At 39.5% G+C, this 144,179-nt stretch overlaps 6 protein-coding genes across 14 annotated transcripts in view; 5 read left to right on the forward strand and 1 right to left on the reverse strand.

The window, feature by feature from the left end:
- The window catches only part of LOC131545813 (FYVE, RhoGEF and PH domain-containing protein 3-like), a 6,697-nt gene extending 4,828 nt beyond the window's left edge, over positions 1-1,869 (forward strand). Inside the window, exons 6-7 of the mRNA XM_058784968.1 lie at positions 41-161; positions 489-1,869. Coding sequence (XP_058640951.1) covers positions 41-121 — 81 coding nt within the window. The 3' untranslated portion in view covers positions 122-161; positions 489-1,869. The remainder of the gene's footprint in view (positions 1-40; positions 162-488) is intronic.
- Positions 1,870-8,442: 6,573 nt separating this feature from the next.
- Positions 8,443-19,162, forward strand: LOC131545227 (sushi domain-containing protein 3). Of its 3 annotated transcripts, XM_058783852.1 has the most exons (7): positions 8,443-8,587; positions 9,683-10,220; positions 10,592-10,890; positions 14,294-14,482; positions 16,008-16,155; positions 17,440-17,628; positions 18,291-19,162. In XM_058783852.1, the coding sequence occupies exons 3-7, from the start codon at positions 10,827-10,829 to the stop codon at positions 18,535-18,537; spliced, it is 837 nt and encodes a 278-aa protein (XP_058639835.1). In that variant the 5' UTR covers positions 8,443-8,587; positions 9,683-10,220; positions 10,592-10,826; the 3' UTR covers positions 18,538-19,162. The 3 variants fall into 3 exon arrangements, with proteins under 3 accessions (XP_058639835.1, XP_058639838.1, XP_058639837.1); XM_058783855.1 differs by lacking the exons at positions 8,443-8,587; positions 9,683-10,220; positions 10,592-10,890 and adding an exon at positions 12,186-12,366; XM_058783854.1 differs by lacking the exons at positions 8,443-8,587; positions 9,683-10,220; positions 10,592-10,890 and adding an exon at positions 12,431-12,637.
- A 3,849-nt stretch (positions 19,163-23,011) lies between these two features.
- On the reverse strand, positions 23,012-34,901 carry LOC131546036 (ninjurin-1-like). Its single transcript, XM_058785334.1, has 2 exons — positions 34,703-34,901; positions 23,012-23,154 (listed from the first exon to the last, which is right to left on the reverse strand). Exons 1-2 carry the CDS (start codon positions 34,893-34,895, stop codon positions 23,012-23,014), a joined length of 336 nt encoding a protein of 111 aa, XP_058641317.1. The 5' UTR covers positions 34,896-34,901.
- On the forward strand, positions 25,121-28,858 carry LOC131545997 (chromobox protein homolog 2-like). Its single transcript, XM_058785259.1, has 2 exons — positions 25,121-25,319; positions 28,419-28,858. Exons 1-2 carry the CDS (start codon positions 25,310-25,312, stop codon positions 28,673-28,675), a joined length of 267 nt encoding a protein of 88 aa, XP_058641242.1. The 5' UTR covers positions 25,121-25,309; the 3' UTR covers positions 28,676-28,858.
- A 4,326-nt stretch (positions 34,902-39,227) lies between the features above and the next one.
- On the forward strand, positions 39,228-118,585 carry LOC131545775 (serine/threonine-protein kinase WNK2-like). 7 transcript variants are annotated; one of them, XM_058784906.1, is made up of 30 exons: positions 39,485-40,553; positions 41,585-42,276; positions 56,050-56,222; positions 57,434-57,654; positions 58,848-59,005; positions 61,688-61,776; positions 64,087-64,306; positions 66,814-67,057; positions 68,821-68,927; positions 72,395-73,000; positions 74,124-74,228; positions 75,252-75,692; positions 77,809-78,177; positions 82,663-82,712; positions 82,813-82,972; positions 83,224-83,340; positions 84,435-84,605; positions 90,464-90,515; positions 90,602-90,682; positions 91,757-92,406; positions 95,102-95,159; positions 95,350-95,396; positions 95,490-95,642; positions 96,417-96,787; positions 97,649-97,866; positions 99,017-99,217; positions 104,044-104,142; positions 107,684-107,728; positions 108,698-108,996; positions 115,777-118,585. In XM_058784906.1, exons 2-30 carry the CDS (start codon positions 41,683-41,685, stop codon positions 116,116-116,118), a joined length of 6,441 nt encoding a protein of 2,146 aa, XP_058640889.1. In that variant the 5' UTR covers positions 39,485-40,553; positions 41,585-41,682; the 3' UTR covers positions 116,119-118,585. The 7 variants fall into 7 exon arrangements, 5 of the variants coding, with proteins under 5 accessions (XP_058640889.1, XP_058640890.1, XP_058640892.1 ...); XM_058784907.1 differs by lacking the exon at positions 107,684-107,728; XM_058784910.1 differs by lacking the exon at positions 75,252-75,692 and having other exon boundaries at positions 39,487-40,553.
- A 20,373-nt stretch (positions 118,586-138,958) lies between these two features.
- The window catches only part of brpf1 (bromodomain and PHD finger containing, 1), a 36,139-nt gene continuing 30,918 nt past the window's right edge, over positions 138,959-144,179 (forward strand). The window contains exons 1-2 of the mRNA XM_058784796.1: positions 138,959-139,146; positions 140,321-141,066. Of these exons, the coding sequence (XP_058640779.1) occupies positions 140,366-141,066 (701 nt within the window). The 5' untranslated portion in view covers positions 138,959-139,146; positions 140,321-140,365. The remainder of the gene's footprint in view (positions 139,147-140,320; positions 141,067-144,179) is intronic.

The raw sequence follows: 144,179 nt of genomic DNA on the forward strand, positions 1-144,179 counted from the left end.
TGTCAGCATATCTTCAGCTGTGTGTGTGTGTGTGTTTCAGAAGCAGCTGTCAGTTGCTCAGTCTTCTCAACGAACAGGAAAAGTTGAGGAGCTGGACCAGGAGCTGGGCGGCCATCACTGAAGCACAACCTCTGCTGCTTTACCAGCAAACCAGCACACAGGTCAGAGTGTGTGTGTGTGTGTGTGTGTGTGTGTGTGTGTCACCTGTCAGATTAAGGTCAGATGGATTTGCGTGACCCTGTCCTGACCTCAGAGTGCCCGTCTGAGGCTGGTGACACACAGGATAATGCTTGTTTGTGTCTGTCTGAACATCCTTTTCTGTGCTCTTCTGTGTGTGTAAATCTCATAAACACTATCTTTAGATCATTTCACCCCAGAATCAATAGAAAAAAAAAAATATTTATTTTTTGAAGTGAAATATGAGCTGAACGTTTGGCAGATTTGATGAGCTTGCAGAGATTCAGTGCTGTAATTGTTGTCTTTCTTAGGTCTCTCTGGCTGTGACATGAGAAGAAAGAGTCAAATGTGTTCAGACTGATTCAGGATTGTGAATCTGAATGGAGCTCCTGTCACATGCTGTAAAGGGAGGAGCAAGAGCCAATAAGATGCTTACCCTCGCCTCTGGTCCCTCCCCTTTATAAAGAACTCCTGTTACTTGAAATCACTTTATCCTCAGCACTTTTTCATACTTTCTTTTGAAGATCTTTTTTACCTTCCTTCACACGATCGTTGCTCTTTCAGCAGCAGCTCATGCCTTCATTGTGAGAGCGACTGGCTGTCGATGCACTGTTCCCGTCTGCTGTTCGTGTTTCGCTGGATGGAGATGTTGAGAATGTCTATATGTTACGATGAATGTTTTGTTTTTTCATTGGTTGCCTTTCAGATGTGTTGTTAGTTAAAGCATTAAATCACTGTTCTTGTGATTCACTGTCAGTTCGAACCTTCATGCACCCCTTTTGTTTATTCTTTCTGATTTTAAAAGATGAAATCCTTAAAATACAAGTAAACTGAAGAGTCACGCTGAACTGAAGCAGAGCAAAAAGTCATATTTCACTCGAAGCAACAGGAAGAAATAATATTTGCATTAAAAAAGAAGCCTGTTTTTTGCATTCTGCTATTATTTTCATGATAATTAAGCACATTTCACCCCAAATTCACATTATTATTATTATTATTATACACAAGATAAGTTATGATATATTTCACTTGTGTAGTGTTCACACATTTTGGTAGAATTTTAATTTCATACATAATTGGTCATATGTTTTTTTTTTTTTTTTTTTTTAAGTACATTATTTCAATTTTTATAGTAATGCGAATCACCACTGGGCATGCGTTTTTGCAAAATTCACCCACGATTTCACAAGACAAGTGTGTTCATGAACTCTTCTAAAGTCTTTGGTAAGCATGAACATTCATGGTCTGTTGCTTCCTCAAACTGTGTTGCGCAAACGAGAGATGGTTTTCACTGTCTTTCGTGAGGATCCCCAGCTTCATTGTTTAAGGGCAGATTCCTGTGGCAGGCCACTCAATATTACACCCTTCTGTAGAACATTTGCTATTTTAATGCTCGAGGGGAAACTGTTCCCTCTTGTGTGAATTTTAAGATAAAGGTTTGGATGAGAGGACTAGGTTAAGAATGTCTCTTCATACTCTCACCAAAGGCACACTTCTCTTTTGTATGCACCAATATTGTGATTGCAACAGAAGTACTGTACATGGTCAATATGTAATTAATGATGTAAACATTGCATTTGCTTCCCTTTTAATATTGTTTGAACCCTTGAAACAGAACCAGTATTATTAAAAGCATTTTATGTGTACAAAAGGTGTCTTATAGCATATCAATGAATAAAAGAGTATCTGGTCGCCGATGGTTATGAGGCTTCATTCATTAATTTAGCTTTTTTAAAACAAATGTGTTCCAGCACTAGGCACATTGTACTCATTGTCGATGCTTCACCACAGAAATGGACATATTTCTTTCACAAGACACAAAATAGTCTTGGTAATCTGGGGTGCATTTCCCAAAAGCATCGTTAGCTAACTATGGTCGTAAGTTCCATTGACCTCTATTGGTAACGACAGAACTTGCGACCATACTTGCTTTTGGGAATCACACCCCTGAATGTGTTATGATTTTAGTAGTTTCTTGGAACAGCGTGGTACTGACTTCCTGTAGGCAGAATCTTGTTCAATCATATATAGATGAACTGTGAAAGCATCTGCTGAGATATGTTGAAACTGATTTTCATCACTTTTATGACACAATCTTTTACCAGTAGAGTTTTAGATGCTGATTATTATACGGTCATATTCACAAACAGACTGAAAAAGTTACCACATTAAATAATTAGTAATAATAAAAATATATTAAATTAAATTAAATTAAATCTTTGCTCAGCGTTTTCCAACCAAGGGGACATGACCCCTAGAGATAAAACAAATGGTCTACCAATAACTGAGCAAAATTTAACTGCTGTGGGAAAAAATGCAACATTATGTGAAGTTTAAGCTAAGCTAAAGCAAATAAGCTGAGGTTCATTTAAATGCTTTATTGTCATTGTCCTGCCCACACTGAAATGTTTTAAGAGTGCTGTTCTGAGTTTTAGCATGACTGTGAATACCTGTGGCAGACCAACGGTGTGATGGTGAGTGTGATATTGCTTTTATGCAACAAGAACTTAATATTGATTAACTAACATTTAGAGACACAATACTGTTGATTTGTCTATTTGCTCTACCTCTCTTTCTGGCATTCATTTGGTATCTCAACATGGGAATGACCTCGGGTGTGACCAATCCTAGAAGCACCAATCCCAGCAATGATGCGCGAATCCCTCTTTGGGGACCAGTCTGTCAAGTTGGGTTCTTATATTTCAGATCTGAAGCCATTACAGCTCTTTTCTGCATTTATTCCTGCATGTTTAGTGGTGTGACAGATCAGCCGATCCAGCAGGGATAGTTGTTAAGAGCCAGTGTAAACTGGGTGGCATCTCTGTTATGGTGACCACGAGCCCATCCAGTGGTGCAGTGAAAAGAAAACATCCCTCGCATCCATGCATCTGTGGGTCTATGATTTCTTCCAAGGACTCTCGTCCTCTGTGTATCACATGTTTGAGAGTCAGACACGCTCAGACTGAGTTTTTACGGATGAAATCGTTCCCTATGAGATGATTGCTCATCTCTTAACTCCTTCCCCGCCATTAATGAGATTTTCTGTGTTTGATGAGACAACGCTTCCCTGCCATTGATGGAATTTTATGGCTTTCTGTGTTTTTACTGTTATGCAGAAGGGGGTGCTATTACACATCATCTGAAAGAGTACAGAATCTCTGTCATACTTGGCAGTGAAATGGGTGAGTCCCCTCCTTCAGGCCAGGGCAACTAGACCTTATAGAGAAGTGTAGGAGAGCTGCTGCTAAACTCTCCACAGACTGGCCTTTACAGCAAAATGAATGTTTGGAAATGGAAAATGATATTTCCTACTGACACACTACAGCAAAAGATAGAAATAACTGACTTAAAACCATTTTTTAACTGGTGAAAATACTAGTGTTCTAATCATTTTGGCCAGCACTGTATATTAGCAAGAGGCTGTTGTCACACACTTCTCCAGTAAAGCAGCAGATTCCAGCTGTCCCAGCATGTGTCGCAGTGATACAGCCAGGGTTTGAAATTAACACCTGCCAAATGCGGACAAATCAGCTGTGGCGGGTAACACTGTCGAATCACTAGCCAATTTGGCGGGTTACTTTTTGCAAATTATGTTCACTCATTAATTTCTTGGGCAAGTTCATTTAAGCCAAATCTGCACAGATTTAGCGCAAATACTGAACTCATAAGTCATCATGACATATTAAATACAGCTTAATTGTGCAACCCATTATGATCAGTGATGCTGTCTACACTGGATGCAACGCGACACAACAAATCCCTGACAGTAAACTGATGCCTCGTTACATTTATGATGTACTGACACAAAGTTCAAGTGATTTGCAATGCCCACTTTGTCACATCCAGTGTGGACAGCCGCAAGCTTGTTTTATTTTGGTATAAAAAATATATATATATATATGAATGGCCGGTACCTTTAAAATTTAGTAGCCAAATTGGCTGGTGAGTGAAAAAGTTACATTCAAACCCTGGATTCTGGGATAAGATTTTTTTTTACATAGAGCGCCTGTAAAAAAATTTCTCTGGGATGGACTTTCACAACATGGGGTTGTGAGTTGGGGAATTGTCAGTGGCAAATCACCTCCACCCCAATCAATGAGTGTCTTCATCCTCCACCTCCCCTTCACTGGGTTCTGAGCCACTGGAGACGTCTCCTGGAGTTCAGTCAGATTCCTCCAGTGGTTCTACTGCTTCTGCCTCAGATATACCTACCACTGAAGTACTGGCTTTACCCAAGCTTGAGCCTGTCACAGCCAAGTCTTCAGTTCATCTTTTGGAACTATCCCAAGTCAACCAGTCAAAAGAGGTGGTGACATTCCCGTGTTAAAGACCCAAGCTCTAGTGCTCCCTTAGTCTCCTTCCGAGTTGTCCCAAGTTCCCCTGGAATATGCCGATCTCAATGAAGTCTTCAGTAAGACCCAAGCTGCCTCGTTACCTCCACACAGACCTTATGACTGTTCCAGCCTACCTCGGGAAGACATTACTCTCTCTCCACTCCCGAAAGAACTGCCATGGAGAAGTACCTTCAGGAAGTCCTAGACAGCGGGTTCATCCGCCCATCAACCTCGTCTGCAAGAGCTGGCTTCTTCTTTTGTTGCCAAGAAAGATGGTGGTCTCCGGCCCTGCATTGATTATTGGAGTCTTAATCACATCACCATTACATTTTCGAGGTCCTACAGAGTACTGTCATCTCCACTAAACTGGATCTTTGCAACGCCTACCATCTGGTCAGGATCTGAGAAGAAGACAAGTGGAAGACGGAATTCAACACTCCAACAGGTCATTATGAATACCAAGTTATGCCCTTCGGCTTGGTCAGTGCACCAGCCATCTTCCCGGCATTCATTAATGATGTTGAATAACTTTGTTTTACTTTACCTTGACAACATTCTTATTTACTCCTGTAACTACCAAGAACATGTTCAGCATGTTCGACAGGCCCTTGCTGAGACACAAGCTCTCCGTCAAGCTGGAAAAGAGTGAATTCCATGTCTCTAAAGTCTCATTCCTCGGTTTCATAGTGTCCAATGGCAGCCTCCAGATGGATCCTGGCAAGATCAGGGCAGTATTGGATTGGCCCCAACCTTGTTCAGAGAAACAGGTACAGTGCTTTCTCCTTTTTTTCTTTTTATAGAAGATTCATTAGAAACTTGGGCTCCATTGCATAACCCCTCTCCAGGAGCTTTTGGCAGTTAAGGTGGCATTAGAAGAGTGGAGACATTGGTTGAAGGGGGCCAAACAACCATTCCTCATCTGAACAGACCACAGAAACCTCACATCTAGGCATCCTAGGTGTATATGGCTTTCTTCTTTCAGACAAATCCAATCAGAGTTTTATTAAAAATTGTCCTGGCTCTTCTAAGAGCTATCATTGCAGTCAGCGGGTGTTTCTGTTCAACAGTCCAAAACATGTCAAATAAAGTGCACGCATCCATAATAAAACGTGCCTCACATGGCTCCGGGGTCTGAATAAAGGCCTCCTGTAGCAAATCCATGCATTTTTGTAAGTCATATACACCTAGGATGGCATGAGGGTGAGTAAATAATGGGATAATTTTCATTTTTGGGTAGTCTAACCCTTTAAAGCCTGCTGCATCCGCTGCCCATCCATGGTCCCATATATTCTTGGACTTTGTCACGAGTCTACCAGAGTCCCACGGTAATAGAGTCGTCCTGGTGGTGGATAGATTTTCCAAAACGTGTCTCCTCTTATCACTACCCAAGCTCTCCACAGCAAGTCAGGCAGAAGAGCTTCTAATGCGGCACATGTTTAGGATCCATGGCTTCCCCCAAGACATGCTCTCTGACCGAGGCCCACAGTTCACCTCCAGACTCTGGAAGGTGTTTGGCTGCTTCATAAGATCCTCCATTAGCCTGTAGTTAAACACTTTAAGGCACAGTTCTAACTTAAAAGCAAAATTAAACTTTGGTACAGTGTTGGATTGCAAGACTTAAGCAGATTAAACAAATACTTATTTTACAGAGGAATTTACCAATTAATTCTTCCTACAATGTGATTTTCTGGATTTTTTTTTCTCATTTTGTCTCTCATAGTTGAGGTATACCTATGATGAAAATTACAGGCCTCTCTCATCTTTTTAAGTGGGAGAACTTGCACAATTGGTGGCTGACTAAATACTTTTTTGCCCCACTGTATGTGTATATATATTATATATGAAACCATACATTTCATAATTAAAAGATTACGGCATATATAAGTGACACATCAAATATATGTAAATAATTTGCTATGCATATGTCTAATTTGTATATAACATAATTTAAAAAAACATATCTCACATATATTAATGATTATATATATTCCAATATAGGGCAATAAATGTATTATACATATATAAACATATTTTTGTCTTTTGACTTATATGTCAATATATGAAATTGTTACATTTTCTATAATAGGATTCAAATATGGATATGGCATATATAAAACATGTATGTCATATATGGATATTTCATGCACATATTACATTTCCGTATGGGCAGTGACTGTTTCTGCCCAGATCCATGAGGATTCATCCATCACTTTTCATGTCTCCTGAATAAAGCCTGTTGTGTGTTGTTCTCTGTCTCCAGACAGCAAGCCTGTGTCATTGACGGTAAACCCACTTGTCTGTAGTACGTGGGTAGAACGTGCCAGACATCCATCCACGTGTGCTATGCTGTGGTAAGAGATGTGTTACCTGTTGTTTTTTTTGTTTTGTTTTTTTGGCTTCTTCATTTGGTTTCATTTGTTTGACTGCATTAGGCATATTGTGTGTGTGTGTGTGTGTGTGTTTTGATGCAGATGCAGATGGACTGTATCTATGTGGTTTGCTATGCCAGATGTCTGTAGAGGAGTACAATGGTAGGTGTTTGTCAAGCTGATTGACATGAGTGTCTTAATATTTTAACTGAAAAAAGTAAAGTAGTGCAATTGGTAATCATGACTGTGCACAAAAGTAAGTTTTTTTAATTTAATGTTTATTTTAATGTTTACGTTATTTTATTTTTTATTTTATTTTTTTTACTTGAGATTTCTGTATGAATTTATAATGTTGATTTATTAAAATTTCTTTAATATCCATATTTATTTGTATTAACATGCATTTTATTTATTTATTTTTAATTTTATTTGCTGCTTTATTTTGCATAAATAAATGATTTTTTCAATATATATGATCTGGTTGATTTCTTCGTTCAGAGCCCAAGCCCTCTAAAGATGAGAATGATCAAGCATTCTTTTAAGTCTAATAAAATAAAAGTTACAATAAAAGGTTTAACTAGATAAAAATGTTTGTCGAGACAAACTTTAAGTTGGCTTGAGAAAGCCGGACCAGAAAGTTAGAAAAAGTTTAAGAAGTTTAAAAAAGTTTTAAGTTTAAAGTTTTGCAGTCTGAAGTAGTTTGAAGTTTAAAGTTTTAAAAGCTTAAAGTTTGAATGTTTTAAAGGCAATACAGTCAGAGATGATGATTAGCAAGTGACTAGCATGTTTCTAGCATGTCACTAGCATGTTGCTAGCATGTTTCTAGCATGATTAGCATGTTACTAGCATACTGCTAGCATGACTAGCATGTTGCTAGCAGGACTAGCACGTTACTCGCATGTTTCTAACATGATTATCATGTTACTAGCATGTTGCTAGCATGATTAACAGGGTACTAGCAATACGTTTGGAGTCTGTAGAGTTAAAGCTCTAGGAGGAGTAGCAGTCAGAAATTTTAGTCTCAGAAAAAAAATTAATAATAAGTTTAAATAGGATTTCAGTAAGTTGGCTTTCTCAAGCCAACTTAATAATTAGTAAAAGGTTGTCAAGTTTTTGGAGCATTTTGACTGGACGACCAGCTAACGACTGGTTTAGACCAGATAAAACCATGTTCCATCACTGCAACCAGCTTAGGATACATTTTCAGGCTCTGCAGCTAGTAAACAGATACTATATGCAGGCGCGCAGATGGCACTAGGGACGGGGGGGACATGACCCCCCCAAATTCATAGTGACCCGATCCGTCCCCCGCCCTCACTATCCCTACGAAAGGCGACAAAAATCGGTAAAACAGAGGATTAACCAGTGTTTGAGTGACGCCGGGGCGCGAATCTTTTTTTCCCAGGATGGTAGGGGAAGGTCCCGCCTTTTTTCGCCTCTGATTGGCTAGAAGGGTCTCCTTCTATTGGGTAGGTTTAGGGGTCGCGTTAGTGTAGCCAATCGGAGAGAGCCCTTCTAGCCAATCAGAGGCGACAAAGGCGGGACCTCGTGCCTGTATGAGCGGTAACCATAGTGATCATATACAATTTATGACTGAGCTGAGTCGGTGATTTTCTGAACTGAAAAAAATCGACTGCAAATGCCACATAAAGGCAATGAAGAGACAAAAAACAATCACCTCGTTTTTTCAAAAAACAAACAAACAATGTAAGTATCCTATGCCTGTTGACTTTCCCGCAGATTAGATTTGTTAAGGGGAATAACTAGTCTGACAATAATGGCAAGAAGGCTTTTGCACTTAGCAAACACAGCAAAAACTATTTATCATCAGGAAATAATGTTTTATCTTATCATTTAACCCATTTAACCCATTGTACTGTATAAATTGACTGAGGTATGTTCACTGTCATGTAAGCCACTATAAAAATAATTATAATTATAATAAAAGGCCTACATAAACTTTTGACATCTTCTTATAGCAGGAAATCATGTTTTTTTATTGTACGGAGCAACGGAGGATATAGATTCTTAAATTATGGACTATGAAAAACATTTCTTAATATGTCATACATCATTTGAAAGATAATTCTAACCTATAAATTGCAAAGTTTGTTACAAACTTGTAACACATAAATTAATTTGTTTTAGTTATTCTTGGACATTTGAAATAGTAATTTTAGCCATTAATTCTCAGGAATATGTTGCATTTCACATTGTTGTGAAATTCTATAGAGGTATAGAGGGTTAACTGAAATTATAAGATTTAAAATGTTGTCCTCCTGTTATTTTATTTTATTATTGTTTTTTGCACATAGGTTCTTTGTTGTTTTGTTCATAATGATAGACTTTGTATGCTGAGATAAGCAAATGTTTAAATAAAACATACTTTGCTGAAGACATGAAGTTTTGGTGGGTGATTGGCATACTAGTCAAATAACAGTCTGATCATGAATTGCTAGTGGTGATCAGGTAGGCCTTTGTTTACCTTTGTTCATTGTTGTTTATCCATGATTTCAAATAAGAATCCCCCAATGACTTTTTAGTGCAAATCATTAGTCCAAATTAAGCAAAGTAACTACTTGAGCACTAGTTAAAGCCCAAATTACGCAAAATAACGAATTGAGTTTAAATAATTTGCTGACAGCTTGGTCCCCCCCAGTTAAAAAATCCTATCTGCACCCCTGACTATATGTGTATCTGTGGCTTGAGCTATTATTGACAGTCCTATTATTGAACCCGAGACTTGTCTTCAAAATCAGTGTAATCAGCGAATGTGTAATGAATTCTCTTCTGTGGCAGCAGAGGACGCCACGGCCATCTCATGCAGTGGATGTAGAGGAAGTTTCATCGCATCTCTCTTCGGAGAACGCCTCGTCTTCCTGTTAAACTCTCAGCTTGTCACGACTCTGAGGCACCTGCAGGACTTCCTCTTTCTGCTTCTCCTCTGAGCTTAGGATGCTGTTAAATATCTACTTTCACTTAATAACTTTCACTTCATTTTCCTACTCGCTGAAAATCTTTTTTGCAAGATCTCCTAACTCCCTCTTCAAGTCATCAGCTCATTGAGACTAGATCATTCTTCTTTTGTTTAATGGTCATCAGAAAGCGATGCAGGCCATGCATTCACCAGGAACCCCTTCAATGGGCTATCTACTATTTATGGATTTCATGGACAGTTTCAAAATGACCCCAGAACGCAGAAATAAACACGAGTCCAGCCTGAATTTAATTCAATATGGCTATCCATTCCGTTTTAACATCTCACAATCTGATAATAACACAACTCCTAAGCAAAATCTCTCAACTTTGGGCCAGTGCTTAAATTGATGCTACTCTTAAAGTAAGGCACACTCTTAAAATAAAAGCGCTTAAAAGGTTCTTCACAGCGATGGCACAGAAGAACCATTCAGTCAAAGAACATCTCTTTCTTACCTTTTTATAATCGGAAGAACCTTCTTTCTCCACAAAGAAGCTTTTGTGAAAAAGAAAGGTTCTTCAGATGTTAAAGGATCTTAAAGCTTATGGAACCATTCAGACAAAAAAAGGTTCTTCTATGGCATCGTGAAGCACCTTTATTTTCAAGAGTGCATTGTCCGGATTAATTAATTAATTAATTTTTTTTAAAGATTCATCTTGTATCTATATAATTTAAAAATCTTTAGAATTTTTCTATATTTTTGCCGTTTAGCCTACTGTTTTATTATTTTACAGTTTATGCAGATTAAACTGATGATGTGTAGCTTCAGCCTCGTCGGTCATCTGGAGCTGAACCCAGCTCATGCTCAGCTACTTGATGAGTAACACGCAGCTTAAGCCACCAGGACAGAGCCACAGCGTGTCCTCTCCTCATCATAAACCCTAAATGCTCGCTCCAGACCGATCAGGCTGCGTCTGTCTGCGCATGCGCGGCGCCAGCAGTGAAGTGAAAGACGGAGCAGCAGTTTGAATGGCTTTCAGCAGCGCATCTGAAGCAGTGATGGGGGACTGGAGCAGTGTTCGCAACCAGACAGGTACACTCATGCACACCAGCCTTTTGAAAAGTGTTTGTTTCTATTAGCTTCGCTCTTTGAGTTGCTTTATAGCACAGTTTGTTCGGTGTGTTCTTACACAAATGGGTAACTTTATTTTACGGTGCCCTTTGTTACACGTTACATGTAGGCCTACTTATTATTATAATAAATTACGCATAATTACATGAAAGTAGGCTAAACGCAAGGCAAACCCTAATCCTAACTCTAACCATATAGTAAGTTAATTATATCACTCAGTATTTAAATGTATAATTAGGCTACACGGTAACATCGACACCTTAAAATAAAGTGTACGTACGTGTAACATGTTACATGCAAATACTATGGAAATGATAGTAAATTATGACTATTACATATTTACAAACTCTAATCCTAAACCTATAGTAAGTCAATTTGAATTAAGTTGTTAATTATTTTTAGTACTCATTTGTAATACAGTGTGCACTGAAACAGGGTTACCGTAAAATAAAGCCATTGTTCTCTTAATAATCATCTACCAGTTGCAATTAACAACATTTGAATTTGTAAATAACAGTTAAGCGTTCACATTACTGTTTTAACGTGGATCCGATTTAGTGTAGCTGTCATCGGACAAATATATTCTGTAGCTTATTTACATTGATCACTGTGTGAAGGAGAAACGAACTTCTCTTCAGATGCGGTTTTGATGAAGTGTGTGTGTGTGTGACAGACAGAGACGGGTTTATTGTGTGTGTGACAGCAGACAGGATGATATGAGAGCAGGAAACGCGTCTTCTGTAAATGACAGCGGTTCTCTGATCGGAAACACGCGATGCGCTTCGATCGTCTTCCTGTTTCTTTCTTCATCTTGTGTTTTCTGTTATTTCGACTTGAGGTTGACCCATGTCACTATAAAAACCTGTATGCTGTTATTTTTTTCGTGGAACACTAATGTAGACGTTTCCATATCCACACACACACACACTCTCTCTCTCTCTCACACACACACACACACACACACACTCTCTCTCTCACACACACACACACACACACACACACAAACAAACAAACAAACAAACAAAAAGTTCATAAAGTATCAAAAGCTATAGGCCTATTCCAAGTGTGAGGAACAGAGCAAACTTTAAATCATGTAGGCTGCATTTACACTGCAGGTCTTGATGGCCAATTCCGATTTTGTGACTATATCCGATTTTTTGGACGACGTGCTTACATTTCTTTTAAAAGTGGCCCGTATCCGATGTGTGCATTTTACACTGCACTTGGTGAAACAAGCTAAAAATAGCATATGACATCACAAATCAATTTGAATAGTACATTGAGTTTAATTTACTGACATGGAATTCATATAGAAACGTTTTTATTGCAATATCACATCTATAGGCTACATCAAAATAATTATATATCCGTACAAATTCTTCAGGACAGCGATGATCTTCAGCTCCGCTGAAAGCTTGCGAGTGGAATAATACTCAGGTGGTATAATGTTAAACATGTCACATCGTCTGTGTTTTTTTAGTAATTACCAAATGCGTTCATCAGTGATTGTATATCAAAGGCAGGGACATGTTTGTGTGCATTTATTTTGTGGTTTCAATGGAACGAAGGGGACTGAAGTGCTTGTCCGTGCACGAGCCGCCGTCATTGACAACAGCAGCACATTTCAGCGTCAGATCGTCTTTTATTTAACACTGACGAACGAAATGAATACTCTGCTACTCAACTAGAGATCTTTCATTTGTTACAGGTTTGTCTGTACCCTGAAATGTTTAAAAAAACTCACTTTTCAATGACGTAGGAGTCGCATTTGCAGGGGAATATCCGATCTGACCGCTCACGGCAGGCGCAAATGCACGGATCCGATTCATATCTGATTTATTTCCACATATGAATGAGGCCTGAAACCGATCGGAGAATATCGGAATCCATGCGATTTTTTCCTGCTTACACGGTCGTGGGCCATATCCGATCTGTGCCACATGGGAGGAAAAAATCGGAATTGGGTCACTTAAGCATGCAGTGTAAATGCGGCCTAAAACTTAGTTTCAGTTCAAATAAACAGGTGATGTGTTTCTAGGTAAATGCTGTAATTTGGTTCACTGTATTATTTATTTTTAAATGTTGTTGTGTTTGAGGCGTTGCTGATAAACACACTGCCCCTCTCAGCCCGTCCTAAACTCTTCAGTGCTGTGTTCAGTTGTTAATATTTGATGGTCTACAGTTTTTTCTGCACGGTGGAAAACTCAGTCATATGTGACATGAGGCAGCAAAACTCGACACAGAAAATCTACTGACAAACAGATGCAATCTTAATTTGTTTATTTAACCAGTTATCCGTCAAGCTTGAGTAAGTTTAAGGCAAGAAATGTTTGTCACAGCTGCATGCTTGAATGTTAAGGTCGAACCCTGATCTGTATCATTATCTTTATAGTGTATTTAATTATCTTTATATCTATTTCAAAATAGTCTGTGTAATGAACCTATCCTAAGAAATATTCACTGAAATAAAAAGTGTGACAAAGTGCAGGATATGAGGTGGCCCCAGTCTCATTAAAACTGGTTCATTACCATGTTATTCGTTAGTCACGCAGTTACAGTGTGGCACACACCTGCTTTACAGTTTCACTTCTCACCAGCACAAAAACAACAGTGTGCAGGAGGAACAGCCCAAAAATCATTCTGCACACATAAATCATCTGTATCTGTATCTTCCTACTCTCTACTTTTCTAATCTCTTGTTCTTGATAATCAATTAAAGGAACAATTCACCCAAAAATGAAAATTAGCTGAAAGCGTGCTCACCTGCAGGCCATCTGAGATCAGGATGAGTGTGTTTCTTCATCAGGTTTGGAGAAATGTGTCTCTGCATCAGTGTCTCAGCAATGGATGCTCTGAGAGTCCAAACAGCTGATAAAAACATACAATAATCCACAGCACTCCAGTCCATCAGTTAACATCTGGAGAAGACAAAAGCTGAAACACATCCAGCATTCAAGTCCAAGTCCATAATCCATAATAACTCTTCCTTCAGTGAAAAAGTGCATCTGCTGTTGTGTCTCACATCAAACCCCAGCCACATGTGTTTAGAGCTGTTCTGGCTTGTAAACGCTGCTTGATCTGCAGATTTCTCTCCTGATTCACACCAGAGGAAGAGTTATTATGGATTATGGACTAGTATTTTAACTGGAAGCAATGGTTTTAAATTAAAAATGTCTTGATGATGGTTTGTTAACTGATGGACTGGAGTGGTGTGGATTATTGTGATGTTTTTATAAGCTGTTTGGACTCTTATTCTGACGGCACCCATTCACTGGGATGGGTCATTGAGTCAGTGTTCATTTTTGGGTGACCTGTTTCTTTCAATTCAGTCTAAGCATGGCAGCATTGTTCTGTGTTTACGCAGGTCAGTGCGCTCCGCTGCTGTCTCCTGTGGTCGGGACTCTGAAGCTGGTGTCCGGTGATGGGAAGAGTGTGGGCAGCGTGATGAGCCTCCAGTGCCCCTCCAGACACCGAGCGGTCAGCGGCGGTCAGATGTCCTGCGTGTGGAGCAGCAATAAGACACACTGGAGCGGCGGGACACCGGAGTGTAAACGTAAGCCTGACACACTCATAAATGTGACCCTGGACCACTAAACCAATCATGAGGGTCATGATTTATACATCATCGTAAAGCTGAATAAATAATCTTTCCAGTGATGTATGGTTTGTCAGGATTGGACAATATTTGGCTGAGATACAAAAATCTAAATATTGAGAAAATATTTTGTAAATTTCCTGCCTTAAACATATACAAAAATAAGTTTTGATATAGTTAAGGTAGGAAATTTACAAAATATCTTCATCTTTATTATAGTTTTTCTCGATGGCTAACACACTATAATTGATTCATTTCGCACAATTTTCCGAATTATTCATACAGTTCTCGAAACAAAGATAGGAAACAAAAAACAAAACTTTAAGTTTGAACATATTTCACATGTTTTCACACATGTTCCAATTTGCTCAGTGTTTTCTGCAAAACTCTACACAAGAACGGCTTCATTTTGCACAGGTTTAACCATGTTCTCATTCAGAAAACACAAACACATGATATAATCAACTCAAGCATCACATTTATCTGTGTGTGAACATTCAGTAGCAAAACTGATGACACAGGTCAGAATCTGAGGATTGGAAAATCCTGGTCGTGGGAGACAAAGAGGAAAAGAAAAACTAAGGGGATGAGGTCAAAGTCATTTGCTGCTGATGAAATATGAAGCAGTATAGTTGAGCATGTGCTTGTGCATGGAACGATCATAAGCAAAGCTGCCTGCAGGATCATCTACAGGGTTTCACATGACTTACACTTTACAATTACACTACATAATAGCAGATGAGAGAACTTTCACTGTTCTTTGTACTGTAACCACTGTAGCACACGCTCTCAAACTCATAACAGCTGAATTCATTTGAATTCAAGTACTTTTTTGTGCAGAACTGAGAGCCGACGGTCTCTAGGGGAAGCAGAGAAAGTAGTTCTGGAAGTTTGAAGTTTGCACAAGTTGGTGTATAGTTTTGAGATTGTGTTTATAGTTGTGAGAAAATGGTGAATTGTTTCATGAATTGTGTGTTAGCAATCCAGAAAAACTGTAATATCCTAATGATTTTTGGCATGAAAGAAAAATGGATAATTTTGACCCATACAATGCTTATGACTGCTTTTGTGCTCCAGGGACACGTATGTGATGCGTTAGAGTTGTGAACACATTTGTGAACAATTCAAAACTGAATCTTGACTTTATCAGCAGAGACAGGCCAATATCTCGACATTTGTTAAAGAATCATTCATACAGATTGTTGGACAAAAATATGAAACTATTCTTATTTTATAATAATATAAAGGATGTAATAAAAGATTTGCATTAAGACTTGAAAAGGGCTTGTCATTGAAGCACAGTATAACTTGATGGTTACCGCATATTAGGATTCAGAACTGCTCCGAGTGTCTCTTGGAAGTTCCCTCAGTCATGGAAAACATGATAAAATCGGAAAGCAGTCTCTTCTGTTCACCAAGACTTTGATTAAGCATCTGTTACTGTCATGCTCTCACTGTGTGTTTGCTCTCTGTGTTTGTGCAGCTTTGTCTCGGTTCGAGGATGAGGGCTTTCGTTTAGCTATTCTGGTGTCCTTCATCAGCTTAGCCATCATTCTCGTCATGAGCATCATCTTCATCACTTCCTGCCTGGTGAGACACGTGAAACGCGAGGAGAGGAGAAAGATGGAGAGGTGAGAGACGGATTGAGAATAGACAGAGCTCTCTAAACCCGGTGCATCATCCACCGCCGACAGCTTTAAAATCCTTCCAGCGCTATTTAACCCTGAGCCGTGTCATGTCTTCATTCCCTTGTGAAAAGAGTGTGCTTCATTGTATTAAATGTGCACTTGTAGTGTGCTTCAAATCAGAAAAGTATATTCTTAAAGATAATGTAATATTCATGAAATAAAAGGCCATGTAAGTGTTTTATAGGGACACTTTCATGACTGTTTCTTAACATACTTTAAGTGCAATTTCTAAAAGTGTATTTATGTCAAATTAAGTTTCACTTTACAGTACATTATAAATCACTGCTTTAATAATCTTGTGTCATGCTTTAAAGAAGCGCACTTATTCTGATGTTAATTGCTTGATAATAATTGTAACTGTAGTGTGTTATCTAATATTACATTTAAAGTTAATATATTTGAAATGTACTAAATTGCAACTTCATCATTACAAATGTCTAATTACAAATATATTGAAATACTTATTGGTCAAAATATTCTCTTAAATTTGTATAATTGCATTAAATATTAATTTAAACTGTAACATGTTTTTGTTTAATTGAAACTTTTGTATGTATTTTATTTTACAGTAATGGTAATCAACAACATGCACACACTATAAGGTTAGGGTTTAGCTTAATTGCTTATAATTATCCATAATTTACTGTTATTGCTATAGTAAGGGCATGCAAAATGTGTAATGAAGACACTCTAAAATTAAGTGTTACCTAATTAACATGCAATCAAGTGTCCAAAAAATACGCTAAAGTATACTTTATACACTTGTCTGCTGAAATTGTACAATAGGTTTGTGTGAGAAACAGGCCCATATTTCACATTATTTCATATTACACTCTCTCCAAAACCCCACGTTCAAATGTTGTCAGCAAAGCTAAGTGACAGGAAAGCAGCCAGAGACTCGCCGTGCCTTCAAAACAATCCAGCTGAGGTGCCTAGACCAAAAAAGAAGGTCTGCACACTCTCAAACATCAAAAGAATCACAAGCGAGATGAAAGCATATAGAGCAATTTACTGGATAAAAACAAGGCAAACGTTGCGGTCACATGTTGACCTTTTTCAATGCCAAGCTGACAACAAGCAAACCTGAGTGGACATGATTCAGAATGTGATTTGAGAAGAGCTCACGTCAGTCGTCTTATGAGGAAAGAAAGGCAGATGTGAAGGAAGTCAGTTAAAGCCACCACTGACGCGGATGACTGTAATGAGTGTGTCTCGTGTGATGTGTAGGGCAAGAAAAACGGGAGCGTCAGAGCTTTGGCAACAAATAGATGTTGAGGGTGCGGAGCTGCAGAGAGAGGTGTTACACAGCCAGAAAACCACAAACCACAACAACAACAACAACAACAGCAGCAGAGGAGAGAGACCACACACAGACAAGCACGTCTACGGCCACGGAGACCTCCTCACTGCCTGCAGGTACTGTCCAAACACGCTTCAAAATAGACCAGCACACATCTGCACAAACACGCAATATGCTGTCATCACAAACATAAAAGCAAGAGTTCACCCCAAAAATGAAAATGCAGTCACTCTCAGGCCATGCAAAATGTAGATGAGTTTGTTTCGTCATGAGATTTAGCATTTCAGCAATGGATGCTCTGCAGTGAATGGGTGCCGTCAGAATGAGAGTCCAAACAGCTGATAAAAACATCACAATAATCCACAGCACTCCAGTCCATCAGTTAACATCTGGAAAAGACAAAAGCTGAAACACATCCAGCATTAACTAAAATACCATCGAGTCCATAATCCATAATAATGCTTCCTCCAGTGAAAGACATTTGGACTCTCATTCTGACGGCACCCATTCACTGCTGAGACACTGATGCAATGACACATTTCTACAAATCTGATGAAGAAACAAAGTTTCTTTTTTTTTTTTCACGAAACCGTTCCTTTAAAATACACTTATTGTATTAAATCCCTGACCCGAGATTTAACAGTCTGAAACATTTGTCAAGCCAGCATCAAAGTTTGTCCTGACAAGCTTTCCTTTTGTACCGTTCATGCATAAAGATGTTAAAGAGCATCACGCTGGCATGCACTCATTGTGATGATACAGTATGTGTTTTTCACAGGTGTCTTCAGCAAGGGAAGCCCTGTCCTCCGAGCATCCGTCCGTCCCAGTTCTCTCTGATACTCAGTCCACCCACTGACTACCTTATAAACACACACATGGGCCCCGTCGAGGCCCACGGTGTGTTCCCTGTCCCCCGTGGCGCTGCAGGGGACAGACACTTCTGCAGGCCACTTCATGACCCGCTCTGGAACAGACCGCACCTGTACAGCCCACATCCACCGCCTGTCCAGATGATGTCTATATGAGGATGTGCTGAAGACCGTGGATAATAATGAGGCTGGGACTAGTCATGAGACAAGACCTCAACTGAGAACTGGAACTTCTTTCACGTGTTGTTTTATTGTTATGTTTTTTGGATGATGTGTATTGAATTTTCTTTGCACTTAACATGCTATTGCACTCGATACTGGCCAAACATCAGCAACAATAGATGTTTTAAATAGCTGCATAGTAAATTTTTATAACATGACTACTTGACCTGCAACATTACTGGATGTTTACATACAGTATGCCTCATTCCCTTGACATTAAGAATGTAGAGTTTGCAGGAAAACAATCCAAAGGCACTCCAGACAGACTGATGTCTTGAAGGACCCTGATGCTAATGCTTGACACTTTCCGTAAGCCAGACTTCATGAAACAGTAGAACAATTATTTTCACGTATCTGTTAATATAAAAAAAAGTTTACTTAAAATATTCCTGCATCTGTAAATATGCTTTATTGATGCACACTTGAAATAATCATTATATCCTCATGGAATCAAAGTCTCAACTGTGTGTTTTATTTTTTTTTGCACGCAAGCTTTAAAATGTGGAGCTTTCAGCTAGTGTTGGTGCCTCTCGATATAATGTGTGAATAAAAACTGAATACCACACTAAAGTGGCACACTGGATTCATTTGAGATGTTGTGCAGATTATAATACCGTGCACTCTTTGATCATTAGTTTAATGAATGAGAGCTGGGGTTCAACCCTAATCAAACGCATCTGAACAAGCTCTTCAGGATTCCTAGCAGGTGAGTTTGGTTGCAGCTAAACTCTGCAGGAACCTTCAGGGCCAGAGATAAGAAACACAATCATTGGCCAGCAGCGCCACGCCGCGGTTACTAATAAAACATGCACGTATCGTGTTCGTTTTGTCTGCATCTGAAAAGTTTTTAACATAAATTCTTCATCAATAATATGTCTGTCATTTTCTTCGACTAGATCCCCATATGTTTATCCATTGTCTTCATTTTGTAACACTTTGTAGATTTATTTCACTAAAAGTAAACAAACATGACAAGAGGTGAAAGTGACGGAGAGTCCACAAAACTTACACGAATGAAATACGTGCAACTCAATGATTTTACTCAATTCTGTTCCCATTCGCTTCGAATCATAAATGTGGTCGTTATAAGAGTTTCTGTTCTGACCTGCATTAGAAGCTGCACGCGGTTCGTCGACGGTATGATGACAGGTAAGAGCTCATGCATTCACTTTTTCACTCAGTCACTAAGGCAAATATGCCAAAATTGTACATTTAGGGGTACAATGGCTGGGGCAGAACCAATAAAGGGACATCTGTATGCTTTATCTACCCTTAAAAGTTTGATAGTAGGGTACCGTCATGATGCAGTGACTGTCCTGAAGTCTGAGTGATGGGATTTATATTTCGGAGGACATTTACACTTGGTCTTTTCACGATCGAATAGCTATCAGAGCAAATGCATGAAGTGACCAGGTGTAAACAGGCCCTGAGGTATCTATTTCTTTTTGGGTGTTGGTGTAGTGAATGTTGCGCTACAGCCGTCCCGAGTTCGAATCCCGACTCGACAAACTTTCCCGATCCTGTCTCCCTATCTCTCCCACTCCTGACACCTCTACACTGTCCTGTACTAGTTAAAAAAAAAAAAAAAAAAGGTACAAAGGTGTCCCTTTAAAGGTACTGTCCTTGTGACGAACCGTTGTAGCCTTGAATTTCTGCGCTTTCTTTCTGACGGTGCAGAAGCGATTTAAAATACCAGTGTTGAATCATTTCTCTGACTGAATTCATCTGACTCAGCTCAGAAATGAACAGCACAAAATTCACCAATAACTTTTACTATGAAGTGAGAGAGAATTCGGTGTAAAGTCTTGTTGATATGACAGTTTGCAGTTAAAGGAACACGTTTATTTATACGAGTGAATTATTTAAATATGTTCGGCTAGTGTTTCTATGCAATAGGAACTGAAAAAAAACTGGATTGTATTTAAAGTCTGTGAAAAGTTAATAGTATTAAAGTAATTGCTGTGTTTTTATTAAATCATTTGTAAATCAACACATTGTCTCAAGGAAATATTCTGACAGCTTTCAGGTCTGGCCCACATGCACAGCTGCTTTTTGTGTTTTATTCAGAATCAAGACGCCTTTTATGAGGCACATTCTCTTTGTTTTACTAAGGTCTGTGCTCTTTTAGTATTAATCCTACTGAACTAGTTTAGTTATACTGTAAGTGAAATCTGTCAAATTAATTTAACTAGGATTCATTCATATTTTACATTAATATTTTAATCAAAATTAAATGATCATTAAAAATTGTATTAAAATAATTCAGTGTATTCATTCAAATCTTTATTGTGTAATGTTTAATGTTACTGATGCTCTGTCATGTAATTCAGTTGTTTTATTTGATAGCAGCACATATATAATACTGTATAAGACTAGTATCCTATATATAATATAATATATATAACTATGTATGTCCGATGTAGTTCAATTGTTAAAACAAATTCAATCCACAACATTTATTTATTTTGCATCAAAAATACAAATAGACATGAAATGTTCACCCCTTTAACAGCTGAATAACAATGCAATGTTCAGTGTCATAATGATAATGACTGTCTGTCTGTGAAAATCTACTGGTTCATCAGAAAGTCACTGTAAACCTCCAAATGATTCAGTTTTTTTAACAACTTAAATGAAGCACACATTCAAATTACTAATAATAAAAGGAAAAAATGTTGTTTGGCAGTACAAAAGTGAAAGCTTACTGAGAGGCAGACAGTACTGGGAATATAAATGTCATCTTGAACACACAGTTGATTGAGACTGCGTGTGTAAATGCACATTATGCCACCAGAGGTCAGCATCAGCTTTCTGAGCATGGACTGGAGCTGTGCTACAGCAGAAGCTCTTGTGTGTGTGTGTGTGTGTGTGTGTGTACAAGTTTACAAAAATGGACAATTGCAGCCTTTTGACTGAAACCACAGAAAGTCACATTTATTACTAAACAGCAAGAGCTCTGAAGCTGAAGTGTGCATGTGGCACTTTGTACTACAGAACAAAGAGAGCAGAACACAATGCATGACACAACATCCTAAAATGTGATTCTCAGGTTAAAAAACTTTAAAAAAAGCATATCTCTAGACCTTGTGTTTTTCTAAGAGATGCAGATTGGATGCACACAGTAATTGAGTGTGTCATTGATAGACATGAGGGCTTTGAAATATAGCTATTGACTCTTGAGCTCTTGGGCTCAGTTCATCTGAAAGTCCCTGCCTTCACGGCTCACTGTTTTCATCTGCTCACTTTGAAGAAATAAAACACAACGAGGCACTCTGGAAAAGAGAGACAGAATTTATATAATTCCAGGATCACTAGAAAATGACTTCCCATATTGAATCAATGGAAAACAAAGCAGCTCATATAATATTTATTATTAAACAGACAGCCTAGAATGCGGATTGGTCCAAAAAGAAGCTAAAATGAAGATGCTGAAGATGCAGTAACTAATCACAACCATAAACAAAAGCACTTCCCATAAGAACATGTGTCTGTGTTTCACTTCTGCTCTTGTTTGTGTACCAATCTATTGTATGAAACTGTGTACTACAAATATAATACTCCGTCCGTGACTACTGTACACTCAGTATATAGCACATCCTCTCTTACAGTAGTTACACGCGCTCAGGACCTCCAACATTTACAAAAAAAAAACAACTTCTTTCACTGACACTTGAAAAAGATACACATAGATTTAGTTTTTCTTGAAACGGGGGTGGGGGGTATTCTAATCATGAAAAGCAGCGTCATACATTAAAATTTTAATTTACTCTTTATTTAAGGAGCAATATTTATATCTTTGACTCTGTTTACCTAAATGCAGGCATATTTCATTCCATGTAAAATTGCCTCAAATATTTCACTTACGTTATCATTTCGATAATTAAGCTAAATAATCATGGCTGTTGATTACAGAACAATCAAATTAACATCAAATACAAAAGCTAGTAAAAGGCCAGTAAATATTACACAAGATATCATATCACAAAATGAAATACGTAATGACCAGCCTGGTTTTGATGATAGATCATTCGCTGTTGTGATGAAATCATTTTCAACTTTTAGAGTCGTCAGGAATGTTTTATTTTCAGGGTTTTATTCTGTTGTTGTTTTCATTAAAAGCTACTTCAGTATCTGCCTTAAATACAACATTATCAAATATTTCATGGCTGAAATGGGGTGTGCTATGCAGACAAATGTTTTTTATACATACCTACCTGCCTTTGTTATTGATTTCAAACACAAATTTATATGTGACAGCTCTGAGCCTGTTGTTTAATTGTCTGACAGCCCACACCCAGTCCCACAGAACCTACCCATAATGCCCTGCTACTAGCTCACACAGCTGATTAAATTTTAATGTCTTCTAAAGTGATGTGTGTGTGTGTGAGATGGAGAGAGAGAGCTGGTGTCACACGCCTGCATTGGGCCGCTGAACTCCAAACGCAGTGATGAAGACATTGATGACGACTATGATGAAGATGCAGCCTGTGGTGATGTTCTCTAAGATGTTCAGCCTGAGATGTTTCTGCTCGTCATTCAGGTTCCACTTCACTGCAATCAGCAACAATACACACGTCAGCACTGAACCCACAGAACAATCCAGTCCGACTCACATCAACAGTTTCTGTCCTACTGTATCCTCAGCACGGCCTGACAGACACTCACAAAATATAAATACACTTCATTACAAAACACAGCACACGATTCTCTGTGTAACACACAAATCTAACAGGAATTAGTGTTTTTCAGCTGCTTACACACATTTTCTAAAGTTTACACACAAATCCAAGAATTGCACACAAAATATGTAAAATGCCTCACATCTCTTGCAAAATGAAGCACTGCATTCAAAATATCACAAACACATCTCAAAAGCAAACATTTGCAAACACCTTTGCCATAATATTAATCCCTGTTAGATTTGTGTGTGTTACAGAGAGAATTGTGTGTTGTGTTTTGCAAAAAGTGTTTTATGAAATTGAAAACGGACTCAAAGGCTGAGAATTAGTGTCTGGTTTTGCAGATTTGGTGTGTGCTTCTGCTGTTTGAGTGTCAGCTTTCAGAAACTGTGTGACAAGTAAAGTTTTTGTGTGTAAGCAGCTGAAAAAAACTAATATTACAGCAAAGGTGTTTGCAAATGTTTGCTTTTGAGATGTGTTTGTGATATTTTGAATGCAGTGCTTCATTTTGCAAGAGATGTGAGGTATTTTGTATTTTGTGTGTGCAGTTCTTGGATAAAAAAAGAGGCAAAGTTTTGAAAATGTGTGAAAGCAGTTGAAAAAAAAAATCTGTATTTGGTTATCTGTTATTTCCTATGTTTCAAACAAACTTATAAAAACATAAGAATAAATCATGGTAAGCAAACCTACTCTGAGGTTTGAGGAGCAGAGCTACAAAACAATATTCTTTTAGCTTTTCTACTGCTAGTTAAAAAAAACCTAACGTCTGTCAGAACAGATGCTAAATACCACACAGTTTCCTCCCAGCAGACAGTAAAGCATCGCTGACTCTGTGTCGTGCGGACCGGACTCACAGGTTGAGCTCGCTGGTAAAGGCAACCCGTTTTTTGACCCAGACTACCCCTCCAGCTCGTTCAGATCTGTCTGCTCATCATAGATTAGATGTGGTCTGACAGAACGAAAGTGCTCTCTGCTGATGAGAGCCGCATTATCCACCAGAGCACTGACTGCTTTAATCAGGAAAAACACACCACTCCTCAACACAGGTAAAGCAGGCATGAGTATTGTTATTATAGATGACTGATTTATAATCATTGATAATCAAATTGTTGAAAACATGGTGAAAGAACATTTTCCAGAATGCTCTAATTTTCCCCAAATTCTAATGACAGTGTTTCTTTTAATAAGTTTGTAGTTTGGCATATGGTGGGCATTTTGTGGTGCTTTATGGCATAAAATGGGATTTAATGACTGTGTTAGAGAATAAATAGACATAATTAGTCAAAATGAATGAGAACTTGATGATTATTACAATTTTTTACAATCATTTTTGCACTAATAACAAAACCTTCATGTCATTTTTCAAAACACTTAACACTTTTTCCAAATGCCTGGATGCAACACACATGAGTCAAAGATCTTTTGTTCATTGAACTAAAATCACAGGTTCAAAATGACACAACTTAATATCAAAGTATTACTATTTCAAAATACAACTCCCACATTACATCTGAAGTGAGTATTTATTCATTTATTACAATGATCTAACTATCAATTGATACAACTGCTCAAAATGCTACATAACTGTTGCATTACTCTTACCGTTCACATTGATGGACTGCTCTGGACTCTCTCGACTTACCTGTGAAACTTACCCATTGCAAACAGAAATCCACTATAACTTGCTCACTCAACCGCATTTGGTCACTCTTGATTCTGCTTCCAAAGTTCCCTTCAATAAACCTGCTTGTTATTACTCACCAGTTGTGTTGGACCGTGTTTTGTGACAGAAGACCAGACCATAACCGTCAACCAGATGGATCCCCATCCATCCACACCAGCGGAGGTCCTGGAGGAACTTGTCACCACTCTCCGGACATCCCTGGTTCCCCCAACACCTCCGCGATCTGCCTCTGTCAGTCCCATGGCCATGCCTGCTACCTTCACGGGCGACGCAGCTGAGTGTGGCGGTTTCCTCCTCCAAGTGGCGCTGTATTTGGAAATGCAGCCCCAGCAATTTTCCACTGATGGTCAAAGGTATCCTTTCTCATTTCACTTCTCCGTGGCAAGGCACTGTTATGGGTTAAAGCCATATGGGATGCAAATAGGGCCATAACCAACTCATACAGTGCGTTCACTAACCATTTTAAGGAGGTGTTTGGCTATGCTACAGGAAAGCTCTCAGTAGCCGATCAGTTGCTGCGGCTGCGCCAAGGCACTTCTTCTACGTTGGAGTTTGAATGTTAGGGGCCACTAGCGGGTGGAATGAAACCGCTCATGACCAGGAGTTCCGAGTCGAAACCATCCAGGGAAAACTGCTAGGGCGTGGATGGGTTAAATATCGAGCACCCACAATGAAGCTCAAGGTTGGGCACCTGCATGAGGAAGAGATCACCTTTCTGGTACTGGAGAGACCCACAGTGGATATCATCCTGGGACGCCCCTGGCTCGTGCTCCATTCTCCAGTGATCAGATGGGACCTGTGTGAAGTGACTCGCTTGAGTGAACACTTTCACCGTCATTGCCTCTCATCAGTACCCACTCCTTCCCCGAGTTCCAGCATGTCCTGAACCCCAGGAAGAAGTCACGGTCCCATCTGATGATGTGGCGTTCCAGGATGTCTTCAGTAAGCAGGCAGCCACCAAACTACTCCACACCGGCCATGGGACTGTGCCATCGACTTGCTACCTGGAACAAAACTCCCCAAGGGTAGAGTTTACCCCTTGTCCATCCTGGAGTGCAAGGCAATGGAGGACTACATCAAGGAGGCTCTCAACCAAGGATTCATCCGACCTTCCACCTCTCCGGTGGCATCAAGTTTCTTCTTCGTGGGTAAGAAGGACGGGGGATTGCGGAATTCTCAAACAGTGAAGCTACCTTACCCTCTTCCCCTGGTCCTGGCCGCCCTAGAGGAGCTCCGTGGGGCCCGCATATTCTCCAAGCTGGACCTGCGATGTGCGTATAACCTCATTCGCATCCGAAAGGGGGACGAATGGAAGACGGCATTCATCACTCCGTCGGGGCACTACAAATATCTCGTTATGCCGTATGGGCTGGCCAACGCCCCATCAGTATTTCAAGGATTCATGAACGAGGTGTTCCGGGAGTTCCTCCATCGCTTTGTGATTGTGTACATTGACGACATATTAATCTACTCCCGGAACCAGGCCGAACATCGCCAACACGTCAAGCAGGTCCTTCAGAAGCTCCGCAAACACCATCTCTTCCTGAAGCTGGAGAAATGCGAGTTCCATCGCCCCACGGTGCAATTCTTAGGCTACCTCGTGGGCCAAGAGGGGATTCAAATGGACCAGGGGAAGGTAGATGCGGTGAGAAATTGGCCCCGTCCCCAGACCATTAAAGAGCTCCAGCAGCTCCTGGGATTTGCAAACTTTTACCGCCGCTTTATCAAGAATTTCAGTACCCACACTGCCCCTTTGATGTCCCTACTCCAAGGAAAACCTAAGTCCCTGTCCTGCAACTCCACCGCCCACAAAGCTTTTAAGAAACTGCAGATAGCTTTCAGCATGGCCCCCATCTTACACCATCCAGATCCTTCAGCTCCCTTTGTTGTGAAAGTAGACGCCTCCACCACGGGCGTCGGGGCCGTGCTGTCCCAATACCACGGCGAGCCTCCTATCCTCCATCCTTGCGCGTACTACTCGAAGAAACTGACCTCAGCGGAGCAGAATTACGACATCGGGAACCGGGAGTTGTTGGCCATCAAACTTGCCCTGGAAGAGTGGCGGCACTGGCTGGAGGGAGCTAATCACCCATTCACAGTCATCACTGACCATAAAAACCTCCAGTATCTCCGAGATGCCAAAAGACTCAACCCACGTCAAGCCCGCTGAACTCTGTTCTTCACCAGGTTCCAGTTCTCCATAACCTATCACCCCGGAAGTCACTAAAACAAGGCCAATGCACTCTCCCAATGCCCCCACCGATCCTGAACCCATTCTCCCTCCAGCCAAGGTTGTAAGTCCCATTCGATGGAATATAGATGAGCAAATCAGAGCCGCCACTCTCACCGAACCTGCTCCGCTGGGAGGCCCAGAAGGGAAGACGTATGTACCTACCACCCAACGACACTCCCTTCTGGGCTCAGTTCATAACTCAGTTCATAACGGACATCCAGGCAGCCACAGGACCCTCTCGCTCCTTCAAGCTCGGTACTGGTGGCCTAGTATGACCCGGGATGTCATCAGGTACGTCTGCAGTTGCTCCGTCTGCGCCATGTCTAAGACCCCCCCGGCATCTCCCAGTAGGCAAGCTAGTGCCTTTACCGATCCCTCATCGACCCTGGTCACACTTGGGAATTGACTTCATGATGGACCTACCTAATTCCGAGGGTAACACCTGTGTGCTGGTCGCAGTCGATCGCTTCTCCAAAGCTTGCAAATTCATCCCCCTCAAAGGACTCCCCACTGCCATGGAGACGGCAGAACATTTATTTAATCACGTGTTCCGAAACTTCAGAATTCCAGAAGAAATAGTCTCTGACAGAGGTCCTCAGTTCATTTCCCACATGTGGAAGGCATTCTTCAGGCTGCTGGGCGTCACTGCAAGCTTGTCCTCAGGCTATCACCCCCAGACAAATGGCCAGACTGAGCGTAAGATCCAGGAACTCGGACGGTACCTCCGGGCATACTGTCACGGCGATCAACACAGCTGGAGCCGCTTCCTCCCCTGGGCCGAGTATGCACAGAATTCCCTGCAACAAAACACCATGGGCCTCACACCATTTCAGTGCATACTCGGGTACCAACCACCGCTCTTCCCGTGGACAAGGAGAGCCGTCGGAGGTTCCAGCTGTAGACTGGTTCCGAGCGAGCGAGAGAGTGTGGGACTCAGCTCACGTCCACTTCCAACGTGCAGTGCAGAGGCATAAAACCTTCGCAGATGCCCGGCGAACCACGACTCCCACCTACCATCCCGGAGACAAGGTCTGGCTGTCCACCCGGGATCTGCGCCTCCGCCTGCCATGCAAGAAGCTGAGTCCCCGCTACATTGGTCCCTTCCCGATACAGAGGCAGATCAACGAGGTTACCTATGAACTGTAACTCCCACCCAGGTACAAAATTCATCCCTCATTCCACGTGTCTCTCCTTAAACCCTGTTCTCCCTCTGCACCAGGACTCACGGAAGTGGACGAACCTCCTCCCCCAGAAATCCTCGAACAACCCTCCGTCTATTTAGTCAAAGAGATCCTGGACTCACGGCGACGGGGTGGAAGGCTGGAATATCTGGTCGACTGGGAAGGATATGGACCAGAGGAACGATCCTGGGTGGCCAGGGACGACATCCTAGACCCCTTACTACTTGAAGAGTTCCACCGCACTCATCCCGAACGTCCCGCGCCCAGAGGCCGTGGTCGCCGCTCGAGGGAGTAATGTCAGGGATTAGTCACCATCACAACAGTCACCACCCAGCACAATCACCCGCTCACAATCACCTGACTTCTGATTGCATGCACCTGCTGTCACTAATTAACACTAGTATATACACACGCACATCCATACCCCACATTGTCCGGTCTACCGTTCACATTGATGGACTGCTCTGGACTCTCTCGACGCTCCCGACTTACCTGTGATTGCAGAAATTCACTATAACTTGCTCACTCACCCGCATTTGGTCACTCTTGATTCTGCTTCCCAAGTTCCTTTCAATAAACCTGCTTGTTATTACTCACCAGTTGTGTCGGACCGTGTTTTGTGACACCTTTCCTTACTGTAACCCGACTGAGGAGTTTTTCTCCACATGGAGGAGGAAGGTTCACAATAGACTCCTCACAAACAATCTCTCTTCTCCAGGCCATAGATGATGCATGCAATGACATCACAGGAGACCAATGGCAGGCCTGGATTTGCCATGCAGGAAGATTGTTCAAGATGTTAAACTAATGAAAACATCCATTATCCAAGACATGGTTGAAAAAAAACATAGAAGTGCAGTGAGGAACTGTGAGTTTTCTAATCTAATTTTTTCTTACAGTTTTTTTACAATCATTTTTGCACTAATAACAGAAACTTCATGTCATTTTTCAAAACTCTAGACACAAAACTCAAAACAGTCATTATTTGTAACACAGGCTGTCCAGTGGTCAAAACCGTACAGTACAGTCTAAAAACCATTACGCCTATGGAGAGTCCCTACAAGTCACAAAAACAAACAGGTGTGTGTGATGGAAAGACTGCTTGTCTTTGTGCTGAAAGGGAACAGAAAGGTGCTCAGATCACGCTCGGCTGGGTCAGAGAGAGACGGTGAGGTCAGCGGGTGCAGAACCGAGGCTCTGGAGGGTCAGTGGGAATGGGAAAAGCGACAGAAAGGGAAAGACAGACAGAGAAAGGTTCTGCTGATATGTAGGTCAAAGAGAAAGAGAGAGAGCGAGGGGGTGTATTGTGATGCCATTGTCATGTGCTGCTTCTCTAATCCCAAATTGACCGAGTGTTCCTGAAGCAGACGTGTGCTTACGGCTTCAATTTACTGAATGAAGCAGTGCCTGCAGGGATTCTGTGAATTCAGAGAAGAAACGCCTCATGAGAATCACTGTACAGAGATTGAGATGTTGGTCATCTTATTTGAATATAAGACTAAAATGGTTTGGTTGTCTTTCATAGCTGGTCATTGGCAGGTACAGTGTGCAGCAGTGGTCTGATGATGCTTTAAACCAGGGGTGCCCAATCCTGCTCCTGGCGATTGACTGTCCTGCAAAGTTCAGCTCCAACTCTAATCAAACACACCTTGAAAATGAAAGGCAGGTGTGTTTAATTAGAGTTGGAGCTGAACTTTGCAGGACAGTTGATTGCCAGGAGCAGGACTGTGCACCCCTGCTTTAAACTGTAATTCTAACACAAATTCTGTTATAAATCTTACACAGAGCAGGAAGGGTTAATTAATAGGGTTTTTTAAAGACAGGAATATAGAACAACATCATTCTACGAGTGTTTTTGCTGTGACTGTCACCAGAACTGCTTTGAGCTGAATAATGACACTTCTGTCTTCTGCAGTGCGGCTTTACATCTGAAATTGAATTTGTTTCATAATTGATACTTTTTTTTCATTTTGTCTTCTCAGATAATGAAGTTTGGTCTCCACAGAAGGAGGCCTCTGTTTTCTAGATTTTTGACTGTAACTATAGAGATGATGATCAGTGCATGATTTAATATAAAGCTGCTTTGAAACAGCCTGTATTGTTTAAATACATGGTTTCAATCATGGTTTCAGGCCCATCCACAGTTTATCACCTTGTGTTCACCCCATACTCCTCTTTTCTTACTGTAACCCGACTGAGCAGTTTTTCTCCGCATGGAGGGTTCACAATAGACTCCTCACAAACAATCTCTCTTCTCCAGGCCATAGATGATGCATGCAATGATTTGCCATACAGGAAGATTTTTTAAGATGTTAAACTAATGAAAACATCCGTTATGATGTGGATGAGAACCTGTGGCCAAATCCACAAGACAGGGTTGATAAAAACACAGAAGTGCAGTGAGGAACACTACCGTTGACATTTTACTGTAGGCCTACTGTAGTTTTATCTTATCTAACTTTTTCTTATTTAAAGTTTTTTGAAAAACCTACTGTGAGTTGATTATTTCATAAATAATTTTCAAATTTTGTTTAATGATTCCAATGTCTGTACTTTTCTCTCTAGTCTATTACAATGCTGTATGAATGTGTAGAACCATGAAAGCTGCATCATGTGTTTTGAACAACTATATTTAATGATTGTACTAACAACTAAACAGTGAAACTATGGGTATCTTGTGTGTGGGTGATCTAAAGTAATGTTTCTATGATATTTCATAATAAATGAGTATTTTGAACCAATGCTTCTGCAAATGCAAGACTTCTCTAAAGATATGAATGCAATATGCAAATTTTTGACCACTGGACAGCCTGTGTTACAACTAATGACTGTTTTGAGTTTTGTGTCTAGAGTTTTGAAAAATGACATGAAGGGTCTGTTATTAGTGCAAAAATGATTGTAAAAAACTGTGGTAACACTTTATTTTGATAGTCCACTTCAGACATTCTACTGACAGTAAGTAACTTTGCAACTACATGTCAACTAGCAGTCATTAGAGTATTAGTAGACTCTCTGATTAATATCTGCTAACACTTTATTCTGATGGGTCCACAACATACTGACTATAATAAACTTTGCAAGTATATGTCAACTTACTCTACTAACCCTAAACCTGCCCTACTGAGAGTTAGTACACATGTAGTTACAAATGAATGAGAATTAGTTGACATGTAGTTACAAAATTACTTAAAGTTAGTAGAATGTCTAAAGTGGACTATCGAAATAAAGTGTAGCCAAAACTGTAATATGCATTTTAATGAACTGAAACAGATTTTTTAACTTCTATGACTGACTAAGATAGATCACACTAGATGTCTCAGACTACAGAGCAGTTGTGTTCTTCAGTGCTTCGTCTCTGTCAGATGACAGCATCAGTGTGAGTCACGACACGCCACTAAATCACTTCATGATGATGGGACTGCAAATGAGCGCTAGTCTATAAACTAAATGATAAATGAACATCCAGCCAGGTGTTATGGCAGAATAAACCCTGGGAGGGTGATCGGGGTCAGATGGGTCTCGTATCACCCTGAAGGGTTAATAGCAAACAGCTTTGAACTTAGACAAAACAAACTAATTCAAACAAGACGAACATTTTAAGGGATAATGTATAAACGTACCGCTTATTACTATAAGCGTTTCAATAAATAATTATGTGGAAATGAAATATTGATTTGAGTTGAAACTGTTTTAAAATCTCACCTGTTTATTATGTTATATTCCATTACAGTGTACAAAACAATCATCCTGGCAACAAGATGAACATTGCAACAATGTTACAGTATTGCTAATACTGAGGCCCTTCAGTTTCACTTTACAATAAATAACTAACTGAGGTTCAAGATGGTAATAGTTGTGTTTGTATTGTGGTGTGACATCAGCAGAGTGCTTTGATGGCAGTCACTTTAAATGGGTGAGAATAACACTGTAGCTCCTGTGCTCTATCAGGTCCTGTAATTGCTGCTGTGTGCCCTGGGGCTCATTGCTTTCCAAGTACTCTTAGATCCTCTGGGTACACAAGCCTCTGTTTATGTCAAATACTAAACTGGTCCTGGCTAGGATTCGATCCACTCTATCAGCAAATCTGTAGGCTACACCATGTCCTCCAGAAACTGATGTTGATAAGCGTTACAGAATTGACATAATGTTTTCTTGAGATTGATGAGGTTAAATCTTCCACTACAAATAAAAAGCCCTCCGAGTGTTTGGTAAGTAATGTTATGATAGGTTTTTGGACTTTTTCAGCAGATTGCAAACCACACTAATGATAGTTTATTGTCGTGATGCCAATATTTCTTCTGTAAATATTCCACTAAGCAACGGCTGATAGCAATGATTAAACAAGTAAAAACAAAAGTAAGACAATGACCATGAAGTTCAGTCAGGAAACTTTATTTGACACAAGCCGATAGATACTTGACATGTAATCTGCTAGCAATCGCATTGTATTCTACATGGTGCAAACCATGGCCACTCATATATCTACAACCAATGAGCTTGCAAACAGATATCACTGTTCCTCTGACACCCTCCTCCTCCCCCAGCACCACCTGTCTACATCTGTCACAGTGGACATGATGTATGTCTAAAGCCCTATTCGGACTGGATTAGTTTCACAAGGGTAGATGGAGTAATGTTAATTTACCACAGGATGTCTGTAATATTAATGGCCGATTCGCACAGAATAAGAAATTTCAGTAAAACTACCAGAAGTGGGAGGAGTAACTCGATTTACACACTGCCGTCACCTCCCTGTCATCATGTTCATGCTACATCGATCGATTTATTAATTAAATTAATTAAATTATGATTGGATTCTGTTTGCAATAGTAACTTACCAAAAGCTAACAGAAGTCCCGTGCCTCTAACAGGTGCTTTCGACCTTCTTTTTGATCTGAATGGTATGCATTGTCATATGCAGAAAACATTCAAGGTTTGCCACAGACTTGTCCCACCGCCTAGAACACAACTGAATGCTATTTCAAGCGTGGAAAACTACTTTTAAGTAGGAAATTGCGGAATATTTACGTACATATTTACAGCTGGTCTATTCGCACGGGAGTAGTATTACCTGAGGTAATTCTTCCGGACCTTTTTACAGAAGGTAAAAGTCGCTGTAATCTTTACTGACATTGTCCATAACGATTACTGAGATGGCACATTCGGACGGGACTAAAATCACTGAGAAGCTCTGGTAAAAATTACTTTACCCCACCTCTCCATGTAAAACTAATCCCGTCCGAATAGGGCTTAATTGTGCAGCTGCATTAATAACAGCAACAGAGTGTGCAACACATCAAGATCACCAAGACCAACACATAAACACTGTCATATCCATTAACATGCTTAAAGTTGTCATGACTGAATTACTGTTAATTCTATATTAGATGTCCTCACCTGTCTGAGGATGTCATGAGTATATTTCAGAAAATATGAGTAGGGTAAAAGGCAAACATTAAAGGGGTCATGACATGAGAAATCAAATTTGTCTTGATATTTTAGCATATAAGAGGTCTTTGTACCATTAAATCGTCCTCTTCATTATAAATAAAGCATTTATTTAGTCAAGCTCAAAAAACAGCTCGTTTTGGATCTGAGGTGCATGATGACATCACAGGGGCACAAACATTTGCATAAGCACCTCCTCCAGAGCAAGACATCGACGAATAGTCTTCTTCTCAGCATAGGCCCCGTCCACCGACACTTGATCAGCTGAATGTGGGCGTCGCGTCAAAATCAAATAGAAACCAGTCACTGCTGCTATCTCGTCTACACTGGATACAGTAAACAGATGCAGTTCACTTTCAGACACAGAGTCTGTCGTCAGAGCAAATGAGTGAAAGATCGTTCGCTTTGACACGTTTGGTTTAAACAGCACGTTCACGTCTTTGTACAGATATCAGAAGGAACTCGGCGTAAGGAACAAGTGTTTTTTTAGTTTGACCCGGAGCGATTTGTTTTGTGAACGAGGCACAGTGTCATGGAGAGTCACAAAGAAATACGGTACTATATCTGACTGCAGCTGAAATGACCATTTTTTAAAGTTGTCAGAACACTCAAAATATGCAATAGCGAGGGGATGTTGATATTGTTTAACATATTAAAATAATACAAAAATCCATGTCATGACCCCTTGTCATGAAGTGGGCAGTAAAAAGCATCTAGTAGAGATTAAAATACTTTATATTATGATCAGAATTTTTTGATTTTAAGAGCTGCGTTGTTTTTTTTGTGTTGTCTAGTTTATTAAAGTCAAATGCACCTTGAGCCCTGCTGTAAGGCAGGTGTGTGTGTGTGTGTGTGTGTGTGCGCTCTCATTCACCTATGAAGATGAGCAGGATGCCCACTAACACTTGCAGACAGAGCGACAGGCAGATGAGTGTGATCAGGGACGTGTACAGGGGGTTATGGTGCCCCTGCTCCAGCACGGCCTTCAGCTGCGAGGCGTTAGCCATCAGCAGAGCCACGTCCAGCATGCTCTCCGCCGCGCTCTTCTTATTAGCATAGTGGTTCATGTTTAGAGGAGCGCGCGACAGGCCGAGACTGTGAGAAACCTGACGAGAGAAACATGGGGAGAGAGGATTGCTATCATGCGAAAGCCAATATTAAACTAATCCTATACCGACTACCAGTGTTGGGAAGGTTACTTTGGAAATGTAATCAGTTACAGATTACAAGTTACCCTAGCCTATTTAAAATATAATAAGTAGTGTAAAATATAATAATTACTTTATTAAAGTAATGTAACAGATTACAATTGATTCATTTTAGATTAAATTTGATTAAACTTTTTTCTAAATTTTTCTGTTAATCATTTTGAAACATGTAAAGCAGGGTTAATCTTACTGTTACACTCAACACTGATTACTGTCAGACTTTCAGAATCCTTCATCACTTGAATTAAGATGATAATAATTTGATTTGAAAGCACCACAAAATCAGACTTTAGCACCTCTTTTTACTTTTTTAGATACAGATTAAATACAGATTAAAAATAGGTAAAGATATAGTTTAATAGTTACTGATAATGATAGTTATGATAATTAATATCATAACATATTCTGGTTATAACATAACATATTCTAACATATAATTAATATCATAATATATTCTGGTGTCATGATAATTAATAGTTATAGTTTAATGATACTGCTTTTCAAATCAATCTTTGCATGGGGCTTTATTAAAAACAAAGCATATACACAAACCCAAATAGGAAATAAAACAGTTATCTAAGAAGCATGTGTCCTAAACTCCTGAAACATTGGTGTCTCATATTTTAGAGCAGTCACTGTAATTTGGGAAAGAAATCAATCAAATCTGTGTGTGTGTGAAAATATTCAGATGTAACCCCTTTGTAATCCTTAACATTTTCATAAGTAACTGTAATCTAACTACACATTTTTCCTCAGTAACTGTAACTGATTACAGTTACATTTATTTTATAATTAACTTACATAATTCCATTCACTGAAGCCTTGAATTAATTAATTTGTTTAATGATTTTCATGATGCAAAGACTTTAAACCAAAGAAGCCCTGCAATTCTCATGTTTCTCAAAGCTGCCACTGAAATCTGTCTAATCTGATATAATCATTTTGGTGAAAAATTTCAAATGAGTCATTTGAGTTTTGGGATGAATAAAAATTCTCACTACAAGTATTGTGGTTTATCATGTAAACAGAGTTTGAACACCAGCCCAACTAACAGTGCACATGTTTACAGGCAGTAGAGGATGAGCTATTAACCTTGATTTACAACGAACTGCAAAGCCCTTATTGAGCACACTGAACTTGCAGAATGAATGGTATGGGATTCTTGGCACAAATGCATGATTTATCTACAACTTTATTGACTGTCATAATCTGATGGAAGAGTTTCTGGTGTCATGAATTAGCATGAAGAATAATAAAGAGAGAGAGAGTGCTGACTCTGGCACTTCTCCTGGTCTTACTGACTGAGGACTCAATTGCTGCTCTATACGCTCAGAGTCCTGAGCTCCGCTGGAGGATTTTCACTCATCTAGAGTAAAAGCATATCTCACAGTTAATATCGCAATGCCCGCACACTAAAACCGCAATGTAGATTTGTAAAATCTAAATGAAGTATGAATGTGTGTGTATGTGTCTGCACAGGAAAGATTTACTGCATATGTTTGTTATAATTGTTTGCCTGGACCTTCCTGAGAGAAAGCGTTACTATTCATCACAACAGAGCAGTAAATATAACAGATAACTGAATATGTATGCCTTTAAAAATAAATGGACTGGAGTGGTGTGGATTATTGTGATGTTTTCATCTGCTCTCATTCTGACGGCACCCATTCACTGCAGAGCATCCATTGCTGAGACACTGATGCAGAGACACATTTCTACAAACCTGATGAAGAAACAAACTCATCTATATCTTGGATGGCCTAAAGGGAAACAATATTTTTAGTAAATTTTCATTTTTTGGATTAACTATCCCTTTAAAAAGTACTTTTGCTGATACCCTTCCTTCCTTCTGTCCCTCTTCTTCCATCCTTCATCAGTATTCCTCTGCTGACTGTGCAATCGTAATGACAAAACACCACTCTTCACTCTCTCATGCTGTTGATCTCAGGATGGCTGCGCTCCAGCGGCTCATCGATCCACCATAGGGAAATTACATTTCCCTGATTCTCTACAGAGCTTTTAGTTACACTGCTCTCACACACACACACACACACACACACACACACACATGTCTGGTTTGCTATCCTTGTGGGGACTCTCCATAGGCGTAATGCTTTTTCTACTCAATTTAGGTCCCCACCGTGACACGAGTCCCCATGAGTCTGTGTGTATTCAGGTTTAAGTCCACACACACACACACACACACACACACACAGACCCTAAAGGTTGTACAACTCTCAAAGCTCCCAACAGTGCAATCTGTAGCCCAACTCAACTCCAGTGCACTCAAAGTCGACATGACACACACACACACACACACACACACACACACACTCCGGTGTTGTATTGACTCTGCCCACAGACAGACAGCAGTTAACCACACCAATCGCTCATCATAACAACTGGAAAGATTCAGCTTGATCCAGTACAACCACACTCACACACACACACACACACACACACACACACATATTACATAAGAGACAGTGACAACTCAGATGACACACTCCATCTCATAAACGAACTTCACTTCCTCGTTGTGTTTATTCAGAGAAGCTCTTTTACACAGAAACACGAGAGCACATGTAAGGACAGCTGCAGCGTGTACTCTCATAAGATATTCCTGCTCTTTGAGGCCTGAGATGGACATTATCATATTGCAATAAATGAATATCACGAGAGAAATTTGGGCTCACAGGTCTCTTACAATGTTTGATTCTGTCATTTGTTGCTCTGCTCGTCTATGGGAGCTTTTCACCCATTATATCACTCAAGGAGAGAAACAGCACAAAAAGGAAAAATGAAGAGCCTATAAAGCAGCAGTTATAAGTCTGATTAAGCAGTCAGTGGCATACGCTAACAGCTCTAGAAATACTGTATAAACCATGAAAGAGTTGGATTGTGTGCTAGCAGGTTTAGCGTCTGTGACCCACCTGCAGTCCAGGAGCAGCGGCCGTGTTTAATTCAGTAGTGTCTGCCGCCATCGCTGACACTGGGCTGTTCTCCTGTGGGTCAGTGCCCTCGCTTGCACAGGATTTACAAGACCTCAGACCAATATTTCTGAGCGGATGCAGGGACTGATGGGAAGACGTCCTGTTATTTGGGTTGGTATATGATCTATCATGTCTTGTTTACACTCATCCAGTATTTACGTCGTTGCTCACTCATGTATTCACAGTCTGGACTATTTGAATTCTACACTGCATTTATTATTTCGTATACACTGCATAGTGGTTATAATTCATACTTCTTCTATTACATTTGCCCAGTAAAGAGAATAAGTACAATTACCTTAACTTAAATATTCATAAAAATGCATATGCAAAAAGCAAAAATTGCTTGACTACAAATATATTCTATTTATACAGTGTATCTCTTGTTTATTTTTAAAGGCATAAGTCCTGTCTGTAGCTGTAGAGAAATAGAAAGTGCCACGACTCAAATTTCACTGTGAATATCCGAGCCAAACCTTTTATTGTCCAACTGGGGGTTGTGTTACACGTGAAGGAAATTCAATAACACACACCTAAAACATTGTAAATATAAATATACTCTAATCTTGTTTTCTTTTCCTTTCTTATCTTGAATGAAGGAACCCTTGGAATGCTTTCTGAGACACTGAAATCTTGTTTTGAACATTCTGATGATTCCTCCTTCTTTCATGATATGCTTCAATGAAAAAAGAACAGCGTCTTCATTTACTCAGTCTCATCGTGTTCCAAACCCATACCACTTTAGCAAAATGCCAGAGCTGCTCTTTTCCACAGAGTGAGAGCAAACAGGAGCTGCTGAACAGGGCAAACAACAGCATGCAACTCACACTACTCCTGAGGTCATTACGCCTGACATCACGCGTCGCTGTTTCCGGATCCAAACTGAAATCAGATGCCAAAAGCAAACGACAAACAGTGCAAATACACACTTATGGAAGCTTGTTTACACCCCAGGATTAAAAAAAGAAGGTAATTGCGACAGTTTATCTCACAAATCAGACTTTTATACTGTATATAGAAAATAATCTGAGTTGTGAGATAAAAATGTGCAACTACCTTTATTTCATGTTAAAAACACTTGTGAGATGTAAACTCTGAATTAAAAGAGATTCAGTCTGAATTCTTTGTTGAATGAGAAGAGACTGTGAGATAAATGCCACGCATGCAACCATCTTTTATTTCGTGGCTTCTCCACACAGTGTCCTGACCCTTATGTCCATACCCATATCTCAGACAGTCAGACAGTGATTCATCTTTTATGAATGTTTCAAATATTGATAGAAATGGAAATGAGTAGAGGCTTGGACACGGAACCAGAATTCCTATGTCACGACTTAACAAGCAGTCCGCTTTCCACCGGTTTCACAGACAAGGCTCAGGGCTAGTCCTGGACTAACATGCGAGTCTGAGCTGTTTCGACTGAAAGAAACTGGCTCTGACTGATCTTAAAACATATCAGTGCCTTTGTCTTGTCTCAAGATGCACACCAGTAATGCTTTTTTCTAAGCATGTTCTCTTAATTGAACTACCAATAGCTGCTCGCATATAATTCAAGGCATTGATGTTTGCCCACGAAACCAGCGCTGGCTCTGCACCCCTTTACCTCAATTCAGTACCTCAGACTTACGTGCCTCTAGAAACTCAATCCCAGCAGCTGAGTCCTTAACCATCTTCAAGAATCGGCTAAAAACACATCTCTTCCCTCTTTATTTGACCCTCTAACTCCAGCACTCTCTATTTCTATTCTTTAATTCTATTATATAAAAATCCCCCTTTTAGACTTGCACTTATTCATTTACTAACTGCTTGTTTTCTTTAAAAAAAAATTATATTCTATCTGTTTTCTTTTTATTTATTATACAATTAACAAAAAATGCCTCTAACACTAGCTTGCTCTATTCTTTTTTTATTCTGTTTTCTTTTTATTTATTATATAATTAAAAAAAAAAACCTTGCTAGTGTACTGCATTAAGCTAACTGAGACTTGTTGCAGCACTTGCACATCATTGCTCTTTTGTTGATTTTGATTGCTTCCATTGTCCTCGTTTGTAAGGATAAAAGCGTCTGCTGAATGAATAGATGTAAATGTGCATGAGTTGAATGCATATCGGACGCGTTTAAGGATCTGTTCCCTTCTCGCTGTCGCTGTATGGAAAAGAGCTGCTTGGAAATCCTGCGAAATGTCTCCTTTTGCAGAAGCGGTCGTGTCCGTTTCGTTCGGCCTGATGCTGATCCTGATGTGATGTGAAGTGAGAGGTGAGGAGGAGGCAGAGGAATGCTGGGAATGATCCTGTGATTGGAGCAGCGGCGCTGGGCGTGGAGCAGCATTCAGAAGCGCTTTCCAGACGGAGAGGGTTCCAGGGATGCCGAGGTGAATGAGCTTCCAGGCGGTACTCCGGCGAATGCGCAGCGCGTGACCTGTCGTGATTTACCGGTGGTCAGCGCGTCATCTCTGCGTTAAACACCGCCGCTGCTTTAAAGATCTGCCACCGTCCAAGCGACTGCGACGCTTCAGCTTTCTCATGTGAGTTATCCATCATCGCTGCTTTATGTTCGATGCATATGACGGAGGATATTAGAGCTGTGGCACCTGCAGTAGCTCGCGCTCCTCATCCTCATCCTCGCTTCAAGCGTCCGCATTACTGGGCAGATATCGCAGGCTTAACGAGGGATTGTGAGGCATTTAGCAATTCTGACGTTGCCGCAATATTTTGCAGCTTTAAAAATATTCTCAATAAAAACCTGCGTCTTTATAAACATTTAACTGTTGTGATTAAGCCTTCGTCGATTAGATTAGCATTTGTTAGCATTTAGAGGCCAAACTCTTAAAGTGACATTTGCCCATGCAGTAAGTATGTAACGTTATCATGTTTCATAACACCTCGTTTGAAAAAAAAATTTAATCATTTTTCTGATGATTTCGGCTTTGTTTGTTTTTTTAAAAATCTTGTTTTATTGCACTTTTCCAAAAAGAGGTGAAAACATGCTCAGTGCTTATACAATAAATTGTTTTATAAGGCTTTATTTTATTACTTTGGAACATTTTGACAATGAGCTGATTGTGCATTAAATTAAGAAACACGTAAAATATGTTTTGTTTTATGTGCCTTCTGTTTATATAATATGCAAATGTATGCTTATTTAATGATAAAACCTAATTTGCATGCAAGCTTACAGTTTAAATTGGTCACCAATAATGAATGTGGAAAATTTTAGTTCATATTAATGAGAGAAATTTACAATCAGTAATTTTGAACAGTCTTATTTTCCCAGGCATTTTATGTTTTGTTTTTGTTTTAAGTGGAGAAAACATGTTAATTTACATGTTTAAACTTCACCAAAGAACAGCTAACCCACAACCAGACTAATCATTTTCTTTAATGAAACTAAAGGACATTTAAAAAATGACACCTGTGTGCATGTGGTGCTTTCTGTTGGCAAATGTGGCAGGTTATTCCATGCATACAGAAATTAAGATTTATTAGCAGTCGTGGTGTAACCTGAAACTGAATATGATTCTTGAATGCCGTTGTGATGAATATGCTGTTCCCACAGATGGATGTGTTATCGCTGATGTTTGGGAAAATGCGTCAGTGCTGCCGCTCCACAGCGGTTCGATCCTGAACGGCGCGAACGTGTGACTGATTCAAACCATGGAGCCCAAACCTGACTGCTGCGCCTCATCCGTGCCCAACTCTCAGTGCGAGCTGCAGCTCAACATCTACGAGACGATCAGCGAGGGGAACGTGAATAAGCTGGAGAGCTCAGCGCTGGTGCGCGCCGGCAGCGACCCCAGCTCCTATCCCTGCTCCAAACGCCAGAGGTTCATCCGCAGGAGCCTGTGGTTCACCGATAATGACGAGCCCCAGGCCGACGACTGCAACCCGGAGTGTGAGGAGCAGAGGAAGATGCTCAGCATCAACCTGAGGACCATTGTGGACCGAACTCTGGCCGTCCGATCCGGTTTACAGGAGGGATCGAGCACGGAGAGCCAGAAGGCTCAGAAAGAGCTGGAGAGCGGCAGCGCAGACGAGGAGCGAGCGGAGCTCAGAGCGGACGGAGGGAAGACTCACATGAAAGCGGCCAGCGAGGAGAACGAGGAGGAGGCCGAGATGAAGGCTGTGGCCACCTCTCCCGGCGGACGCTTTCTCAAGTTTGACATCGAGATCGGCCGTGGCTCCTTCAAGACGGTCTACAAGGGCCTGGACACGGACACCTGGGTGGAGGTGGCCTGGTGTGAACTTCAGGTGTGTTTCCGCATGTTCTCGTTGATCAGTGTGTGCATGTGAAGTGATGGTGATACTGTGGTGCTTTCTCTGCTGAAACGACCGGTTTAAGGTAGGACTGCACGATAAATCGCAATGAAATCGTGATTAGGCAGAAGCTGTGATAGTCATGCGTATGTTGTCAGTGAAGCAGGGTTCTGTGATCAGTAGTAAATCTCCGTCTGAAGGCCAGAGACACTCCAAATACACCCCGCAGAAGAAACCCAGCAGATCCCTATAGCACCAGCTGAATAAACAAGATTGAACTGCTTTCATTGATTCAGCGTGACTAATAAACACACGACTACGACAATGTGGTTTATCTGAGTTCTTATTATTATCATTTTCATTGTAATAAAGTATATAATAATGCAATGCCTTTATCACTGCTTAGAATACTATGAAATATTGTGCCTTATTCTGTGTGAGAAGCCACATCATCTCACAGTTATTAAATGTGGTATTTTCACACGCTTTCAGATGGAGCAGCATTTACTAAACAGAGCCGTAATTCACTGAGAAGCTACGCAAACAACTTTATTAACGCAGCATGATTTCATAATATCGATGATATCGTCTGCGATTATGAACGTGGATTTGCGTAGCTTGTCAGTGAACTACGGCTCTGTAGTAAATGCTGAAAGCACGTGATGGAGATTTACTACTGATCACAGAACCGGCTTCACTGACGAGATGCGCATGAATATCGCATTCGATTAATCGTGCAGCCCTAGTTTCAGGGCATGTTCACACTTGACCTCTTTTTTTGACAAGAAAAAGTTGACAAGCGCTTTTTTAGTAAAACAAAAAGCTGGCAGCGTTTTGCTTACAAACAGCAGCCGAGGGCTTCTTTTGTTACTATAACAACAGCTGCAACAATAGCCTAGTGCTGTGTGCTGCTGAAATGTCGAGAAAGTTGGCTCTTGCGTTGGCTTTTGAAGTTAACGGGGAGGGTAATGTCGGTTCACAACGACGTTTGTGGGAGCGTGACATTATACAGGGAAGGAAACAGTGTGGTGCTTACAACAATTTAGTCCAGGAGCTCTGGTTGGATGATGCGCGGTTTGCGGCATGTTCTAGACTAGATAGAGTTTTGTGCTCATATCATACAACTTGTGCTTCTTTTCCATTTTTTGTTGTTATGGAAACGACTCGCTACTTGCTTGTCATTGGTCAGCTGTCAAAAAGGCGTGTGACGTAGGGCGGTTTTTTTTTTTTCAGAAAATTTGAACTTTTTTCAACTTGAAAAGACTCTCTGAGCTGCAGAAAAATACGCCGGCGGTGGCGTTTAAAAAAGCGGACTGGACTTTTTGTAAAACACGGTTTACTCCATAGGATTATAATGTAAAACAGACGCTGGCAGCTTAAAAAAAAGACGCCAAGTGTGAGCATAGCCTTAAGGGTGTATATTCACACCAGCAAAGTCCGTTAGTTCATTTGCTTTGGTCCGGACCAAATACAATGTTGATTTTTTTTTGGTTTGGTGTGGTTTGCTTTCACACTGCCCTTTTTACAAGTGAACCAGAAATTGTAAACATAACCACATGTGTGCTTAAGGTCATCCATTCATTGGTTCATCTATTCAACCGTACCAGAGTTAATGGCTCATATAATGCTTCTGTTCTGATCTGAAGGCACACACAGTGTTTGTGATCTCAGATGTTTGTTTAGTGAAGGCTTGTTGGACTAGTAACTGTTATCTTGTTCTTTAGCCTGGGTTAGTAATCCTGGCTACAAGCACTTAGAAATAATATCTCAAGTTGAAGTAAAAGTAATTATTAGAGAGAGTAAAAGTACTATTCAGTGAAAACACCACTTAAGTAGCAAATAACTAGTTTGGCAAAATAATGATGATGAAGTCAGTGAAGGGTTTTATGTGTTATGAAAGATGCATTATGTGTGAGAGATGGCATGCTCTCACTGTAATTTTTGAAAGGTATCATATTGTACTTGATGATTGACATGTTTATTCAAGTACAGTAGTTGCATATTAAGCCATGTGCCCAAAAACCATGATAATGTCATGTGATTGTAAAATGTTTCACCTGTAGTACAGAATTATTTGCATATGTGTTGAATCACTGTCCAATGATAAATACATCTTCAGGCTCGGTTTCAGTTGATTATAAATATCCACCTCATCCAGTGCTATATTCCTGTCACTTTTATTTTTTATTTTTTATTTTTTTTTGTGGAAAAAAGGTTTCAGATAATTCATTGCATGAGTGAACAAAACAAAGCACTCAGACTGAATATGTTCAACATTAAACAACATATACAACATGTTCAATGGCAAAATTAGGGTGTAAAGGACCACAAAGCAGTGTGAAGCCAGCTGTCTTCTTCATAAGTCCTGAGACCCAATGCTAAACTCTCAGGAATGGTGAACCTATGCTAGTTTGCCCTGTTTAATGACAACTAATGTGGACATGCAGAAAAAAACAGATCAGGCCACATAATGAACAGTCAGTCTAAAACCCAGATTCCCCTGCAGACGCCACAATCAGAGAAAGACCCGTGAACGCACAACAGTTGCATTGGTCTGTTAGGCTCCTCTCAAACACGATGTTCGAGGGGCAGCTTCTGGATGCTCTTCTCACAGCGAGCGGTGATCTTAAGGTGGTTTGGGATGCTGTGATGAAGCATGGGGAGCCGTAACGTTATCCTGACTGGATACCGACAGCCTGAGCTAAAGCGTAACGCAATAGAAGCAAAGTCAGAAATCAGTCAAGTCTTACTTTCTTTCTTTCTTTCAGTGCTCTTTTTCTATTATTATCTTCTTCATTATCTTAATTCTTTTATTTGAACTCAAATCAGTAATGCTCAACCTCAAGTCAATAACAGACAGCTATAAATTCATGTAACATGTAAAACGAAGGCATACAGTGGTTTGTTGATCATTTTCATCAACCATCACAAATCACTCTTATTTTGACACAACCTTGTTTTGTGTGTTTGCAAGCTCAAAATATCTATGCATCTTGAACTATATATCACTATACTATATATCATTCGAAAGCTTACGAACTCAAGATTCAGCCTTTGACAACTATTTTGAAATCGGACCTTGTGTTACCATGAAAATGGTATTTTAAATTCTTTTAGCGAGCTCCTCCCCTAGTGGGTGGTGTCAGGTTTTGTATTACAAAATTTATTTTAAACTAAAACAGGCAAGAGTGGAAAATGATCGGCAAAAAATCATTTAATGTCACTTTTTATATCATCTGGACTTAAGTAAAACATATTCAAAATAATTTTTTATAATATTTGATATATTTTGGATTTTATGAGTTGAATCTCCCAGGTCACGCTGCCTGCTTTGGGTATAAAAGTCATCAATAATTCTATGATTTATTTAATGCAAACAAATATGGATTTTTCAAAATATGCTGCATGTATGACATGTCTAAGTGTCCTAAAATTGAGGCATAGACATTTTTTGTATTTTTATATTTTTTAACTGTCTCATCTTTATCCTCAGGGGTGAGCAATTCCAACCCTTGAGGTCCACTGTTCTGCACGGTTTAGCGCCATCCCTAAACAATCATATAATGTAATTTATGTAACAAAATATAATTTTTTTATGAGTTCCTGAAGACTTTTGTCAGATTTTTCAGATGTGTTTGAAGCTAAACGCTGCAGGACACCCCTGTTCTACCATAAAATGAGCTGTGTGAAACCCTGCAAGAGAAAAGTCTTGTTAAAAATGCAAAGATGTAGTCAACTAAATGTAATATTATCAATTTTACATACAAATATTAACATTTGCATCGTTTTTAAACTCAAAATAAATAGAAAGGGGACTGTGTACAGGAGGCCTAGAGGCCACGAAGGCCTATGAATGCAATTTCTACTGAGGGGGATCTGCTCTTCTTGATGCGATTTATAGCCCCCATCCACCCCCACCCCACTCCTCTGAGAGATGTTTTATCAAGAGGCTCCCCCTTGTATTTGATCTGATTACTGTGTATTCTCTACACCCCTCCCACCCCCCATAACCACCAATGGGGAACGCCAACCCCCCCCAAACACCCCACCCCATACCACCCTAGAAATCACAATAATGAAAGAACCAGAACTGGGGGCACAATTCACCTTGTGACACCATTCACTGTCAATACTGAGGATGATCTTTTTTTATACCCTAAGCAGGCAACGTGTCTCAGGAGATACGCATATTTCAAAACACGATAAAAAAACAACACAAACAACATATGATTTAATGTTCTCTTTCAACATTTCAAAACAGTGTTCACAATTAATACTAATAGTTGTATTGCATTTTTTTTAGCTGAAAAAAGTAAGATTAATATATGCCTACTTTCTACATTTTCTGAATGCCCAGCCTCATGGGCGGACCTGTGGGCTTTAGGTCAAACTGACAAAACGAGCACAGACAATTTGAACCAAGTGATGTGACCCCCGTTCTCCAAACAACCTCAACTATGATAATGATAACAGTATTGGATGAAATATTCTTCCTCGTGCCTTCTACTCGTGGTGCACGGCTTGAAATATTGTACATGCTGTGGTCTAAATGGGCAGGTGACACAAACTCTGTGACTCGGGCTTCAGGTTTTTATTGTTAAGCCCTGTAAAGATGTTCAGATGACTTGGAATGCATTTGAAAGCGTTTAGCAGAGCCTCTTCTCATCGGTGTGTGCTTGCTCTGTCGATAAGCATCTGTAGCTGCAGGAATGTGGCGTCGCTGATGGAGATCTCAGACCCACAGAAACACACACTCCAGTCGTGTCTGGGTTTGTCTGCCCGTGTGTTTGGGGTGGATTTGGGGTAAATATACAAAAAACTGCAAACTAGGTCAGTACTGTTGTTCATTTCATTCCCAAGAGGTTGGGCAATGGACCATGTTGAGACATCGTTCTTTTCAGATCCGTTGGCCTTTTGCTGCAGGGACCTTCATTTAAGGGATTCAGACAGTACTGACGGCTTTGCTTTATATATGAGATCTTTTGAAGAGGTTTTGCCTGGTGACAGATTGTTGATGATATGTCAGGGTGTTTTGCCGCAGCTGTCCACCGATCCTCCTCCGTCACGCTCTCTGTCTGGATAGTGACCGCACACTATACCAGCAGCATTGATACGGAACACTGGCCATTCGTTTTCTCCATAGGAACTTCAGAGCATAAACAGTTGAGCATGGCGCTAGCAACAAAAAGGTTGTGGGTTCGATCCCCAGGGAATGCATGAACTGATCAAATGCATTCATTAAATAGAAGCATAGAAGTATAGAAGCATCTGTCAAATGCATTAATGTCAAAATTCATAAACAGTTGTAAGCCTTGGAGCAATGTTACATGTTGACATTATTAGGTAACTTCAGCACAATCATACACTTGAGCTGTGTTACAAATTCAGTCAGTCTCTATTCAGGATTTGGCTCTTTTGCTTCTGTGAAGTTCCTCGTCATAGATCTCATGCCAGGATGCCAGAAAGCATTTTATGGAGTGGCTTGTGGAGTCCTCGTGCTTCAGTCAAATCTGTTAATGGTCATCTGGCGTCCTGCCTAACAGATGAAGCCACTTCAGGTGAATTTGTGCTGTGTCAACAGCGCCGCGCTCACACAGACTCATGGGAAATGCACTGAACGGCCCCGAGCTGCACAAACCCTGCTGCCAGCGCAGGAGTACAGGAGAGGAAGATATGGATATGAACCTCAAATGTGATACAGTACATCACTGCAGTCATTGCACTGAATTGAATTTGACAAGTTATGCAAAGATGGATTTACAAATCAGTTTGTGTTTCATAAGAGAGGCTTAATAGCTGCCCAGTGTTTTTTTTCACCAAATGCAACACAAAATATAATTGTCACATGACCTCATCTTATTGCATGTGAGGTTATGATCTGTGCATTCGTGCTGGTTTATTGTGTGATCTTAGTGGGAGGATGCCAGATGTTCAGATCACTTTTACTCGGTTCATGTTCAAATCGCTGTACGGTTCACAGAGTGCAGGGTTGTTGAAGTGATGTTCTCCAGCTCATGGCTCACGCCTGTCCTCCATTCAGCCTTTAATTAGTGTGTCTTTAAGCACTCTCACACGTGTGCCGTCTGTTTGATGCACAAAACTGCATATTTTCCAAATCGACTAGTCAGGATCGTTATCTGAGAAGCCTGTTGATCTGAAGGAAGCCCAAGGTTGATGGTCATGTCCACCAAAGCTGAAGTTTGGATTCAGAAGTTACATTTATTCTGCAAATCAGTCCCAAATGTACAGTTCAATGAATTAACAGTTCATTTGTGTCATCACTTTCACAGCTTTCATTGAGGTCAAGTCCTAAAATTATATAAATTTCCCTTAAACAAATACGAATCATGACTAATTTTCTAACTGTATTTATTGATGAAAATGAAGCAGGAGTAACATTTTAATTATGATTCACATTGTTGCAACCGTCCCAACATGCTGTCCCTTACTACAACATTGATTTAAAAGCTTTCCATAACATTACATAATTGTATTTTTTGGGGATTAATAAAGAACCCCTTTCAATAGTTAGGAATCTCTCCTTTTAAGTAAATCTAGGTTAAAAATCGACTTACTTGAACACGTTTTTCCATTTACTATTCTTTGGTTTTATACAGCCAATTTATTTTATTGAAGACCCCGTCTGTGCATAAATAAAATAAAGAAATTGCAAAATGACATTCAAGAATAATTTTAATGACCTTTTAATGAATGTTGCAACCGTCCCCTGTTGTGGGGTCAGTTGCAACATTTCATTTTGTCTGTTCAAGTATAAATTGTACGTATATTATCATATGTACACATGTTGCAGCAGTGTAGTGAGTAGCTGATAGATGTGGCTTTATTGTGTTAAAATTTTGGCTTTGTAATGCAAACAGTCTCTGAGAAACTAAAGGAAATGCAAAAAGTGTTGCAACCATCCCCTCTCTTCCCATCTGTTTTTGGCATTTGTGGATGCAGAAGTCCAAAAAAGTGCCTCAAATGAAACACTGAACAGTTAAATAATTGTTTTATTTTAAAATGAATTACAAGGAAGCCTTTTTGTTAACAGCTCAGATCCTTATTAGTTCGACTAGCCCACAGCTGAAACAAGACCAAGCCAAGGAAATATGAAGTTAGCGGCTGTGTTCATCCGTGACGAAGGACAAGAAATAAGGATGCTGCTGTTGTGACTGCAGCGGGAGACGAGAAAGTGGGCGTTCACGCAGGATGTGTTACTGTGCCCAAAAATAGCTGAAGTGAACAAAACAGAACAGAGCCGAATGCACCACTCATCCTCAAACTAGCCTAGACACGAACACCCTTCGCTTGTGATTCTAAACTCCTCATAGCTCAAGCAACAGGACATCACACAAGAGAACAGAAGGTGGGAGATATTACAAATTGGGAGTCTGAATGGAGTCGGACCTGTATGGGAGGGACATTCTAAAACGCTTAACGTGGTTTAATGCAATAAAACAGTGTTTTTAAAAGACCAAACTCAATAAACAATTGATTAATAAAGCATACCATGTACAGACAAGAAGATGAGGCCAGAATAAAGAACGCAACATGTTTAATTATGCGTTAAGCATTTTCCTCCCATAAGGAAAACACTTAATGGTTTAATGCATTAAAACAGTGTTTTTAAAAATGACCAAACTCAATAAATATTGTTAATAAATCATACTATGTACAGAGCCATAACACGAACACAACGGTTTTCTATGGGAGGAAAACGCTTAATGCATTAAAACAGTGTTTTTAAAAGACCAAAGTTTGTCTGTACACAGTATAATTTATTAATAATGTTTGGTCATTTAAAACACTGTTTTAATGCATTAAGCCATTAAGTGTTTTCCTTGGGAAGAAAATGCTTAATGCGTAATTAAACACTAGCGATGTGTGGATCGATCCTAAAGTATTGATACTTTCAATACTGATGTTGTATCGAAAGGATCGATCCTCATATAAAAATATTGATTCTAAAGTGCATTTTTTAACCACTAATTTTATTTATCAAGAAACTTGGTGCATAAAATAAGCTTCTAAGTGGAAAAATAGACTATATTAACGAATAATTGTGTTGGATAGAGCTATTTCTCCTGCTCATCAGATTGATTGAACCAATCAATCATAGACAGCGTTCGCTGCTGACGCACGGCTCAGTGCTTGTTCAAATAGGGCTGCGTTTCCCAAAAGCGTCAGAAGCATAAGGAGATCTTAAGAAACCATTGCCACGTTATTACATTACTGCATATCATCGTTATACTGTATGTAAACTTAATTCTGAAAAATGCATCACGGTTTCCACACAAATATGAAGCAGCAATAATCAGAAATGTTTCAGCAAATAATATTAGAATGATTTGTGAAGGATCATGTGACTGGAGTAATGATGCTAAAAAAATCAGCTTTGGTCACAGATGCATTTTAAACTATATTTTAAAATATATTAAAATAGAAAGTAGTTATTTTTAATTATATTTCACAATGTTGCTGTTTTTACTGCTAAAGTTTCACCTTTAGGGGTAGAACAGCCAGGCAACCTTTTACAAAAATTAACCATGGTTTTATTACAGTAACCACAGTTTACCACAGTATTTGTAGTAAAACTGCAGTAACCACAAATTTACCATGGTAATAATAATAATAATAATAATACATTTTAGTACTTATGTAACACCATGTTTATTTTTCTTGAGGTACCCTCAAAGGTACACCTTATCTATAGCTTAAAGCATGCATACTTGTATGGTACTAATATGCTCCCTTTTAGAGGTATAGGTGCACCTTTGAGATTACTGCCCCAGTAAACAGCTAAAATACAATTTTAGTATATTTTATTTCTGACAGTGTAATCAAAAAAAGGCCTATGAAATGTAAAAAAAACAAAAAACAAATCATGGCTTTAAAATCTAATATAAAGTGAGTATAATTACTGATTATATTCTTTTAATAATTTAAAAGATCGGTTTAGTTTAGAGGTATCGGTATCGATGATACTGGGCTTGAAAATATTGGTATCGGATCGAAAATAAAATAAGAGGTATCACCCATCCCTATTATACACGTTGCGTTCTTATTCTGGACTCATCTGCTTGTCTATACATTATATGATTTATTAATATTGTGTTTTAATGCAGTTTTAATGCATGAAGCCACATTAAGCATTTTCCACATTAAGCATTTTAGAATGTGCCGTATGGGAGCTTTTCCTAGCAGTGGTAAATACATAAATACAGGCCAATCAAGGAAAATAATTTTTGCGATTTTTAATTTCTGAAAAACATACTTTTTTTTTTTTTATCTTATAGGCTGTTTATCCTGCTTTTCACAAAATTGAATCACGTCATCTTCAAGCCGTGCTGACAAAATAACATGGAGTTCATGCTAATTAGTCAAACTGTTGAAATAATGCATGAACGAATTTAACAGCAAAATGGACATCAGGCTATATCCCCGCAACACTTTAGCATATTAAAACCAAATTTGGTGCATGTTATGATAACCACAACCTGAGGGTACCTGCACAGTTTCAGCACAGCGCCACCTAGTGGTAAGAAGGAATGAAAAAATGGCTATATTTGCATAGAACTTCTGAATGTTTTGGCTAAAAATCGTAAGACTGGTGGTTTTAAATTCAGTGCGATTTACCAAGTCAACCGATATCCAATTTTTCTGTTTTTGTTATAAATTCACTGTAAACCACGGCTTCTTGGGGCTTATTGCTTTAATTGGAGATCTATTATTTGTGCATGCTGATTAACTTTCCCAATTAGTGTTGATTTTTAGATAGTGTTTGGATATTTACAATGACAGGGAGTGTTTAAAATAGGCCCTGGAGCAGATTTGACATCATCATCGTTCTGTCAAAAAGCTGCTCACTAAAATACAAAGCTGATGAAATTCATATGATAGACAGACTCTTCAGAATCTGATAACAGAAGCTCATTACTGTCCGGTTCTTCAGACAGACAGATGCATCATATCTCTGGAAGTGTCTAGTTGCAGTGAAACTCCAGCGTCAGCGTGTGTCATAGAGACTCTTGTGGAGCTCAGGGTCGTGCTGTTGACCTCTGACCTCAGCGTTCACTGGGCTGATTGTTCTGATGTGTGGAATCGGGTCAGTGGGTCAGTCAGGACTGCGGTCAGACTCGGTACAATCAAAACGCCTCCATTCAGGGCCGGAGTAAAGCGCTGAGGTCAGTAGTGCACTGAAAGCCACCGAGTTCATGACATTGACTGAAAGATGCTTCAGACTCGGCAGCATTTGCACAATGCATTATCTAAACTCAGTTTTGGGGGAGTAACTAGTTACATGTAACAGCGTTACAAAATAAATGTAACTGTAATCTGTTACAGTTACTGAGAAAAATGTGTAATTAAATTACAGTTACTTATGAAAATGTTAACGATTACAAAGGGGGTTACATCTGAATACTACTTGTATTAATATTTACTATTTCTTGTTATGATTTTAAATCAGTATTTAACCTTAGGACGATCTCAAAGTAAAAAGAGGTGCTTAAGTCTGATTTTGTGGTGACTGTGCTTTAAAATTAAATTATTATAATCTTCATAGAGTTCAAGAGATGAAGGATTTTGGAAGTTGGTTTGATTTCTTCTATTGTCCTTATTTGTAAGTTGCTTTGGATAAAAGTGTCTGCTGAATTTAAATGTAGAAATGTAATCAAAAAGTAATCAGATGTAATCCGTTACATTACTTTAACAAAGTAATTGAAATAGTTACACTAATTACATTTTAAGTAGGGTAACTTGTAATCTGTAATGGATTACATTTCCAAAGTAACCTTCCTAACACGTGAATTCATTTTTAAAGACCCTATGAAATTGGCCTGTGGTGCACACTGTAAAAATGAAAGCCCTTTTAATGATAAAAGTCTAAACTTGTTACAGCAAAATCCTGTTAATTGTTTAACAGTAAGTTTCCATATTTTATACGGTGAAAAGCAGTAATAGATAAATTATAGAAAATTATAATAATTACATTTTAGGTAAAAGAGCAAGTCGTGACATCTGTAAATCCCACAGCTCACATTTGGTTTTTCATTTAAATAACTACTTCCTCTGTTTTAACATTTATATACGTTAGGGTTTTATGTTGTTAAATTAATATTTATTGCATTATTTTAGTGTTCTGTATTTGTGTGAAACACGGTTTGTACATTAGTATTTACATTACCATTTAGTAATTTAAAATGAAACATGCACGGTTGAAATATGATCAATATCATGCATTTAAAAAATGCATAGGGTGAATATTCATTTCATGCTGACGTCAAAGTCTTCTCTGGGAAAAATATGATCTTTAGTGTTCCACAGAAAAAAAAGAAAGTCAGGTTTGGTGGTGAACTGCCCCTTTAAGAGCATCTGCCACTGACAAATCAGCAGCAGGTCATGGTGACCATCTAAAGCCTATTCAGCTTAGTGTATAAATTAAACAGCCCTTCAGAGCGTCCCAGTTCAGCACTTCCTGTTTGGAGATGATAAGAAAGGAAACTGCTTGTCAAGCTGTTTCATGAGGTCTTTATTGTGCATTCAGGTTTGATCAATGCACTGGGCAGAGTACTATTGTTTAATCTGCTTTTATAAATGTAACCATTTATTGTTTTCTAATAGACTCCGTAAGTGTGGTAAAATCAGCGTAAGGCACGGCCTCTCATAGTTTTTGCTGTAATCTACAGTTGAGTGTCCTTCTGTCGGTTCTGACTAAACAAAGGCCATCTCACTGTGTGTGTGAGTGCAGTTATTTATTCATGAAGTGTGAACACACACTCGCGCAGCCGTGTTTCTCACAGCAGTTTTTGTGACGTAACGTTTGGGGAATGGAGACATGTGCAGATTTCCTCTGTGTGCTCAACTGTGAGTATGTCTGTGCATATTATAGCTCTATCAATAAAGGTCTTCAGGGTCTGTGTGTGTGCTAATAGAGCTGTGCAGGGCTGGAACAGAAGCGTATTGATTAATTCCTGTGAGTTTAACAGCCCATATTTAGAGCTGTCTGTCTGAAACACTGAATCACTCGGCTGAGGAACAGCTGGATGTGGGACTGTGGGGTTTAGTTGATGCTTTTATTTGTGCTCCTACACCCATTTTAAAAGTATAATCATAAAATGAAATTAAATAAATAAAGCTTCCTGAATAAACAGCATAATCTTTGAACTGTGTTTGTCAGCAGCATTGATGTGTTTGTAGAGTATGAGAGAAGCAGTGGGTAAAACTTGCAAACCCACAAACCCCTAGCCCTGAATCATATGTTGTGTATAATGCTCACCCAAAATACAGTAATATTGAGAAGGATTTAAAATTTGAAAGAACTGGTTTCTGTTTTAAAATGTAAGGATCATGTGACGCTGAAGACTGGAGTAATGACGCTGAAAATTCAGCTTTGATCACAACAATCATTTTACAATATTCTGACATAGAAAGCAGCATGGTCACACTTTATATTAGGTATTAATGTATTTTTAAATAAAAAATACAATGTAAAAAATAAGTGCATTTAATGTAAATACAATGTTGTTAAAAACACTTGAGATAAAGTAGTTCCAGCAATTTAAAATTCTAATAATATTTCACTGTTGCTGTATTTTTGATCAAATAAATGCATCCTTGGTGAACAGACTTTTTCATCAACATTAATTCCAATCGTTTATCTGGAAGTGTGCTTTGTGTGATTTATCTTTAGATGTTTGAAAGATGAATTGTCAGAGCTGCACTGTGAGCATGAGGTGATGCAGATGGAGCAGAGGTGGAGCATGCAGGGAAAGACACTGAAGCAACCGCTGCATAATGCATGAGACTGCTGGAGCTGCAAAAGCCCTTCACTACACTGCAAAAAAGGCTTTTCTTACTTAGCCAAAATATCTAAAAAACAAATAATCTTATTTCAAACAGAAAATTATTTTTGATTTTAAAAAAAATCTCAGTAAGAAAAGCATTTTTTTTGCAGCGTATGCACATGTATATTTCCTTGTGCACATTTATCAGGCCTATAAATGACACTTATGCTTTCAGATATACTCTGGTTTGAAGTCAACATTAACAGTGTTCACAACATATTTGACTTCTGTGATGAGACACATTTGTGACCGTGGACCACAAAACCAGTCTTAAGTGTCAGTTTTTCGAAATTGAGATGTATACATCATTTGAATAAACAAGCTTTCCATTGATGTATGGTTTGTTATGATCGGACAATATTTGTCTGAGATACAACTATTTGAAAATCTGGAATCTGAGGGTGCAAAAAAATCTAAATATTGAGAAAATCACCTTTAAAGTTGTTCAAATGAAGTTCTTAGCAATGCATATTACTAGTCAAAAATTAAGTTTTGATATATTTACGGTAGGAAACTTACAAAATATCTTCATGGAACATGATCTTTACTTAATATCCTAATGATTTTTGGCATAAAAGAAAAATGTATAATTTTGACCCATACAATGTATTGCTACAAATATACATGTGCTGCTTATGACTGCTGCAGGGTCACACATCTCACTGCAGGATGGTGGAGGTATATCTCTGTTTCGCTTGAAGATGAGAGAGACTCAATATAGAAGATATTTCTGAATTCAATTTCTCATGAGATCTTTCTGTCTGTTCCTCACCGAGCGGATTTATTCGCTGTGATTACTATCAAGCTTATAGTGATCCCGAAGAAAGGATTTTCCAGTGCTTTGATTTGAGTTTATGTATCTGGGTCTGATTTCTCAGGGTGTCAGATGAATTGATTTAATTGGTTGTGTCGTGTGTTTCAGGACCGCAAGCTGACGAAGGTGGAGAGGCAGCGCTTTAAAGAGGAGGCTGAGATGTTGAAGGGTCTCCAGCATCCAAACATCGTGCGCTTCTATGATTTCTGGGAGTCTCCGCTGAAGGGGAAGAAGTGCATCGTGCTGGTCACAGAGCTCATGACGTCAGGCACGCTCAAAACGTGAGGAGCGCTCTGCTGAACGTCTCAGACGGACACGGACCACGCTTGATGTCATTAGAGTCTCAGTCTGAGCTGTAGTCCTGTGTGGCAGGGAAGGAGTGTGGTGCCTTTTGGCCTTTTTATGTAATCATGATGTAAAACATAATAATAACGCTCGGGCAAAACATTTAAAGGGACAGTAGTCAGAATAACAGAGTGGCAACAACTCGAAGGACACGTTAAATACCTTTATTGTAATAATAATTAATGAAATCTGTATTTAGAGAGAATTATTACTTATATACTCTACAGTGTGAAAACATGGAAAAAAGAAATCATCACTATCAAATTGGTTTAAAATGTTGTAAAAGGTTTACTTTTTCTAATCAACTTTTAACAGTATGTTAAAAATTCAGATGATGTTCATGATAAAGACATTTCAGGGCAGTAAGATCAGGATCTCTGCTGCTACACAAAAGGCACCACATATGTGACCCTGGACCACAAAACCAGTCAGGGTCAAGTTTTTTAAATTGAGTAAACAAGCTTTCCATTGATGTATGGTGTGTTATGATCGGCAAAAAAATCAAAATATTGAGAAAATCACCTTTAAAGTTGTCCAAATGAAGTTCTTAGCAATGCATATTACTAATCAAAAATGAAGTTTTTATATATTTACGGTAGGAAATTTACAAAATATCTTCATGGAACATGATCTTAATATCCTAATGATTTTTGGCATTAAAGAAAAATGTATAATTTTGACTCATACAATGTATTGTTGGCTCTTGCTACAAATATAGCTGAGCTGCTTATGACTGCTTCTGTGCTGCAGGGACACATTTGAGGAATGACCTGCAGTTTAGATAAAGACACTTCATATAAAGTGGGTCTGTAGTTTTTATGAAATGCTATATTTTAAGTCTTCTCAAGTCATGTGACCATTCTGTAGTTGTTTAGAGGCATTGGGATGAGTCTGAATGCATGAATTCATCATACAAGAAAACAGTTTCAAAATGCATGATGGAGAAAGAGAGTTTACTGGAGAATATCACATGTCTTCAGATGAAGTGTGATGTAGGCTAGTGTATGAACCGTACTGACTACTGTTATGGTAATTTCATGCTTCTTTTATGGTGCTCTTTTCCTTGAGAGAGCTCTTGAGTCGCCATTGTTGCAGTTGACGTTAATGCAAAATACAAGTAAAGCTAATGTTTTTTTGTTTTCTCCAGGTATCTGAAGCGCTTCAAGGTGATGAAACCCAAAGTGTTGCGCAGCTGGTGTCGTCAGATCCTCAAAGGCCTGCACTTCCTTCACACACGCACTCCTCCCATCATCCACCGGGACCTGAAGTGTGACAACATCTTCATCACGGGGCCCACGGGCAGCGTGAAGATCGGAGACCTGGGTCTGGCCACGCTCAAGAGAGCCTCCTTCGCCAAGAGTGTGATCGGTGAGACAGCACTCATTCATATTAATACACACTACCAGTCAAACGCTTTTGAACAGTAAGATTTTTTATGTTTTTTTTAAAGAAGTCTCTTCTGCTCACCAAGCCTGCATTTGATCCAAAATACAGCAAAAGCAGTAATATTGTGAAATATTTTTTACTATTTAATATAACCGTTTTCTATGTGAATATGTGTTAAACTGTAATTTATTTCTGTGATGCGCAGCTGTATTTTCAGCATCATTACTCCAGTCTTCAGTGTCACATGATCTTCAGAAATGCTGATTTGCTGCTCGAGAAACATTTATTATTATTATCAATGTTGAGAACAGTTGAGTAAAAATGTTTTCAGGATTCTTTGATGAATAGAAAGATCCAAAAATCAGCATTTATCTGAAATAAAAAGCTTTCGTTACATTATACACTACACCATTCACTATATCAGCTTTTTTTTTTTTGTGGAAAGAAATTATAGAAATTAATACTTTTATTTAGCAAGTATGCTTTAAATTGATCAGAAGTGACGATAAATACATTTATAATGTTACAAAAGATGTCTATTTCAGATAAATGCAGTTCTTCTGAACTTTCTATTCATCAAAGAAACCTGAAAAAATCTATTTACCTGTTTTCAACATAATAATAATAATAAATGTTTCTCAAGCAGCAAATTATTATGATTTCTGAAGATCATGTGACACTGAAGACTGGAGTAATGATGCTGAAAATACAGCTGCGCATCACAGAAATAAATTACAGTTTAACACATATTCACATAGAAAACGGTTATATTAAATAGTAAAAATATTTCAGAATTTTACTAGTTTTTGCTGTACTTTGGATCAAATAAATGCAGGCTTGGTGAGCAGAAGAGACTTCTTTAAAAAACATTAAAAATCTTACTGTTGAAAAGTTTTGACTGGTCATGTACAGTGTTCCTTTATTAATTATTGTGGTTCATTTGACTTTGCTTTCAGATACCAATGAGTGTGTAGCTCATTTTAGATTTCCCCCAGAATCAGTGCAGATGCAAAAAACATCCTTAGATTCCAAGACCGCCTTCAACATTTTGTCGTTCGTTTAATTACAGAAGTGAGATGCAGCTAAATTGAGCCTCATTAAAGCAGAGTGTGTGTTTGTCTGTGGGTCAGAGCATCTTTGCGTGCTGTCATTAGTTGGTGTGATCGTATCCTCAGGGACGCCGGAGTTCATGGCCCCAGAGATGTACGAGGAGCACTACGATGAGTCCGTGGACGTCTACGCGTTCGGCATGTGCATGCTGGAGATGGCCACGTCTGAATACCCATATTCAGAGTGCCAGAACGCCGCTCAGATCTATCGCAAAGTCACCAGCGTAAGTCACACTGCACTTGAGCCCTTTCTTACTGCAGTGATCGTCTCGTTTCAGGAAGACTGCTGTGATTGATTTGATCTTTGAGACTCATGCTGCTAAAATCAGCCTCAGCGTGTTTCTACATGTTCATAAAGCAAACAAGGAAATTCAAAGCATAAAAAGTCAGCATATTATTCTCTGAATTGGAATCTCTCCGCAAACATGACTTTTTGCATGGAAAAGACTCGCATTCAGCTCTGACTTCAGTCTGATAGGAAACGCACACATTACACCATCACATCACTTCACCACGAGTAAAATCATGATCAACTTTTTTGTTTAATATTCTCTTTCTTTAATAATAAAGAAATGGTTTGTCTAAAAATGCAATTGTGCTGAAAGCGTGCTCACCCTCAGTTCATCCGAGATGTAGATGAGTATGTCTCTTCGAATGTGTCTCTGCATCAGTGTCTCAGCAATGGATGCTCTGCAGTGAATGGGTGCCGTCAGAATGAGAGCAGATGAAAACATCACAATAATCCACAGCACTCCAGTCCATCAGTTAACATCTGGAGAAGACAAACGCTGAGGCAAATCCATCAAGACACGCTTGTTCTTATAGAGACATCTGTGTTATTGGCATCAGTGAATGGGTGCCGTCAGAGACCAAACAGCTGATAAAAACATCTCAATAATCCAATAAGTCCAAAAGGACATTTTCAGCAAATGTTTGGATGTACTGTTCTTCTAAATGACAAGGGAGGTGTATTTAGAAGAATATTTAGGTGTATATGTATTTCAGATACAGACCAATTCGATGTAGACGTCACAGTTACGTCACCTGCAGTGGTGGCAGAAAAACACTGGTAACAAGTGGAGGGAAACTTATGGAATAAGACATTTCTTTTTAATATTTTTGTGCCTTTGGATGCCAGAATCGGAATGCAAATCATTTTTATAGAATACTGTCATCAATTACGTGATTTGAAGCTAAATGCAGTCGTTTAAATGGACAAACAGATGAAAACTGCTATGATTACTCTACTTTTAAAGCATAAACTTGATTTAAACTATAGGTCTTTGTCATAATATTCATATATGCTGTTCATAGGGGACGTGTTGTATTAGCCCTACAGTTACAGCACGAAATACTATTTAAACCTATTGCTATTAATATTTTACATAACATTTACCCATTTTATCTCACAATTCTGACTTTTTTTTTTCTCGCAAATGCAAGTTTATATCTCCTAGTTCGGACTTTACAACTCGAAAAAAAGCCAGAAGTCATGATTCTGAGCCGAGGGGAAAAGAGAGAATGATGAGTTGTTTTTTCTTATCAGAATTGTGAGAGATATTCTTGGAATTGCTAGAATAAAGTCAGAATTTTGAAATATAAACTCAAATGTACCTTTCTCATTCTTTTACTCCCATAGACCGATACTTGAAAACTGTCTCTTTTTTTTCTGCCACCACACAGCGCTGCCCACAAAAAACCCTCATCACTGCTTGCAAACACTGAATTGGTCTTTAGCAGTGGTTCCACAACAATATTCAAAGACACTTTTTAGTGCCTGTAGATTAAAATACGTAATTAAATATGTAAAAAATAATTAAAGCAATAAACATAAAAATAATTAAATTGTAGTATCACAAATGTTTGACACTGAACAAATTCTTGGGGGTGAAATAAGTAAATATCTTTGTTCTTTCTGTTCTTTTTTTATTGTTAAGCTTGATTTGTTTCATTTTAATGCATGTAGTCTTGTGGCCATCTGCTTGAGAATCATTGATCTAGACTTTTCAGACAGTCAGTCATTAACTTATTTCTATATTCTGTGTTTTATTTATCTTGAAGTATTAAAAGTGTTGGCTTTATAGCTTTAGAGCCAGGCCTAATGAAATGGTGCGTGTGTGTGTAGATGGGTATTGATTTGAGTAACTAACCCGATCTCTGTCTCTGTTTCTCTCTGAGTGAAGATCATTCATGTGTGTTTGATGGTCAGGGCTTCTCTATATTCTCTCTGAAGGGGTTTCAACGCTGCACTCACGCTGCTGACTAAAGCAAATAATGCATATGAATATGCTTCATGGAATTCAGATGAACATCGCCGTGATTTAGTTCATCTTTACTGAATGAGAAGAGCGAGTAATATCAATGATCAATGAAGTATCTCAAGAAAGAGCAAGAGATGGAGCAAAGTCACTGTTTTATTGTTCAGATGAGATGTTCTCTTTCTCAAGGACGTATCCAGGTTAAATTTCACCCCAAAATCAAGATATTTCAATTTCCTGTTTTGCTTTTGACATTGACGATTATACAGGCTCACCGAAAAATAAAAAAAATCAGTCATTTACTAGTTTCTGTTTTCCTGCAGAGCACAAAAGAATATTTTCCGTACCATGATATGTAATAATGACCAAAAACCCCAAAAAATTAAAAACTTGTGCATTGCATTCTGAAGTTGTGTGAAAATCAGTGAAGTCTTAACATGAGAAGTCATCAAGTCAGTAAATTGTAAACTGATTTGTGAACACATTTAGTCTGATTTTTGAAGCAGAGTTCAGCTCACTGCAGAGAAAGATTACCAGTGAATAACCACATCAGTTTTTAGTCTGTTATTCACTAATAGATGCAAATGACCAAAATGTGCTGGTCCTCTACAGTTACTGCTGCTTAACATCTCTCTCTCTCTCTCTCAGGGGGTGAAGCCTGCCAGTTATAATAAAGTGATGGATCCTGAGGTCAAAGAGATCATCGGCGAGTGTATTTGTCAGAATAAGGAGGAGCGGTGAGTACTGACAGACAGCCCAGAACAGTACAGTAACTACAGACTCAAGCTCAGCCTCATGAGTACAGTCTACAGAGACAACATCTCCACATGATACATGAAGTTCTTCATGTGAAATATGCTGAGGATTGATTTCAGCTCAGTAGCTGTTGTTCAACATGAAGAAAGCAGTACTCTTAAGAATGAAAATACACAGCACACACACACACACACACACTGAAGTGCTTATAATGTTTAAATACTGATGCTTTCTGTTATTGAATGAAGTGCATTTAAAATTCATATCGATGGCAGTGCATCGTGGGTTTGTCTTCTCTGCACATGCATACATGTGATTCTGCTTTAGAGTTTGGCCAGAGAAGGTATTGTTTGGAGGAGTAGAGTTGTGTTGGTAAATAATGAATTCACACAGTCAGTCCTTGTTCTGGCTGGATCTCAGGTGATCTGGGCGACAGAACTGGATTCTAGATAAACAACTTGAATGCAGATACAAATAATTTTGCCATTGAATCAGATACAGATCATGATAATGATTTTGCTACATTAAAGTGTTGACTGCATTCATGCACCAAACTTACCGTAAGAAAAAATAAGCACTTATTTTATGGGATAAAGTTTGTCTATAAATACAGAAGATTTATTCCCAAAGTAGCTCGTCGCAGCTGGTGACTGCTAAATGAATCTGTAACTCTATTACTCATTCTGCCTGTTGTAATTCTGTGCATTTATATTTCACATGTGATCATTCCATGTTTACTTCTGGAAAATAAATCACACAAGTGTTTGAAAGGGATTTAAAAGATTTAAATCGTAATCGCACACATCCCAAATGCTGTTAATAGGGTTTCAAATTGCAAACAGAAGCTAAATACAGTATATATATAAAGCACAGTAGTTTGAGGTTGTTCTGCATTTCCTGAAGGCTACGTGCCTGTGAGCATTTGTGACCTGTGCTGGCAAAATGAGTCACAATGAGCACATCTTCCAAAAATGTCATTTTTAAATTCACATTCTCCATTAAAAGACCTTCAAACAGACGCAGAATGACTGATCTATACGCGTTTGAAGTCGACAGAGTCAGCAAACTCTCGAGTCAGAAAAATCGAGTTGAAGATTTCTGAAGGTTCCAAAGCAAAATCAGCTAGCAACTTTTCCTCCACTTCTTTTCTTAAATTAATAATTGCAATATAGCTATTTTTATCTTATCTTTGTTATTATAAATAAGAACATATGCAAAAAAGCAGTAGAACAAATATAAGAAAGAAAGAAAGAATGCATTACCTTTTCCATTTTACATCTAAACAAAAGCATTCAAGTAAGAAAAACAAATAATCAAATGTGAAAATTCCCGTAGTCTGTTCATTACAAACAAATTTAATTAAAACTACAAAAGCAGTTCAATCAACTGCAGCGAGTGATTCCCTCTTTTCTTTTTATTGCTAGCTTAACATTAATGAGACAGATGGCCTATATATTAAGTCCTACAGTAATGCACGTATATAATATAATTTTACACATCTGATGTTTTTCCCCAACAGTTCCCCAAACGTTCACTTAAGACATAACAGATTATGTTTGTGTGAAAACTTAAATACTGTAATTCTGTGTAATTCGCGCTGCCAGAAGCGCCTTTGGATGAAGCGAGCGAAGAAAAGGTACTCCTCTCAGAAAACCTACATATAAAGATTACTGTTTGTGACCCTGGAGCACAAAACCAGTCATAAGGGTAAATCTGAAAGCTGAATAAATAATCTTTCCATTGATGCATGGTTTGTTATGATCGGACAATATTTGTCTGAGATACAACTATTTGAAAATCTGGAATCTGAGGGTGCAAAAAAATCTAAATATTGAGAAAATTTCCTTTAAAGTTGTCCAAATGAAGTTCTTAGCAATGCATATTACTAATGAGAAATTAAGTTTTGAGATTTACGGTAGGAAATTTACTAAATATCTTCATGGAACATGATCTTAATATCCTAATGATTTTTGGCATGAAAGAAAAATGGATAATTTTGACCCATACAATGTATTTTTGGCTATTGCTACAAATATAGCTGTGCTGCTTATGACTGCTTCTGTGCTCCAGGGTCACACTGGGAGCATTGGGATTGGTAGATGAGGGCTTAATTAACTCATTTTCGTAAAACCCAAATTCGACCAAAATCAACATTTTTCACTTTTTTTTTGCCTGTAGCTCAAGATTAGCCCGCGCGCATTCACACTCATTCTGCCAGCACGACTCACAATTGCTAAAGAAGAACACCATTTATTTGAAGTTTGTGCCCTCCTACGACGCTCTTCCCACAGTTACTCCATCAAGGACCTGCTCAATCACGCGTTCTTCGCGGAGGACACCGGCGTGAGGGTGGAGCTGGCGGAGGAGGACGACGGCCTGAAGACGTCCATCGCGCTGAAGCTGTGGGTGGAGGATCCTCGCCGGCTGAAGGGCAAGTACAGGGACGGAGGAGCCATCGAGTTCAGCTTCGACCTGGAGAAGGAGATCCCTGAAGCCGTGGCGCAGGAGATGGTGCGTGTTTGTGCTATCTGACCGCCGCTGATGTAAAGAGCAAAGAGAAATAATTAGCCATTTTCACAAAAATCAGAAATTACGTCAGCGCAGGGTAAAGTTAGTTCTGTTACAGGTCTGCGCCTATTATATCAATGTGCCCTTTTCTCAAATAATGCTTCTTACCTTTTTTGTTTTGTCTGTTTTCCAAGTTGTTGTTATATAATTTACGAAGAAATAACATTTTACTTGTTTGTAGCTTATATGGCCACTCAGGCCGCTGACTTGACGCTCAACATAGCGCCACACGGTTTCTATTCTCCATATATAGTCTTTGATCTCCAGTACATTTGAGCGTATTAACTCACAAAATGACAACATTTATGTCCGGATGCACATTTTTCCTAGAATACATTAAACAATTCTAACTGAGTCCAGCTGAAGCATATTAAACTCAACACAACAACGCAATCTGATACAACAGGAATAAAGTCATGAATCATGAGTCATCTCTTGTTTAATATGTATTTCCCAGGGCACATTATATGACGTACATTTAAGCCATCACATTAATAATGCAAAGGAGAGCAAATACAATATTACTTTAATAATAATAATATAGACATGTGGAGAGTCATAATGCACAGCCTGCACCAAACGGACAGAACGGCAAAACTAACTGAATTATAATTGCCACCATTTAGAATTAAACATTTGTGATGACCCGAGCTGACCAAACAGTTAACCGTGAAATGTTTGCGCTTTGTAGAGAAAAGTACCATCAGTTCAAGCATTTTCATAATATCTCATTTGTAAAAAAACCACCTTTGATTCTCGAACCCACTCTTGTTAAGTACGGCCTCTGTTGTCACCGGAAAAGCTTTGACCCTGCAAGCGCCAACACAGAAGCCAGAAACTCAGAAGTGTGAAAAAGGCTAATTGCATTTGTCAGAGACGAGATCTGACAGGTAGCAAGTGTGGACAATAGCGGTTACAACCGGTTCACATGTGGCTCGTTCAGTCAGGATTTAGAGCCTGAACGGTTCAGTTTAAAAATAACCTTTTATAACTGTGGGATGTGAACACCACAAAAACAAGCAGTGTTTCATGGCCCGTGAAATCTGATGTTGTCTTCCTGTTTCACTGGTATGTTATCTACGAACACTGATCTACAGATATTTCCCGTCTCTGTTGTGAAACTCAGCTGAAAGCTCTTTAATGGAATAATCTTCTGGCCAACATTGAATTATTCTGTTAGAGAGGTGGACGTTATATTCGCCTCTCGTAACCTCTGACAGTGAGGAAGTCTTCCATTTCACATTTCATTCGGCCGCTGCTTTAACCGCACTTGAGTCCTGTGTTTTTAGTCACACTTGTTGAGACTTCATGAAAACCACCCTGGCTTTCTCAGGAACTCTGGATCACCTGCTTCAGTTCTTAACAAACCGGTTTTGAGGTTTTAGTACAGGACACACAGGCAGTCAGAGCCGCTTGAGCGCATTATATATATTCAAACATGCACTTAAGTACAGTATGTGACCTCCTGGACCCGGTTCGGATTGGAAAATCCTTTTGCTGTAATCACATGTTATGTAATCTGAGCATTGTAATGTGTGGGAACGTTTGCTAAAGGGAAAATGAGTCGGCAGCTGCTATTTATACTGATCGCTGCAAACAGTCTACAGGTTCCCTTGTTTCACCCGGTTCATTCACTAGACAGATATTGATCTTTCCATTTTGCCATTCTACACAAAACCCTTCATGGATAAATATCACAAAAGCACAAAATTATTGTTGGCACTTTTTTTTAATTTAGACAATTTAGAAAATCTCCCCCACAATTCTCTGTAATGTGAGAAGATCTGCAGAGTGTTTTTTTTTTTTTGTATTATTTTATTTTAATACACAATGTAGTGCAGTGAGAATTGCCTGAATTTAATATTTTATATACTGTATACTATTATAATATAATATAATATAATGTCATTTAATATAATATAATATAATATAATGTTTATATTTCTACATAGGTTTATTTACCTTTTTCCTAAATTAGAGACAGCAACAACAATTGTTCTTGGTCTCATTAGTCATATTTGGCTGAATCGATTAAAAACTATTTATTTAAATACAATTAGTAGTAGATGTGCTAAACTTTTATTATTTAGAGAGTGACCAATATTTTCATGTTTTTTTCCATTGCATCATATTGCATTGAATCGTATTGTTAAATCTAATCGTATTGGGGTGAATCGTATCGTATTGCATCGGTAGCTGCTTCATATGTATCTTTAATGTATCGTATCGTTGGCTATGCATCGAGATGCGTGTCGCATCGGCCTCAGTTATGGAGATGCACATCCCTATTCTGTATTTGCGCATTGTGTCTAGTTTAAGCTTTCCTCCACAGACAGTTTTCCATTAATTCTGTGATCTGTGTTCCTCTGTTCCTAAAATAGAGCCCTCGTTTCTTTCTCTCTGCTCTAAAAATACGTGTTCACACCAGCCCCCTCTCATTCTTCCATCAGGTTGAGTCTGGTTTCTTCCATGAGAGCGACGCAAAGATAGTGGGCAAGTCTCTCCGTGACCGAGTGGCTCTGATAAAGTGGCGCAGGGAGAGGACGGCGCCGAGGGCCTCGCAGGGCGGCGCTGCTCCGGGCGAGACGGTGCCGGTCATCTGTGAACCGCCCGGTCTGCTGGAGCCTGAAGAGCCGGAGGTGGATCAGCATGTCCACGTGTGTCCGCTCAGTGCCAGGACCACATCCACCACATGTAAGCGTGCCTGTTTGTGAACATTTGGGGTTAAATATAGTTCTTCCCAGGTTAAAAAAAAGTACACTTCCATAATGTACTTAAAGTGCTCTATTCTCACGCATCTAATTTTGTACTAAATATATTACAAATAAGTCTTTAGTACTAGAGCCCTGTACAGGCCTCAAATTTAGGCCCTAGCTCGGCCCTGGCCCGAGACGCTCAGGCCCTAGCCCGGCCCGTGTCCGACAGCTTATCATAATTAATTAATTCGTTACATTTATATAGCGCTTTTCTGGGTACTCAAAGTGCTTTACATAGAAAGGGGGAATCTCCTCAACCACCACCAATGTGCAGCAGCAACCTGGATGACTTTTACTTTTTTTAAGTAACAACCAAGCAGCCAGCGGCATACAGTGAGCTGATCATAGCCTATGTTTGATCAATTTAGCCTTCTCAAATCATCACGACTTGCCTAAAATAAAATCTATAGATATAAAACAGTTCAAGCATATAACAATGTTTAAATGTTAAACCTAGATAAATGTGCGCTGTATCCAGTAGTTTGTGCGGAGAGTGGAAGCAAATACTATATAACAAAACAAACACTATATCAACAAAGCAAACATGATGCGCTTTCTGCCGTCTTGGTCTTGAACAGGAGCGCTTCACAAAAATGAACAGAAACTCAGCGAATACATGCCTCACAGACATGACAAATATATCTATAGAAAGCTTTAAATGACTATTTAAAGAAATGAAACAAATCGAAAACAAAAACTCTTTCATTATAATCAATCATAATTCATAAAGATGCACTTCTCTCGAAAGGCGCGTCTAATGAGGAGATGGCGAGTCAGGATCGGCAACGTCATCCTTGCGAATCAGACTCAGAAAACACTAGTTTTTTAGTAAATAATTCAAATATCTCTTTACTATTCCCCCCGGACACATTCATGGTAATTACTTTTGTTGGGGCTTTGCGGTAAGCTTTAGCCCATTGTGTGCGTTTGAACACAGAACTATTTTGGGACACCATAAATATGAACTAAAATGTGCTTTTAACATACTATCTCTGTATTTAAAAAAAAAATGTAGCACACAAGTATCATTTTTAGTATATTAAGTACAAAATTAGTGTGCGAAAATAGAGCACTTAAAGTACATTATGGAAGTGTACTTTTTAAACCTGGGTCTGGAGAGCATCTTTCACGTTACCGAAGAAAATAAGACATGTTATAATTAAATGCTTAATAATGCTGATCCTTTATTGATGCTCAATTATAGAAGTACACTAATGCATTTGTTCAAATATGAACCATTATTAATAATTGAGCACCAATAATAATTGAGCAGCAAATCAGCATATTAGAATGATTTCTGAAGATCATGTGACACTGAAGACTGGAGTAATGATGCTGAAAATTCAGCTTTGATCTAAGCAATCAAATACAGTTTAACACATATTCACATCGAAAACAGCTGTGTTAAATTGTAATAATATTTCACAGTTTTTACTCTTTTTCATCAAATAAATGCAGCCTTGTTTAGCAGAAGAGACTTCTTTAAGAAACAGTGGGGAAAAAAATTAACTATTCAAACCTACCAATGAAAAGGATAAAAATATTCAAATATCAGACTGTTGTTAAAATATAAACATGAATCACAGACTGCCTTGCAAACTTAGTTTTAAAAGTTTTAAACTAAGGGATGAGTGACACTGATTCTGTCGTAATGGTCAAGAATATTCCTAGTATGTGTTTGTGCTCTCTCTGTCTCTCTAGCTGACAGTGGCATCGGTTCGACTGTGTATTCGGACTCCCACAGCAGTGGTCTGCACAGTGTCATATACCAGTCCTTACAGGAATCTGTCTCCCCGGCAAACCAGGAGGTCCGTATCACTCCCCATCACTGTCTCTGGTGCACGTCAGAAACATTGCCCTGCTAGTGTGTGAAGTGTGCGTACACATGCATGCTTGTACTTGCGTAGCTTTTAAATGTAGACCATCATTTTATCACAGTGACACAATGTTTGCAGCTCTGTAACTGGGCCGTGTTTTCACCTTGTCATCATCCACTTCATCTTTGCCTATAGGGGTTTCATTATTTTCCTTATGTAGCATGCATGATAACGCGGTCTGCGTTTCACTCTCTGTTGTCTGTTTTGTTAGTGGTGCTCCAGACATGAATAATGCCTCAAATCATACAGCTTAGGGGTGGACAATTTGACCAAAATATTATATCATGATATGAGTAATTTTATTTCACGATAACGATATATATCACAATATATAACATTTTTACACAACATATCACAATTTTTGATACCATAGAAATTTTATAATTCTTGTCACCAGTGTCAATATCACAAAAAACTAATACAAGCCTAAAAACCTCAAGCCCACTGAAGGCAAGTAATCAGTCAGCAATTAAATAATTTCTAAATTCTAAATTTCTACCGGTTAATCGTGTCTTAATCGTATCGCCCACCCCTAATTTAGGTTGTTGAGGAGAGATGTGCCATTACTGTTAGAAGCTATCAGATGTGAAATTTTCACCTAGATGATTACAAAAAATTACAATTACAAAAAAAACATCTATATCTACAAACTGAATATAATTGAGACTTGTTGAGCTCTTTTGAAGAACTGTCATTTTTATTTATGAACCATGATTTTCATGGTCTTTAAAAACCTGGGTATATGAGGGAGTTTTAAAGTGGGATTTCTACACCTTTAAAAGCCATGGAAATTAAAATCCTAAACAATCATAGATATTTTTATAATGAATATATACTGTACTGTACACACACAAAACAATTTAGCACATTCAAACATTACTCAGTATTCCTCAAACAATGTACACATCTAGTTTGTTGTGTCCTTTATTTGTTGTGTGTTATTAGCTCTGTGCTAGAGACCCTTGTTTGTCGTTTAATGATAATAGTTCAGAGACGTGGCTTTTCTTCCAGGGTGCACATCATGAAAGCTCTTCTGTAAATGAGTTCATCCGTTTCCTGCTCCGACCCTCAAGTCCTGCCTCCTTTCAAATACCACGAGACCAATCCGAGATGACAGAAGACGGATTGGGAAGTTCTCGCTGTGGAAATTTGCTGCTCGCTCCTTTACCTGTAACGACTCGCCGCTATAGCGACACATCAGTGGCACCGTCCTCTGAGACAAAGGGGGAGGAGTCTGTCTCGATGGCAAGGCAGGGGCGTCGGCTTTCTTTAAACCCCACCCCTCACCAGCCGTCGTCCCCGTGTCAGGCCTGCCTATCCTTATTCCTGCTTGGGACATGTGCAGATAGAAGACATTCGCCCTATTCTTTATTTCCACTTCCTCACATCCCTGATGTCCGCAGGGGCTCCTTCAGTGAGTCCTCTGACCTTTCCCAGCTTAACAAATCTCTGGAGAGCATCACGGGCCACAGACATCAGCCCGAGAGAGGGCAGTACCGGCCTGCCCGCAGCCACAGCGATGAGGGGCACACCCTGGAGCCGCCTCGTGATGCACTGACGTCCGTCGCAGAGCCAGTTTTTGTGCTGGCGAGCGCTCTCTGGCTGACGCGGTAGGTGGAGGACACGTCGCCTTGCCGCTTTAGAGGAAAGCTCTGGTTTTCTCCAGCCTTTGCAGTGGTTCTGCTGTTGCTCCCAGGTGCCTGTTGGACTTAGTCTAAAATGCTCAGATGCGTTCTTCTCCTTTGCGCTTCCTCTCGGTGGCTGTAACCGTACTTACCTGTCCTGCAGGTGTGGCCGTTCTCTTACAGAGGAGATCCCAACCCTCCCCGAAACCTAACCATTAACCATGTTTACGATATGCCTGATGTCATGCTGCTAACCTTCTTTATGAATCATTTATGTTTTCATTCACTTAACCTGGTTGTGTGTGATCTGCATGCTTGCTATTACTCATTGTAGCAGCTGTTGACGTGTGCGGTTTTATTTAACAATCCAACATACTAAGGAATGAGCCAGATTTACCAACAATTTCCGGCAACACAAACCCTCTTTTGGCTTTACAAAACTACTAAAGACATGCGGTGAAAAATTTGTGATGAAACAGCGTGGACAAAGTTATATTTGTGGCTGACCTTATTGCATATGAATTTGTAGGTGTTTCCCTTTCAGACACAAAGGGAGCAAAGCATTCATGCAAGGTGATTTAGTTAGTTTCAAGTTTAATTTATTTATAAAGCACATTTAAAACAATCTTGGTTGACCAAAGTGCTGTACAAAATTGCGTTAGTCCATCACCCAAATTAAAATAGACATTCACAGGACATTGAAAGCACAAGAATACAAATATCTGAGTGATCTGACTGGGTTGTGTTCAGTAATCAGCTCTGAAAGGTATTGAGGAGCGAGATTGTTTAACAACCTTCTGGTCTCTCTCTTGAAACCAACATGGAAGTGACTTAAACTGCAATTCAATGACTGGCCACTAGAGGCTGGCTCCAAAAGGGGAGTCAGTACCATAGACCCCCCCCCCCATGTAAAAATGCCCAACTTTACAGCAGAAAATTTTTTTTTTTTACAGCCTGGTACAAAAAGTGGTTTTGGTCTATAGCTAATTTTGATTTCATGACAACTGTGAAGGGTGAATTATTTTTCTAACTCATCCATTTAAATTATATTAAGCCTTAAAGTTCTGCATAATTAAAGGCATGGCCACTTGAGTGACAGGTGGATTGCCGCTGCTGTCATCACCTTTAAGCTAGGCAGGTGTGGTTTCAGCAACCAGCTCCACCCACATCCTGCCTCTTTGCCCATTTTCAATTATCCGGGAGTGACGCGCTGCCAAGATGGCGATGGCTGGCTCCGCCCACTTTGGGTTTCAATCTAAGCTTCAAAAATGCTCTTCAGAAAGCTACGGGTGACGTCACGGACACTACGTCCATGTTTTTATACAGTCTATGGATATGAAGCACCATATCTCCTAAATATAGAACCAATAGGTAGCACGTACATTGAAAACAGTAACAGTGCCAAAGTTGAACCCTGAGGGACACCGCATGTAACATGTAGTAAGGTTTGCACTAGTCAGTTTACAGGTTTTAGTTTACAGCCAAAAAAGCATGCCTTAACCCATTTTGTGCCTGTGTTGTTAGTAGATTACCTGCACCTACTTCTCATCAACCCTATCCTAGTTTGCACTGCTCTTGGTAGGTTGCGTTGGTCATTATGTAGATGAGATGCGCATTGTCAGTAGATCAACCGCAGAACTTTCCATTCTCATCTGTGCTTTTATGGGATTGTGATCTAATGCAAATTTGCCCTGTTCAGTAAATCTGGCTTGTAGTTGGTGTTAAAGAATGGAAGTGTATGTGGTTCTCATTAATTTGTTTCCTCTTCTGCAGTCTTCTGTTCTGAGAGTCCAAAGCAAGGCTGCACCCGCCGCTGCTCAACACGTGCAGACGTTCCCTCCTGTCTCCTCAGAGACCCCCGCACAGGCTGCCGGACAGAATCTGTCCGCTCCCGTGCCGCTGGCGCTTCTGCAGGGCGTCTCAACCGCACCACAAACCGTGAATCCACAGGTGCTCGCTCCTACAGGTCAGACTGCAGAGCTGAATGCACGGGCCCACGTGCTCCAAACTGCAGCGTCTCATCAGCCAGTCTCTGTGCCCCAGAGTGCTGTGGGTCCGAGTTACCATCCTCCCGGGGCAGAGCTAGCAAATGCACAGACATTTTCACCCATACAGCTCACTGCAGTTGCAGCTGCACACAATCTCCCATCTAAAACAGAAGCAGTGCTGCCTGCAGATCAAAATTTTCAGAGCGGAGCCTCCAGCGTGCTGCATATCCCGCCAGCATCTGCACAGGCTCGACAAACACCTGTGTTACAACATTTGCAGCAACTCACTGCGAATGCCACAACAGATGGTCAACTCCGCGACTTCTCAAACATGCAGCAAACTGCTCCTGCGCAGCTGAGCCAGACAGGCCCTGCAGCACCTGTCCCACAGGTATGCTTTTTTGTTGTCATCTTTTTTTTCTCAACTTTTACATGGACCTCCCCTTAGCACCCACTTGAAATTCCCAGCTGTTTAAAAACTGGCGCTCAATACCACCTACATGTACTAGCTCCCTAACTAATAACTCCCATTGAAGTGAACTTTGTGCTTTGTAACTTTGCAGATCTTTTTCATGCACAACATTACACACTAAAAGAAGTAATGTAAATGTAAAAATGCATAATAGGAACCCTTTTCGTCTGTCCGGATGAAAGATTGGCATCATGAAACAATCGTGATTTCTATGATTGTGGCTTCTAATTGGTGGTCCTGTGTCGTACAGTGAGAGAGGTTCAAAGACAGCCATTGTCACGGTCCCATGACCAAAGATAGCCTACAGTGTTTACTGCTATGACCCACGTTTACTGACCAGCCAATAAAAATGCAACATGAAATCAACGCGACATGGAGCTAAAATTTAAAACTGCTTAGCTCAAGCTCCCATTCCTTTCCTCTTTTACCGCTTCCACTTTTTCAGCACACATATAAACTACAATTGCCAAAGTGTGATTCGTTATGCTCTTTTTGTTTACCACTAGCGCATGCTGATGACATTTTTATTCTTCGGTAGTAACTTGCGTCGTAGCCTATGAGTCAATAGTCTATGATGTCATCATCGCACAGTCTAAATACATGGCGTACGCAAGTTTATTAGATCCATGTCGCACAGTGTGATTTACAATGATCTTGTGTTTTAGGATTGCTAAAATTGTGCAGTCTACAGAAGGCTGTAAAGAAAAAAAATGATGACTGACTAACTTGTAAACTTCATCTAAGTTTATGTAACTGGCCATAGTGGTGCCCAGTCCTGTTCCTGGAGATCTACCTTCCTACAGAATTCACCTGCAATCCTGCTCCAACAGATATCTGTAATGAAGTTTAACTGAAGATCTTAATGAGCTTCTTCAGATGTATTTTTTGAGGGTTTGAGCTGAACTTTGCAGGAAGGTAAATCTCCAGGAGCAGGACTGTGACCAGACAAGAGTGACCTACATCTGCAAACCTCCTCTGAGTTTTCTTGAGTCATCTTGTTTTCTCTTTGCACACTTGTATTTCTCTCTTTCTATCCTATTAGCTCTCCATTCAGACACAGCTGATGGACAGCTGGCAGCAAGGAGGACAGTCCACCTCCAGTCTGCTGACACAATCTGTTCCTCCTCCTCCAGCTTACCTCACACAGGTACACCCTTCTGCCAGCTCCTCTGCTTCTCAGATGCGTGATTTGTAGAGATGCACGATATTATCGGAACATTATCGGAAATGGCTGATAAAGGCTAAAAATGTAAATATCGGCATTGGCTGATTTGAAAAAAGATGCTGATATGCCTTGCTGATAAGACAAGTAGCTCACATGTGCTCAGGGTGCGAAAGTGATAAGAGCATGTCAGTAGTGTGGTCAGTCTTGAAGCGAATTTTTGCTTGAATGATGATTAGATTCACTGATTTGGATCGCTGCGTTTAATCTGAGAATGCACGTACAGAACGACGTGTCCATTTGCTAGAGAGTCAACAGTGCGAGAGCGCGTGCAGCAGCAGTGACAGCCTCCCCCTGGTCCTAATGCCCGTCCGGTAAGGCATTTTATTTACTTAGGGGTGCTGTTGGCCTATTTGTAATAAAATGCACAAATATATATTTTTGTTTTCAAATGGATTATGAAAACTTAAATACAAGGTGCTCTAAAAGATTTTTATATTTCTTTTTTTTTTACAGCTCTTTGGCTTTAGACCATCTATTAATTTAAAATCCACAAATAAAATCTTTATTAACAAATAAATAAGTCCACAAATAAAATCAGGTTTCAACTGCATCTGTCTGAGAAAAAAAAAACACAGCAGAGATCGATTTTATTAGTTATTTTCAAGGCTTTCAATGTACTCTCATTAAAAAAAGAACTTTAATAATGTTTATTACTTCTAGCGAAAGTACCAAATTTAAAACCAAAATTAAAAATAATTTGTTCATAATCTCCGCACAGGAGAGACTTGGTGTTGTTTCAAAACAAAGGAAAATAAATATCGGCATCGGCTATCGGCCAAAAATCTAATATCGTGCATCCCTGGTGATTTGTGTAGTTTTGTGTAAACAGTCCAATGTACAAAATGAGCACTTTTGACCGGCCAAATTTAGCATGCGTTTAGCTCTTCTATTCTTGATGGTGGTTATTCTTCCCATGCTACAATGCACTTTTGTCTCCTCCTCCAGTTTCCTTCCATTAACTCAGCTCAGTCAGTCGGAACCCCTCTTCCTGGATGTGGCCCGCACCCCGCCTGCTTTCCCTCTGTGCAGTCGTCCCTCAATCTGCCCGCCCCCACACACCCTGACATCTCGCCAGTGTCATGTTCACAGATGGAGATCTCTGCACTAACCCAGTACCCCCACCTGTCCTCCACCTCTCCTATACCCACACAATGTCCTGCTCCACCCTTTGCTGCTCCAGTGTTCGTGCCTCCAGTTCCCACAGTTCACCAGTACCAGCAGGCCTATTCTGTTGCTCAGCAGCCTGCCATAAACTCCATGGCCACTCTCTCCCAACATTCCCACAGTCAGGCCACACCCACAGCGCACCAAAGTCTCCACCCCTCTCCAAACACTGCCTCTATGTGTGTCGGAGTCCCTCCCACTAAACATGCTCTGCCCACCCAGGTAGGGTATGTCAGTGTCTTAAAGGGATAATTTGCACAAATACTGGCACATTGGGCCCTATTTTAACGATCTAAGCGCATGGTCTAAAGCGCAAGGCGCAGGTGCACTTAGGGCGTGTCCGAATCCACTTTTGCTAGTTTAATGACGGGAGAAATGGTCGGCGTGCCTGGCGCATTGTCTAAAAGGGTTGTCCCTATCCTCTTAATGAGTAATGGGTGTGTTTTGGGCATAACGTGCAATAAAACATTCAGAGTCTCATCTCCTATTCCCTTTAAGAGCCTGTTGTGCTCACACCATGGCGGATTCGCTATTTACACGGCGGAATTTTCAAGCGCAAAGACTGAACGTGTCTCCAGAGAGGAAACAGAGCTGCTTGTGCGCGAGCAAATAGATAGCCTAATTCCTGATACATGCAATGACTATCCATTATAACATGTAGGCATTTTTATATGTACACGCGTTGTGGACCCGCCTATAGGCGCATGTTACTAACACGCTCTTTAAATAACAAAATAAATACTGTGCCATTGACTTTAGACCAGGTTTTAGTTGGTCAATGGCGTAGTCTATTTCAGATTCCTCAAAATAGCAACGCACCAACAATGCGCCCTGAACACACCTCGTTTTCAGACCAGCATACCCATGAGCGCACATATGGGCGCAAATGCATTTGCTATTTAAATAACCTGGCGCAGGATGTGAAAATGATTACTGTATCGGGCTGAAACTAGCAAAATACACTTGCGTCGCGCCTTGCGCCGCATTCCGCCGGTTGTATGATAGGGCCCATTGAATGCTTACTCTTGAATCACAATCACAATGGTTTTCAGAGGAATCATTTACCCCCATACTATTTCAGTAGGGATGTCCTGATCAGGTTTTTTTGTGCCCCCGATCCGATCTGAATCACTGAATATTGAGTATCTGCCGATACCGAGTCCCGATCCGATACTTGTACATTTCTAGTGTTTGGTGCACAATTCAAGTACATTAAAGTTATTAAAATCAATCCAATTAATACAGAGTTGTACAGACAGAAAAATTAATATTTGTATGTATATATCATGTAATGTAATATAATATAATATAATATAATATTTCATTATAAGATACCCTCTTTCTCTATGTACAAGTCAAGTCAAGTTACCTTTATTTATATAACACTTTTAACAATACAGATTGTGTCAAAGCAACTTTCCAATATCAGAATAGGAAAATAGTATCAATAATGTAAAATGACAAGATTAAACACTCAATTTTCAGTTAAAGGCATTTCATTATTGAATTCAGTGATGTCATCGTCCAGCTCAGTTCATTTTAAATAGTATCTGTGCAATCATGTAGACGATATCGCTGGAAAATAACCCACTATATAAAGACTTTGGTAGATGTAAACATGAAAATTTTAACCATTGTAAACAATTGTCGTCACAATTGTGAATATGGGACTGCTGATATAAACTTCTTGTATTTTACTGTATATGTACAATAAGCAGAATAATTACAACCTATGGTTAGAAAGCATGAAGCTTGTGGTGTCAGAATGTCAGTCTATCAGTCAAATCCAAAGCAAGATGCAACTCATAGCAATGCTTTATGGCAATGAAATCTCAGATAATCTGATGGCAGATAAAAGTAAACGATGAATGAGTGATCGCTACAAAAGTGTGCATCAAATACATTGAACACGGAAGCTCAAACGTGTGATGCGCTACAACAGACCTCACTGCTGATTGTGTGTCGCAAGCACATTTCTTATTTTGGTTTTAATGGCGGCTGAGCACGCACATTTGGGTGACTTGGTTTCCTTTTAATGGCGGTGGGCAAACCCACCTAAAGGCACACACCACCACCTACTGCATGACACCGGCATGACAGCTGATGTAAAATAAAGATCGGGCTTAGGAGAGCCGATACCGATAAGTTAAAAAACGATTGATCGGCTCGGGACATCCCTATAATTCAGTATTAATATTCATATTCAAATTGAATATGATATGAATGTTTACCCAAATGTCATAGTTTCCCATTTTTTAACTATAGATTTGAAATTTAATTGAAATTGAATGAGTCTTACCTATTCATGTATTTAAAAAAAAAATCTTTAATTTTCCAGGGAGTCTTGACCAGCCATTCCCAAACTGTTCACGTGGACCAGAACTTGTCCAGTAGCTCCGATCACGTCCGTGTCTCTCAGATGATGACACACCTGACTCCAACTCCTGCCCCGAGCGTCCCGTCCCACAGCATCCATAATGCGCCTCAGCCTCCCGCAGTACCACAGCTCTCGTCCTTCAGACCCGTCCTTGACACATTCGGCTCTGCTGTGCCCGTGGACCCAAACCAGGCTCCTCAGCACTTCAGCCCAGCGTCTTTACCCACCGTCCCGCATTCAGGAGCCGGTGCCAGCCTGAGTCAGCAGAACAGCAGTGTTACTCCAGCTCTGCAGCACAGCACCGGAGCTCCCACTGAAATATGCACTGAGGTGAAGCTCTTCACATCACTATCAGTACAGTCACAATACAAATACGGCTCTGTATTATCATGCTGCCTTTAGAGATATATCATTTTGGATGAACTCAAAGGCAGCATCTCATACTGTATCTTAGTGGAAAAGACAATCTCACAATACAGCGACAACCTCGAAACACCATTAGAGATGTGTACAGTACTGGTCACTTAAAGGAAGTATTATTGCCATTTACAACCATGTGATCAGGAGTGGGGGGTTTCACATTTCATTTTCAGAATCAGAATTGGCTTTATGCGCCATGTGTGTGCAAACACACAAGGAATTTTTTGTGTTTTTTTAGGATCTCTTGGTACATACATACAGTGGGGGAAAAAAAATATTTGATCGCCTGCTTATTTTGTACGTTTGCCCACTGACAAAGAAATGATCAGTCTATAATTTTAATGGTAGGTTTATTTGAACAGTGAGAGACAGAATAACAACAAAAAAATCCAGAAAAACGCAATTCAAAAAAGTTATACATTGATTTGCATTTTAATGAGTGAAATAAGTATTTGACCCCTTCGCAAAACATGACTTGTTACTTGGTGGCAAAACCCTTGTTGGCAATCACAGAGGTCAGACGTTTCTTGTAGTTGGCCACCAGGTTTGCACACATCTCAGGAGGGATTTTGTCACATTCCTCTTTGCAGATCCTCTCCATGTCATTAAGGTTTTGAGGCTGACGTTTGGCAACTCGAACCTTCAGCTCCCTCCTCAGATTATGGTCTGGAGACTGGCTAGGCCACTCCAGGACCTTAATGTGCTTCTTCTTGAGCCACTCCTTTGTTGCCTTGGCCGTGTGTTTTGGGTCATTGTCATGCTGGAATACCCATCCACGACCCATTTTCAATGCCCTGGCTGGCTTCAATGCCCTGGCCCTGACAGTATATGGCCCCATCCATCGTCGCTTTGATGCAGTGCAGTTGTCCTGTCCCCTTAGAAGAAAAACACCCCCAAAGCATAATGTTTCCACCTCCATGTTTGACGGTGGGGATGGTGATCTTGGGGTCATAAGCAGCATTCCTCCTCCTTCAAACACGGCGATTTGAGTTGATGCCAAAGACCACAACATCTGACCACAACACTTTCACCCAGTTCTCCTCTGAATCATTGGCAAACTTCAGACGGGCTGTACATGTGCTTTCTTGAGCAGAGGTCCTTTTGATCTTTTATTTTATAAAATCACAAAAATCTAACCTTTCATTGGATAATAAGAATTTAAAATAGGGGGAAATATTATGAAATAAATGTTTTTCTCTAATACACATTGGCCACAATTAACGGCGCCCTTTTATTCAATACTTTTGAAACCTCCATCAGTTTAACAGCTCTAAATGTTCTATAATGCCTGATGAGGTTAGAGACACCTGACGAGATCAGAGACCATTCCTTCATCCAGAATCACTCCAGACCCTTTAGATTCACAGCTCCATGTTGCTGCTTCTTCTCTTCAGGTCACTCATGTTCTACAGGGTTCAGGTCAGAGGACTGGAATGGCCAGCAGAAGCTTGGTTTTGTGCTCAGTGACCCATTTTTGTGTTGTTTTTGAGGTTTGTGTTTGGATTATTGTACGGTTGGAAGATCCAAACATGGCCCATTATAAGATTTCTAACAGAGTCAGTCACTTATTGATTTTTTTTATCTGTTGGTATTTGATAGAATCCATGATGCCATGTGTCTAAACAAGATGTCCAGGACCTCCGGCAGAAATATAGGCCCACAACATCAAAAATACAGCAGTATATTTAATTGTACACATGGGGTACTTTTTATCCCTGTGTTCACCAAACCCATCTTGAGTGTTTGCTGCTAAAAAGCTCATTTTTGAGTTTCATCTGACCATAGAAGCCAGTCTCATTTGAAGTTCCAGTCGTGTCTGATAACTGAATATGCTGGAGTTTGTTTTTGGATGAGCGAGGAGAATTTTTCTTGAAACCCTCCCAAACAACATGTGCTGATGTAGCTGCTGTTTGACAATTTATTTAAAGGTTTTCTGACCCCGAGACTCAACTATTTTCTGCAATTCTCCAGCTGTGGTCCTTGGAGAGTCTTTAGCTGCTCAAACTCTCCTCCTCACCGTGCATTAGGACGATATAGACACTCGTCCTCTTCCAGGCAGTTTCCTAACATTTTATGTTGATTGGAAATTCTTAATTATTGCCCTGATGGTGGAAATGGGGATTTTCACTGCTCCAGCTCTTTTCTTAAAGCCACTTCACTAATTTGTGAAGCTCATCAGAAATATATTCTTTGGTTTTTCTCATTGTGATGGATGATTAAAGGAATTTGGACTTTGTTTTCCCTCCTATTTATAGCTGGATAATTTCATGTTCATAATCACCCTGGAATGTTCAAAATTGTGAATATGAATGGGAATATACTTCAGAGATATTTTACTCATAAGAATTTCTAGGGGTGCCAATAATTGTGTCCAACATGTATTTGTGAAAAACCTTTATTTCATAATGATATTTCCCCCATTTTAAATTCTCATTATCCAATGAAAGGTTAGATTTTTGTGAATTTTTTAAATAAAAGATCAAAAGGATTAACAATGCAGATTAATTTTCACAGCCTTCTTTGGTCATATTTACCAAGGGTGCCGATATTTTTGGCCATGACTGTAATATTTGAGAGAGAGGCAAACCAGAGGAGCTTTTTCTTACCAAGAACCTAAAACCCTCAAATTACTCTCTCCCAGGACTGTCAGCAGAAATGATCCTTGCATATTATATTTTGATGTTTGTTTGTTTTTACCAAAGTCCACATGGACAGACTGTACGTACATTGTAATAAATTTGAATTACAGGCATTCATTTGTCTTTACAGCTATAAACAAGGGTGTAAATTTAATCCATCAGTAGGTGGGGACAATAAACATAATTTCTCAAGAGCAATTTTTGAAGGGGACACAAATAGAGTGGTGGAACTATGACGTCACTTTGTAGGCGGATCGGCGGTTAGCATGAAACTGGTTCCCTCGACAAAAAGCCAATGGGATTTTTCCATAGGCTTTTGGATTATCGCAAAAAATAAGCTCTGTGTTCAATCATAGTTCATGAAGCTTACACGTTTTGTCCATCAAGATAATCTTCACGAAATAATATAACTTTTATGAATTTTGAAGCCTAAATTAAATCACCAGAACTAAAAAGCTAAACTTGGGCTATAAACAAACTACACCACCACGGTCGCTCGCCTTCGACGTCACCACCACCGCGCTCCCGACAACTACTTCAAACTTGTTTTTAACATGTTCAGTGAAAAGGATTTACACGGTATATGAATTTTAATCCACACTACATTAACTTTTTCATATAAACTGGAATAAATACAAAACTAGAGTCAAACTAAAACTGAAATGAGACATTAGTAATAAATAGTATAGTGAATAAATGAAATAATCATAACTAAAGGACATATGAAAGCACGTATTTCTGTACATTTCAAAATAAGGTGCATTAAAAGTCCGTAAATCCTTGATTAATATGAATATTTTAATTAAAAACGTGTCTCCACGTACTATTCAATAAAATTCTAGTGCATCTAGTGCAGAGTGAGCGAGTTTTTGGATATGGTAAGATTAAACGTATTTTAGTGAATAAAGTACCACATTTCAGCTATCGTTTTGTTAGGATTGGTACACAAAATGTTATTTTATCCTTGCTTCTAGAAAATCCTCAATCTATATGCTTTCTAACAGCTTCTTGTGGCCATAAACATTTAATTTTAATGTGGCTTTAAGCAGTATGCATCGTTAAAGTTTCACTTTCACCGTGACTAAGCCGGTAAATGTGCTGTTTACGTGAAATAATTGTAATATGAGTTTACCTTATGGTCCGAGGCCTGAGTCTCCGCATCAGTAGGAAAGCGATAAAACGAGCATCTTCCCTCTGAAGACTTGTCGCATTTCGGGGGGTGTGTGTGAGTATGTTGGTGAGGTAAAGAGGGAAAGCAGGCAGTGGACCAAACCACTGTAAGGCAAGGGAGGAGGGACTCAAAATGTTTCTAAACGTTTATTTTTGCATTTATATTGTTTTACTACTTGCGCAATTATTTTAAGTATATGTCCATTATATTATTTACAATACACAGAGTGATTTGTAATGATATTTTTAGGGGGAACAACCCTCAGATAGGGGGGTCCTGACCCCCCCATCCCCCCACGATTTACGCCCCTGGCTATAAACAGTTTTGATGCTGTGCTATGTAGGTAATATACTGTTCAACATAAAGTGGCAGTAATGCATCGATTTGTGTAGGGTGCAGCAGGAGATAAAGATTATTATGAATGTAATTCATTCATTGGTGTAGTCCATTTAATGGACTGTCTTATCAAACTTATGTGTGCTGTGAATTTTTATATTTATATTTAGTCTAGCAACACGTAAACGGCAATCTCTGCTGGAATCATTTGCCATTGCCGTTAAACTCATTGCCTTCTGTGCACTTTAGGAGCATGTTCCTGATAAACAGGCAGCACCAGCTGGGTCCACGTATGACAGGTATGTTTCTCTGTTCATAGATCAGTGCTGTATTCTCCATTTCATCTGGCATGCTTTCAGAGTTACAAACCTCAGTGATCGGATCTCTGCTCTTTTGCAGTATAAACTCAGATGCCACATCCGCTAAAGAGATGAGCGATGGGAACGAGGGCTCCGGCAGAGCTCGTAGTGAATCAAGAGTGCGAAAACCCAATCGCAAAACGTCCCGCACGCGCTTCCGCCAAGACAAGATCAACAGACCCAAACTCACCATGATCAAAGTGAGTCTGGAGCTAACAGCCAAACAGATGAAGAATGTCCATACATGATGTTTAGATGCTAGCTGTCAAAAATTGTGATTTGTGAAGCTTAGGATTGTTTGAGTGTTTCATGGGTCAAGGGCATTTGGACATTTGAAAACCTAAAATAATTTGACACATTTCTGTTAATGTTGACATAGTTCTTTCAGACGCATTAAGATATAGGTATTTTTTATTTTCTGAAGTTCCTGTTGTTGTATACTCTGTAACAGGTGTGTGACACAGGAGACAAGATGGTGGAGTGTCAGCTGGAGACTCATAACCATAAGATGGTGACGTTTAAATTTGACCTTGATGGAGATGCTCCAGAGGAGATTGCCACATATATGGTGAGATGTTCAATTTAACTTTCTCTTTCCCTCCCCATTTGCCCTTCTCTTCTTCTGGCAAACTCCCAGAGGTGATGCATTTCAAACTCCTGTAGTAACGTTTATGGAAGCTATTTTTCTTAACATAAATGTGTGGTAGAATTTAGAGTAGGAATGGGCCAAATATTTTCAAATTTGTAAAACTAAACATGCAATAACATCTGATTATTTCATTATTATAACATTATGTGACCTTGGACCACAAAACCAGCCATAAGGGTCAATTTTTTTAAATTGAGATTTATACATCATGTGAAAGCTGAATAAATAAGCTTTCCATGTATGTATGGACAATATTTGGCCGAGAAACAACTATTTGAAAATCTGGAATCTGAGGGTGCAAAAAAAATCAAAATATTGAGAAAATCACCTTTAAAGTTGTCCAAATGAAGTCCTTAGCAATGCATATTACTAATCAAAAATTACATTTTGATATGTTCATGGTAGGAAATTTACAAAATATCTTCATGGAACATGATGGGTTTTGACCCATACAATGTATTGTTGGATATTTCTACAAATATACCTGAGCTGCTTATGACTGCTTTTGTGTTCCAGGGTCACATATAAGTGAAGTACTTTTTTATTTAATTAAAACAACAACAACTTGGACTCTAAATTCTGTGTGGCTATTAAGCTGCACCCAGAGCTGCTATATCCAGAACATGTTTTATTAATGCGTAAGGTTGCAACATTGCTCGGCAGACCTGAACTAACGCCACTTTGTGTCTGAAAAAATACTCCGCAACAACACAAGATATACAATTCTTATTTTTTTTTTTTTAATCATAAATGTACAATTGTGTGGTTGGTAGCATTGCATTATTTGTAGCAAATAACAGTGAGCCTGTCAGAACACAAGCATTTTTTTTGGAGAACCACTGCATTAATGCTTTATTGACATGTGAATGTTAATCATATTCAGACAGTGTTCCTCATATACAGCTCATTGAATCTTAATTGGTAGATGGGCGTACTGTATCTGCTTGTCCTGAATAGATGACTGGGACAGATGAGTGGGCTCAAAGTGCTGGTTCTTGTTGATGTTCCTTCAGGTTGAGAATGAGTTTATTTTGTTGCTGGAGAGGGAGATGTTCATTGAGCAGCTGAAGGAAATCATGGATAAAGCTGAGGACATTCTGAATGAGGACGCTGATGGTGAGAAGGCCTCAGTCCAGACCTCACCGCTCCATCAGATGCCCGTCACAGCAGACTCCGGCCCACAGGTCAGGCCCAGTGTTTTCTTAATACAGACATGCTTTAGATGGAAATGTACCAGCCATCGTGTTCTTGAGTATGGACACACAAGATACAGTGGAGCCGAAGTCACACCTTAAGGAAATGTGCTTTCCTCTACAGCCATAGAAAATATATATGTTTTTATTGATAATTGGAGCAACACATTTTGTGGGAAAATAAATCATAAGTGGTGTTTTTCTAAAAAAAACATATAAATGCATGAGGTGGATATAATATTTTCATTTAGCCCCAACAGCAGTTTTTTCCCCAATATAATACTTTTACATATTCTTCCGTAATTGAAAAACTGTTGATTTAATTACCTTGAACAAAACTGAAAAGCATTAAAGTCTATGCAAAGTCAATTCTGAGAATTATTTCTAAACACATTATAAATGTTATAAATTTGTTAGAAATGTTAGAAACATAATAAATTGCTGAAACAGGATTTTGTTTGGGCGGGGCTAAAATCATGACTTGATGACGCAGTGGAGCCACTGAACATGGCCCCTCCCCTAAGACTATAAGAGGTGTGTTCGACTTAAAGCAGCGCTGCGCAGACCAATCATTTACATCTATTCATTTAGCAGACGCTTTTATCCAAAGTGACTTACGATTGAGGAATACAATAAGTGATTCATCATAAAGAGGCAAATAAACACAGGAAGTGCTTGCAATACAAAGTTTCAGGCATTGTTCAGATTAGTACAAGCTAGATAAGGAGAGATTAAGGAAAGAGAAAGCAAAGTATTTATTATTTTTTTTTTTTAAGATGAAGTCAAATGGTGATGAAAGAGATGAGTTTTCAGGTGTTGCTTGAAAATTGAAATGGCTCAAATCGAAACTAATGCGGGACAGTTCACACTTAACTGCAGGAAGCGAGCAATAGAAATGGAGCAGAGCTATAGAGAGCAGATGGCTCCTTATGCTTTCGAATCATTTTCACGGTACTTTGTCATACAACGATCGGTCTGTGCAGCGTTGCTTTAAGTACAAACCCGATTCCAAAAAAGTTGGGACACTGTACAAATTGTGAATAAAAACAGAATGCAATGATGTGGAAGTTTCAAATTTCAATATTTTATTCAGAATACAACATAGATGACAAAATAAGTTGATTTTAAATTTCATGGCATCAACACATCTCAAAAAAGTTGGGACAAGGCCATGTTTACCACTGTGTGGCATCCCCTCTTCTTTTTATAACAGTCTGCAAACGTCTGGGGACTGAGGAGACAAGTTCAAGTTTAGGAATATTGTCCCATTCTCGTCTAATACAGGCTTCTAGTTGCTCAACTGTCTTAGGTCTTCTTTGTCGCATCTTCCTCTTTATGATGCGCCAAATGTTTGCTATGGGTGAAAGATCTGGACTGCAGGCTGGCCATTTCAGTACCCGGATCCTTCTTCTACGCAGCCATGATGTTGTAATTGATGCAGTATGTGGTCTGGCATTGTCATGTTGGAAAATGCAAGGTCTTCCCTGAAAGAGACGACATCTGGATGGGAGCATATGTTGTTCTAGAACTTGGATATACCTTTCTGTCACGGTACAGAAACTCAAGATCCAATTGCGAGTCAATAATAAGTCTTTATTAGACAACTCCAATAATACAGCCACAGAGGAAGTGCTGATTATCCGGTGAAGCAGAATCTCCAGCTCAGGCAGTGCAAACGCTCCAATAGTCCACACTTTCCAGGGGGAAAGGAACAGCAACCAGGCGAAGAAAACTCGGGAACTAGAAGGACTGACAGAGAGCGAGACAGGACATGAACAACAACGATCCAACAATACCCCACAAACACGCCAGCCAGATATAGGCAGTGCAGACGAGCAACACCTGTACTGCTCTGATTACCTCGTCAGGTGCACGGTAACTAGGCAACGCTGACAAGCACAACGAGCAGAGCCACACACACACACACACACACACACAGAATGAGCACACAGACCCATGAACCATGACACCTTTCAGCATTGATGGTGCCTTTCCAGATGTGTAAGCTGCCCATGCCACACGCACTCATGCAACCCCATACCATCAGAGATGCAGGCTTCTGAACTGAGCGCTGATAACAACTTGGGTTGTCCTTGTCCTCTTTAGTCCGGATGACATGGCGTCCCAGTTTTCCAAAAAGAACTTCAAATTTTGATTCGTCTGACCACAGAACAGTTTTCCACTTTGCCACAGTCCATTTTAAATGAGCCTTGGCCCAGAGAAAACGCCTGCGCTTCTGGATCATGTTTAGATATGGCTTCTTTTTTGACCTATAGAGTTTTAGCCGGCAACGGCGAATGGCACGGTGGATTGTGTTCACCGACAATGTTTTCTGTAAGTATTCCTGAGCCCATGTTGTGATTTCCATTACAGTAGCATTCCTGTATGTGATGCAGTGCCGTCTAAGGGCCCGAAGATCACGGGCATCCAGTATGGTTTTCCGGCCTTGACCCTTATGCACAGAGATTGTTCCAGATTCTCTGAATCTTTGGATGATATTATGCACTGTAGATGATGATAACTTCAAACTCTTTGCAATTTTTCTCTGAGAAACTCCTTTCTGATATTGTTCCACTATTTTTTGCCGCATCATTGGGGGAATTGGTGATCCTCTTCCCATCTTGACTTCTGGGAGACACTGCCACTCTGAGAGGCTCTTTTTATACCCAATCATGTTGCCAATTGACCTAATAAGTTGCAAATTGGTCCTCCAGCTGTTCCTTATATGTACATTTAACTTTTCCGGCCTCTTATTGCTACCTGTCCCAACTTTTTTGGAATGTGTAGCTCTCATGAAGTCCAAAATGAGCCAATATTTGGCATGACATTTCAAAATGTCTCACTTTCAACATTTGATATGTTATCTATATTCTATTGTGAATAAAATATAAGTTTATGAGATTTGTAAATTATTGCATTACTTTTTTATTCACAATTTGTACAGTGTCCCAACTTTTTTGGAATCGGGTTTGTAGAACACACCTAATAACTAGAGTGCATTAGCATCAGTGGTTCGCCTGCTAAATAGCGAGTTACTGACTTTACCATTAGTTACTACAGCCCACAGTTTGCTAGCTAGCTATGCCTTATTACCTGGTTGATGTTATTTACTTTTATTTATTTTTTTTTAATCATTCAAATTTGGCTGGGTTGTTAATAAATTTTTCTGTGGTGTGACAAACTCAGAACACATTTAATGGACTTTACATGGACTTTTGCAAGACATTTGTCTCAAAATATATTTGGCAATTTTATTGATTCTCATTTGCTACATAAATCTATAGCAATAAAGGGGTCATCGGATGCAAAATTCACTTTTACATGTTGTTTGAACATAAATGTGTGTTGGCAGTGTGTGTACACAACCACCCTATAATGATAAAAATCCACCCAGTGTTTTTTTTTCTTTTCTTTTTAACCCTCTGGGGTCGAAAGCCCGCACCAGTGCAGTCTGTCTCGTATTTTCTTTATGACCGCGAAAAGAACTAAAAATACTCCGTCAGTTTTGATCATACAGATAAGAATAAGGTATTGTTTGAAACTGGAAAGGGTCTTTTTGTGTATAGTCATAATAACAACAAAACAATGTGCTTTTGTAAAATAAAGAAAATAAACAGGGTGCGCTCTCTGCTGTCTCCGTCTCTGTCACCTCTCTTCACAGACACGTAAATAAAACATGAATTCACCGAAAATACTTGCCTCAAAGACATAAGAAATATATGTACACGTCCAAAACAAATATTTTCTGTTAAAGTAATCCGTATGAAACCAACGCGATGTCCAGTTTTTCCCCGTCTCAACTCATTATACTGTATCTAATGCAGTCAGATTCTAAACATCCATGTGAGACACGCAAGCATGTAAACGCCCACATCATCCGTAAACAAATGTGAAGAGTTCATCCCGACTACTTTTTATTTCTGGAAGAAGATGTGTTGAGAGGAATAACCCAGAATTTACCCCCAAAGAAGAAGAAGAACACAACGCGATGCGTCGCGCAGCTAGATCCAGTGGAGGATATCACTCTGATGAGTAGCCTAAGATTACTTGCATCTGTTGTTATTGTGTCATTGTGACATAACTTGTACACATTTTACTAGTTAGACATTTCCCTACATGTATGAAATCAAGTGAAACATTTTGAAATGTGTCATTTCATGGTCTAAATGTCTCACAATGCCAGGATGGTTGTTTAATGTTTTATAACATAGGCCTATAAAACCACAAGATATAAAAGTAGTGTGAGTGTTAACACTATGAATGAATGTTTGGCACAAATGTGTGTTACTGTTCAAGTCTCAGTGCTCAGATCAGTATGTTCAATCATGTGTCCTTGACCTTCACTGTGTATATTTTTATTATACTGTATTGCATATAAAATACAAATAATAATCAAAAACCCACATTATTTTTCTGTCCTCACACTCTTTCTTACCTGCCTCGGCTCAGTCACATTCATATTGATTGCCCATTATGGGAGGCCCTTTGTCTCTCAGGTGTGAATCACTAAATATTCATGGCCATTGTCACTCCCTCGCATAAGGGCATTCTATCACAAAACATGTTTTACAAATGTTAAATCAATATATTTTTTTCTGTGAACGAGTGAACAGGATAATCATTTCGGAGGAAAAACTCTAGTCAACCACATCCAGTTCTCAAAAGTCCTATGAACAAATATTCTGTATGTGTTTTATGGCCTTATTTCAGTGACTTAAAAAAAAATAGTTTTTCACTAACCTTCACTAACATTGATTTTTCAAAAACACAAACATGTACTTTCATGCTGCTCACATATTGTTGTAGCCCGGTTTGTGCTGAATACAGTGTTATCAGACTTTTGCCGTTAATATTTTTTTTAAATACTGAAAAAACACAAATGTCAGGGCATGTCAAAACTTCTCCAGGGTCCCAAACACCCTCAGACGGTTAGAAGGTTAAATCCCAATAAATGATAACCCTATTCTCAGATTCCTATTCTTGGCTGTGTGACATCACACAGACCCAGGCCACTCCCACAATTGTTGATTGACACTGGGGTTTTACCTTAGACCCACCCTGTGTGAGCTGTAGGTGTTTTGTTGTTGGATGTAATGATGAACATAGCAGTCGTCATTTACTCCCGACATCTGAGCCGCTGAAGACGCAGTGGATTACTTTTGTTTTTGAAGGGAATGTGCCCCCGATCTACCTAAATGCATCTTATGTTCGTGCGAATCATGCGTGATCCAGCTTCACCTACAGAAGCAGGGAGTATAAGGTTTTTTTTATGATTCTTTGCTAATCACCTTTCCTAATAACGTGCTAGTTAGCAAGTTCCGCGGCTAAAGTTTACAGTCTCAGAGAACGGCTCGTCACCCCACAGAAGAGAGGGGCGAGGTGAGCAGAGCTCATTAGCATTTAAAAGGACATGCACCAAAATGGCTCGCTGTAAACAGAGCTGTTTTTGACAGGGTGTTGGTTTACACTACTGAAAAATTTTAACCAAAGTAAGTTAGACTTTTCATGAAGACCCTAAAGAATCACCAACTTGTGGAAAATGGGTATCCAATGTCCCCTTTAAAATGCATTCAATATTAGATCAAATAAACGCAGAATCAACTTAGTGTCGCTGGCTGTGATCGTGTCACGAATGAGCCACATTTCCATGCGTATAGTGAAACATGAATGTTTAGGAAAGTGCTGTGGTGAGTTTTGTACCATCTAGTGGTTAAGAGGAAAATGAAATCAAACCCTGCTGTGTCTTTAGCCCTGTTGTACCCTACTGTGTAAATATAAAGGTGAAGTGTGTCATTTCTGTGCCTCTAGCATCACCAAACAAACTGAACTTTTTAATCTTCTGTACTCAGGGGTCAAAACATGAGCGCACGCAGTCTGACCAGCTCGTCTATAAACAGAACGGTAAGACTCTGACACGTCATGTCCATCAAATCTCACTGTAACTGCTGTAGAATGTGAATTAACTCACAGTCTGCCTTGACTTGCAGTGCTTCACACCGGAAAGCGCTGGTTCATCATCTGTCCTGTGGTGGAGACGGCCGCGCATGATGGAGAAGAGGCTGCCACAAGTAATTCAGCACACATAAACTCATGCTAAACATTAGGGATTCAACGATATCAAAATCTCACGATACGATAATATTGCGATATGAAGTCCATGATACAATATTTATTGCGATATTAAAAAAAGACAAATGAAGACTTGGATTTTTTTTTTTTTTTTACATTTTAAAGTTAAATTCTTCTATTTAATGCACTTTGAGAGTTCAAAATTAAGAGCTCCAACTCATGTTACTAAGAAGACATGTTTTACTTAAACTTAAAACAATTGCACTGTACAATAAATGAAAATTAATATTTCATAGGTATGTTATTTTTGTTTTACATAACAGTAGGGAAATTACAATACTTCTGTCCTAATTTCTACACTTGAAAGAGATATTTTGAATTTGGAATGCAGTAATGTTACCCATTTAAACCGCTAACTGTCAGCAGTTCATACTGCATTTTTTTTTTTTACGAAAATGGCAGTAGAGCTTTTATTTTGGTGAAAAACTCCAGCTTCAGTGAAAACAGGCTTACAAAAACACGTCTCACTTCAAATCTTGTGAAATGCTGTAATCATCTGCCCATTAAAATGTTTGGGAATTAAACGAATGTGAAAATAAAGCCTAACTGATGGCCGTTGCATTCCCAAATGCACGCTAAACTCACAGCACGTGCAATAAACGAGTTCACTGCATTCATTCACTGTGAACGGAGCCGTTCTGAGATGCGTAAAACACCGGATCACGAGCTGATCGCTTGAACGAAGTGTATGCTTCACTTTGAAACACGCAGCAAAAACTTGATGAAGGGATTAAGCATATTGTGCTTTCAGTTTGAGTTCGTTTGACAGATACTGTGCCAAAGCATAATGGCCCAAAACACAACTTTAAAGACCTTTTATGTTAGAATAGTTTAAATATATTTGAAAAATTGCACTTTTTGCCCAGAAGACCTATTGTTTCATATGATCATGTGACCACGATAATATCGAGACAGTTTTGCTATCGTTATACCACGATGTTGATAATATCATTACATCCCTACTAAACATGCTTACAAATGATCATCTCACACTATTACTTGTGTCTCTCCAGACCCAGAGAGCTCCTCTACATCTCAAACGCAGGATGTAAACACAGCCAGAACCAAACCTCTGCAGAAACAGCCATCGGTGCCACAGGTGTCCCTCTCTGAGATTGCTCCGTCGGTCGAGGGCCCTCAGGCTGCCTGCGCGGCTGTGGTTCCTGACATCCCATGCTGCCCCATTGTGCCTCCTGTTTCGCTGGACGTCTCTGCTCAGAAAACGGCAGAGGTCCCTCAGGAGCCAGTCACTCACAGCAGCAGCCCCAGCGTGGAGCCGCCCGTCAGCCAGATCCAGACTCCGCCCGTGGTGCTGCTTCAGCCCTTTGCCACGCCCACTCCACAGGCTTCGGTCAGCAGCGGCCAATCACAGCCTCAGAGCCCCACCCATCAGCCCCAAAGCCCCACCCATCAGCCCCAGAGCCCCGTCCATCAGCCTCAGAATGCCCCGCCCCTGCAGCTGGGCGAATCGGACGGGGAAGGGCCACCTAGGCTGGAGTTTGCAGACAGAACGATAAAGACTCTGGATGAGAAACTGAGAAATCTTTTGTACCAAGAGTACCACCCCTCGCAAACCACGAGCTCCGCCTCCGAGCCGCCCGGATCACCACCCCTGTCTGACAGCCAGGGCAGTGACGGTGCCATGAGGAAAGCAGAAAAACTGGTAAAGTCAATCCTCATCGTATTCATTCACATTTACATTTAGTCATTTAGCACAGTGGTTCTCAATTCCAGTCCTGAGGACCCGCTGCTCTGCACGTTTTGCATGTCTCCCTTAGTTAACACACCTGATTGAGATCATCAGCTTGTTAGGGGAAAGAGCCATGAACTGAACTAATGAGCTGATGATCTCAGTCAGGTGTGTTAAATAAGGGAGACATGCAAAATGTGCAGAGCAGGGGGTCCCCAGGACTGGAATTGAGAACCACTGATTTAGCAGGTGCTTTTATCCAAAGCGACTTACAAATGAGGAAAATAGAAGCAATCAAAATCAACAAAAGAGTAATGATATGCAAGTGCTATGACAAGTCTCAGTTAGCGTAACACAGTACACATAGCAAGGTTTTTTAAATTTTTATTTAAATAATAAATAAAAAGAAAATGGAATAGAAAAAGAATAGCGCAAGCTAGTGTTAGAGGCCCTTTTTTAAAAGAATATAATTAGAATAGAGAGGGCTAGAGTTAGAGGGTCAAATAAAGATGGAAGAGATGTGTTTTTAGCCGATTCTTGAAGATGGCTAAGAAGTATTGTTTGTATTCACAAACAATATGAGTTGTCGGCCCGCGGATGAATTTCAAAGGGCCCGCAGCTTGTCTATTAAAATGTATTTGTGGCCTATATGTGGCCCGCCAAGCATAATTTTCAAAATATCTGATTTACCGAAGGGAACGCTGAACGCGATCTGTACGGAAGGGGACACCATATTTCCTCCACCATACATATACTGTGTACAGTAGTCAACATTTGAAGTAAATCAAAACCTTTCATCAAAGTTGTCCTAAAACCAAAACACTACCAGTTTTTGTCATATGGACAACTTTAAAGGGATAGTTCACCCAAAACTGAAAATTCTGTCATCATTTACTCACCCTCCAGTAGTTCCAAACCTGTATGAGTTTCTTTGTTCTGCCGAACACAAAGGAATATATTTTGAAGAAAGTTTGTAACCAGGCTGTTTTGGGACACCATTGACTTCCATAGTCGGAAAAAAAAATACTATGGAAGTCAATGGTGCCCCAGAACTGCTCTGTTTCCCACATTCTTCAGAATATCTTCCTTTGTGTTCAGCAGAACAAAGACGTTCATACAGGTTTGGAACTACTTGAGGGATTTCGTTCTTACGGTTCAAAAAGTAAAGTTGAACCAACGTCAAGAAAAGTGACGTATATGCGTTAATTTGGAGCGGTGATTGGCTGCCTTGGCTGGGCAGTACACGTCTACATTCCTTTATTACTAGTTCTAAAGTGATGTTTTGGAATTAGTAATGGAGGCTTGGGGTCAGCTGTTAAACTGTCCACTTTAGATTTGAATCTGTGGTGAAAGGAAGTAGTTTTGCACAAAAGAGGGCCTTTAAAGACACTCCGTTGTTATTTTGTTTATGTATTTACACGCTCGTGCTGTCGAACTGTTGTATAAACGCAATATCACACAAGTAGACGTGAGATATGGCTGTATATTGGCACTCTGTGATTACCTACGGCCGAATCACAGCCATGCCGATATACAGCCATATCTTACGTCTACACGTGTGATATTGCTTATATATTATAGGGAGAAGCATCCGGCTCCCCGGTGTGTCCACATCATCAAACCTGGCCCCCTTTTAAAAAACGTTTGGACACCCCTGAGTTTTTTTTTGGTAATGCATTTTTAGTCTCAGAAACTTAGAAACACATCACAGTGTTTATTTTGAGTTGTATGTGAGTGGTAAGTAACTGTGCTCCAGTCAGTTCAGTTATTAGGACCGATTCACGAGTCTTTTTGAAAGATTTATCAACAAAACAGGCTCCTGAAAGCAGTTCATTGATAAATCATGATTCATTCGTTTATGAATCTGGCCACACTGGTCACATCTCATTTAAGTCAGACTGAGAACTCACAGTAAAAACACTTGCCACGGAGTGGCGAAGGACCATCAAATAGAGGAATCCACATTGCGGAAGATTTCAGATGAAATTCAGAAGAACTCTTTTGTCTTTTTAATGGAACTAGTTCTGTATAAAAAACTGTTTTAGCCGTCAACCCCAAACCTGAGGTTACAAAATAATAATAATAATAATGTGTATTTTATATAGTGCATTTCTACAAACTCAAGGACGCTTTACAATCATTCAACATTCACAAACACTAGTTTGTGAGGAACTTGTAATAGGCCAGATTCAGAGGACCTGAGTGCACGGTAGGAGATGTAGGTGTGTATGAGATCTGAGATATATTGAGGGGCGAGTCCATGGAGAGCTTTGAATGTAATGAGCAGTATTTTGTAATGAATACGGAAACGAACAGGTAGCCAATGTAGTCTGCATAAAACAGGAGAAATGTGAGAAGATTTGTACATCAACCCTGTTATTCCATGAATAAAAGTAAATTAATAAAGTGTCAAATAGTGAACCCTGTTATCCTTGATTTTCTGTAGTAAACAATCGATTGTTGAAAACCGGATATTTGTGTAAGTATTGTCCTGTTTACAAGCACCAGAAGAGTAGAAATGGCCAAGTAAACCGTACAGCTGTCATCTGGTTACCATCAGTCCTGTTATTTTCTGGAGAGAGTTTGTCATTGTTAATTCTGTAGGAAAAATCATTTTGTTATACCGTATTTCTCAGTTTTTTTTTTCTTCTTTCTGCTTTTTTTGTAGCCACAGATTCCTGAGAGGTCCGACAGTCTCGGGACTTTGAGTGATTCTGCTGTCGCCCGTAAGTGAAAGTGTGTGTGTGTGCTAATCTCAGCTGCTCTTCCCCGTGTTGGGCCGAACGGTTATAAAAACGCTGGAAAAACGGCTCTAGATTCTAGATATGTAGACGTACTGCAAACCATAAAAAATTGTCACAATTGAAAACTGTTATTGTTGGGCTTTTCTTTCTTTTTTTCCCAAATGTCGATCAGCCTTCAAAAGACTTCTGACCAGAAAAGACTCTGAGAGCCACTTCCAGGTTATCAGTGATTTGTTTGTTTACGAGTTATATATATGCTTCTCTGAAATGAATGGTCACAGTTTGACAGTGTTCTGTGTTTGCGTGCTGTAGATTGTGCCGACAGATTCAGATGCGTCTTCTCACGATGGTGGAGATCATGTGATTGATCTTGAATCTGCAGCTGTTCCTGCAATCGAGAACGGACACAGATCCACATCAAAGTCACAAAGCAACCGTTACTCAGCACCTCCTGACTTATATCAGGTTTGTCTGAAGCGCAGGGTACGTCTGAAATGGCATACTGGCATACTACTCGTATTGGTTGCACAAGATCTACAGTATAATGTACACAGTAACACCAATATAACCTACATATTAGGGATGCACCGAAATGAAAATTCTTGGCCTAAGCTTGTTTTTGTGCAGTTTTTTTGTTTCAAATCAATGACAAAACAACCATTTAAAAATATTTATTTAACACTGAACATTTTTTAACACTCTAGCAGACATTATACCAACAAAACACAATTTAACTTAAAATTTAATTAGTAAAATACAAATATTTTTTGAACATAATTAAACTTTTATTTTTACTTACGCGACGTTTCGAATAAGACTGTTAATGCAATAAAACTATAATGCAACCAAGGCCAAATTATGAGAAACTGAAACGATTAATTAATTGTTTCAGGTTATGCAGTCTGTTAGTTTCCCTCACCTCCCGATCTGTATCGTTCGTTCTTTTGTCACGTCACATCCCCATAAACTGAAGCTATGCAGTCTGTACCGGAAACAGAAACGATTAGTTCATCTCTCGAGTCTTCGGGTTCGAGTCGTTCGTTATTTTGTCATGTGTAGTAGGCAGTACACTGTATACTGTACAATATTACATTCTAAACACAATCCATCAGTTAAAATGTTTCATTTAATTATCTATATTTAGTCATTTATTTTTGGTTTATTTTTAGGTATTTGCATACATTTTGTTCTTTTGTTCGGGAGTCTGACATTGTCATTTAAATTTTTATTTTTTTTCAGGACACAACTACTTCCTTTCCAGAGGCCAGACCTGCAATGCCTTGCGCTCAGAGCTCGCTGTCAGCGGACGGGACGGCGCAGTGCTTGTCCTCGGACACCGGAGAGGAGGATCAGAGCGTTAAGCCCTCATCTCTGGCTCCTGACCCATCAGAGTCAGGCGGCGGGGACTTCATGAAGCGGGCGGTGGCATTCCTCCGGCGCTCGGGCCACAGCAGCAGCGTCCAAAGCTCTGACTCGCCCCCTTGTCCTCTGGTGAATGGACACACCCCCTCGGTTAGCGGCCACGCCCACTCCGCTTACGTCAGCAGTGATAACGACTCTGAGTTTGAGGACGCTGATATGAAACGAGAACTGCAGATGCTGAGAGAGAAGTGAGTAAAGAAACATTGATCTAATCAAAGAGCTCCAGTGAAAACTGCCTCACAGAGGCCTCGTTTACCACCACTGACCCTCTTTCATTTCCTAATAGAGGTTCATGGTCTTATGCACAATTCATAAAGGTTAAAAAACTCAAAAATTACAATTAATAAGTGAAAGTAGTAACTCAATGAAATTGTTACTGAATTAAAAGTACGAGCATCTGGCCAAAAACATACTTGAGTAAAAGTAAAACAGTACAACTTCAAAATGTACTTGATTATTAAAAATTACAAGTACCCTAGCCAAAAAATAAATAAATACATAAATAAATAAATAAAAAAGGAGATTTCTTGTTTCGTCATGTTGAAACATCTTCTCAATGCAAAGTGAAAATTGCTTAAAAATACACTGAATAAAATGTTTTGTCAGACAGGTTTGGTTAAAGGGAGAAAACAAAAAAAAAACAATGGCTGTAGGTCAAAACATCTGTCTAGACAACAACAATTAAAATGCAGCAAAGTGGAACTCAAAAAATACAGGCCATTACCTTTTTTTTTTTTTGAAATAGTTGAAATAAAAAGCAGAGTTTTTTTCTTCAGAAATGTAATAAAGTAAAAGTACAAGTAGTCAGTTTAAATTTTATTTGAATAAAGTACAAATACCCCAAAATAATACTTAAGTACATTAATCAAGTAAAATTACTCAAGTATTTTACACCACTGACAATTCATCAGCGCACATTTATGTTTCATCGCAATGTAATAATTATAATTTACATTTCGTTTTTGGCTGACTTCATAATACCTGTCATATAGACACACTTTTCACTAAATAAGAGAACAAAACCGTAACACAATGTTTCGTGTCTGCAGGCACATGAAGGAGATCTCCGAGCTCCAGGCTCATCAGAGAGGAGAGATCGAGCAGTTGTATTCTCGGATAGGTCGACCGGTTCCTCCCAGCGTGGGCTTCTTGCATGCAGTGCCGCCTACAGGCCGCCGCCGCAGAGCCTCCAAACACAAGCTGAAGGGAAGCCGACTGCTCAATCCCATGGTGCAACATCTTAGGAACAACCGAAGCAACAGCTCTAGTATGTATGCGAGAGTTTGTGTGAGCCGGAGTACCAGCTATAGGGGGGGGTACCACTATATTTTGGACTCCTGAGGAACATGGCAGACAGAATGCTGTCTGGCTTCTGTTCTGAATAGAGAATAGTTTACATTTTAATGTAAATTAAGTACATTTGAAATGTAACTAGTATCTAAAGAAAATGTACAGGTTTGATCTGCAAAACTTGGCACCACAGTGCACATTTTATTGTCCATTTAATTGCTTAAAGTAATAGTACAGCTTTCCCCAACAAGACACATGATTTGAGGAATTATTCATGTCTGAAGCACCAACGGTGCAGAGCGTGGTTCATGTCCAAGTTTAACTTTTAAGATTGGTGATTTTTTTTTTCCCCAACTGCCTCACTTTAGGTATGAGTGTGTGTGTGTGTGTGTGTGTGTGTGTGGTAATAGTGATTTTTACCTTAGCAACCATTGCTAATAATAATAAAAGATTTGTTTGAAAATCGAAAATTGAATCATTTAAAGTTGTATAGTCCGACTGAATATCAGAAGTTGCTACCAAGTTCTAGACTAGTTGCTAGGAGTTGCTAGTGATAGAGACAGAAGAGAAATATATAGACTGTCCGAACAGCCTGAAGGTCTGTGATGATCTTGGTGGCTTTGTATGATGGTTTTCAACCCCTCAGTAGAGGTTTGGACCTGGGCTGCATTTCTCAAAAGCATTGTGAGAAGATGATCATAGAGACCATTGGTGGCAATAGATCTTATGACGCTTTTGGGAAGCGCAGCCCTGATTTAAAGTCTGTTACAGGAATTTTATACGTTTGATCATTTAGAAAAGATATAGCAGATATAGTCAGAACAGTCTGAAGGTCTGTGCCAAGTTTGGTGGTCATTGCTTGAAAGCTCTAGGATAAGATACTGTAGTAGCATAAATTGTAGATCAGTGTGTTGGCTTGGCAAAGTAATTATAGTAATAATTGTACAAATAATGCCATTTCCAGATATGCAGTCTACTCCAGTTTTGTGCAACCTGTGCAACTTTGTATTTTAATTTGTCTAAATTCTTTTAAACTTTCATCCACCAATACGAAAACTGGATTCTCTAAGCAAATCACAATATAAAAGGCCAGATTTGTCACGTCAACCCTCTGTGTTCTCCTGTAGCTGAGACGTGCTCCAGTGTGTCGGGCTCGCCGGTCAAGAGCTCGGTTCTGGGTAACAGCTCTGTGGGATCCAGCACAGCCACGCTGAGCCCCGTGTCAGAACCACTGGAGCCGGTCCAGACTCAGCAGCCCTGCTCGCTCAAGGGCTCTCTGTCCTCTGACAACATCTACGGCCCCACCACACACACACCACCCCGACAAGGTGAACACACTCACACGGCTGTCATCTAAAATAGCCTGTCAAGCATATGCTGCTGTACATATCTGCTGTAAATGCATCTGCCGCTGCCCTAACCAGCCACAGTGCAACAAATGTCTAATGTCCACTGGCCTCGTGGAAAGCCAAATGCATCATGTAGTAACACAATCACAGCCAATCACATTATATTTGATGATTGATACAATTATGTGAAGCAAGACTTTAATGTTTGGAGCTGCCCTAATCAACACACATAGAAACCAAACCATGCTGTCTGGGTCGGACGCAGTGTGACAGTCATTTATAGTTGATATGCAGAAGACGAAGGTGTCAGAGTTGCCTCTCTGAATGGTGTATCATGTTCTAGATTATCATGTCTTTCTCCTTCTATGTTTTTTTTTGTCACGCATATCTCACTCACACGCATGGGATTATTGCCAACTTTCACAGTCTCTCATGTGCGCTCCACTCATTTACTTCGTTTAAATGGAGTCCGCCGGAATGTGACATTTAAACGGCTGCCTAATGGCTCAGTCACACGACATGATTTCATGGACAACAAAGAAAGTTTAAAGGATTGCATGATGCTCATACTGTCATCATTCTTATGGATCAGTAGACATTTTCACACATTTAGTTATTGCCATAAATATTTCTATTTTGAGGTCGTGTGAGCAGAAAAGCAATTGATCTCATGTATTTCAAGGAGTTGGGTCATTGCCCCAAAATTTCTGTATTTGCCGTGTGTAATCTGTAATATGAATACTTTTTGTGCCAGAGATGTGGCACAAACTGCACATACTCTGTTTGTGGTGGTGCTTAAGCAGCAACCTAAGTTTGAATCCGGCTCATGTCATTTCATGATTTCATCTTCCTCTGTGGTTTCCAGTCACCTCTATGCAAAATACCCAAGAATATAAGGAAGATACTGAAGAAAAGCTGCTCAGGACATCATGTTGGGTTCAAGTTTCACTTTCTAATTTATGGAGTTCTTAAGTGGCCTAATCAGAGCTTGGACATCAAGCACACTGAGAATATCTGTACAGACCTGAAGATTGCAAAAGAAATGTAAAGGATTGCATTATGCTCACACTCATGCTGTGTCTGAACAGGGCAGTTACACTGTTGTATTCAATATGGTCTCTGTAATCTCAGACGTAAAACCAGAACTAACCAGAGTCTCCTGTTCAAAGGCTAAACTCCAGTGTTCCACATTTCCAGCCACATGCTGCCCCGAGCCTGGGAGAGTGACTCCACTCTGATCTGTATCTCCTGAAGGAGAGACACCAGATCCGAAAACTGTATGTGGGATGGCCAAAACAGTGCCGACATGAGATGATATACTTTGTCCTCCTGTACTCTCGTATGAACCGACAGACTTAATGACGGGAAGGCATACAGACCGGTCATCAGCCACACATAAGCCAGAGCAATTACCCCAAGAGGCTTTGGAGGATGAAGGGAGAACGAAAATGGGGGAAGTAGGTTCTTATTCGACGTCAACAGATCCACCTTTGCCCTGCCCTGCCAAATGACTCATTTTCTGAGGATGCAACATCCATTTTCCAGGCCTCGACCTTCTCATGAAGCACCTTCAGTGCCAGAAGCATGTGCTATGCCAAAATAAGAATGTGCCATGCTAAACTTCCCACGGGGGAAACAAACTTATTCCCCCTGGTGCTTTATGTAAAAAAACTACTGACACTGACATGATGGCTTCAATTGACCTATCGGTAAGCCCCTCCCATCGAATGCAGATGAGCCAATGGCAGTCGAGTATCAGTTGCACGGGGATCGGAACTCGGACATCTTTAGGTTTCAGCACCATAGCGAAACATTGGAAGATGGGAAGCTTTCATCATTTTGATGGTGTTTATGCTACAAAAATGGAAAACGATGTGCCTGGGGTACTTGTAACACTGATTCCAGGTATCCTGAGAGGGTAGGCAAAGGAATTTATTTTATTACATTTCCTAAACCCAAACAAAACAGAGCAAAAATGTCCCTAAGCATTCAACTCCAATCCAAATGAAGATGAAAACTTTCATTTTCTGGTTGCCATACTCTCATTAATTTACAATTTTCATCTGCGCAAGCAGAACATTAATGTCATCTTGTGCTTCAGCAAGATATCTCTAGCTAAAACTAACGTTAAAGTTAGTGAGTCCATGCTAACGTACAAGCATAAATAGCGAACTGTTCTCACGTCATGTACAGTGTAGGTCAAAAACAAATAAACGAAGGTCTGCATTTCAGTGCCTCCCCATATTAAACTGGTTAAATGTAAATTCATTTAATCTTACCCTGCGGTACATGAACAGTGTTGTCATTGCAATGCTAATGACCTTAACATGAGACTTCTCCTGTTTGCATTGTGATCTGTATTTTTACATATTTGTTTTGAAATATTTTATATACCTATAGGTCAATTCTCCAGAAGGAAATGGCTCAAAAGTGGCATCATCTCCATTTATGTGCCACATGAGATGATGGCCCTTTTGGACTCGGTAGGCTGGACGTCCTTCATAAACTTTTGTCATAATTCTTGTGTCAACAGAATCCACCCCAAAGGTACCACCAGAGTCAACAACCGGGGATGTTTCCAAGGTAACAGGGTCCAATAGCATTTGGGTTTAACCCCTATTGTGCAGTGAGGATGCCAACAGGGACAAACTCCTCAACTGTTGACCACCACTGAAACAGCCCCAACCCAGAGTTGATTTCGACAAAGGCGAAACGAATGGACATGAATGGACAAGTCGCATTTGCGCATTGTGCATGAATTCAGATCTACCCCTAGAAAAACGGTCTGTTTCCTCAACAACAAAACGCCCTTCTGAAGGTTTATCTTCTGTTGGTGACCGAGAACAGCCTTGCCAAAATCAGCCAATCGTCAAGGTAATTTAAAGCACATATGTGACCCTGGACCACAAAACCAGTCTTAAGTCGCTGGGGTATATTTGTAGCAATTACCAAAATACATTGTATGGGTCAAAATTATCCATTTTTCTTTTATGCCAAAAATCATTAGGATATTAAGTAAAGATCATGTTCCATGAAGATATTTTGCAAATTTCTTACCATAAATATATCAAAACTTCATTTTTGATTAGTAATATGCATTGCTAAGAACTTCATTTGGACAACTTTAAAGGTGATTTTCTCAATATTTAGATTTTTTTGCACCCTCAGATTCCAGATTTTCAAATAGTTGTATCTCAGACAAATATTGTCCGATCCTAACAAACCATACATCAATGGAAAGCTTATTTATTCAGCTTTCAGATTATGTATATATCTCAATTTCGGAAAATTTACACTTAAGACTGGTTTTGTGGTCCATGGTCACATATGCCCTGGAGTTGCTTTCCTGTGTTTCAGTGCCTCTGTGTCAACATTCTGAAACTGCACTTTCTAATAGTGAAGTTCAGTAGATGCAGGTCTAGGACTGGAGTGAAACCGCTGTTCGACAACACGGCTGTAGAAACTGGATTCCTTCTGAGATGGATGCACTTAATCTATAGCTACTGTCACCTTGGACTACATTTCCTGCAAAATAATCAGAACCACCAGGACAGCTAACATTGTGGGGTGTAATCCATTGAAATGAGGCAGGCATGACGTTATACCCCTTTTCTATGGAAGAGTTCTACAGATGGTTCTCTATGGTTCTACAGATGAAGCCTGTGGAAGAGGACGTTGGTCGTCCATGCAAATGCTAAGGCCCATATGAGCCAAATTTATTGTCTGACAGTGCACATAATAGTGAAAGCCATGAGATCGGAGGAGTATAGAATGCCTCTATCTGTTGCAGGCCTTCCGCAAAAAACCTGTCACAAAACATACGGCCTGTTTCAATATAAGTGGCCCGGCATGCGCCGTAGGGGCAACGCTTTTTGTAAGCACATCATTGTAAACGCATGACTTGAGGAATGACTCCTGTGCTCTGAAGGCATTGTTGCTCAGAACATGAGTGAAGAGCTGTTGATCTATTGGTTTGCCAAGATGCAAAACACAGAGAAACTAGCAGAACAGAATCTCAAGGGCAGTGAGGAGAAAAGCAATGACGCTTTAGCGGTTTGACACAATTCTCCAAAGAGGGGCCCTTTGACCCTATAGATCAGGGAAGCCTCAGATGTGCTTACGTGACACGAGTGTTCTGTTGAGCAAGGCCACTGACCCCAGTCCTGTTTAGGGGGAGTCCAGACTACCTGGCTGCTTCTTGGCTCCTCTCGAGGAATCCGCGGGGGAATCATTTACTGAAAAGCAGTAGATTACTTCTTTGCAGTGTGAAATCTAACAACAGCAGCAATCACTGCATTGGCAAAATGCCCTGACTAAGCAACAGGAGCATCCAGCTGACTTCTTATGGATATCTATGAGGTTGAACCACAGATATCTCTCGGTCACCACCAACCCTGTCACATAACGGCGGGATCGTGCGAGCCATATGCTTCTTGACTTAAAGCACTTCAGTTGCTCAGCTGAGCTCTTCATCTCGGGAGTCAAGCAAGTAATTTCGTCCATTAATATGGCAGTTTTACAGTTCTTTAATCATAAATGGGTTTCATGTGTGGAAGTGTCTAGTGATGCATAAGAGGGCTGTGACCTGTTATGTAGATTCCAGAAAATTGTTCCCATTGTTAGAAACACACAGGCACATGTACACATCTACATTAACCGCTGTTTTCTGAGACGCTTAACCAGTGTTGTGGTGTGTTGCTGATATGATGCTTGTTGATGGGGTACTGATCTGATCGCTGCCTGTGTCGGCTGTTACACCTGTCTCTCTTTCTCTCTCTCTCCCTCTTATATTCATTTCTCCACAGGCTGGACCGTTTACCACCAAACATCTGAGCGAATCACCTATAAATCTAGTAGCAAACCACGCACTAGATTCCTCAGTGGACCCGTGTCTATGTCCATCTGTTTGTATTTGTTCTACTTTTCTTCTATTACCCATAATTCCCTTTCCCCTGTTTCTTTCTTCTCTTCTTTCATGATTTGTTTTGGTTTTTCTGTACTGCATTTCTGTCATGTTCATATCCAGTACTCATCCACACACTCATTCAGTGATCATCAGGCATTCTCAGCCATTACATGTCCATCTTCATGTCATGGCACTTTCCATGAATACGGTACAAAATAGGGTCTGAAACTTAAAAAAGCAGCAGATATTCAGTGAAAGGAGGTGCGTAACGTTCCGTAAATTGGTAGTTGTCAACCTCATGAGGTACAGTTAAAATACAGCTTAAAAAAATATAATAAATATGAAATAAAATACATCAAATTAAATCATAGGTAGCAGGGTTGCAGACTTCCTAAATCCTAAATGAATCTGTCACTCAGTAGGGTGCAAAGCTCCTAGTTTGGGAGCAAATTTCAGCTTGTAGTTTTTAAAGAACTAATATTTATTTTAGAAAATATTTGTTTGATCATTTATTCTTTCAAAATTGACAAATGCAGTCAAAACTAAAAAAAGAAAATTGATTATTTACCTCGCTGTCCTCCGTACTGTTTGTAGAAAGGTCTAACACATGTCTAACTGCACGCGACGCGAAGCCACAAACACATGATAAAAGGTATGTTTTCCGTGTTAATCAGAGTTTTAGTCCTAACTATCCGCGACGGCGACACTCCAAATTCCTAATTTAGAAACACTTTCTATTTCCGCAACATCGCGGCTGGAACAACAACATACAAACTATATGACAGTAGATAATCTCAGGTGATTATATGCTTTATTCAAAGTTAAACGTGTCTAATATAAGTTTAAATATCATTTTGCGTGACCTTATAGCCGTACTGAAAGCAACAACAGATAGTTTTCCTCAGATCTTTAAAATAAATTAAAACAAATATGTACGTTAAAACTGTGAACTCACTGCGAACCAACGAGTGTATTCCATGACAAAGATGTTATCAGTCTCTCAGTATGTACATTTAATGATGTTAAAAAGCTTTAATATTTATGAATTAGATTATGAACATATCCATTTCGTTGTGAGCGCAGAGCGCTTCCAGAGAGAGCCCGCCCATACGCGCTTCTGATTGGCTGATATTTGATTGATTCTGTCGCATCGTGTCTGATGTGGACACACAAATTGCTTGCTAGGACATGGTGTAAATGATTAGATAATAGTTCAACCTATATATCCAGAAGTTCTCATGAAAAAGATTTGTGCCTCTACACCAAAGTGTATCGTGTTCGTGGAAAGAGCTGGATGTCTGCTCATCTGGCCTTCAGTTTGTCTTCTGTACAAACGCTTTGTGCTGGGCTGTAGCTTTGACCGATAACATGAGCTTTCCTTCCTCAAACATGGCCATTCTCAACATTTAACTGAAAGCAGAGAGAGTGTGTATGGATGTCTGCCAAAGCTTTTGTATCGTCTGTATATCTGTGCCTTCTTTCCTTTTCATTCCACGTAAAATCCCAATGAGACGGTGATTGAGGTACCGTGTCATGTTTGGAGTCAGAAGACGAGCATGCCAAGGGCACGAGCAGGTTGCTGTGGAGAACATCAGGGCTGTATTTTGAATTTTTTATCTCTGTCACCTGCATGATTATAATATGATGCTGTCCAAGAAGCATATTATAATTACCTTGCGTTTCTGTTACGGCTTGTAGTTTTTTGTTCCTCTAGGTGAGAGTTCATTTTGGAGAAAAACATGAATTTGCCCACCAGTGCGTCATAGCTATGATTAGGAAGCTCATTTCTTTTAATACTTGGTCTCCGTCCTTGTCAAAATTATATGATTTGGTTAGTATTCTAACCTTCATTGTGTGAAAAATTACCCCCCTTTGTAATTTAAAATTTAGCATGCAGCACCTTAGTTTATTCATGTTTCAGTAGTTTACTTTTTATATGCTTCAATTTTGTTTTATTTATGCTTTTCCTGTTTAAATGTTAGATGTTATTTGTACAGTATTACATTTTAAAGCCTGACGGAAATTCTGTCTACAGTAGTCACTTGTAAGCAGTGCCGATCCTAGACTTCTGGGGGCCCTAAGCAAAACTTTGTTGGGGCCCCAAAATGCTCCCCAACCCCTTAACCTATTCTTTCAGTGCAGTTTCACTGTCAAAACAACAGTACATTTTTAAAAAGTAGAAATTTAATTAAATTGAAAGAAAATGTGAATTAAAAAAAATACAAATAAAATAAACAATTTAGCCTATAGTAGCCTACTATACGGAAATTGATTAAAGTGATCAAATGCACAAATAAATCACTGCATAGACTTCACCATATAAATTAAACATAAATTGATTCACAACAAAGTTATGAACAATATTCAGTGAAGATTAATTCTGTCCTTTTCTTTTGTTGTTTGATTACCAGATGATGACAGACAGTGGCAGGTTTAAACAGTAGGATGCTGTCACGGAATGCACAGATCTAATATACTGACTAGCATTAGATTAGGCTACTTTTCAAACCGTTTATGTTCACGTAAGACATAACTGACGGTGCTTAGTGAAAACTCACCAAGACTGATATTTTGACATATACAAAGCGCAAAGTAGCCTATATTTGTCAGTGTTTCATTCCGTCTCGAATCGCGCACATGGAAAGCGGTTGGGGGGAAAAGCAGCTCGGTGCACTTTTAACTCGTTATTTTAGTATCGCGCAAAAATGACATGGAGACTGTATATGAGAGTCAAGTTACATGATTTGACTGATTTGGATGTTACGTAGAAAGGGCGACAATGCACCGCATTAAAGGAACATTGATGTTTTCATAACCGCTGGCCAGAATAAAAAACGAAACTGAAATGAATCATCTTTGGGAGGAAGGAGGGTGATTTTTACAGACCCCATGAAATCTAAATTAGAATGTTGTGGATTTTAGTCCATGTCTGTTAGCTCTGAGGTCATCTGCCCCGTATGGTTTATTGTCCAGTAAAATGCTCACAAAAATAAGAATGTCCGTTATTTTAAATACTCCCTCGATCTAATGCTACAACAGAAGCAAATGAATGGACAGCTGTCATTAGAGGTGATAACCATGAGCTTTACCCTCGAATCTTGACTAAAAATAGAATAGCTGAAGATGGTGGTGTGAGGTCCTCCAGAGATGAATGTAAAGAGTCTACACTGCTGTGTGAATTCTTCAGTTTGTCCCAAACTAACATCCTGTTTCAAAAGGAAAGAACAGACAATCGTGCTTGTCAAACCATTTCATGGGATTTTTAAAGTAGGACATTTAGTCAAACTAGTGTTGAAGTTCATTCAGAGTCCAAGCTTGAAGGTTGTCTGTACAAAAGGCCTTTTTAGCTCATAAGCCATTCAAACACGTCACTCACCAACACCTCATGATACCACCGATGAAGCCTCCCTGCACCTGATTCTGTATCTGTTCACTGATTGGTCGCTATGTTTTCTTGTGCAGCAGCTTGTCCAGTGGGCTGTGCCATGTGCTTTTCCCCGCCCCTTAACGTCTCTGTCTGTGCTGTTTTGCTCTTGTAGGGTCCACTCTGAAACGGCTATGTCTAGGGAAAGAGCGCAGCAGTAGTAACTATCCCACTCCTTTCTTCTTCAGTCTTAGTCCCACTGTCTACCTTTTTTCTTTTTTCTTTTCCGTTTTCATTTCTTTTGTTGGCATGAGCGATCTCCTTTGTGATAAGTGCTCAATGTTTGCAACAGCAGGTTTTGAAATGTGCGTCACCGTTTTGATTCTTTATATTAATTTGGATATTTTTTTTCTAGTGCATGGTGATATCTGTCCGATACAGTCAAGTGCTTATTGGAACCTTTATGATTTCTGTATTCCTGGTCAATGCATATGTGTATGGTGTTTGTTCTTTGTTTGGTTCTGTAATCATCCAGCTGCTTGATTTTAGGCTCGAAACAAGTACTCAGCAAGAAACGTGCAGATACGATCAGATCCACCATCACATTTCAAGCGCACCCGATGTGCATACTCAGTGTTTGTTCTTGCATTACTGTGCTGGAACAAACCTCAAACTTGTTTAAATCTAGCTTCATGAATGATGCATGTTGACAGTTTAACTTAAACTAACATCCTCGGCAAGACTGCATTTCTTACATTATGCCCAGGCCACAAAATTCTGCTCAATTGTAATGCCATTCAAACACCAAGCTATTTTGTAAACGATTTCTTTGTAATTTCTCAAAAGGTGACACATCCACATATTCAACCTTACTTTTGGCATGAGCATGTTTGATTGTCTCTCCAGTCACAGTTGTTTTTAGTGTATTGTTGAAACTAATTATGAATCGTGTCAAATAATCAAATCTATTTGCAACCCCAAGTATGAATAGTGCATCATTTATTAAAAAATGTTATTAAATCATTCTATTCATTAGGGCTTGTTTTGTATTAACCGTGATTTTAACCACACTTCACTGCGTAACGTGATGAATGACATCAACAGTCTGTGAGCAGCAGATTGGTTACAGAGGACCTCAGGGTGAATTCTCTGAGTTGTTGCTTGAGGTCTTTCTCAATCTCTTTCTCAGGGTCTCATAGTACTGGTGCGGCCCATGTGACTTCAGCATCCAATCAGACCCTGCCTCCCGCAGCCATGCCTGCTTCATCCTCTCGGCCGATCACGGCGCTCGTTCAGGCTCAAGCAAACAACAGCAACAACAAAAGCGGTACATTCACTGATGACCTACACAAGCTGGTTGATGATTGGGCAAAAGAAACTCTTGCCTCCGCCCCTCAGCTCCGCCCCTCTGTGTGTCAGAGTAGACTGCAGAGATCTCATCAGTCCTTCCAAACCAACCCCACTCCAATGGCCAGAATCCCCAATCAGGTACTTTATACTGTTTGTCCTTCAGAACCTTAAAGGGGTCCTATTATGCTTTTTCACTTTTTGAATGTTAGTCAGTGTGTAGTGTGTATGTTTGGGCATAAAAAGATCTAGAAAGTTACAAATCTCAAAGTCCACTCCAAAGGGAGATATTTCGGTTTTAAAAATCTATTTTCAAGAACTACAACGAACGGCTCGTTTGGACTACAAAGTTGTTTTCCGGTGTTTGTGATATCACAAAGCGGTCCATTAGAATATCATTAAAATAAATCCCGCCTACGGAAATTTGTGCAGCATTTGTGAGAGGAGCCCTGCTTTGTGTTCAGCGTTACCGGGGAAACCTCGCTCTCTCCAACAGCACCTCCTGCTGGCAGAGAATGAATTTGCATATATATGCTGCCACAAATACTGTAACTCTGTGGGACTATGGCATAAATAAATTCAACTGTATAACAGTTTCACTGCAGTTCATGTTATAATGTTAGAATTAAAGAACAATAAACATAATACATATTACCGTTGCACTTATCTGTTCATTAAGCTGTTGTTTACATCCCATCTAAAACGTGATTCAGCCAAAAAAAACAACAACAATAACGTTACCACTTTAATGTGTCTTGCAATATCCGTGCGTGCAAAGGTTCTGCGCGATCCTCTTGTTCAATATTCTCGAGGTCTGAATCCGGCTCAAATTGATATGGCAATATTAACAAACTTGCTGCTTTGGCAAGGGGCGGGGCAGTACTGAAACACCGTCTAAGCTGTTCGCCAATCACAACGCACTTGGAAAGCTAACCAATCACAACACATTTCATTTTTCGGAAGGCAGGCCTTCATCAAACCCTGAACTAATCGAGCCGTTTGTGCCAGGCAGGGGAGAAAGGTATTGTAATAATGTAAATTATGTGAAAAATAATGCGATTTTCGAACCACCAACCACCCATACTATGGAAGTCAATGGGGACCAGCAACTGAAGGTGAACTATGCCTTTAACAAATGACAGGACATTTTGATCAATTTTTGAAAATTCAATTGAGTGAGTACATAAAATCTGGTTTACATCATTTGTTCTCGCACGTTTACATCATATTTTTAAAAGAATATCTGACATATTTTTAAAAGAATGTCTGTTGCAGCTTGTTGCTGCAATAAACAGTGTTGTTGTGTAGAGTTTGAACTTGTCAGCTAACTAACATTCAACATAGTTCTAAACAGCAGCACATACTGACATTTGTGGGAATCACCCATCAATTACTCTCATCTGACCTACAGTAACATCTCAGGTTACACATGTAACCATGGTTCCCTAAGAAGGGGAATGAAACACTGCGTCCCTTTAGAAGATTGCTATGGAGAATGTATAAAAGGTATAATAGGGCACTTGTAGAACACATCATCGTTTGTCTTCTTTGTCTTCAGGAGACCATTTGTTTGTGCATGTGCAAAGAATGTGACTACTATAAAACACCCGGCCGTTTTTAGAGAGTGTGTACCTCCGTGTCAGAGGTTCCCTTATGAAAAAGGAGTTTATTCAAGTGTGCTATTAGTATACTTCTTTTAAACTATAAAATAGGAAAGTATACTTTTAGTCTACTTCTCAGAAATGGGCTTTATGTACTTCTCAGAAATATACTTAAAATGACATTTAAGTATACTTGACTTATACTTAGAAAAAGTCTAAATATATTTGAGCTATACTTGTGCTTCTATAATCTGTGTTTTCATTGTTATACGGTAGGGGGCGCTAGTACACATCTTCTGTACAGAATTTCCAAAAAAAAAAACACAAGTGAAGAAACTGAAACAACAGATGCTTCCACGTGTAATCTAACATGATCATCAGATATAAAACAGCATCAAAGCTGTGTAACGTTATGGAATAAAATGTCGACCAATGAAGAGGTAATAATGACTGTCAAGCTTTGGGGTGTTGATCGACTCCATCTACATTTTGATTATCATTCTGAATCCAATTCATAGTCTTTTTTTCAGCTTTATGTTCAAAATGTTGTTTATTTCTTTATTTTTTATTTATGAAACTTACCCACATTCAAGTGTTTAAAAAAGAATGCATGAAGCTACCCTGTTCTTTCTTTTGATGTTTTGTATGTTCAGATATTCATTTACAAAATATATACAAATTAATAAATAAATAGGGACATAGTAGTATACTTAAAATATGATGTAAAGTTCACTTAAAGAAAACTTACGAGTATACTTGCAGTATAAAACTACTAAACTAGTAGTTTACTGAGACTATACTTCAAAGCGTACTAAAAATTCTACTACACGTATTTAATTAGTAAACTATAACTTAATTACTTAATTAGTAATCAGTATACCTATAAGTTCACTTATAGTATAGTTGCAGTACAAGCTAAAAACATTGATGTAAACTAGTTGTGTACTCAAAGTTTACTACTGTTATACTTAAAGTATACTTAGAAGTGTATCTTTTATATACTAGAAAGTGGGCCAATTTAGTCCTAAGGAGTACTGAAATAGTACACTTACAAGTATACTACTAGTACACTGATATTTGTATACTTACTACATAAAGTATACTTAAAATATACTTGAACTTTACTTAAGTATACTTAATAAAATAAACTTGGAGTATACTACTTTTTGGTAAGGGTTATTTGACACCTGAGGACTAACACGACTCAATGTGTTTATGCGTTTGAGTGAGAAGCATGCATGTTCAATTCTCTAAATGTACTCTGTGCATGAATGCAATGAAAAAGCTGGATGAACTTTTTTATGCATTCATGGGACTGACTAAAAGAGATTGTAAGAAGCTCTGTTCTTCATTGATTCTCACCCAAGGAATAGTAGTCAGCATTACATGAGCATGTTCGGCTCTCGAGGGAGTTGAACAAACTTATAGTGAAGCATTTGTGACAGCAGATTCTGTTCTCGGTTGATGTTTGAGAGAATCTAGCGTTTGAACAGAGCATGTTGAGGGAGTTGAATTCATGTTGTGTGATGTGGTCACAGTAAGAAGCTCCACCAATGCTTAATTCTTGCGCCAACTTCCTTGTTCGTGTCCCACTGCTATCAGAGTGGCTAGACGCAATCGATCGCAGGGATTGTAGGTGGAGCAAGGAAGGAGTCTGATGGAAAGTGCATTCCTTTCCAAATTCCTCCAACAGAGTAATGTGGAACATCTAATTCAAAGGTTTTAGATGCAGTGAGAGTTGGGGCATATATTATTGATAAATCTGCTCCTCTGCTGTTGTTAGGCGCTATGTGTATCTCCTTGATAACTATTCTGGACTAGGACATAATAAGGCTTTACAGAGTCTTCTTGTTGAGGCCTCTGTACTTGGTTGTGTCAGGTTGTTAGGCTCTCTTGGGCCTCCCTGGTTACTGCCCTTAATTAAGATCCTCCTCTCGCTATGAGAGTCATCTCTTTTGAGGCCTCTGATCCTTAGAGCTCCACATGAATATACATTCTGAGTGGTTAGGCGCTCTGTGAGCCTCCTTGGAAGCTGTCCAGTGTGTTGACCATAGTTAAGCTTCCTCTTGCTTTAGAGAGTTATCATACTGAGGCTTCTGTTCTTAGAGATTGGTTAGGCAGTGGTACTGAGTTGTAGATCCTTTGTGAGCCTCCTTGGTACTCCTGGGTTGGGAGCATTTGTTAGGCCTCCTTTCACTAAGAGTCTTAGTCGTCCTGCTAAGGCCTCCATTCCTCTGAGCTCCGCCTGGTTGCTAGCCCCTCTCTTAGGCCTACTTGACAGCCATAGGATGTAGATAGGCCACCTCTCGCTTGAGTTACACTAGGCCTCTGTCCCTGTGATCCCAGGTAGGGGCTAAGTTGCTAGACTCTCTGTGAGCCTCCTTGGCTGCTGCCTTTTTAAGAGCAATGTTGTTCCTCCTCTTGCTATAGAAAGTTGAGTCCCACTTTATATTAGGTGGCCTTAACTACTATGTACTTACATTTGAATTAATCATTTGGTACAATGCACTTATTGTGTACATACATGTTTTTACATTGTACTTATATTTTTAAAAATACCTATATGTAATTACATCTGTAATATATAAGAGTATACATCTGGATAAGAGTTCTGAGTTGTTAGGGTCTCTGTGATTCTCCTTGGGATGTTGTCCCATGTGCGGGGTGTAGTTAGGCCTCCCGCTTAGAGAGTCTTTATGCTGAGCCTCTGTCCTCAGAGCTCAGCCAGACAGTAGTGCCAAGTTGTTAGGCGGTCTGTGAGCCTCCTTGGCTACTACCTTTTAAGAGGAACGTTGTTCCTCCTCTTGCTGTAGAAAGTTTCCTAGATCTCCACTGGGATAAGAGTTCTGAGTTCTTAGGGTCTCAGTGAGTCTCCTTGGGAAGTTGTCCAGTGTGTAGGGTGTAGTTTGGCCTCTCGCTTCAGAGAGTCTTCATGCAGAGCCTCCGTCCTTAGAGCTCAGCCAGACAGTGGTGCCAAGTTGTTAGGCTCTCTGTGAGCCTTACTTGGGAGAGGAGAGTTGTTTGGCTTCCTCTCACTTAGAGAGTCTTTTGGCTGGACAGCAGCTCCACCTGGACAGCAGTATCAAGTTGTTAGGCTCTCTGTGAGCCTCCTTGATAGCTATTCTTAGTGTAGGGCAAATGTGGACCTCCTCTTGCTTTAGAGAGTCTTTATATTGAGGCCTCAGTCCTTAGAGCTCATTTAGGGAGTAGTGTTAGGCTACTGATGAGCCTCCTTGGTTACTGCCTTTAATTCAAAGAGCGCTGCTCCTCTTGGGTCTCCTCTCGCTGTAGAGAATCATCCTTTTTGGCCTCCGCTCCCCAGAACTCCGCTTGAGTAGCAATTCTAACTTGTTAGGCTGTCTGTGAGCCTCCTTGGAAGCTGTCTTGATTGTTGAATGTAGTTAGGCCTCCTTTAGAGAGTTGTCATGCTGAGGCATTCTCAGAGCTCCAGTCAATGACTATATTGCCTTAAAGCTTTTAAAGCTTTTGCTTTAAATCTCTGTCCACGGGCTGAATTTCTTTTTTTAAGTTGGTTCTGCAAAGAGGAGAGGAAGGGTGCATTCTAGGACTTTCTCTGATAGGGTTTGTAGCTCGGATTTTGGCCATAAGGAATTAAGTTACTGGCCACTGGTGTGTACCTTAGGGACTGGGAATTCAATGTCAGCCATTTAGGCACTTGTCCCTTCAGAGTGGGTATTTGTTCCCCATTGCGATCCTCTAAAGGGATTCGAAAGGGAAAGTATCATGTTCAAGGTCAAGTTCATTGTTGTGTTTTGACACATGCTTCAAACACTGGTCATGCTGGAGGTGTTCCCCCTACGATCCTCTAAAAGGGATGTAGTGAAAGGGAGCTGCTTTGCATTTGACATGCAATTTCATGTTTAAACCAATGTTTATACATTGTGAAACGATTCTTGTGTGTAAAGCTCATGCTAAATATTGTAATATTGTCATATCTGGAATATTAAGTGGATACTGACTTAAAATCCTCTGATTGGCCATTTGTATTCACACTCTCAAACAGGTCTGTGATTGGCTACAATGCTCAACGCCGCAAAAGAAACATTTAACACTATTCATAGAGTGCGCGCACACATACAGGAATGTTTAAAAGTTATCACTGGGTACCGGATCCACTCGGTACTCTATACTGCCGGTACTGCAGAAAAGCTGGTGTTGTTACGTTTTTAAAATTGAAGTAACTTGGTACTAAACTACTGCTACATTGACAACACTAATAACCAGTGTCTTAAGCCAGCTGTACACCATTTTTTATGTCTTTGGGATTGTCATGTCCGACTTAAACAATATGAGTGAGATATTGGGTAAAGCCCAGGTGTGCAAAATCAATGTCCTTGTGGTAGGGGTATGCGTTATATATTGCCTGCAATAATATCGTAATTGTTGTTTTAATGATGTACAATTTGACATTGAGTATTTTTCAAAACAATCTAACAAAACATACAGAGTGCACACATACATGACATGATGAAGTCTAGTAGGTTAGACTATTCAAATGCATGTTGAATGATCACAAAATTCAAGATATGGGATCAGAAAATGTACATATTTATATAATTTGCTGCCACCTACTCTCGGTTTTAATTTCACATTTAAAGTATCTTTTCATTTTTTTAATAATTTCAAATATCATTATTCAGTGTTTTATGTTTAAAATATTAAAACCTTATTTATGCGTTTGTAACTGCAGGTTAAAGCATTCTTGTCCTGCATTAAACAGTGTAAATGCATCTAAATGCCACTTCAGATGCAGCTTCTGTGTTTCCTCTGCAATGCAAAGATGAATTTTGTTGACACTGGTTTCATTTGCCTGTTAACAGCCCAAATGTCTTATTATTCTAATTGACTGATTAAATGTAAGAATTTGAATCAAAAGATGATGCACACTTTTAGAAATAATGGCTTTATACAGGTAAAAATGCTCATAAAAGGTAAAAATCAATTAAAATGTATTGAAAAAGATTAATTTTTATCACCATCACACAGAATATGAAGAATATCAAAAACTTTAGGAGTCAGCTCTCCACGGTAGTCCTTAAGATACCAGCACAATGACACACTCAACAAAATATCATCTAATTATCGTTATCGATAAAATCCCAGAAAATATCGAGATATCTTTTTTTGTCAATATCGCACACCCCTACCTCGTGGAAGGTAGCATACTAGGTCTTAATTGTGTTCGGAAACACTTGGGAAAGCAACATTGTGCTTGTGCAACTAAAAGCCTTTGCCTTCATGCCTCATTCACATCTTTTCCTACCATGTCGGTCTCTTTTTTTTCTTTTTTTTTTCCTAGATAAGGGGCTCAATCCCTCAGGCAGCTGTGAAGTTCCATCTACCACTGTCCTGTCCGCTGTCAGCAGCTCTAGGTCCCATCATGCCTCATGGCATCACCAGCACCCCATCACCCATCCTCCAGCGGGCCGGATACTTGATGCCCACCGCCCCCTTTGCTGGGATGATCCCAGCCCCTGTGTATCCAAACCAGTGGTCCGGTTTGCCCAGTCCAGTGGGCATGTTTGCTACGGCCGGTATGGTCCCATACCCGGCCATGGCCAGCCCAGCACTGCAGACTTTTCCTCTGGTGGTGAAAAGCCCAGACGCCCCGATGTGCCCCAGCAAAGCCAGGACTGCATAAGAGTGCCGCCCTGCACTCCAAACACCACAACAGATGCTGTTTTTTGCGTAAGGCTAATCAATGCACACTTGCATAAGGATAATCATGCAAGCTCAACACAGCTGATTACAGACATGGAGGCATTTTCTCCTGGATAAACAAATGACCCACTAGTTTGCAGAGCAGTGGGAGTTTCTACAACACTCTAGAATACGTTTTTAACTCTGCTTCAGGATCAAACCACAATCTCTGAAATGTCTGTGTGCTTTAGATCGCTGTTGGATTATGGACACATCTGTGCAAAGCCTTTGAGCCTGTAAATATGAGGTGTGTGTGTTTATGTGAAATTGGGCATGAGGAGTGTGTTTGTGTCAAAACAGTCCTGTGGGCACTGCTTTCGCTTTTTTCCCTTTTTTTTGAAGACCTTTTAGCTCTTATGTTTGAATCTGTATTGAGGTGTGTTAGTAAAGGGTTTGGAGTGTACTGCAGGATCATGGCCTTCAATTCTACTGCCATAGATTATAATTTTAAAATAATTTCCCCATAATTCAACGTAAGTGACTAACCTATGGCAGCATGAGCAGGCAGCTCTTAGAGCTATAGACATATTTCACAAAACACGAGCAGAATAAATTGTCATTCTTACAACGATGTAAGAATTGAAATTCATGCTGCTTGTGTTTTATAAGAAGCCAAATGCTCAAAGTTGTCGTGATTGATTATAGAAATATCAGTCCTACTTTTCAGTAATACTGTTAAGAATATTTTTCATAAATTTACAGCACTTTTGAGTGGCTTTCATTGGCTGTTTACAGACATATCCAGCATTTTTAAAACTATTTCAGACCACAGGACAAAATCCCTACATGAAAATGAATAATTCAGGACGATGTAGTGCCTTGATCAGTCATCAGTTTTCCCTCTAAAGGTATGAATCACTTCTGAGGAAAAGCCATTCCTCTGTGGTTTAGCATGATTTTCCTTCTGTTCCTAATGCAATAGTTTTTTCATAACCCTTTTTTTTTTTTCAGTCATGTGGTGGTTTACATAAAGTAATTACTCTCCCCTTTGTTGAAGCGAGTTTGCAATCAATACATTTAACATAATTTTAAGTTTAAATAGGAGCTAGTCTGTGCAGATTGATAAATGAGTGCAGTTCCAGCCGTTGATGCTTGGGTTTCTGATTGTTGTACTGCATTCATAAGCAATACTGCACTAGCATACTACAACTGTACTAAGCACAGAGGAAGTGAACAAATTGTTTACATTGCGATTAATGCATGCCATCAAAGCGTCGCAGATACCAAAATACAAAACTAAGAATTGTTATCTAAATATATCTAGGAACATTTTATGTGCTTGTGATCTTGCAGAAACCCAAAGTGTGCCACCTTCCCTCTTTAGAGTGTAACACAGGGACTGAATGCAGGTTTGACTTTGGAATCAGTGTTGTGTGAACCCCGAATGTAGTGTGTCAAATGCTGGAGCAGTGTGTTGACATTACATGCATGCGAATCAACCCCTCGTTGCGTGCACCATAACCCCCACCTACAATGTGAAAGCTAGCCAGACTTGGCACAGAGCAGATCTACTTTACATTCATACACACAAGTTCAGTTACTATATTATCAAATCTATGATTTTTATTTTGCTTTGAATAGTGGCTGAAGTTTTTTTTGTTTTCTCCATCGGCTCTGTTATGAGCTCTTGCACAGTGTCGGTGATGTTGAGATAATATTTTAATTTCTTTTAGGAGGGCAGTGCAATTGTTGTTTCATAAAAGTGATCCAATATGGGAGAAAATGCAAGCAATTTAATATTAGGTCACACAGATACACATGTACAAAATGTATCTGTTTCCAAAACCCACATCCCAGTGTATACAGTTTTATTTGTTATGTTTGTAAGATTTCATCTTATTTTGTTGTGTAATTTACATTTCTGATAGAGCCAGCAGGCTGTTTTCTTCCTGAGTTCTTCCATATTCTTCATCAGACTTTGAGTTTTTTTAAACCTCATTTTCAACAGTATCTTTGTAAAAGGCTGCGACCCACACAACTGCCAAACTGTGAATTGTACAGTCCTCTTGTATTTATTTTATCAGTGCTTTTAATGCATCTTCTGTCCTTTAATGTGTCATTCCATCCATTCATTTGTACAGGACGTTCAATCAGTCAGAATGATCTGCTTCATGAAAAATGCTTCCGGTAGGAAGGGGTTTCTGATATTCTGTTCTTGCTGTTTAATGCTAAAATCTCTGGCAATAATTACTTTACGTTGCCATGTTAGTGACTTACTGATCTGATGTGGCATTTAATAGGTTATGGACTTTTAATTTTTTTTCTGCATTGGCGCTCTGTGAATGGTTGCTTATGATGCACACCCTTCAATGAATTACTTTACTCCGCTCAGATACAAAATGCACTCACAACACAAAGACTGTGTACAAGTTTAATTAAAGAATAAATAAATATTTTGTGCTTAATAACTACTGTGTTCTTGTCATTTTCCGTAGGCATAGCCAGTGATATTCTGAGCAGAGCTCTTCAGGTACAAGTAGCAAAAAAAAAAAGTGCTGTTCCATTCCAACAGCGAACACTGTTATATAACGCAACACATATAACAGTCATTACAGGAAATAAATCATCACAACAAATCATTAGGATTATTTATCGTACTGTTGTCTTGCAACATTAAAGAATATTAAATGTGATTTGTTTTACCCCTGTAGTTGGAATATGTATTTTGATATATACATGATGCAGTACAGTGGAAAATATTAATATTTTTGAAATCAGAAAGTGAGAGCAAGTTTAAACTCTTTGAATAGAAACAGAAAAATATCCCTGATATAATTTGCCTGTAGGATCAGTCTGATTGCAAGAATTAACAATAAATGTTACTAGTGGCGGATACCTAAATGCTGCATGATATACGTTAGGCCTATGCATGCCCTTTAGAAGTTCCAGTATATTTAATTAAAAATGAAACTGTAAATCTCACTGAAACAATGATTATTAAGATCAAACTGACAAAAAAAAAGAGCAAGAAGGGCAAAAAAGGAACACACTTTGCATCCATTCCTTTTTTGGAGGAACTGCCAGACACTTTTTAGAGGGCAAGAAAAAGACCCCTAGTACGAAGCCTGGGAAGAAAAGACTTCTGATTGGTCCACATGTGGTTTCTGGCCTCCACCCGTCTTGAAACTTCTAAGGATTAGGCTGGGAACGGCAATTTCTTAAAGGGGTCATGAACAGCCTTTTTAAAAATAATTTTGTACTGTTCTCTGAGATTCACTTATAAGGTTTTTACATCGAACGCTCTGTTTGAATGGGCGTGGAGGAAGTAAACGCCCACTGCTATGATTGGCTAACAGTTGTGTATGTTTGACAGTCTACATCAGTGGTTTTCAAACCCTGGGTCATGACCCATGAGTCTTAAAAAATGGGTCGCCAGGATGATTTAAGGAAAACATGTGTAACAAAGTTCAAGATTCAGGGAAGAAGGAAGCGGGAACCGGCAAATTTAACTTTAATAACTAGATAAACAGATTTTTAATTATAGACAGGAAGCTAGGCAATCTATTAGGGCTTTTTCTCTCCGATTGTGTGAGTTGTTTTCCAGGTTGGAGCAGCGAGATGACACCGGCTTGGAGGGAGGAGATATGCTGCTGAGAGACCAGTTCGTGATGGGGTTACGAGAAGGACCCATTCAGCAAGAGCTGAGGGCCCAAGTCCGGAGAGATCGGCAGCTGACTTCTGAGGATGTGAGGAAGGAGGCACTGGCTTTGGAGAGTGAGAGGCAAGATCTGTGGGCCCCCTCTGCACCAGTGTTTACCCAGAATGTTGCTGTGAAGCCTGCCACCGATTGGAAGCAGACGTTTTGTCGTGAGCTGATGCAAGAGGTAAAAGAACAGTTCACTGAAATGTCAAAGACTTTTTTCGAAGAGTTGCGCCGATCATCAGTAACCAATTATCCCTGTGATGAGTCCTATTTGACCCAAGCAAGCAGGAATCAGAGGGCCCCTGGCCGCCCTGCGAATGATAGATTCAAGTGGGATGCTCAAGGTTGACCAGTGTGTAATGGATGTTCTGCTCGTCAAAATTCTTGGCGCTATTTTTAAGAGTGCCAGCTACTGTGGGTCAAGTAGCCAGACCTTCCCTGAAAGGCCCTAGTATACCCTTTAGAGAGACAATCGCAGGAACGTGCCCCTTGCTAGAGATAAAAGTTGATGGTGCACCCGTCCAGTGTCTGGTGGACACAGGCTCACAAGTCACGATTTTTACTGAGAGCCTTTATAAAGAACTGTTTCAGAATAAGCCAGTTGGGGAAGTAGGAGATGTTCCCTGGCTGACCCTAAGGGCCGCAAATGGATTAGATATTCCCTATGTGGGATGTATTTTTGCAGATTTTGAAGTCGAGGGAGGATAAGTACCAGTATCCAGTAACAGTTAGCTAATCAATAACTAATGTATTCTGTCATAACTCCTGAAGAACTACTATTCATAATCTACTAGTTAGGGTTCAAGAAAAAATAACTATGATGTAACTAGTAATGAACAGTCATACACAATTACATTGAGTTGTGACCCTTTCATATAAATGTTATTAGCAGTAGTAGTAGTAGTAGTAGTATGAAAATGCAATATTAATAAATGCAATAAATTTTATAGAGGTTTCACCTGTGTAGTGAATGTGTTTTGTAAGAAATCAGCTTCCGATATGAACCCCACCACCACTCCAGTGCCTTGCGATAACTTACCTTAGTTTTTATATTTTATATACAGTACTGTATGTGTGCCTCCTCAGCATATACCATATTACTATTAATTCAATTCCTGTATGAAAGGCTAGGACTGAGGGAAAGTGAAAATACAGGTAACCAATTAGTAATTAATAAAGAATTATCAGATAATTCCACAGGAATTACTTAGAACCTGAAACAGTATTCTAAAGTGAACCTATTAGTAAATAATAATTACTACATCATTTTGACTCAAATCAAACACACTAAAAAAAAAAACATAAAAATTATTAAAAACTTTGTCAAATACACAACACAACTTGTTTATGATCTTTATTTCAGATGATAACATTTCTTAATACAGCATATTTTATTCCGTTTTAACATGTATACTCCCCACATTTAAACATTTTATAATCAAAAGTTAAACATTTAAAAGCAAATCAAGTGTAATCAACCAGTCTCCTATTTCCTCGGTAGCGGTGCTGGATCTCGTGTGGAAGCTGGGCTCAGAGAAACTGCTGACCGCCGCGCTGCGTTTCACTCATATCTGCAATATGCTGTTACTGACTCCGTAAACAAACAGTGTACAGCTCTGAGAACATATTTTAACATCCGAAGTATTTAGATGTAGGTTTGGCATTTACACAACATAAACACTACCCAAAACTAAAAAAAAAAAAAAAAAACCCAAATATGACCCAACAGCTTCATCCCAGTGTTTTGGAAAATTAATTAATTAATTAATTAATTAACAAACCACCATTTTACAGAGTGTACTGTATCTGTAGTAAGTTCCTTTCCGAAGCAGATTTCCTACAGAACATACGCACAAAACAATTATTTACCATACAGGCAAAAACATAAGGGGTGAGAACCAGAAAGGCGTACGTGACATTTCACCAACTTTACAGGAGCGCCAAAACAAAAATGTACCATAGGTTGATCTGACTTTATGCACTGATTTCAATCGTTTATAATAAAGATTTGTACACTTATGGATGACAGCTTTCATTTGATATATATATATACGTATATATATATATATATATACTATATATATATATCCATTTCACCCAAAATGTCACTTACACCCTTCTGGTTCTCACCCCTTTATATGTACAATTATAGTAATGAGTCCTTTTGGGTGTGCAGCAAACAAAATGCATATTTCATTTCCATTATAGGCTAATAATAGTAGTGGACTGTAACAAAGTTGCTACTGTAGTAGTACTTTGTACTTGTCCTTTTACTCAAGTAATTTTGAAAATGAATAGCTCTACTTATAATTTTACTGGAATAGTATTTTATTGGGATATCTGTACTTTTACTCAAGTACTTGATTTGTGGGCCACAGTGACTATTTGCGTATAACTGTTCAGTAGTAGTTATTTCATAGTTATTTTTCTTGAACCTTAACTAGTAGATAATTAATAGTAGTTCTTCAGGAGGTATGACAGAATACATTAGTTATTGATTAGCTAACTGTTACTTAACACAATCATAAAATTGTACACTGCAAAAAATGCTTTTCTTACTTAGATTTTTAGTCTTGTTTCCAGCCAAAATATCTAAAAATTCTTAAATCAAGAAGAATTTTCTAGACAAGTAAAAATTACTGTCTTGTTTTCAGAAAAAACATGTCAAAATTAAGTGAGTTTTTGCTTGAAACAAGCTAAATAATCTGCCAATGGGGTAAGAAAAATAATCTTGTTTTCTGTTTGACATAAGATTATTTTGCACTATTTCAGGTGCAGTATTGCCAGTTATTCCACAGACAGGTGAAGTTTCTGAGACATTGTGTCAGTGGAGAGGGAGTGGCCCCTGACCCAGATAAGTTAACAGTAGTAAGAGAATGGCCCACCCGAGACCGTTAAGCAGGTACAATCTTTTTTAGGGTTTGCAGAGTATTATCATCGGTTTATCAGATGCTTCTCCCAAATTGCTAAGCCTTTGAAAGGGTTGTTGGTAGAGGGCGAAGTAAGCGTCAAAATTTTCAGAATATTGAATGGACCTTAGACTGTGAGGCTGTTTTCCAGCAGTTGAAGAAAGAGCTTGTGCAAGCACCTACTCTAGCTTATGGCGATTTTTCATTGCCCTTTTTGGTGTACACGGATGCTAGTAATCAAGGATTGGGAGCAGTACTATCACTACAGCAAAGGGGGATAGAGCATGTGATAGCTTACGCGAGTAGAAGCCAGCTGAACGAAACGACGCAAATGTCAAGGCTGCCGGTCTCACAGACTTCTCATCAGCCAGTCCCCCAGGTTGCTGTAGGGCAGATGTAGTGGCAATGGTGGAAGCCCCAGCCGGACACCCCAGTGATACACCCTCTGGGTGGGGGTGGGATCCACAACATTGGCGAGCTTTACAAGGACAAGATGCAGTTTTGAGGAGAGTATTCAGCTATGTGGAGGCAGGAAGTTTGCCCTCAAGACCGGAACGACTGGCTCAGCCTAAAGACGTGCAGAGAGCTTTTGAGTCAGTAGAATCGACTGTGTTTGAAGGAGGGTGTACTCTGTCACTTCAGACAGGACTCAGCAACACAGGAGATAGTACAACAGATAGTCTTCCCTCAGACTCAGAGCTTGTTAGAGGCTTACCACATTCGGATTGGCCATCAAGGAGTTGAGAAGATGCTTTCCTTACTGCAGAGACATGGAGACCTCGGTTCGTGAGTACCTTGCAGGCTGCCCACGTTGTTCTTCAAATGGCTAAACCAGATGCTAACGCTCCATTGACTGTCTTTGTTCCCCAGGCACCCTTGCAAATTGTGGCACTAGACTTTTTGTCATTGAGTTAACCCATGGACCAGTAACAGAACATTCTTGTTACGACTGACCTTTTTACTAAATTTGCATGGGCTGAACCCACTCTAGGCCAGACAGCAGTAGCAACTGTCCGAGTACTGTGGAACTGTGTAATTCAGCCTTTTGGTTGCCCTGAGAGATTTCATTCAGACCAAGGGCCAGGGTTTGAGTCTAAGTTAGTACAAGAACTGTGCGAGATTTATGCGTGCCGAAAAAAACATACTACTCCGTATCACCCTCAAGGAAATGGGACCTGTGAACGTTTTAACCAGACTCTACTGAATTTGTTGGGTACATTAGATGTCGAAGGACAAGATCAATGGGCGAGTCGACTTTGCTTTTTGACCCACGCATATAATAATTCTATGCACCGTTCAACTGGATATGCCCCTACTTATTTATTGTTTGGTCGACATGTCCGTCTACCGGTAGACTTAGCATTGGGGACTTCTAATCGGAATGGGGTGGGGAGTGTCCAAGAGTAGGTGCACAAACATCATGAATCCCTAACCCAAGCTTATAATAAGGTCGGCCAAAATTTACAAAGAGTTGCTGAGTAGAACAAGTTGGGGGTGGGGTGGGTTCGGGTCGTGTTCTCTGCTTTTTTTTAGCTTGATGTGCACAGGATCAGGATCAGAAATTTAGGACGCCATTGTTGTCGACAGGGAGGGGCGAGTTATTCGCTCCCGCAGCCAATTAAGTGCTCTTTCCCTATCTTTTTTGGGATTTAGGAGTGTGTCAGCGAAGAATTGATTGCGTTGTCGTTATAGCGGACAGTGAACGAGCTGGTGGAAGCTGCTGTTGGATCCGAGCACGAGGAAATTGAGGACGCCAGTGTTGTCTACGGGGAGGGGCGAGTTACTCGCTCCCCCGGCCAGTTAGTGCTCTTTCTCTATCTCTCTCTCTGATTCTCCAGGTGTTAGCGAGAAATTGATTATGTTGTCGTTGTAGCGGGAGAACGAGCCGCTGGATTGGAGCCCGAGTGTGGATGAATTGGTTGCCCTTGGAGGAATCTCCACATTAACTACGTGATAAAGGACTGAGAAATGCACGCTGCACACAAAGAGAACTGTTTGAACTGCCATTGCTAATCTTGGATGAAGTGAGTTTTATCAATAGAAACCATTGTGTCATTTAGTAGCATCGTAACTCTCATGTTGTGCTTACTATTGTGTTAGTCTTGTGCTGTGTTATTACTATATTTTGGCCTTGCATAAAGAACTGAGCCAGAGCCAATTTAAATTGGAGTAATAGGAACTTGAGTATTTTGTGCGGTGTGTATTGCGTGGGAAATTATTGTGTGGGTTCACCTTGCATTTGTAGTGATTATTTGCCTTTGGAGTGTGTGCAAATTGTGAGAATTTCTTTGGGCTTTTTTGTTTGTACTTGGTTCCTCTCCTAAATAGCTTATCAAGGCTGATATACTGTAGAAGTTAGTAAGTGTATTGTGGTGCTAATTAGTCTATGGTCTTTCCATCTACTCAAGATTAATTGTATTGAATGCTACGTTAACAATTTTACTTGAACTTTTAAATTTCAGTGTTGTAAAAGTGTGTTGTGTTGTAAATTAGTCTACTGTCTCTTCATCTATTTAAGATAGATTTTATTGAATGTTACGTAAACAAATTTACTTGATCTTTTCCATTTTAATTGTGTAAAATAAAGACATTTCTGAGAAAGTGGTCCTTCTGTGGCATTATTGAAGATTTTGGGTTGCTCACCATAGTGATAGAAAGTGGTGTTTTGGTTCATTTGTGCCTGCCTGTGACACAAATACATGCAAAAAACTTTATTTGCATGTGTTTTAAAGCCTTGTAAAGTAAGGCATTCAAGCGATTGTACACAATTCAATTATAAGAACATATTAGAGATAAATTCAGTGCTCATTTAATGTTTCAATGAGATCCGCGTCACGTCTCACTTCTCTCAGCTCTTGAACGGACAAATACATACAAGAAACTTAACCATTTGCATGTATTTTAAAGCGTTATAGATTAAAGCATTTGAGGAACTGCACACAATTCAATTATAAGAACATATTAAAGAGCTAAACTCAGCTCTTATGTGACTGATAGCTTGGCGAATATTATCGAAAACAGACGTTTATGTCTCACGTGAACATCGACTGTTGAGAAATAAATAAGATGTGAATCATATTGGATTTGAACATTAAAGTGACCGCATTTGCCAGCTGCAGTCTGTCCTTCAATGCTTATGACTTATGATAACTGTTGTATCTTTCTCAAGGATCACTCTATTTTTATTTTACACTTGACTATTCAATGTTTGCACATAAACACCCACAGACCTGCTTTTTTGCACTATTGCTTGTAATTTGCTTATTGGGAAATGTATCTGGTATCGATCCTAACCATTTAACAAGTGACATAATAATGAATCATTACTTAAAATGTAAGTTGAAAATTAAACTGTTAAAGCATGAAATAAGATATAGAATCAGTGAATTTGAGTTTAATGTGGGTGTATTATCAGTAAAATAATCATTAAACATTTTTAATCATTAAAAAAAACAAAAAAAACAATTAGCCATTTATATTAACGTGATTCAGAGATGAAGGTCATAATACTAATGTTGTCCACATGAGGGAGCCACAGGATAACAAATCCTTCAAGATCTCAGTTCAAAGACTGTGAAAATGGTTCAATAAAGTGACTAAATAAAACAAATGCATGTAAATTTGTCATATTTTCATAAATTTTAATAAAGCCCAATATAATATGTAAAAACTGTAATCTCCTCAATACTTATAGAATATAAATTTTTTTATTTTAATTATAATGGTATTGACAATATGTTTGTCAAGTTGTCAGCCATAACTGAATGTATGTCCAACTGAAGAAGGGACACTATATTATTTATCTATTTTAATATTGTGCATATAATAATAGGCTACTTGCATAAAGACTCATAATTTACTTGAAAAGAGACATGTCCATTGTATAACTGCATCATCTACACAAGCCATTGTGCTTGGATCCCGATGATCGCCAAAAGACCAAATAGACAACCATTTGTCCAGCGCCCCGTACACACATAAACAAAATACAGTTTGGATTATTTGATTTTTAATAGGTGCTAACATGATTACCAGTAGAATAGTATGACTAAATGCAATTTCCTGATTATTTTGCAATATATAGGCCTATTTACCTTATTTTTAACATGTTGAAGTAGGCTTCTTCCCTGGCTAGCTTCATGGGGGCGGCACCCCAGCACCCCCTATTGACCAGCCGTCACTGTTAGAATACAAAATAACAAGTATCTACAGAAAAATATTACAGAATAACTGTTGTACTTTTCTTTTCTTTTCTTTTGTTTTTTTTTTTTCTTTTTTTTTTGTGGCCAGGGCAGCTCAAGAACAACGAACACACAAGTGATCGGTCTCTTTTGCCCCAAGGCTGCCCATGCCGGCTTTCTCAAGCCAACATCAAAGTTTGCTTTCGAACTTTAGCCTCTAGTTTACAGTTTATTATACAATAGTTTAAAATTGTTTTAGAATAGTTTACACACATGCAGCTGTTAACATACAAATGAATGCATGCATGATAGTTCACTCTTTTTCCATCTTGTTTGGAACAAATGTTCAGAACATTGCCAAAGGTACTCTGGTGTTGTCTCGTGACAACAACAGATGCAGCAAGTCCCAAGTCTGCATTTCACAGTAAATAAAAGCAGACTGACTAAATTCTGAGTCTCTGGCCCAGAGAGGCAGAAGACATGAGATACACTTGCAACATGGTTAAGCTCCGGCGAGCAAACCTTCATTTCAAGGTACTTACAGCTGCACATTCCAGATTGGAACCTTCTGCACTGACTTCAGAGCCTCATCTACCTGTTCCAAATTCTAGGACCCTTTTGTTGCTCTAGGAGATCAAAATCTCACAACACTTTGTGTTTAAGGCTGTTGAAATGAAATCCGACTCCTTTTCTCCACTGTAATGTTGCCCAGTGTAAGACGTCACCGCTGCCGGACTGCTCACTCATCTACGTGGAATGTAAATAATATTTAAACTAACTTCCTTCCAGAAACATTGGCGTTAGTGTATTATCATTATAATATTTTCTAATTTGCAATAGCTATATATCTAATGCATGTATATATATGTATAGCTAATGTCCGTTAATGTGTGGCTCCTCCTTGTTTTCTCTAACAGATGTCTGTTGTACGTATGCTGCAGCTCCTCAAACACTGAACAAAATAAAACAAGTAAAACTTTTTTTTTTCCAAATTACTTTTCAAATTTAGAAATTATTTTCCTAGTGTGAGAGCTTAATGACGCTATAAATGTGTTGGCATAGCAACGTGATACTTCCTGTTTCCTTTTCCGCCCATCCTTTGAAGGCCGTCTCATTTAATCCTAGGTTGAGGACACTTCCAGAGGGCGCAGTCTTCGAAATGAGACACACCTAATTGCTGCATTCACGCTATGTCGTAATTACCGTAATTCCGAGATGACAACATGTGATGTTTAACTCAGTGCTGTTCACGTCCTCGGACTGGGGATTATCCGTTTCTATAGTGGCAGTCAACAAAATAAACCCACGTGAAAGAATGTTACTGGCATTACATTACATTTGTGTGCTACTGCTTAATATTGCAGAACACAGAAAGCGTGTCAGGTCAAAATAATTCTTTATCGTTTCTTTGTTTTTATTAATCATGGTGATAAATGTGTTATTGCTAACCTAAACAAACAACAACAAAATAATAACAGTATGAACTCTTACATAATGTTTTTTTTATATTATAGTACATTATATTATATATATATATATATATATATATATATATATATATATATATATATATATATATATATATATATATATGTATCCATTCTCCCCTTTTTTAGAGCAGTAACAGCTTTCTTTGAAAGCGCTGCCATTTTTCTCTGGTTCTGCGTGAGGTGCAGCGGTCACGTGGTACAATCCATAGCTCTCAGAAAATGTCTCCTGTTACTGTTGTAACCTCAATTCCCTGAGAGGGGGAACGAGACGTCGCAGGGCTTTCTTCGCTTATGGGAACTCCTTCTCTTCCAACCTTTCCTGAAGTCCTATTGGCTCACGCCAGTCCAACCGACTGGCCAATTGTCGCGAAGTATGCATCGTATGCAAATATTGACAAGCTCGAGAGGCAGTATAAAATACGATGCACGTGCCAGTTGCGTCAGAATCTGATACCGAACAATGGTTTGCTGGTTGATCAATGAGCACAGCGACCTCGGTGATGTCTCGTTCCCGCTCTCAGGGAACCGAGGTTACGACAGTAACCAGAGACGTTCCATCTTGAGCTTCACTCAACATTGCGGAGCTTTCTCCGCTTATGGGAACAATATTCAGTCCCACCGTGAGAGAGGCTTAGAGCAGGCTGTACAAGTTTTACACATTCAGCGAAGATAGAACGCACCCACAATTCCCATAAGCAATAGTGACACTTGTAGGTGAGCTCTCAGCTGATAGGTGGAGATCAGCCAATGAGCGTCTAAAACTCAGGTATACTAAATTTGCATATCTGGTCAGTTTATAACGTAAGGCTGTGCTGAGAAACAGAGCAGAAGCAACAACAACAACAGTATTGTGAGGGGGGCTGCACAGAGATGACAATGTTAAGCAGCATAACACATATAACATGATAATGGTAGCACAAAGTCAATCAGACATTGAATCACAGGAAGCTGCACTGAGTGCAGAGCTGACAACAACACCAGTAGCATAGAGGGCTGCGCAGAGTAATATCTGTGCGAGGCAGCATAACACACATGAATAGAGGGTAGCATAAACGTGAATCAGTCACTCACCGACAGAACTTGGGAAGCTAAGGACTGGACATCCAGCTTGTAAAACCTGGCGAAGGTGTTCTGAGAAGACCAGCTGGCTGCAAAACATATATCCTGAATAGACATACCTCTCGACCACGCCCAGGAGGAGGCGATAGCTCTTGTTGAGTGGGAACCTAATGTGAAAGGGGCATTCCAAACCTTGGCTCGTATAAGCAGCCGTGATAGCGTCCACAATCCAGTGGGAAAGTCTCTGTTTTGAAAAAATCTAATTGAAAGTCCCTTCATACAACCACCGTAGCACACGAAAAGCTGGTTAGACTGCCGAAAGCTGGCCAAACGGTCAATGTAAATCCTCAAAGCCTTGACAGGGCACACCAAAGTCTGAGCGTCTGCATCACGTGAGGTCGATGACTCAGAAGACAGGGCAGACAGCAAAACAGTCTGCGCTCTGAAGGGGGTAGATAGCGATTTAGGCTCGTAGCCTGGTCTCGGCCGGAGAGTGACGCTGCAGTCACCGGGTCCAAAGCGAATACAATCGCTGTCCACTGTAAATGCTTGTAAATCCCCTATGAGCTTAGCCTAAGCGAGGGCAAGAAGAAGTGCAGTTGAGAGATAGTTCCTTCATAGCAATGGATGCTAAAGGCTCAATTGGTGGCTCTCCCCGCACCCTTAAGAAAACTCACCACCAGCGCGTGCCTACTGATCAATTGCCTGCCCAGCAGGGAACGAAACAAGGAAATAGCGGCCACATAGACTTTCAGTGTCGGTGGACATCCACTATCCAGCCTGTACTGTAGAAAACGCAGAACATCCAACATGGAGCAAGCAGCTGGGTCGATATGAACATCACGGCACCATTTCACAAACACTCCCCATTTTAGAGCATACAAACGCCTCGTGGGGGGCGCCTGTGCCTCTGAGAGCATGTCAAGCACACGAGAATGCAGGGCGCTCGGCTCCTCTGATATCCCCGGAGCAGCCACACATGAAGGCTCGCTTGAGACAGCAGATCCTTCCTGATGGGGATCGGCCAGGGTGGCACCACCAGCAGCTCTGTCTGGTCCGGGAACCAAGGCTGGTTCGGCCAGTTTGGGGCCATGAGTATCACCGAAGCCCCCTCCTCCCTGATTTAATCCGGCCAATAATCCTTTAGAGTTAAGAACACTGCTTCCAGGTCCAAGTGGCTTATGTGCCACCGGCTCTGAGGTTCTGACCACAGCCCTGAAAGCCCCAGCTGCGAGTCAATGCGTCCGTTGTGACCACAACACATGATGCCACCAAGCCCAGGGGAACCCCCCGGCTGAAGAGATCTGTGTTGCGCCATGGCCTCAGAGCTTCGATGCAGCAACGGTGCGCAGATCGTTAACTGTGTCTGGAATGGGGGCTCTGCCTTCTTTTGCCTGAAACACCTGCAGCACCACCATGGCATGCAGCGCGGAAGCCGCCTTACCATCCGATGCATGTGCCTTGTTAGCGAGGTGGGTGGTGGCCCTGCACGGCTTAGAAGGGAGGCCGATGTCCGAGCCCAGGGTCTTGGCCGCTGCAGGACACAGGTGCGTGGCGACGGTTTTCTCGACGGGAGGAGTGCGCACGTAACCACGTGTGTGAAAATGGCCTGTGTGTTGGAGTGGATGCGTGCCGATTGGGGTGCAGACCACGCTTTCACAAGCTGCTCGTGGACGTCAGGGAAGAAGGTGACCGACGCCCTTGAAGCAGCTTGCTGGCGAGAGGATCTAAAATACCAGGAGTCGAGCATACTCTTGGCAGGCTCCTCTGGAGCCACGAGCCACGTTGCGGTGAGTCCGAAGCAGGTCCGCGCAATGCCTGCAGTCGGACTCCTCTAACGCCGCCTCAGCGTGGGCAAAGCCCAGGCAGGCGACGCAGTGCTCGTGCTGATCTGGTGGTTCAATGGGAGTCACGCAGGTCTTACAATATAAAACCATTCTTCAGGTTGTTCAGAAGTAAAACAAGCAGGTGAAGGAGAAGATTCTGACGTAATTGGTGCGTGCATCGCATTTTATACTGCCTCTCGAGCTTGTCAATATTTGCATACGATGCATACTTTGCAACAGTTGGCCTAGCATGAGCCAATAGGACTTCGGGAAAGGCTGGAAGGGAAGGAGTTCCCATAAGCGTAGAAAGCACCGCAATGTTGAGTGAAGCTTGAGAGGGAACTCCTAGTTCATGAGCTCTACGAGGACGTGAATGCTTTTTTCAAGTTGGTATCTTATAATTACAGTAATTACAATGTGGCTTGAATGCACCCATGTTTACATTTACATTTATGCATTTAGCAGACGAAAGCGACTTACATTGCATTCAAGTTACAGTTTCTACATTTTATCAGCTCTTGCTTTCCCTGGGGATCGTACCCATGATCTTAACGTGGCTAGTGCCATGCTCTACTATTTGAGCTACAGGAACAGTTTATGAATGACCAATGAGTCCCAATAAACATAAAATTTCTCAAGAGCAATTTTTGAAGGGGACACAAATAATACAGCTAAAATTGTACTTGTAAGTGTATGTATACACAGAGGAAAGCCTTACTACTATTAGTGTAGCATGGAGACTGTGCCAAATTAGACAACTTCAAGCTGTTGTGGTCGCACCGCATTACTATCCGTCAAGCAGGTAACATTATTATTGCTAACATAGTGGACTAATATCTGTATTAAAGAGAAAATAATCACTTCATCCTATGTTTAAGTGACTAAAATAGCCTTGACAGCCTTACTTGTGGAGTTCCACAACTATTGACTTTGTTCTCTCTCACTGGACACGTGTGTGTGTGTGTGTGTGTGTGTGTGTGTGTGTAGGTGATGTAAAAGAGGAAAGCAGGCATTTGGACCAAAGCACTGTGAGGCAAGGGAAGGGGAGACTGAAGTTTAGAAAAAATGTTTCTAAACTTAAAACGCATTTTTGCCCCGATTGTGTTTGTGTTGTTTTACTACTTACACAATTATTTAAAGTATAAAACATTGTTATTTACAATACACAGCGTGGTTTTTAATCATATTTTTAGGGGGGATTAGTGTTCATTTCGTTAACGAAGACTATGGCAAAAAATTATCGTTGACGAGCTTTTTTCCCATGACTAAGACGAAGACGAGACGATAATAAGGTCAATAAACGATAACTATGACTATATCAACATGCAATTTCATTGACGAAATAAGACGAGACTAAAATGTATTCCAAAAAATTTAAACTTTACCAAAAACGTCAAAACAAAAAAGGGACAAACCCTGCGTCCCAATGTTCATACTATCCATCCTAAATAGTATGTGAGATTACAAAGCATAGTATGTTGAAAAGAGTATGCCAAAAGTCCCCGGATGGTCTACTATTTCAGGTCGATTTTTGAAGTGTGGATCCGTGCACGCTCTAATGGCTAAAACTGCCCACAATCCATTGCACTTTAGCAAAGGATTCGGTCCAGAACTACAAAAGGGGTTTGAGTTACTAATAATCAACATTTAACATGGTAAAAAGTATTTATTTATTGTTATCCGTGTTATATTTCATCTGCAACAGCCATGTGAACTTTTATCCATTTGGTCGTTAACTTTTAAATGCATCATTATGCAGAAAATATGAGCAGAGTTCTCGCCATGAAAGAGAACAGACTGGCAGATCAACGAGCTACTTCTTTTCTCTCCTATACGGTAGGACGTTAAATGAAATGAAATGTGGAGGATGTTAACAGTGACAAGATGATTGACAGGCCAGTTTACAGTGACAGGCTGCGTGTAACAGATGCGACCGTTAAAGACGCAGTTGTGTGACATGATAGTATGTCCTAAAGCTTGCCTACTCTTCTACTACACACTCAAAAGTGTGTACTTTTTCTTCACCAAAAGAGTACATACTTTAAGGGCGTAATAGGCTAAAAGTAGGCACATTGGGACGCAGCAAAAATGTTATTGCAGACTTCTCTACACGCCTCTACTACGCGAGCATTCATGTGTGCGGTTGCCAGATATCAAGAGTTCAAATCCCCGAATCAGAGCTTCGCTGTTCCATGAATACACTTTCAACTCAGACGCTGTTGTTTGAGTAGAGAAATAGGCTATTGCCATTTGGAATTAATTACTAGGAATTTCACTGTTATAATATTTTTCGTTTGTTTTACCAGTTTTCATAGTGTAGACAGAGAGATTGCATACGTCTTTGGTATTAATTTATATAATAAAAAGCCTATAATAAATCACCATATGTCCACATTCTGTTGATTTGTGCTTACTGGTGAAAGTGCAATACCTGAAATGCAGAAGTAAATTTCTCAAATGACGACAACCATTACGATTATAATTTTGAGCAAAAATATTTTTTTATCAGTTCAACCATTATACAGAATGACGAAAATGTGACTAAGATTTGACTAAAACCTGACTAAAATGCTCATACATTTCATTGACTTAAACTTGACTAAACAAAAACAGGACAAGCTTGTCTGAATATGATAACTAAAATGTACATTTGATTAAGACTAAGACTATAAAATTAATACTGCTGTGCTGTACAGTTAATTAATAATAATCTTATTGCTAAAATGTCAAATGAGACTTTTAGTTGACTAAAACTTGACTAAAACTAAATAGGTTAAGGTTCACTATATGATAAAAACGAACAAGGACATTTTACCACGGGACTAAGATTAAGACAGTTTAAAATTAAAATAGGGGGTAAAATCAAGTGTCTAAAATGATTAAACATGAATACTATTTTTTTAATATTTTTAATTCACACTGACAGAAATCTTTTCCAATAAGTTTAAACTGATTCTTATATTTTATGGGCATTTTATGTTTATAAAGCCATTTTTTCTAAAATTGTCCATTATCTTTTGAGTCGAATTCTTACATTTAATCAGTGAATTAGAATAATAAGACATTTAATAATAAGGGCTGTTACCAAGCAAAGCAAATCAAATCAACTCAGAAGCTGCATCTAAAGTGGCATTTAGATGTATTTACACACTGTTTAATGCAAGACTTGAATGCATTTAACTGCAATTACAAATGCATAAATAATGTTTTGATATATAAAAAATAAAATGTTAAATTCTGATATTTGAAATGATTTAAAACATGAAAAAAATCGAAATGTGAAATTAAAACTGCCAGCAGGTGGCAGCAAATCACTGTTAATAAGTGAGTCATTGCGATTGAACCGAATCATTTAAACCGTTTATTCATTGAGGAACGAATCACCGTCATGTTGCTCAGAGACATAGAACAGCGCTATGCCTGAGTTTGGAAATATCTGTGTTGGCGATATAGAGCAAAAACAGGCATAGTGTCTAAAACATAAGTCTCTTAATTAACTTTTTGTTTATTGAGCTGTTGTAAAAAATTCAACATCACATTTGTAATCATGGTAATTTTTGGAGAAAAACGGCACTCTTCGTGTGAAATTGATTAACTATATGAAGTGGTATAAATATATTCATTTTCTGCCCCCATGTCTTGAATTTGTGATCATTCTAAATGCATTTTAATAACTGAATCATGCAGTGAAAGAACGCACTCACTAGTCTAGAATTCACGTAATGTATGCGTGCACACTGTAGGGGTGTTTTGAATGGTTTTTGCAAAATACTCGATCATGTCAAATCGCACATCGACAACAACAATTACTATATTATCACAGACTATATATCGCACGCCCCTACCGCTGAGGCATCTCAGATGAGAAGATTTGTTACCTTGGCTTTTTATCCTTGCAGCACCAAAGGAGAATTAATATAATTATTTGACAACTTCTGTTATTGGAAAAACACCGAGGTCCAGACCTCGGGACCTCAATGGTGGGTACGGCCCTGCCTATGGATATATGGAAAGAGTAATCCATAAAACAGGCGTGGGTCAATCGACGGTAAACATAATCCAGAGGGCGAGGCAAACAGGTAATCCACAAACAGGCAATGACTCCAGGACAGACATAGATCAGACAAGACGAGGTAAACAGGCTAGGATCAAGACACGGGTGAAAGCAGGCAATGAACAAGACTAGACTTGACTTGAGAACTAGGACTGGGAACTGGCTCCGTAATGTAGCTATCGCTAACACAGTAATGAATGCTAACAATACTCGGCCCTGAACTGTGGTTAGAGCCTCGTATTTATAGTATGTGTGATTGGCTACAGGTGAGAATGTAATCAGTGAAATGGAACATGGGAAATTTAGTCTGTGTATTGTGAGAGACCTCTGGTGGCGAGCAGGCGGAAGACCATGGACAGGATTTGTGACAAAAATCAAATATCCAATGAGATTTCGACTTCTGCGGATCTAATGACATCATTTATGACATATTTTTATTTATTTATTTACTTATTTAAGGTCCCATTGAGATACAATATCTCTTCTACCAAGGAGTCCTGGTCAAGATAGGCAGCAAAGGACAAATTTACAAAGAAATACACATCACCACACAATGAACAAACACAAAACACAATTTTGTAAAAACAATGCAAATCCTAGTCAGTTATTAAAACATGTACACTGTTCTATATAAACTTTAAAAATATTTTTAAACATAGCGAGAGATGGTACAGATTCCATATGTAATGTACCTTTAAACTCATTCCATACATACGGAGCATAATTAGAAAAAGCAGCTCGACCTATCTCTGTATGAAAAATCGTCATCTTAAGTTTTTCAAGAGTTTATCTTTTGATCTAGTATTATAAATATTTGTGCAGTATGTCAACAAGCTAGATATATACTGTGGTAATTTACCCACTAAAGCTTTTAAAATAAAAATTAACGTGTTTTTTTTCTCTCTTTAAACACAATGAAGTCCATTTTGCCATTTCATATAAAGTACAGTGATGTGTGCGGACACTTGTACCAGTAACAAATCGTCAAGCAACAGACTACATCCAATTTTTTCAAAACGTTCAGAGATGCATGCATATAAATTAGATCACCATAGTCCAATACTGATAAAAGAGTACTTTCTACTAAACGTTTTCAAGCAACAAAGGAGAAACATTTTTTTAAACGAAAATAAAAACCTAACGTTGGTCTCAATTTCTTCAAAAGACTATCGATATGAGAACTGTAAGTCAGCTTATCATCGAGCCAGATACCAAGATATTTGTAAGATTCAACCTTTTCAATCTGTGTACCATTTAAAGTTTGAATCATAAAATAATTTAATGATAATCTAGAGTGTGTAAACATCATGAATTTATTTATTATAATTTTTTTTTTTAGCATTTAACACTAATTTTAAGTTACCAAGAGAAGTCTGAAATGAATTAAAAGCATTCTGTAAAGAGTCCATTGCCACTTTTAAAGATGGAGCCATAGTGTAGATGATAGTATCATCTGCATAAAAGTGTACATTTGCTGGCTCAACTCCTTTACCGAGTACATTTATATAGATAGAGAATAAAATCGGCCCCAAAATTGATCCTTGAGGAACACCTGTCTTCACTATTGAAGGAGCAGAAACATAATTATCTATGGACACACATTGAGTCCTTCCAGTCAAATAATTAGAAAACCACTTCAACACTATATCACTAAAACCTACACATTTAAGCCTTTGCAACAAAAGATCATGATTCACAGAATCAAATGCTCTCGATAAATCATAAAGTGCAGCACATGATTTATTTTATCATCCAATGCAGTTATTATATCATTAGTGACTGACATTCCAGCAGTTACAGTACTATGTCCTTGTCTAAAACCTGACTGAGTTTGACATAAAATATTATTAGCTGACAAATAGTACTTTAACTGTTCATTTACCATAGATTCAAACACTTTAGCTGTAACAGACAATCTTGAAATAGGCCGATAATTATCCAATACAGTAGAATCTCCACCCTTCAATAATGGCTGAATAATTGCTGACTTCCAAGAATTTGGTATCAAACCACTACTTAAACTTAAATTAAAAATAGAAGCAATAGGTCTCGCTATTAAGTCTGCAGATATTTTTTAAAAAGTAAGGCTCTATTTGATCAGGGCCAGCAGACTTTTTACAGTCAAGACTTATCAAGGCTTTATGAACCTGAGACGGGGAAATAGGTAGAAAATTAAAAACATTTCTTTTGAAACTTGAAGAGATGGCCATATCATCTTTACCATCTGCATCTACAGAGAAGCCAGATGAAGTGATTGAACTTATTTTAGTAAAATGTGTATTATAAGCTTCTGCTATATTATATTTATCCTTAATTTCTTCATTATTTACCCTTAGTAAATCGGGAGCTGCTGGGGCCAACATAAACCCAGCTGATGATTTTATCAGCTTCCAAAATTTACTAGGATCTTTAACATTTTTATTTATTAAATATATCAAAACTTCATTAATAATAATATGCATTGCTAAGAACTTCATTTGGACAACTTTAAAGGTGATTTTCTCAATATTTAGATTTTTTTGCACCCTCAGATTCCAGATTTTCAAATAGTTGTATCTCAGACAAATATTGTCCAACAAACCATACATCAATGGAAAGCTTTCAGATAATTTATGAATCTAAATTTCAAAAACTTGACCCTTATGACTGGCTTTGTGGTCCAGGGTCACATACTATATTATATATGCAAGCACGCCCCAAGTGCAATAGTAAAGAAATATAAAAAACTGTTTACACTGTTAAATAATAATATTCCCTAAGCTAATTTACCTCTTGCAGCTGACTGTAGGAGAGTGAAAAATGAGGTTATATTTGTGAACTTGTAATGCACTCCTGTTTAAATCACATTAACAGAAAATATTCTGTTTAATTAAATATATATATATATATATATATATATATATATATATATACACACACACACACACACATACATACACACACACACACACACACACACACACACATTAGATAAATTAGATTTCAAATCATTAATCAAATCTTTAGGATAAGTGCAAACAAATGGTTAATACACTATGGGATGTTGGGAACATAATTGGTTTGTTTAAAGGTATAAGGTATAAACCAATTTTCCAAGAAATGTAAAAATTGCATTTAAGAAAGATGTATATTTTTATTCTTGTGTTTAGTTGAAGTGAGTAATTTAGGTGAAGCGTCGCCCTCTACAGGTCGCCACGGGTCACTGCAGCCATGCGACACATTCAAATGCTGCTGCAAAGCCTTCTCACACCCAGTCCACTCATATTCTAAACCCCGTAATGCCCATAAATTGAAGCCAAGGTGCTTTATTTTATATAAACATTACAGATATTGCAGCTAAAACATCACTAGTTCAATATTACGTGCAGCAGTGTTTGTTTTTCTACTTGCATACTAAATAGACAGACGCAGCGGGCAACCGCGTGACACTCGACGGCTGATTCGTCAGTACAGCCATCATAAAGCGTAGCAGAAAAATATCATCAAGGACATATAGAGACTTCCGACTGGATTTTATTAAGTATCTCCGTTGACAGACCGCATGTCACGAATGACAAATATTGTTGTGTAAGTATTTTAAAAACGCGTTTTCCAGTGTGGCGGATTGGTGAATGTGCAGACACGGATCGCGCGCTGGTCCCTTTGTTCGATCGCTTCAGTTCCTGGTGTTATTCAGTGTGTGTGATGATCAGAATTCATAAAGGACCCAGTTATTGAGCGCAAACCCTTCTGATCTGAATTAAACTCATCTCAGTGTGAATTCCTATTCTCGGAGTGAGCGTGAAGTCTGCCGCGGACTCTGGAGTAGTAAGTGTTTACTACAAAACACGTTCACCTGTTAGAGATCTGACTGTGTGTAATATTAACCATAAGATCACATGTAAACTCATATTTTACGTGATCATATTTTTATACTTTACACGTCTGTAAAGCAAAGGCGGGTTTGCATACGCTCAGCCACGAACAAAAACTGCCGCGGAGATACCATGTTTTTGATATTTACCATGGTAATGCTACAGTATTCTTAGAATTTAGTTTCGAGCATCACGTAAATACATTGTATATGCATTTGGCGATCATTCAGTACTATGGTATATTTCCAAGCCTGATGTTAACATTTCACCGTCACGACACGTTTTTGTGATTGAGCTGCATACAGCGGAATATAATATATTTGAGGGCATGTTTTGTGGTAAACAGATGAATTCGCTTACTGTAGTTTCATTCGTGTTGATCTGTAACGCCGCTCAAGTGAACAAACACATCGTGACATAATGGAGGGAAATTCACCTCACAGTGCAACAGTGTTACTTCAGTCACTTCAAGGCTTTTTTGTTTGTCCTCCGCGCTATTTGTGCTTATATAAGAAATAAAAAGAAAACAAATAGATAGAATAGAGAAAGCTAGTGTTAGAGGCTTTTTTTTTTTTTTTTTTTTTAAGAAAACGAGCAATTAGAAAGTAATTAGTAAAGCAATTAAAAGTGTTTTTTATAAAAAAAATAATAAGAATAGAGAGTGCTAGAGTTAGAGGGTCAAATACAGATTAAATGGAGGTTATGCTTTATTTCGATAGTCCACTTTAGACATTCTACTAACTATAAGTAACTTTGTAACTACATGTCAGCTAATTATCATTCATTTGTAACTACATGTGTACTAACTCTCAGTAGGGCAGGTTTAGGGTTAGTAGAGTAAGTTGACATATACTTGCAAAGTTTATTATAGTCAGTATGTTGTGGACCCATCAGAATAAAGTGTTAGCAGATATTAATCAGACGGTCAACTAATACTCTAATGACTGCTAGTTGACATGTAGCTGCAAACTTACTTACTGTTAGTAGAATGTCTGAAGTGGACTATCAAAATAAAGTGTTCCTGAAATAGTACTGGTACTCCGTATCACTGCTGAAGGTGCTGGTGCTGTCCAGTTAAATCTGTGGATTGGTGCACTCAAGTAAAAGCCTCTCTGTCGTCCTCACAGATGTAAGCCGGTCCTGTTGGTGACGCTGCAGTGTGCTTTGTCGGGATGGGGCTGGACTTTGACGTGAAGACGTTCTGCCACAACCTGCGGGCGACCAAGCCGCCCTACGAGTGTCCGGTGGAGAGCTGCCGCAAGGTCTACAAGAGCTACAGCGGCATCGAGTACCACCTCTACCACTATGACCACGACAACCCGCCTCCGGCCCAGGGCTCCCCTCAGAAGAAGCGCAAGGGTCGGCCGCCGCGGGCTGCCCTGCCGGGGTCCGGCGACGGCCCCGACTCCAGCACGGGGTCAGGGGTCACGGGGCAGGGCCCGCCGCCGGGCAGCCCCGCCGAACGCTCGGAGCGCTCGCACTCGCCCGTCAGAGAGAGCATGACCTACGCTGAAGCCCAGCGCATGGTGGAGCTGGAGATCCGCGGCCGGGTCCACCGCATCAGTATCTTCGAGAACCTGGACGTGCTTTCGGAGGAGGACAGCGGCGCGGAGGACCCCCCGTCGACAGGGACGGCCGGCTCGGCGGCCTGCAACGGCGAGGCCGGGGGAATCGGCAAGGACAGGTCGGACAGTTCTGCGACCAATGGGGAGAAAGGGCCGCAGAAAACAGGAAAGCACAAGAGCAAAGACAAAAAGAAAGACAGCAGCTCGCACCATCACATGAACCCGCCGGTCAAGCTGCCGGAGGTGGTGTTTCGAGAGCTGGATCAGGAGAGACCGGACGCTCCCCCTCGACCCATGTCTTACTACAGGTACAGCTGTGCGCACATCTGTGTGTGTGTCATCATAATGAACCCTCTACAACAATCACTCGCATATGAGACTAAACGATGTCTAATATTAGCCACTGGATAATAAATCCTCAGATTTTACTCGCCGGTGTGTGCGTATAAGTTTAGCACAGATATATTTTCACTCATTGAACACACTGACTGAGCGCCTCAGAGTTTCTCTCTCCGTCAGGCGTTTCTCAGATCATCTGAATGGATGCGCAGCGCACCTGTGTTTGACGCACCGTAAACTCTAGTGTGAAGGCGCTTTGTCTCACACACGTGCAAAGAGAGAGAGAGTCTTACATGTAGAATTGACGCACTACATGTAAACGATATTATTTGTTGTATTTTCTTGCCAAAATACAATTCCTTTGGAATTCTTCAGCTTTTAAGAACTGCTGGGTTCTCCGGTTGTGGGCGGGGCTAATGCGCAAATGACAATCTCATTGGTTGGCGCTCACCTATTATCATCACTGTTTTGATTTCAGCGAATGCAGACTAGGTGATTAATATTCATGAATCCAGCAGCTTGTTAATCCAATATAAATTGTTTTATATTGTAGTAAAATTCGTAGTATTATTATTATCATTTTAGCATTATTATTGTTAGTTATTAGTTGTTAGTTAATTGTTTTCCCTTTTTATTTATTTATTTTTTACTGAATGACCAACAATATCTTAAGCATCCACCAGTCCTGAGTTCAGTTAAAATGACTAATATGTATTCACACATGGTTACCAAGTTTTAATTCTAATTACTACAGCTCTATCAGTAAATAATACTTGATTATCATAATATCATATTTAGGGTTGGGCTGATAGACATCACGATGTTGTTTTTTTCTGTACGTGAAGTGAAAGGAAAGTTGATTTTTGGAAAGTATGTGTTCTGGAATGATTTGTATTATCACAGCTCTTGTCTGCAGTGTAGACAGCGGTCAGTATATACTGTAAGTGGACAAAACTAGCCGCTGCTGTCATAAACGGTATACAGCGTGTACATGAGATTTCTGGTGCGGTGTAGATTGTGCTGGCAGTGTTTGTGAAACCCCCCTTGAAAAAGACATGATCTAGATAAAAACAGATACTGTTACAGACTATATTTGATTTGTTAATTGCAAAACCAACATAGTTACAATAAGAATAATCTAGACATGGTGACAGCTTAGTTGTTTACTAAATGAACATAAAGAACCTTTAAAATCATATTTTTATATAAGGTACCAATATAAAAAATGAATTATAAAAATACGAAAATGATACAAAAAGTACAGTCTTCATGCAAAAAGAACAAAAAAGAAAGCTCTGTTAGCTTGCGTTGCCCTCTGAGACTTAATGCACAGACATGTTCTGACAAACAGCTTCAGATTTTATGTCCAGTTCATTGCCATGTTTATCACTGCCAGTCCAGTCCAGCATGTAAAATACGGTTGTCAATCCAGAAACTCCAGCAGCATGACCAATAAAAGTTTTATTGAAATTGTGAATGGGTTATAAACAGAAGGCATGAGCTCTGCGCTCATTATGATCAATGAAGCTGTCTGCACTGCACAATGAGTCTCTTATTTAAATCGTGTTTACATTTTGTCAGTCATAATGAAAGGATTTGCGATTGTGTAGAACAGTCAGTACTAATGTACTCGGCTGAGCTAGAGAGATTCATTCAGCTGTTTAAACAATTAATGACATTTTTTAAATTTTTTTTATTGAATGATACTGATGACTGGCAGATACATTCATGAAAATATAGTAGCTTTCTCCACCTCTGAAATCTCATGCCAGCCAGTCTAGAAGCAGTGTAGGTGATGGTTAACACTGTTATGGTTGACAAGCATGAAATAATCTTTACTTCTCTACTGTGACACACATCCAAATGAAACTGCTTCTCAAATGAGACAAAAATAATTTCTGTGGGACTTGATGTTGTCCGTGGGGAATAGACTGTGGTGATCTCGTGAGTGACAGGCTGCTGGAGCGTTTATTGTCGAGTTATTGTGGATTATTGTCATATTATAGAAATGTTGTTGTAGGAGGGGAAGTAAAAATGTTATTAAAGATTACAAGGATGCATGAATTTAAAAAACATGATGATGAGCATGGATAAATCATTAATAATAAACACTGTAGCATTCCATTAAGAGTAAGAAGTAAGAATTGTCCATTTGGATCTCACGGTGACTTTAAAGTAAAGGTTAGGCCAACAATGGCAAATGAAGAAAGATTTGAAATGAGATTTTGTGATGCTCTAGTGTAGGGGTGTGCGATATTGACAAAAAATATCTCGATATTTGCTGGGATTTTATCGATAACGATAATTAGACGAGTGTATCATTGTTCTGGTACTTTAAGGACTGCCGTGGACAGCTGACTCCTAATGTTTTTTGATATTCTTCATATTCTGTGTGTTGGTCAGATAGAAATTAATCTTTTCCAATAAGTTTAAATTGATTTTTACATTTTATGGGCATTTTTACTTTTTGTAAAGCCATTATTATTATTTTTTCTAAAAGTGTCCATTATCTTTTGAGTCAAATTCTTGCATTTAATCAGTGAATTAGAATAATAATACATTTGGGATGTTACCAAGCAAATGAAATCAGCATCAACAAAATTAATCTTTGCAATGCAGAGAAAACGGAAGCTGCATCTGAAGAGGCATTTAGATGTATTTACACACCGTTTCATGCAAGACATGAATGCATTTAACCTGTAATTACAAATGCATAAATAATGTTTTGATATATTAAACATAAAACGTTGAAAGACAGAATCGCAATTCATATATGAATAGATTTTTACGTGCACCCCTAGTTTTCTCTTCCTCTTCTCTAAAGCAGCACAGCATGGCCCCGCCCCCTTCTTACATGTTCCCGAGGGCGGGGTTTATCTGGGTCCGTGACGTATCAGACCCGGGAAGTAGTTTGTTGTAGTCCCTACCAGCTGTTTTTGTAGGCATTAAACTTCCAGAATTTTAAAAAATGATATCTCTGTTTGCATTGAACTTTCAGCTCTGCAACTTTGCAGATATTGTTTATGCTCATCTCCATTCAAACACAGCAGTGTTTCATTCATGAACGAACTGTGTTGTTAAA

Source organism: Onychostoma macrolepis, chromosome 08, assembly GCF_012432095.1.
Source record: "Onychostoma macrolepis isolate SWU-2019 chromosome 08, ASM1243209v1, whole genome shotgun sequence".
NCBI lineage: Eukaryota > Metazoa > Chordata > Actinopteri > Cypriniformes > Cyprinidae > Onychostoma > Onychostoma macrolepis.

What these genes read in the sequence shown, in the direction of transcription:
- LOC131545227 (XM_058783852.1), top strand. Translation starts at nt 10,827, where the DNA reads ATGGCTTTCAGCAGCGCATCTGAAGCAGTGATGGGGGACTGGAGCAGT. An exon ending in CAGTGTTCGCAACCAGACAG is followed by an intron (nt 10,891 to 14,293) that starts GTACACTCATGC and finishes GTGTTTACGCAG; the next exon opens with GTCAGTGCGCTCCGCTGCTG. An exon ending in CGGGACACCGGAGTGTAAAC is followed by an intron (nt 14,483 to 16,007) that starts GTAAGCCTGACA and finishes GTGTTTGTGCAG; the next exon opens with CTTTGTCTCGGTTCGAGGAT.
- LOC131545775 (XM_058784906.1), top strand. Translation starts at nt 41,683, where the DNA reads ATGGAGCCCAAACCTGACTGCTGCGCCTCATCCGTGCCCAACTCTCAG. An exon ending in TGTCAGAATAAGGAGGAGCG is followed by an intron (nt 61,777 to 64,086) that starts GTGAGTACTGAC and finishes CTCTTCCCACAG; the next exon opens with TTACTCCATCAAGGACCTGC. An exon ending in ACACACACCACCCCGACAAG is followed by an intron (nt 99,218 to 104,043) that starts GTGAACACACTC and finishes ATTTCTCCACAG; the next exon opens with GCTGGACCGTTTACCACCAA.
- LOC131546036 (XM_058785334.1), bottom strand. Translation starts at nt 34,895, where the DNA reads ATGAACCACTATGCTAATAAGAAGAGCGCGGCGGAGAGCATGCTGGAC. An exon ending in CATCCTGCTCATCTTCATAG is followed by an intron (nt 23,155 to 34,702) that starts GTGAATGAGAGC and finishes TGCTGATTGCAG; the next exon opens with TGAAGTGGAACCTGAATGAC.